The 144179-nt window shown below is 35.9% G+C and overlaps 1 protein-coding gene across 1 annotated transcript; it reads left to right on the forward strand.

Moving 5' to 3' along the window:
* Nucleotides 1-12119: 12119 nt before the first annotated feature.
* LOC149807881 (diphosphoinositol polyphosphate phosphohydrolase 1-like) lies at nucleotides 12120-76591 on the forward strand. Its single transcript, XM_089971555.1, has 4 exons — nucleotides 12120-12354; nucleotides 52037-52192; nucleotides 59636-59720; nucleotides 70891-76591. The coding sequence occupies exons 1-4, from the start codon at nucleotides 12187-12189 to the stop codon at nucleotides 71004-71006; spliced, it is 525 nt and encodes a 174-aa protein (XP_089827681.1). The 5' UTR covers nucleotides 12120-12186; the 3' UTR covers nucleotides 71007-76591.
* The last annotated feature ends 67588 nt before the right edge of the window (nucleotides 76592-144179 follow it).

Consider the following 144179-nt stretch of genomic DNA (forward strand, 5'->3'; position numbering starts at 1 on the left):
ACGTCAACATTGGACACTTTCATAGTACTGCCAACATGGACACGTTAACAATGGACACTTTCATAGTACTGCCAACATTGACACGTCAACATTGGACACTTTCATTTTACTGCCAACATTGATACGTCGACATTGGACACTCTCATAGTACTGCCAACATGGACACGTTAACATTGGACAGTTTCATAGTGCTACCAACACTGACACGTCAACATTGGACACTTTCATAGTACTGCCAACATTGACACGTTAACATTGGACACTTTCATTTTACTGCCAACATTGATACGTCAATACTGGACACTTTCGTAGTATCGCCAACATGGACACGTTAACATTGACACTTTCATAGTGCTGCCAACACTACCACTCAACATTGGACACTCTCATAGTACTGCCAACATGCACACGTCATCATTGGACACTTTCATTTTTCTGCCAACATTGATACGTCAACATTGGACACTTTCATAGTACTGCCAACATTGACACGTTAACATTGGACACTTTCATTTTACTGCCAACATTGATACGTCAATACTGGACACTTTCGTAGTACCGCCAACATGGACACGTTAACATTGACACTTTCATAGTGCTGCCAACACTGACACTCAACATTGGACACTCTCATAGTACTGCCAACATTGACACGTCATCATTGGACACTTTCATTTTGCTGCCAACATTGATACGTCAACATTAGACACTTTCATAGTACTGCCAACATGGACACGTCATCATTGGACACTTTCATTTTACTGCCAACATTGATACGTCAACATTGGACACTTTCATAGTACTGCCAACATGGACACGTTAACATTGACACTTTCATAGTGCTACCAACACTGAAACGTCAACATTGGACACTTTCATAGTACTGCCAACATTGACACGTTAACATTGGACACTTTCATTTTACTGCCAACATTACTAGCCAACATTGATACGTCAATACTGGACACTTTCGTAGTACAGCCAACATGGACACGTTAACATTGACACTTTCATAGTGCTACCAAACACTGACACGTCAACATTGGACACTCTCATAGTACTGCCAACATTGACACGTTAACATTGGACACTTTCATTTTACTGCCAAACATTGATACGTCAATACTGGACACTTTCATAGTACCGCCAACATGGACACGTCATCATTGGACACTTTCATTTTACTGCCAACATTGATACGTCAACATTGGACACTTTCATAGTACTGCCAACATGGACACGTCAACATTGGACACTTTCATTTTACTGCCAACATTGATACGTCAATACTGGACACTTCATAGTACCGCCAACATGGACACGTTAACATTGACACTTTCATAGTACTGCCAACACTAACACGTCAACATTGGATACTCTCATAGTACTGCCAACATTGACACGTCATCATTGACACTTTCATTTACTGCCAACATTGATACGTCAACATTGGACACTTTCATAGTACTGCCAACATGGACACGTCAACATTGGACACTTTCATCTTGCTGCCAACATTGATATGCCAACATTGATACGTTAACATTGGGCACTTTCATAGTGCTGCCAACATGGACACGTCAACATTGGACACTCTCATAGTACTGTCAACACTGACACGTTAACGTAAATATTAGAAAATCTAAGGGTTATGACTATTCATAAAGGATATCAAAAGTTTGTACTCAAATGCAACGAACGCAATACAACGTATGAATATAAATATAATTGCCTGAATAATGAACCTTAAAAGGCACATGCAAACATCAGAGAGACAACGTATAATGGACTCAAAGGTATTATCAGAAATCCAAATAGATCATTCTCTGGCTCACCGTATAAAGCAGAAATATACAAAATAGTATTCGACACCCTACTCAAACAAATGATATATGGGTGAAAATTTTGTGACAAGAATAATCAACAAACATCACTCTCCATATAAATTCTTTGATTTGATGGATAAAAAACATTTTAGAAGCATCACACTGTATTCTGTAATCGAACTTACTGGTTAATCGCACCACCGCCACCACCACCACCCCGAAAATAATAATAATAATAATAATAATAATAATAATAATAATAATAATAATAATAATAATTAGGGCATGTTTATGTGAATTTGGGAGGTATCCCTTGATTACTGACATCAACATCACCTGACTCACCTACCAGGTGAGAGAGTACCCTTAACATCAACATCACCTGATTCACCTACCAGGTGAGAGAGTACCCTTAGGGATCCTTATCTATGCAAAACTGCATAATACTCATGAGAATTCAAGGATATTATGTGCAGAAAATGTTAGTAAAAAATCTGTGCTGTCAAAAATAACATTCAACAATGTTGTCAAATCAAAGGTAAAAAGGTAAAATAATACATACATGACTATAAACAATGCCTCAGGACAGCACGAAATGACAGTACTACAAAAACAGAAACACACAAAGTAAGATAGCATGCTACCCAATTAAAGTTCACAATAATAATTTTAGCCAAGTTTTAATAGAACACAGAATGTGCGAGACTGAGACGAACGATCTAAGTTCACAGGAATGTCAAACGTACTATATATACTCGCAATGAGTCCAAATTGCAACATAGATACTGATCTGTTGTAGCATAATGTGCCTACATGGCTCCTATAGTTGGGAGATTCGTACATGGGATGCAATTGACTGTTAATATTACATAGCTCCTATAGTGGGGGTGGGGGGTGGGGGGTGGAATTCATACATGGGATATCATTGATTGATAATGTTATATAACCCCTGTTAGGGTGTGGGATTAGTACATGTGATGTCACTTATTGTGAATATTACGTAGCCCTTGTAGTGGGGACACTTATACATGGGATGCCATGATTGACAATATTGCATAGCCCTTGTAGTTGGGGAATTTAAATATGGAATGTCATTGATTGTCACTATTGCATAACTCCAGTAAAGGAATTCATACATGGTGTGTCATTGATTGCCAATATTACATAACAACTGTGTGGGGGAATTCATATACGGGATGTCATTGATTGTGAATATAACACAGCACCTGTATTAGGAGATTTCATAAATGGGATGTCATTGATTGCTAATATTACATAGCCCCTATGGTGGGGAAATTCATACATAGGATGTCATTGATTGCCTGTATTACATATCCCCTGTAGTGGGTGAATTCCTATATGGGATGTCATTGATTGCTAAGATTGCTTAGCCCCTGTAGTGGCGGAATTCTTACATAGAATATCATTGATTACGGAGATTACTTAGCCCCTTTAGTTGGGGAACGTATACATGCAGGGCCGTATCATCCAATAGGAAAAGTAAGCTGCCGCGGCACCTGGGGACCACGAAACAATGTCGCTGAAAAGTCATCTTTGCTGGCCAAGGTTCAGACATGATAACCCTATCGACACCCTGGCATATCGAGCAGATATTTCTGTGCTTTGGAACCTTGGCTAGCGAAGATGCTGAAAAGTAAGAGGCATCGTCATGTCAATATCAAACGTTTTGTTAAAGAGATGTCTAGGGCCTTCAAGGACCTTAATCAGGCCATGCACCAATGGGATGTCATTGATTACCCAAAATCACCAGCCTCTGTATTGATGGTGGTGGTGGTGGTGGGGGGGGGTTAATATAAGAGATGAAATTGGATGCCAAGAATACACAGCTCCTGTAACGGAGAAACTCATACACATGATGTCATTGATTGGCCAGTGTGCATAGCCCCTGTAGTGGTGAACTCATACCTGGGATGCCAGTTATTGCCCAAACTGCATAGCCCCGTGCAGTGGAGGAACCTAATACATCAGATGCCATTAATTTCCTCAGTTGCATAGCCCCTGCAGTGGGAGACTCATACGTGGGATGCTGAACAACTGGGGAACAGCAATTACCTGAGCACCTGTCCCCTCACTCACTCAAGTATTTCACAAACCGTTATATTTTATCATTATAAACATAGCGGATGATATCTATCGTGAACCTAATTATGTGTTTACCTTTCCAACTTTCTATCAAAACCTCACATGCAAATATTTCCACAAATATTCTCTTTGTATCGCTATGCTTCATGTAACGTAATTGAACTTATATTTTTTAAAAGGTCGTAATGCTCCCATATACCACCTATGTGCCATGGGATATTTATATATAACGTGTTTTATTATTTTCATAATCAATAGTTTATGAGACAACTCATTTGATAAATACAGTATTTACTGTATTTGTTATCAGATTTTATTACTTTACATACAGTGGTAATAAATGATTTAAATTTGAATTTGAATTTCTCTATCTAATTTTTCCTCCACAACCTGGTTGAAATCAAAGTAAAGTTTTGACCCTGTTTTTTTTTTTGGGGGGGGGGCACCAGACAGATGCCCCACCCCCACTTGTCCAAAAAAAGGAAAGTGTTTATATGTATGTGTTTTCCCCCAGGTGTGTTGTATGTTTGTTTTTTTTTAATAAAAGAATTCGGATCAAAGATTTATTTTAAGATAATTTTTGACCGGGTATTTGTTGGATTTCCTAGTGTTTTCTACAGGGTGGTTCTTCTGAGTTGGTTTCTATCACATTACTCGAAGTCCCATTCCTAATTTTCTAGTTGACATTGGCTAGAGGTCACCTATATCCCGTGTTTGCTATGTGTATATTGCTATATGTATGTGTGCTATATATAGTTTTCTTTGTAGGGATAGCCAGTTATTTCAAATTTTATCCCAGTTGTCTTACGATCTTATATTTTATTAAAGGTTATATTTATTTCAAATTTAGAATTTGGCGAAGAAACGGTGGACTATTGGTTTTGAAAGAAAAAAGAAGCTATTGTTTTATGTGTGTGTTGGTCTGTGTCGTTCTTCGCTTAAATTAATATGATTAGGTCGGTTGGGCTCGAGCAAGGGTCCACACTTTCTTTATTTACTGTATTTCTCCGTGCTCGAGTTAGTCCGCCTTTATTTATTTAAGATTATGTTCAACAACAAAAAAAACGGTAATTTTTATATTTATTTCCCGCTAAATGGGGATAGATACACAGTATGGGAGCTGTGTAACAGAGACAGAGTGAATTAGGTCGAGAGTATATACGAGTAGTTATTTCTTTGTGTTGTACGCCTGAGTTCCCCACCTGGGGATATTTCCAAAACTCTTTCACGGGCCTGTTCACTTCGCGTAGCGCCATGTGATGTAGCCCCGTGACTTCATTATCTCGTACTTCCCCCATTAGGGATCCCTGTCCCTCCCTGTTTTTCTCATTTCCTATACCCTGGGTTTGGTGTGCTTCACATGACAAGATTTGTTTCGATTGAATGTAACGTCACCGGTGAAATTATTGTACATTTTGTGTCCCCAAAAAATGTTAACTATTTTGGGTTAAAATGTTAGTTTCTATATCTACAATTTCCTTCTTTTGTTTAATTTCCATTGTACTAATCCAGTTCTCGTAATTCTTATGTATTTTCATGCTAAACAGCGAAAGCGTAACCGAACAAAGGGAAATATTACTAAGTATATCCTAAAACCAATTTAGTAGATTAAGTCGCCTTAACGCAAGATAACCGAACAAAGGGAAATGTTACTAAATATATCCTAAAACCAGTTTAGTAGATTATGTAGCCTTGACGCAAGAAGTATACTTTAAAACTGATTAAGTAGATAAGTCGCCTTGACACAATAAGCTCCATTAGGAGTCTTTGTGAAAAGCGACGATGGCGTCTTTGTTGCAGTCCGCTGTCATTTGTGTCAGATATTTTTGCATTTCAGCGATAATTAAGTTATTTAATCGGATTAGGAATTAAGGTCAAGCCTTTTGTCAAACGGAGAAGCAAACCTTTGCTACTGTATTTGTTTGTGCTGTTTTTACATGTTCTAAAGATGATAGTTGAATACGTAACTCCATAGCTTTTTTTAAAGAATAAACCTGATGTATTGACATCAAAATTGTCTAAAGTCGACATGCTTGGTTTTGGTGTAAACAAAAAAATATACCATAGCAAGGTGCATCTTATAGGCCTTCTGATTTATTATTGCCAGTAGCCTGGAGGTGTCCACATAAAAAAAGAATACTCGAATATGAGATCGATTATTTCTGACTCGGTGTCAGTGTGATACAGACGACTAGAAAAGTTGCTGCGTCAAGCCTTTAGCTTCATCAGTGGTTACTCTAAGTCCTCCATATAAGTCGACCTGTCTGAACAAACCCGTATTCCTCTTTATGGTAGTTTGGGGTTTGGTACCGGATAAAAGATGCCTTGATTTTCTTAAACATTTCCACCCCATCCCACCCATTATATTAGCCCGAAACAATTAAGAACTTTCAAAGGTGTAAATATTGTAGGAAAATCATCCGCGTGCTATTGCAGATCATTGTATTTATCAGTTTTAGAATTCTTTCTTTTTGCTAGAACAGCGGTATATCGGGATAAATATGGTAAGAAATTATGCATGCAAAAACTGGAAGAATTTTAAAATCAATCTCTCTCTCTCTCTCTCTCTCTCTCTCTCTCTCTCTCTCTCTCTCTCTTTTCCAAGGCATCTGTTCTGTTCTTCATCTAATGTTTATGAGACAACTCATGTTTATGATGAATATGGCAAAAGGTGATTTTGATTCGAAAGTCCATGGATGTATTAAGATTTTCACTATTCAATACTTTGCTCTACTTCCTGATCGTAAGGTAATTTTGGCCCTGAATGAGGCGTACTTGGCCCTCCGCTAAAGTTGTTTTGGCTGGGCGCATGGTGTGAATGTAATGTATCTGGCCAAGTTTTGGTACAACTTGTACCGAAAAAAATACTTACGATTTATAATTAAAAATAAAGTTTCTATCTCTACTTTATTTAAATTCCTGTCTCCAATGCAGCTTTCGTAATTTGAGGTGTTCTGTATATCTGCATTATGTGTTTCATTTTTGGCCATAGTTGTAGATCTTAAGGGTCATTTAGTAAAGGACGTATTACATTGCGAACGATTGAGTGTAGATTAATCTTTAAGATGTCATTTGTAAACATATTTACTTGGATCTGAGTGCATGACATTGTATTCCCTCTTGGGAATTACTTATCTACCTGATATTTGCTATATTCATTATTAAAATTTAAGTAAAAGACGATGACCTTATTTGCTGCTTAGAATGTTCTGGAAATTAAGGTTTAATCCTCATCATTGTCCTCTTATTGTGTCTTAGATTTTTCTTTTATCAAGGTTGCTTACATCAGAATTATTTATTCCTATGTTAACATCTCTAGTGGAATCAGTCTTTCATTTATGTTTAGTTATAGTTTGAGACGATTTATTTATTTTAATTATTCATTGGAACTACAAAATGCTTATTGGTACGTTTGGACTAAATCATTATTTGGGATTATTTGTAATTCATTTGAAGGCATTCTAAATTATAATAGTGTGACACATCACAACTTTTAGCACATCGCCACATTCACATGATATTGGTACATCAACACATTCCAGACTTGAAAACATACGAAACACCACTGGAATTCATTCAGAACTCTTAGGACTGTTTTGGATTTAATTAACAATACTGTAAGTTCCCTTCAGATTTTCACTTTGTATTCTAGGGATATACGTTATTTGTTGAATTTCAAGAAACTTGTTACTTTTCGCTCTTTTCTGTTTCTTAATTTTAAGACCACAGTGTCATAACAATTGGTAATTTCCAGATATTACAAGTAATTCCGAAAGCATAACAAAACCCTTACACTAATTAAATATACCATGTCGCCTTAACGTGCTCAGTTCCATTAAGGGTCTTTGGGAAACGTGTCTATGGCGTCTTTGTTGTGTTCGCTATCAGTTTTGCCCAATCTTTTCGAATTGGTACGATGGCGGAGATATTGAATCTCTGGAGGGATCATTGCTGGCCCGATCATATAGGTAAACAAGGCGGTGCCTAGGGCGCCAGACTTCAAATACGCTAAATTAGACCGAAGTGTCAAATATATACTTTGCCTAGGGTGTCAAAAACTCTTATGTCGGCTCTGTGTAGGGATTAACATGAAACTATTTTGTCAAATATAAACAACAACCGTATTATGTTGTTACTGCATCTTTGTGGTGTTTGTACACTTTCCAGAAGAATAATTGTAAGTATGTTCTTTATTTTACATTTATTTATAAGATAATTAGCATTCTTTTTGGTTGCAATGAAAATTCAAGACAATCGTATTCTTTGATCGGAAGGAGATTTTGATCAGAAATTATCAGAAACAGATTCCAGGACAAAAACCTCCAAGGACAAAAGCACCCATAGACAGAAGCCCCTTATTAGGTATAGGACAAAAGCCCCTAGGACAAAGGCCACACAGGCGGAGGACAAAAGCTCCTTGGTGTTTGATATCTATATTATTATGCATCTGTATTATGATTTTTTATAAAACTGTTTTTATGTATTTGCTTGAGATATTATATTTAGTATGATGCACAATGGCCTACCTTGCACTATTTAGTAAAGAAAATTCAGTGTGTAGTGTAATGTGTATCTTGAGTAATGACTACGAAATGTTTGGGCATATTGACCCAATCTGTGTATCTATACTACACATCATCACTACACATGCTAATCTAGATTGCATATTGGCCCAATCTGTGGATCTAGACTACACAAGACTACACATCATCACCACACAGAATAATCTAGCATGCATATTGACCCAATCTGTGCATATATAATACACATCATCACTACACGGAATAATCTAGCATGCATATTGACCCAATCTGTATCTAGACTACACATCATAACTTCACATAATAATCTAGCATGCATATTATATCTAAAGACATTCGTATAATTATATTTATACATAAAACTCAGAAATCCTACAAATAAGAGTTTTAGGGGGCATATCATCAATTCGAAATCACGTGTTAAAAAATGTAGATGTATACAGATACAAGAAGAAAAGTATATTGCATAGTACTATTTTTCTATTGACAGGTATTATTGGAACAAAAGTATTTCGACATAATACTTTTTGTTACATCAGTTGCAGTTCATTGTGTAGTTCTGGTTTGTTACAAGTTGTTCTCAAAGACAATTACCCACTTTCACTTGGATAACTGCAACTGTAATCAGTTAACTGTTTAAGCATGACAAGTGTAGTATTACGTAATTAAAAATATCCAGCACGTAATAAAATATTCTATTTTGACAATTATACAAATTAGAAAATAAATATCATTATGTTCTTATTTGAAATCAAATGCTCACAGTGTCTGCTTGTTAAACTTGCTGTGATTCATAGCAAATCATTTAAAACAATGACAACCATAATACAATTATTTATGTCAAGTTGTGTGAACTGAGGGTGAGTCTTACCCTTGAGTGTCTTTTGTCCTAGGGGGCTTTGTTCCCCCAGAAACTATTATCAGAAAACACACACACACACACACACACACACACACACATATATATATATATATATATATATATATATATATATATATATATATATATATATATATATATATATATATATATATATATATATATATATATATATATATATATATATATATATATATATATATATATATATATATATGTTTTACTTTAATGAAAGAAGGAAAGGGGAGGGATTATTGACAAATCATCTTGGTGAAAAAGTGTATGACAGATTCAACTTGTTTCTTTCGTCTTGAAAAACACTCGGCACAAGAAAACAAATAATTTTCTTCTTTTCCTGAAACATTTTTGTTTCATTTTCACACATTTATAACATATGAGTGTATGTTAAGATTAGTTTGTGTTTTAATTATTTGACGCTCAACACAAGAGACCAGCTTATCGGATTCTCCACAAAGATAATGTTTGCATATATTTTTTATGACTAAGTATATGTGATCCAAGGAAAAGTCAGTCATAACAATTAAACGTATGAAGTGACAAATACAAATGCAACAAGAAAGATAAATTTAAAAATATTTCGAGCAATGAAGGGGACTGCTCTTAACTTTCAACAATGGGTGAGAAAACCGGCCATAAGCTTGAGGACAATCCTGTTTTTGAAAACATGCAGGCCAGGAGACGGAAAGAACAGGAACTTGGCAACTGGCATCTTGACATATTATCTAAAATCAAGATGAACCCCATTCTAACTATCGACTAATAAAGCATTAAATATAATGATACAATTACGTGATTATTTTCCCCTCACATCTCCCATTCGAGGTAACTAGTATCGGACATCACTGGACAACAGGGAGCAGAGGAAAAAAACTTTCTCCTAATGATAATCATGGTAAGCTCCGCTATGGTCCGGCTATACAATTCCAATCATACCGCTATCGTCCGATTATATAATTACAATCATAACCACTATTGTCATGTTATACAATTCCAATCATACCGCTATTGTCTGGTTATATAATTCCAATCGTACCGCTATTTTCCGGTTATACAATTACAATCATACCGCTATTGTCCGATTCTATAATTCCAATCATAACCGCTATTGTCCTGTCACATAATTCCAATCGTACCGCTATTTTCCGGTTATAAAATTCCAATCATAACCGATATTGTCCGGTTATACAATTCCCTTCGTAACGCTATCGTCTTGTTATACAATTCCAATAATAACCGCTATTGGCCGGTTATATAATTCTATTCGTAGCTGGTTTCTGAAAAGTTGCTTCTTTTTTTTTTTGCAGAGGATCGCGCCAAAATGCCTAATATTGGAATTTTCATTAAGATGGTCAAGAGAATCGCATTTATCGCATAGTTTTCTGCTTCTCAACTTCAAAACCTGAGAAGAATGACTCGATGTAACAAAACTGAAACAAAGTTTTCTAAATAAAAATAACACAAAAATGCCTTATTGTGTCTGAATGTACTACATACACAGTTAAGATGTAATTTCTGGCCCCAGTTTCATTAGATTGCATATATATGCTAATATATATAATAAACATGTTCCATGATTAATGAGTACATTTTTTAACATCGTTACTGAAAGCATATATTCTCAATTCTTTTATAATTTTACTAACTTTTATTATATCAGTATTATGGCTATTATATCAGTATTATGGCTATTATATCAGTATTATGACTATCTTGAATGCTACGTCTCCTTATTTGGATACACAGTCACAATTAAGAATATCACGTTGTTGTTCTTTCCTTCTTTTTTGTCCATAAAAATCAGATCGCTTGGAAAAAAAGTTAAGCATGTCTTAGGAATCGACAATTTAATTTTCGGAGTGGGGTGGGTGCGTATGATTTGTGAGAATAAGAAAAAAAATCCAGCCCCCCCCCCCAGTAGCTCTAGTCTGTAACAAAAAAGAGAAAGAATTATAGCCATTTTTTTTAGTGCGCTGAAAGACCGCTCCGGTGGCCTAGTGGTTAGAGCGTCCGCCTCAAATGCCGGAGGTCGTGGGTTCGATCCCCGGCCGAGTCATACCAAAGACTTACAAAAATGGTACTAACAGCTGCCTCGCTTGGCGCTCAGCATTAAGAAGAGGTTAGTGTTAGGACTGGTCTGCCTGGTGTCAGGATAATGTGATTGGGTGGGACATCATGCTACATGTTTGCGACATGATCCCCCTGTGCTAGGCATCACTATAAGCTGCCACACTGCAGGCATCGTAGCGATATGACTGAAAAATTGTTAAAGCTACGTTAAAAATCCTAATCTCTCTCTTTCACACACACACACACGCGAATGTCTACCCCACTACAAAAGATGAAATGGGTTTCCAATAGTGTCATTATTGCTCTTTGCATGAATGCATTATATTCTACATTGTGAAATTTTACAGATCTTTTGTGCAATCTATTCTGTTGAGAATTATACTATTTCTCGGTGTACGTGAATTTGTTAATTAAGCTAATAATTATTTATTCAGACTGCGTCGACCATACGTTTAATTATTTTTAAAGGTTGTTAATTTTGTTTACTTTTCCTTATCTTTAATAGGTGTGTTTTTTTAAAAAAAGATAAAAAATAAACGCTTCCAGATTTCTTTACATCTCATTCAAATCGCGTTGTAGACAAGTGTAGATACAAGTGTATGCATACGGTAACAGCATGCGCATGTACTTCCAACTCGACGGGACGCTTACTATAATATTGAGTCATATAAAATCTTTCACAAACTGGGATCAATCTATTTCTGACCGGCAGCCAAGGATGACCAGCGAAACGAGCTGATGATTTCGAATGAGTGGATGTTTGTATAAATTGTGTCGGAATATAAGCAAGTATCAAACATTCTCTACAACAGCTGCCATGGTTAAAGAAAAACCAAATTCAATAAGGACTTATGACGAAGACGGTTTTCGTCGCAGAGCGGCTTGTCTGTGTTTCAAAGACCATACCGAACAAGAGGTAAGGTAGGGGTATTCCACTTTGGGAATTTGACAATACCGGTATTCATATTCTGTTTCCTTTTGACTTCTGTGGAGTTCATAATTACGAGATGGTATTCCATTTTAATGCGTTTTTTTTTTTTAGTGTGCGAATTTTCAGAAGAACATTACCTTTATTGAGTATTCTGTGATACGGCAAATCAACATTATAATACTTAATACAATTGTCTGAATGTCATTTCAATTTGCAGAATGTACCCATACCAAAAATTACGATCATAGTACCTCCCTGAAAATAGGTTTTTAAAAAACTTTAATGCCATCTGTTATGGAGGATGTGTTTTTAGGTGTGTATTACAACTGCTTTTATGTATGTACTGTGTATTTTGTGACTTTATATTTGCTGATATACTGCTTGTGGTATTTAAATGATCCAATCCATTTGCTGATCCTACATAAATATTATTATTATTATTATTATTATTATTATTATTTCTCTTATGATTAGTCTTTTTTTCAGGTATTTAAAAGTAATTTTTAAATTTTTCCCATAATTTTCAGCTTTTCTCTTCCACTATTTATTAATCATTTATTTTCGAAGTTTCATTATGTAATACACGAATCTAACCCAGCTGCAATAATTTAATATGGATTTGAAACCATGGTTAAAATAAACAAATTAAACATTATTCTTACTAATTATAGGTAGAGGGAAATTGATTTTAAAGTTTCTTCTTTTAAAACTGAATGTCACATAAGTAATGTGGCAACTAAAATATTTTTTGTTCTTCTTCCATTTGCCATGATTAGAAAATTGTTCCATATCAAAGGCAAGCCACTTCTAAATGGAAACATTGGACTGTTCAGTCTGTGATTTTCCTTTTTTCATTCACCAAAAGTATGATCTCTCCCTGAAATATTAGTATTGGGCACATTCATTGTAGTGCAGATCTAGGTAGGTTTCACATTCTTCTACAGTGGGACAATAAGAATCAGGTACAGTGAAATAGATCTGTTAGGGAGAGCTGTAGTATTTCAGACCAAAATGGGGTAGAATTTTATCGTCAGATCTTGTAGTATGTCCTGGGGCATCTCGTTCAATCTTCATGTACCATCAAACGCCAAACCAAACTGTCTATATGGCACAGCCAATGGACACAATAATTTGTTTCTTTATGCGTATCTGCCCTTGAAATGGAGTTCTACACTTGTTCTGACCACTTGTGTACACGGGTGAATATATAGTTTATCGTTCCAATCAGTAACCGAGTGACTTTCCAGCATTTTCTCTAATATTACTGTGGTTTATTGCTGCAACTAAGGAAATGAATATTTTCTTCATTTGAAAAGAGTCTTTTAAAAAAAATTAACTGTGAAAGAATAATTTTTGTATTTTGAAAGGACATTAACTTTTATAATGAAAAGACTTTTTCTGGTAAGATCATTTCAGAATTACCAAAATATTCAAAATATGGAGAATAGTTTTTAGTTCAAAAGCTACGTTAAAATTGAAAGATCTTTGTTACTTTGAAAAGATTTTCTGAAACAGCAAAATGAGATTGTTATTGCAAAAACGATTTGAAATAGCAAAAACATGGTTGTGTAATAAATAAAACATTCATTTTAGTGGAACCAAAATCATTTCGTTGTTTTGAAAATTTGTTTTCTTTACAAATCTTTCTTCTTTCTGAATGATACTTCAGGAATAATAAAATTAGTTGAATTGTTTTGGAAAGTTTCTTTGCTATAGAAACAGATTTGTATTGAGGTAAAATGATAAAAAAAAGGTCTTTGTTATTATGAAAACAAACTTTTCAGAATTGTTATGAACTTTATGGTCTTAAAATAAGTGACAAGAAGGAGCATAATCCACAAGTTTTGTAAAATTGAAAAATATAATTTATTTCACTAAAATACAAAGTAAAAGAATTAAAAATACAGTGCAGTGATTGAACTCATAAAATCCTAAATGTTCTATCAATTCCAAAAGTTTTGAGTTCCCAAAAATCCAAATGATAGTCTGTATTGTAATGATGTATCAGTAACAGAAGTAACAGAACAAAAAATCCAAATGATAGTCTGTATTGTAATGATGTATCAGTAACAGAAGAATTACTGTTATAATCCCAAAATGTCTTTAAGTGAATTCACAATAATTCCATACAGCTATTACCCATCTAAATAGTCTTTAAATGAATGTTTGAGCACTAATATTCCAACAAATGATTAAATTAAATGAATTAGTCCTCATTTTATAACTCTTCCAAGACTGTTAGTACTACTAAGAATACCTAATTCTAAGATTTAATTCTCTTATATAGACTGTTAATATACAGTAGAGAAAATGCAATACCAGGCTTTGAATGAAGCATCTTGGCATATAAAATCACTTGATGTTTACCAGATTTAATAGTACTACTCAACCCTGAAACCCATGAATGAAACAATTTACATGCTGCACTACACATGACTCATCTTTAAAGTGCAAACTATTATTATAGGATATTAGCATAAAAAATTTAATGAACTATTATTATAGGATATTAGCATTAAAAATGTAATTAACTATGATTATGAGATATTAGCACTAAAAATGTCATTAACTACAAGAACAATTATTATGAAAATAATACACATAATATAGATATGCATAACAAAATAGCATAAAGATTTTAAATTATTTTAAAAAGCACAAGTTAAAAAATATCAAAACAATTGTTCTCTATTTCAAAAAGTTAATTTTTCCTCTTATTTTAGAAAGATTTCTTTGGAATGGTATTTTTTCTCTTGGTGGCATATATATATATATATATATATATATATATATATATATATATATATATATATATATATATATATATATAAAACATTATATTCAGCTGTCAAGTAAACAAAGTAGGTAAAACAGCCAAGTGCGTAATGGATATCTTAAATGAATTACAGTAAAATGATGTTTATGTATAGCAAGAATGGACACAGATTAGTGCTCTCTGTCCATTGTAGACAGTTGAAAAATAACTTTCTATAAAGTGCATGTATTGTTATACCAAATTTTCTTTGGAGATTAATGAGTTTTCTTTATAGACAGTTGTACTTTATTTGGTTGTTTAAAATAAGTTGTATTCTTCCATTTTCTTGTCTATAATCAAAGCATACATCACTATATCAGTGTTTTAAATATTATGTCAGGAATACGAATTCCCACAGCTGCTAGGTATTGCAGCTTGCTGTCTGTTTATGCTGCCAAGTAATGCATATACAATATTGTGTTCATGTGAAATTATATGTTTATATGTCACCATTGATGGTGTAAACTTTTGACCTCATTGGCACTTTTGACTAAAATTTTGTGGGTCATTTGATATCTTAAGGGTTCCATGGCATGTGCACATGTGAGCAGTCCTAGGCTGACATGGGTAGGTAATTAAGACACAGATTGCAAGTCTCATGCTCAGTCAACTGAGCTATATGTGACTCTGAAAAATAAATTGCCCTGTATTATGGACCATGGTTGTATATGATAGTATATATCTATATATTTACATGCATGACATATACATCAGGGTATATATCTATAACTGACAAATTGACAAATTAGAGATAACCATGCAGATGTAACCATTTTATTATAAGTGAGTTTTTGATATATGTTGAAAGTTTAATGAAAACTTTTTGAAAAACAGTATCATTATAATGGTGTGGATTTTGTACAAAGTAACCATGGTGATGTATCATAGCTTAGCCATGCTAGTTTACTGTCTGTCAGACCCCAGACATTATTACAACAAAACAGTCTGCTTGACATGGGGCAGGGGTCCATTGGAATGCAGTAAATAACACTTGACTGACAGCTGGTGGGAGAGTTTGTGAATTTCCCAATGTTAATACAAGTTATTTGACAAGTATTACACTGTTTCAAAGCAAGTGAAGTAGGACTGGTAAAAGAACATTCATGTACTGTGGACATGCTGTCTTGAGTACACTTGTTTTGTTTACCAAGAAACTTTAAGGATGTTTTCATTTCTCAGTTCTCGTTTCTGACACCTGCATCAATCATTAGAAATAATGATGCATAATTATGTACCACATATTCTTGCTTTTCAAGTGGAGTACAGCTACCGCCAGTATAGACCCTAGTCTTCTATTGCATAATGCACCACAAGAACAGGGTCTATACTGTTTAACTGATTACTCCTAACAAACTGCTTACACACAGATCTGCATGTTTATTCTGCAACAGCAGATCCAAGTCTGTGCAGTTTACAATGGGACTCTTGAGTGAATGTATATGGCTGATAAGCTATGTGATGTACCATATGTACTCATGAGTCCAACAGCAAACTGCACAGACCCAGTTGTGCCATCACACAATGTGCTGGCAGGTCTGGTTCTGTGCAGTTTGTTAAGAGTAATCAGTCAAACAAATAACATAGACCTGTCGGTGCATTATGATGAGACAGGTCAGGTCAGGATTATTTGCAATTTGACTTGACTTATAAGCAAATATAGATGGTAACTTAAGGGCTAAGAACAATTTTACAAACCCTTTATTAGGCTCCAAATATAGTACAGTAGAATTAGATAAAGCTAGAATAAATGTTTTCTTTACTTTTGGTGGGTCATGAAATGTCTGCATAAGGTTGAGCAGTAATGCCATTGTGTACATTGCCTTTCAGTCACTTGCATCACTTACGACTGTGTCTAACCTGAACTGACCTACTTCTTGATTGGACAGATAGATTTTGTGCAATCCCCTGTTACTATTTATAGCTTGCTACTAGGTATACATAGGGCTGAGCTTAAATGCATTACTTAGCAGTGGATATAGTGCAGATGTTTTTACCCTGGGGGGGGGGGGGAGGGTATGTACAGATATTTTGATCTTTCTTTGTGTGGGAAGTTCTGGTGTTTGAAAAGCTGGAACAGAGAAAGTGACTTGTTGATAACCATCCAAGTCAGCCCTGGGTGGATGCCTTGGTGTGTAATTGGAAATAGCACTTAGTTAACATTTCCTCACCATGATATTTTCAGCAGTGTGTTAATAGTCATGTTAAAACCCATGTAAAGAAAAAAGGAACACTTTTTCTTGCCATCTAATTGTGTAATATAGACCACAATAACAAGATCCTGATATAGCATAATGTGCTTGCAGATCAGGGTTTGTGTTTTTCTATTGATTAATCTTAACATACTGCACAGACCCAGATCTGCCTGGGCATTATGCACTGTCAGATCTGGATCTGTGCACTTTGCATTTCGTCTTGACTTATAAGGAAGTACATACAATATAGTGTCTCATTGGCTGTCTGGTCATGTTGATATTAGGAGCAATTAGATGGCAGATAAAGCAGCCTGTTTTGTCTTGCGTTCCAGAATGGAAGGTTCCATATAGCGACATCAAAACATATTCTTTGTATTTGGCAAAATTATGTGGAATAAAACTTTGCACAAAAGCTTGCGAACAGTACACCGATCATTGGAGAGGGGCATCCCTCATTTAGAACAAATTGCAGAGATGATTTGGTACTTTATGCAAATCACAAGTGGCATAGTTACCCTCATTTAGAACAGATTAGAGAAAAAGTGGTATTTTGTGTTGATCTTGAGTGGCATTCCTCATTTGGAACCAATCACATGGATGAGGTGGTATTTGGTGATGATTGAGAGTTGCATCCCTCATTTGGAACAAATCACAGAGGAGACTGTTTTTGTATTAATCACGTATGGAATTCACATACCAGGCACTGCATACACATACCTCCTGAATCTCCACTAGGGTGCATATCTTGCCAGTTTCCACTGACATTGAACTTTTCAGTGTATAACCTTACACCCTGTGCTTTATTTGAACTCGTAAAGAAGCTTTATTATGGTTTAACACCTGAACACTTGAACGAATCATGTGCTTTTAAAAGAATCAAGTTTTTGTGAAAAATTTTGCTAATATATTTTCAAGGTTTTATATTATGATCTTGAGTGGCATTCCTCATTTTTCTTTACTGAAATTTTAATCAAATTATAGCCAACATTTTGCTAACATGCAGTTGAACCCAGTATTTACATCCATGCATACATACATATGCCAACACCTACAGTGTTATACCATCACATCGTAGAATCTGATATCTTCACCAGACTTTGGTATTCTTTATAGATGTGTTTTCTGTAGATTCAGCAGTGTTTTTGGGAAATATGCCAGACTGGTAGCACAGATACAGTTGGCACAAGACAAAGTACTAGTAAATTACCTGATAATTAGTGATGGAAGCCATCACAGAGATGTACACTTTATTTTTTACCTTCTCTATTCCACCCACCCCCTACTAATGGGGTGCATCCTAATTGGAAGCCTTATTATAATTTACTCATCCTTTTGAAACATAATGATTACTGTTACTCATTCTGTGTAGAGGGAGTTCAGGTTTAAATAGGAAGAGTCCAAACATGTATCTGTGAATATTTGACCTCTGATCCCAAACTCCCTTCTTCCTCCAGGGCTTATTTCAGGACCCAGAGCTGCATTATATGACATCTGCTCATCCTCAGGAAACACAGTTGCCTGATATTAGATTCTCCTCTCAATCAGTGTCGATGGGGTTATAGGTCATAAGATGAACCTATTGATACCGTGATATACAGATGAACAGAGAGAAATTGACCAATCACAATATATCTGCAAAGGTGCTAATTTAAATATAATAATTTCTTTAAGTTCTAGTAAATTCAGAAACTTCGATGAAACTCAGCATGTTGGCTCCATTACAAAAGGACTTGCATTTGTAGCTTATCGTAACTGTTGCTAGAGTTGTTCATTGTCATTGCATTAAAAATGATGTGGAACTCAGTGCATTTTAAATAATGTGAAAAGTCAATGCATTTAAAATGATAATGTGAAAAGTCTGTGACCAGGGAATGTCACTTACACACCTTCACACAAACAAAGCTAGTTAGAGGCATGTGTAGGTAAATATATAGATGTTTAATTAAAATGATACCAATTCAATCCTATGAATGAAGTGTATCAAATGTTACAATGATAACCAAGTCAGTCGTATGAATGAAGTGTGTCAAATGTTAAAATGATACCAACCCAGTCAGTGCACCCGTATAAGAATGAAACTGTTAAAACAAAAAGATACCAGTCCTTAATTTGCTAATCAGTTTCGTTTTATTTCCTGGCTGGAGATTGAAAAGGAGTATGTATTGGAAATAGTGATATATTGTATATTTTTGGATTTAATTTGTGGAATAGTGGATAAAAATAGTATTGCTCTGCTCTCCTCATTTTCTTTGTGCATTTGATGTTTTATTTGATTGTTCATTTGCAGGATACCACAATAAATGCAACCAATTTCCAATGTCTAGCATTTCATTGATTTCTCTATCTGGAAATAGTGATATATTGTATATTTTTGGATTTAATTCGTGGAGCAGTGGATAAAAATAGTATTGCTCTGATTCTTTCCTCTTTCTTTTGTGTGCATTTGATGCCTTTTTTAATTGTTCATTTGCAGGATACCACAATAAATACAACCAATTTCCAATGTCTAGCATTGCATTGTATTCTCTGTCAGAAATGGCCCTAGGATGTGCAGAGCCCAAGGCACCAAGTGATGAGCAGGGCTCCAAGCAAAAAACTTGCAATGCGGAGTTGATTTCCATCATCAGCACAGGGCCCCTGAAAGTATGGGGCCCAAGATGGTTGCCTTGTTCACCTTACCCTAGGGCTGGGCCTGCTCTCTGTACTGAAATTGCTGATTATTGGCTATGGATATAATTTACTATCTGAAATGGCTGATTGCATCCATACAACTTTGGTTTGTCAGTCGCAGATGACATTACTTAGGAAATGTTTCCAATTGATAGTAGTGGATGCTTTATTGCAAGGATAGGCTCCAAGCTTTTCAGTCTCAAGACCTGACCCCATATTATTGATATAGTTTAAACAAGTAAATCAAGCTCAGATATAACCTGAAATAAGTTGGATCCAACTGCATAGACCCATATCTTTCATTGCATTTTGCACTGGCAGATCTGGGTTTGTTAGAACAGTTGAGCAAACCAGTGATCTGTCAGTGCTTTATATAATGCAGATCAGGGTTTGTGTTGTTGGCAGCTGGAATCCACTTGTAATTGAGCATGTTTGTTAGTTGAATATTTATCAAGCTATGAAATTAGAATTTATTATCAATGTGAATTTTGCTGTCATGGTGTTGGACATATTGCTAGTCTTAATCTGCCCTTGAAAGGCAGGGTGAATATTAAAGAAACTTGGTAGTTATCTGTCCTTGAATGGCAGGGTGAAACTTCATAAAACTTGGAAGTTATCAGCCCTTGAATGGCAGAGATAATATTCATAAAACTTGATTGTTATCTGCCCTTGAAAGGCAGGGTGAAAATTCATGAAATTTCATAATTATCTGCCCTTGAATGGCAGGGTGAAAATTCATGAAACTTTGTAGATATCTGCCATTGAATGACAGGGTGAATATTCATGAAACTTGGTAGTTATCTGCTCTTGAAAGGCTGGTGGATATTCATGAAACTTGGTAGTTATCTGCTCTTGAAAGGCTGGTGGATATTCATGAAAGTTGGTAATATTTTTTTTCACGTAAGGTAAAAATGTGCAAGAACAGTAGCAAAAATTTAAATTACCATGACAGTATTTATTACTAAATGGAGTCACAACAGTTAGATACATGTTTCACAGACACAAGATGCTATAATTGGCTTATTGACATGTACCTTTTATACTTGCATAAATGTCCAAAGTACAATACAAGATGGACACTGAACTGCCATTGTATTATGAAATGGTAGATCTATATCTATGCAGTTTACTGTTAGATGCAACTTATGGCGACGTAAAACACGGACTATAGCATCAGCAACTAGTCCGATTGTTGGGAAACCTGCATTTGGTCGTAGGTATAATTTTTTCTGGCAGTGGGGGTGGGGGAGAGGGTGTATATTGACATCAATAAATGTCAAGGTCTCAAATTCATATAACTTCATGCAGTTTCTGCTTTCATAGTGAACCATTGGTGTAGTAATATTATATGCATAAGGCATCTGCCTAGATAAGCTAGCAAGAACTACTCTGCCATGGAATGTATATTTGTTTATCATCACTTTCATCTGGATTATTTATTATTCCACTGCAGGCTTGGGGTTGTAGAATAGACCCTGTGCACCCTACTATATATCATAAGAAGTGAATATATATCGTAAGAAGCGACTTACATTCTTTTGCTTTGGAATCATCATGTGATTACGTTTACACTGACAAGTTTAGGAAATCATTAAAAGAAGTTTATATTAAAATTTGACTTGTGTTTTAAGGATTTAATTTTTACTGGCCTTTGCCTTTATTTGTTTTGATTTTTTTTAAAAATATGCCTAAACTTGATGAGCACTATAGCTAGAATGTTGATGATATATCATAAAAACACGGGCTGCTTAATACAGGGTTACCGTGTAGGTTTGAAATTCTGGAAAAGGTCTAAAATTTCAAAATTGCTTTTCCAGATGTGAAAATATCTGGAAAAATGACTAAACTTCGTGTAAAAGTCTTAAATTTTTAGTTTTTACAACCATCATAGTTGGAAACTGGTAACTAACAGTCACTAATGGTCTTTATGTTTGGGAGAAGATTAGTATACGAATTTGGAGCTCTTCGCTAGTTCTGGAAATTTTTATTTTTATGGTGTGCAAAAGGTATGGAAAAGGTCTGGAATCTTTTTTTTTTCCTCAAATTTGTGGTGGGTAATTCAGGGTTTTAAGTACGCTTTATATAAATATTTCAACTCCTACCGGACATACTTTTAAATACCCAAGTTTACTTATTTTAATAAAACCCTTGCAGACATCCACCTTTATTTATTATTTTAACTGCTACCTGTAAATTGAGACTAGAATCACCTACATTTTTGTTTTGAAGTGGAAACCTTATCTTTGCTCTAGATCTTTAGCATTACTATCACCAAAGATCGTTGATCTTAGTTGGGTTTCATCACCATCAGTAAACCTTATCATCATGTCTTCTTTCGCTAGCAGTCTAATATGGGATAGTAATAAATACAGAACAAGTTTTGGCATCGTTCTTATACTTCCAATAGTTTGTATAAATAATTATTGGTTTAAATAGGTATTATAATTGTAGGCACTTTCATAAATACAGAAAGTTGCAAAAGTTTTTAAAAAGAAAATATATCTTTATTAAAATTAAAGTACAAAAATATAATTACATGTAATTTTTGCATAGATTGGCGATATATGAAATATGTGTTCATACATATTATATTGAATTCCAAATTATAAATCCCAGTGAATTCCAAATTATACATGCCAATGGTGTGAAGTGCCCAAAAGAATTTTCATAAAATAACTTAAAGCCCAGCAACTGTAACCACATGTTATTTTTATCGTTGTTTCTTGTTTATCCAATCCATTACACTGCTCCGTTGATAATATTTGTGGTAGCCAGAAATTAGGTCCTTGTTACCCTCTTTACGAAGCAATAGCTTTTTAAATTTTTTGTGTACTCCAACATTTTTTCAGAGGGGGGCATCAGTAGCTGTGTATCTCTTTCTACTCCATCTATTCATACTTGTCACATATTGTCAAATCATGACACACCCTATCAGTCCTAAAATTTTCACCGAGAATCATCTAATGGACTTAATGGACCAAATGTACTGAAAACATGATTTTCAGTAAGGTTAAAAAGATATAAATCATGTACGATATTCGATATATTTTCTCCCTAGCCAAATTTCGGAGTTATGGGGATCCAGTTTCTAATTATTTCCATGAGCTGATGAGCTTTGCTATCATGTGACTGGTTCATCTTTTCCCCCAATATAAAATAATTTGCACCAAAACAAGATATGTTCATGAACTTTTGTAGCTATACTTTATGATGGTTTTTGTTACTCTATAGCCATTGCTTGTGATTCTCAATTTTGGGTGCATATTCAGAAGCAATTAACTGGAGGTTACTGTCTCAAAGCTTGTGTGATTTGTTGGTGAAAGTGAACATTATTCTAATTTCCCTATGCGATAAGTGATTAAATGTGGATTAGTTGAGGTAACTAAGTTGTCCCAAGAGAATATATTCCTTAAAAACAATACTTAAGAGTTATCTTTAATTTCTCCTTGGAGACCAATAATTTTGCATCTAAAAGAATGGCCTGACAAAGGAAATTTTAAATAATGAGTTTCTGTAACTTACATTAGCAACTTATCAATGGGCAAATTTATTGCTGTGTCCAAAATCTAAATTAAATACTGTAATTACTCACTTATAAGTCGATTTAAACTGGAAACAGCAAAGATCCTGATCTGCCATCACATAATGTTCCTGTAGACCAGAATCTTTGTTGTTTGTTTTACTGATTACTTCTAACAAACTGCGCAGAGTCAGATATGCTGGTGTATTATGCAACCGTAGGTCTGGGTCTGAGCATCTTGCAGTTTGACTTGTCTTATAAGTGAGTATATATGGTATGTGATTTTTTTTGTATGTCACAGCAAAGAATTTTTGATGGATATGTCAGCTAAATGAATTTCCTGACTACATAATTTGTAATAATGTAACAGATTTTTTTCTCCCAACTGAGAGTTTGTGGTTTAAGTGCAGGTTTTCCCTGGCACAGGAATCCGTTGTCTCTAATTAGGAGTTCTCTTCAGTTACCCAGACACAAATGAGGTGGAAGCATACAGTATATTTTCTCTGACCATCTATCTGTATGTCCAGTTGTCTGCTTAAGTTTTGGATTGAGGTCAGTTTTCAGGTACTCTAGCAGGGCATTTCTGTATCATTAACACTTTTGTTTTCCACTAAGGATTCAGTTTGTGAATTTTTGCAGAATTTCTTGCTGTAGTGTTCTAGCAATATTATCTCTTGTATTGATACATGCAAGATACATCGGAGTGTATTGTTATGTTGTTGTCCATTTGTCCATTCTGCACAACTAGCTTGAATTCTCCACCACCTATATTTATGAGACTATTGATTTCAGGGTGAAAAGTAAAATGTTAAGCTCATTAACTTAAAGGGTTTTCTGTATGGTAAAATTACATCACATCACATACATGTATAAAAGAAGCCTGTTGATTTTGTGGTCAAAATGTCAGGACAAGGTCACTGTGAGTCAAAGAAGTCTTTGATGATGTGGTCAAAATGACACAGGACAAGGTCACTGTGACTCAAAGAAGCCTGTTGATTTTGTGGTCAAAATGTCAGAGGACAAGGTCACTGTGACTCAAAGAAGCCTGTTGATTTTGTGGTCAAAATGTCAGAAGGCAAGGACACTGTGAGTCAAAGAAGTCTGTTGATTTTGTGGTCAAAATGTAAGAGGACAGGGCCACTGTGACTCTAAGAAGCCTGTTGATTTTGTAGTTAAAATGTCAAAGGACAAGGTCACTGTGAGTCAAAGAAGCCTGTTGATTTTGTGGTCAAAATGTAAGAGGACAAGGTCACTGTGACTCTAAGAAGCCTGTTGATTTTGTGGTCAAAATGTCAAAGGACAAGGTCACTGTGAGTCAAAGAAGAGCAATAACATTACCTCTTCATTATATATCTGAACCAAATTTTGTTGATGGCTTGCATTTTAGGGTAAGGAAAATGACTACTATTGTTTGTGGTCAAAAGGCCAAGGGTTACCATTTGACAGAATAAAGATGTTTTCTGCAAAACAAATTCATTTCTTGACCATATACCTTCAACAACATTTTAGGATGATATAGACAATAGGGAAGATACTGTCCTTTTGATTTTGGGTCAAAGTCAAGAAAATAAACCTGTTTTTTGCACAAATACTCAGGTTATTTACCACATATATTAACAAATTTTGGAAGGCTATTGGTTTTGTGATCTGAAAGTCATGTCAAGATCATTGAAAAATGTCTCTTCAGAAAATTATATGGATGGATTGTTCTTAGCCCAATACAATTTATTTTTTTGGGATCTGAAGTTTAGATGCTATGTTGCTGTTAAGACTAATAAAAAGAAATGATTTCTGCATAGTAAACACTGCATAACTTGACCAAAGGTCCATGTCACTGAAGACAAGTGGTCAACCATATGTTACTAGTTTCTCTAAAGAAAATCATTAAACAGGGAATAGGCCATCTTTTCTAGCCAAGGTTCCGATGTGTTAACCCTATTTATACCTTGGCAGATCATTTAGATATTTTGGTGCTTTGGGTACGTGAATTTCATTCGATGCAGAAGCAAGCCACTGCATCCATTCAAAATCAAGTACAAATCTGAACACTGTTCATACAAGATCGAGACAAGTGGAATGGCGTCAACTATGCAATTTTCCTCTGCCAGTTCGTGTTTATACACATTCCTTCCCACAAATACACATGTAATGACTTATGTCTGGTTGTAATCATACTTGTAATGTATGTATGTATGTATGTATGTATGTATCCATGTATGTTTGTATGTATTATGCATGGCTCAATGGCAAGTGTGCATAATCCTACCTATATAATGCTGAGAAAATGTTTACGCAACACAAAAAAAGACATACAAACCAAAGATCAAAACAGAAAGGGATAAAATTCAAAAACTACAATCAGTTCATTGATATAAAGATAAATCTTTTAATATTTTCAAATAAATTGAGATGTAGAACGTTTATTTGAGTGAATATCTGTTTTAAATATCGTCAGTCACTGCACTTTCTTGGTTAACCTATCAAAAGTTTATACTTGTTAATCTAATTTGTATTAAACCATCAACATTAAAACTAATAATTGTTCTTTGTTTTTGTATTCCATGCATTGTGTTTAATCCAAGGCAAACAATAGTCCATGCATGGTTGATTACAGGTTTAGCCGAGAAAACCATTGTTGAAGCAATTAATTTGAATTGACAAGTTACTGACCTAATTAAATTAATTGCAATCAAGATTTAAATCCACAGCAAAGGATTGTTGGAACTATTGTACAATGACATATAACCTGAAAAAGAATCACAAAACAAAGGACATTACATGATCTGTTTTAAATGAAAATTTCTTCTTTTGGAAACAATGATCTCTATCCCTGATGTCTGTCCCTAAACAAGTTGTACGAGATATTTGTGTATGTATACAGTGTTTCATGAGTTTGTCTTGGGATTAATGCCAAAGAATAAAGTATTCAGAGTTTTAATGAAATCTTGAATAAAAAATCTTGAGGTTTTAAGTGTGTACTGGCATCACTTGACACATATGCATGCTAAACTATACAAGAAAATGCTCTGTATTTAATTACATTATTCGAAGATGAATGTTTTGTATGATTTCAGGGCTCAATCAGGTCAAGTGGGGTGTATGTGGGAATAAATTTCAAAATTTCAAAAAACCTTGACTTTTCTTGAAAGGGCATTAAAGCAAAAGTCTGTGTCTGTTTACTCAAAAGTGTGCATGTTACTCAAAAAACCTCTGCAAGAAACATGGTCAAATTTCAAGTGATAAGTGACTGTATGTTTGTGTGTACATTTTTTTGTCTGGTGAGGTCTGGCAACTGTGGACCCCTCAACCTTGTGATCTGGCCCTGGACTGATCAGTGATGGAATGGTTCAAGATATATGTTTGTGGATATTTTTTATGGCATTTTAGTATTGATTAACTGTTCTGGATAAGCTTTCTATGATGAATTTTACCCTTAGATTACTGGCCCATATACTAATCTTCTGTCAGTTGAGTCCTTTTGTCGTTGTTGTTATTGTAGGGTTTTACGTCATTTTAAGCACACAGTAGGCTATATATGGCGGTCAGTATTAATGGTGGAGGAAGAACCCGAGAAAATCCCGGATAGAACCAACCCATGAGAAGCTACTGGCAAGCTTTCTCACATACTCACAATGGCCGAATTGGAGTCTCGAACCCATGCAGACAGGTGAGATGGCAGTGATCCGTAATGGAGAGTGCTTTAAACCACTCGGCCACTCGAGGCCCCATGGTCTTTTGTAAGCCTAAAATCTGTCCATAGGCAGTTTGGTTTCTACAAGTTTTGTAAATTGCTGGATTTTATCCATCCCTGATATGTTTAATTCTTTTGTCTTGTTTAAGAAGTAATATGCCTTATTCATCAGTGTACCTACAATTTTTTTCTTTTTCATATCTGGTTCCAATTTAACAGTGGGCAGTTAGTTAATGCTTAAAATTGTCCCATTTTGCAGCATTTCGCATAATATGTGTAATAGTTTTACTGGAAAAGTAAGTTAAGCTAACCATTTCAGTCTGCCCAGGTTTGCTGAGTTTGTTTTGAAATGTTCATCATAAGCAAAGCATATCATGTAATATTTGTCTATCTGTCCTTCCTTCCTTCCATCAGTCCAACCATTTCTTATTTTGTGTCTGCACGGTAACCTGAGTTATTCACTATCTGCTGTTGTCAACAGGACACATTTGGGATAAGGAAGCAACCTATTGGTTTCAGTCTCTCAAGGTTGAAGATGAATGTCAAAGAAGAAGGAAAAACTACAAAACTTGACCCACATTCCAGATACAAGATTTAACTTTGGAAGTGGCTTGCTTATGAGATATGAAGACTCTTTTTGATTTTGGTCTCCAACTTTCAAAGATCACAGTCACATTGATTGAAGAAAATGGTTTCCACACAATATCTTGAGCTCTTTAACACCAGGATTATCTTATATTTGAGACAAGGAAGGTACCTCATTTTGGGGTCAAAGGTCAAGATCACAAGACTAAAAGAAGGAAATAGACTTCCACTAAGCTACTTAAGTTTTGTGCCATTTAATTAAACTTTGTAGCTGGCTTGCATGTGAGAAGGATGACACATATCAATTTTAGGTTTCAAATGTCAAAGGCAAGGTCAGGGGGATTCCAAGAATGAAATATTTTCCCCAAAAAAGCCCTGTCACATTTCATATCCAAGTTTGGTGGATTGCTTGCATTTGTGAAAAGAAGGGCAGCTATGAATTTTGTACTCAGCAGATCGGAGATAGAGTTAACTGAGAAGGATAGAAAAAATGTGTTTGGTGTACATGTATTTTTGCCCCCCAAAAACCCCATTTAAACCAAGACCAAACTTACTGGGATGACTTGCATTCAAGACAGGTATATACCTAGTGACTTTGGATTCAAGGGGAACTGTCGGGCCAAGGTTTACATAGAAGTTTAATAATAGTATTTACCATATCGTAGGCATATAATTTATTGAGAGTGTCATCGTCATTGTGAAGGCTAGGCAAAAATAAACTAACAACCCTCAAGAGTTTGAATCCTTAAGAAAAAAAATAGTACTTTGGAAGAAAAACCTCACACCAGTATAGTCCAACAAACTTCCACATATGCATGATATATTTAGCAAAGTGGGAAAGAGATTGGTTCCAATTTCCGAGACCTATTTCTTTTTACGGTACAGCAATACACATTTTATGTCTCTGTGACACTATAATCATAGCATATCTCTATCAAATTCCAATCACAGGCCTGTTGCAATTGGAAAAGTAATTTCTTACCCGTTTCATGCAAATTTAATAGGGTTTCTATTCCTTTACTGATTGATTATTTCCTCTGCTCAGATATGGGTAAAGTTCGATATCTGTAATTCTGTCTGAATTTTAAATGAGTGGAATCATAGTTCCTCACAGCTTGTATTTGTACAAATTAAATTTTGTCCTATGGGATTGTTTATAAAGACTCAACTGCCTAAAAGTGTGAGGAAATGATGTAGAATCTCTATTTTATATTTGTATGAGACTAAATTTAGGTTCCAGATTTTCTAAAAGTCTCGTTTACTCAGACTGAGACATTTAAATATAATGTACCATTGGCAGCAATGATTTTATTACTGAACAATCAGAATACATTTTTAAAATTAAGTTTTTTTCTTCTTACCCATTGTGTTTTCTTAACCTTGGACAAATATACAGATTTGGACAGAAGTATCATAATGTAAAATCTGGATTTCAGGAGGAAATGTAAGAAATTTAGTGTTACTGGATCCAGGATTTGCACAAGAATAGTCGGATCAATAGACTATTTTCTTGTGAAATTGCTTGCATGCACAATCCTGTAAATTATATTACTCCAGAGACGATTCTGTACTCTCTTGAGAATCGCCTTACTGAGAATAAATGTCATTCCAAAGACAATACTGTACTCCTTTGAGAAGCACTTTACTGAGAATAAATAACGTCTCTCCAAAGACAATACTGTACTCCTTTGAGATGCACCTTACTGAGATTAAATAATACCACTCCAAAGAAAATACTGTACTCCGTTGCGAAGCACCTTACTGAGAATTAATAATGTCACTCCAAAGACAATACTGTACTCATTTGAGAGGCACCTTACTGAGAATAAATAATATCACTCCACAGAAAATACTGTACTCCATTGTGAAGCACCTTACTGAGAATTAATAATATCACTTCAAAGACAATACTGTACTCCTTTGAGAAGTGCCTTACTGAGAATGAACGGTTCTTAAAAGTTGAGTATACATGCTGCACTCAAATGAGTCTCATTTAGAGTCAAGTACAGTCAAAAAGTCCCAGTGCACAATGCACCATATATACTCAGTTATGAGCTGAATCCAACAGCAGAGTGCACAGACCCAGTGGCAGTGGCAGATCGTGGTCTGTGTTGTTTGGAGTTGGACTAGACTTGTAAGCAAATATATATAACACAGATGGCATGGAATCAAATGGATTCCTGATTTAAAAAAGTGTGTGTGTGTAGTGGGGAGGAGGGGTTGCTGATCAAGTCATCATGACATTCTGGTGCAGCTTTTCTCTAATAAGGTTAATTACCAGTAGTACCTGTAGATCGGAGTCTGTCTGGTACTCTGCCAGGTCTGTGCATATACAGTAAAAATGGTAGCAAAGTGTTGGTCCAACCAGTCTGATCTAACATTGATCACATTATGGCTTTGTTACATACAACCATATATGAGAAGCATTCTATAACAGTAACCAACAGAGACCTTCCTCCCCCTTTATCTAGCATTCATTTTTTTTCTGACATAAAAAATAGTAATGTCTTCGATTGGAATAATGAAATAAGATTGTACTGCATTCCACTAACACATTTTACTGCACTGCCTTCATGAAATGTTTTTGTTGTAATGCAGACAAACTGTCTATAACAACTGTTCATTATAGTGAGGTAGTCTTTATATACATGGTAGAGTCAGAGGGAGATGGAGAGATAGATGGAAAGAATGAAGGTAGCAAGAAAAGGAAGATAGGTTTGTAGAGACCTGTTAGGTATATAGATTAGATGCTCACTAAATTGCATTCAAACTATATTGAACGTTTTGATGGGTCTAAAAAAATAGTAGTCTTAATGAGCAGATGGTTGCCATGTGTAGGTGGTTGCCATATGCAGGTGGTTGCCATGTGCAGGTGGTTGCCATGTGCAGGTGGATTGTAAGACCTGATTTGACTTTTATTTTTATTTTTTTTAAAGTATACACTAGAAAGGATAGACAATTAAGATGAAAAAGTAAAGTACAAAGTCATAGTAACATAATTTGGAATATGAATCACACTGAAATAAACAGGAAATGCAAAAGTTTTAGAACACCCCCCCAAAAAAAAACACATTATGCAAATAAACAGCTTGCTTTGTATGAATGATGTGATCACTCAATTTAACATATGCTGTTTAGGGGAGTCATAGCAGTTTATCTTGTTGCAGGAAAAGTTGCATTAAAATAGGGTACATTATACAGAAGGATGGAATTCATTCAGTACCAGTCTTGTACCTTGCTTAAGATGAAAAGGGGACATTGTATATATCTCTCCCCTTATAATGATTAGGATATGGGGACTGGTTAAATTTAGGCAGTTTGAGGTTGGAAAATGTTCTTGGGGCTAGCTCATGGTGAAACACTGAGTAAATTGTGACCCATGACTATATCAATGTTTTATCAGGGATCATATTATATTAGGGACCATGCTATTCTGAGGTGCAGTAAAGTGAAAGACCACTGTCCATGGAGAGGGTAAGGGTAAGATGAATGAAAAGCTGTGTTCTTCTAATGTTTATTGCTACTTACATCATTGCAGATGTTCTCCTAATGTGTATTGCTACTTAAGCATTACAGATGTTCTCCTAATGTGTATTGCTACTTACATCATTGCAGATGTTCTACTAATGTGTATTGCTACTTAAGCACTGCAGATGTTCTCCTAATGTGTATTGCTACTTACATCATTGCAGATGTTCTACTAATGTGTATTGCTACTTAAGCACTGCAGATGTTCTCCTAATGTGTATTGCTACTTAAGCATTACAGATGTTCTACTAATGTGTATTGCTACTTAAGCACTGCAGATGTTCTCCTAATGTGTATTGCTACTTACATCATTGCAGATGTTCTACTAATGTGTATTGCTACTTAAGCACTGCAGATGTTCTCCTAATGATGTATTGCTACTTAAGCATTGCAGATGTTCTCCTAATGTGTATTGCTACTTAAGCATTGCAGATGTTCTACTAATGTGTATTGCTACTTAAGCACTGCAGATGTTCTCCTAATGTGTATTGCTACTTAAGTATTGCAGATGTTCTCCTAATGTGTATTGCTACTTAAGCATTACAGATGTTCTGCTAATGTGTATTTCTACTTAAGCATTGCAGATGTTCTCCTAATGTGTATTGCTACTTACATCATTGCAGATGTTCTACTAATGTGTATTGCTACTTAAGCACTGCAGATGTTCTCCTAATGTGTATTGCTACTTAAGTATTGCAGATGTTCTCCTAATGTGTATTTCTACTTAAGCATTGCAGATGTTCTCCTAATGTGTATTGCTACTTACATCATTGCAGATGTTCTACTAATGTGTATTGCTACTTAAGCACTGCAGATGTTCTCCTAATGTGTATTGCTACTTAAGTATTGCAGATGTTCTCCTAATGTGTATTGCTACTTAAGCATTGCAGATGTTCCAATGCCAGAACTGTATCATTATTTTTCAACCAGATTGTCTACAGTCAGCTGGAATTTTTAAAAAATAATTATGTTTTGTTTTGTTTGTTTGTTGTTTAAGGCGCAGGAACACATAAAAAGTGACTAATTGGTGGCCAGAAAATGGAAGTAAAGTACCATGCTCAGAGAGACACTTGACATTCTCTGGGCAAAATTCAAAGGTTGCAGGTCTCTCATGCCAACCACTGAGTCATCATATAGGATATAAGTTTGCAAAAGTGTAGATTTTAGAGAATGTGACAAGTATTGTTAAAAACACTATGAGGGAAGTTAAAGATAAATAGAAGAAAACTGTGATGGAAAAAATATATATATATATATATATATATATATATATATATATATATATATATATATATATATATATATATATATATATATACACACACACATACATGCTGCTTTTGGAGTTAATATCAGACTGCAAAAGAAAAGTATTTTACCAGTACAAGAAAACCCCACAGATGAAACAGACTGATATAATGTCATTGATATGGTACAGTGTTTATATATATATATATATATATATATATATATATATATATATATATATATATATATATATACCAGTATTTGCATATAAGCTATATATACCAGTATTTGCATATAAGCTGGGTCCAGATGTACCATTGCATAATGCACCAGTACTTTGTTAGGACTAATCAGTAAAACAAACAGCTTAGACCCTGATCTGCCAGTGCAATATGTGACAGATCAGGATCTATGTTGTACTTGGATATAACTTACAAATGAATATATATGGTACACTGAATATTGGTCAGGCTGTTGACTTGACTGTAAGATAGCAAATTTTTGTTGACCCTTTTCTAGTAATAAATCAAAGGCAGCTAGAATTACTTGTACATATAGGATGCGCTAACTAATTATTGTGTACTTTTGAGAGAGTGACCTATGTAAGGTGAAATTGTTTGCATTTGAAACATGCACAGTGGAGAGATTGTTGGCATACTTCTATGCTACTTTGATGTAATGTGGCTGACATTTCTTTGGATATTGTACTTATGGAAATTGTACATGATCTAAGCACACTGCTAACTCAAATGACTGTTCCCTTGTGCTAAAAAATCAGCCTGAATTGGTCTAATGTACACTAACACTGATAACTAAAATGACTGCTCCCTTGTGCTAAAAAAAATCAGCTTGAATTAGTCTAAAGTATCTATCATTAGCAGCTATTAAAATAGGGAAAATGAATTTTGTCAGACTCTATAGACAATACCAGCTTCTGAAAGTGCAATGAATGAATTACCAAATATATAAAACGTAAAAGAAGTTATCGACTCTTTTATACAATTTACCTCTGAAGTTCAGGAAGTGAAAATGACCAAGTGGAGCATGCAGTTTTTTGAAAGGTGCACATCTATAGTAAAGTAAGGACAAGCTTTAACCCACATTACACCCATCAATAGTACACCCATCAATAGTACACCAAAATACAGGGAATTAATGGTTCTTGGAACAATACCTAAGATATACAAGGTATTTTTTAAAAAGCCAGTATAACCAGTGGGGAAAACCGGGGAAATTAACCTCTGCAAAATACAAAACTGTTGAGTGCACCATAATTGCTTTTATTAGCAGGTCACACTAATTTTCAGGTGTCTTTGTAATCTGGGTGTTTTTATTATGAGATCGCACTAATTTTCAGGTATCTCTGTAACTTGTGTGAATGGGAGTTGCAGTTAGATACTGGTAGCTGTATATTGATCCATCCTTACAGGGTGGTGTAAACAATTCATTATCATAATCAGTGATGAGTGCTCCAGTTTAAATGGCTAGCCACAAGTGTAAACTAGAGAAAATAAGAAAGTTTAAACAGTCAGTGATGTTATCTTACTATGGGGAGTTACTATTTATTTTGGGAAGCAAAATATGTTTAAGGACAGGAAAAAGTATATAGAGCAGACATGTCCAGCCCGCAGGCTATGTGGCCCAGTCCTTCACATTGTGTGGCCTGCAGCCATGTAGACAGGCCATTTAAAATTATGCATTTTAATTAATTTGCATAATATTAGTTATTAGGAACTGTTCTTGCTCATGTGGCCTGTGACCTTAAGCATTTTATCTGTTTTGACCCCTGACCAGAAAGGTTGGATAACACTGATGTAGAGAATATTGTTTCTCATACATAAGCTAAAAGAGATGCCCTAATAATCCATTGTTTGTAAATATATGTCAGTATGTATTTTGCAATAATGGAGGTGATTGATGGCTTAGTATTAAAATAATAGGGCAAATATTTGGACTTGAAAGAGTAAAGTGGTTTTCTTAGCCACCTAAGTCATATAGTTCATGTTGGCTCTTAGCTGAGACTATTTCATTAACAGGTGAAATTGTATGGAATTTGATTATACATACCTTTAAATGGTGATAATCCACTTTATTTTAAATATTTTATATCCATATTTATTGTAATATCATATACACAACATGAATAATATATACTGCAAAAATCAATGTTAAACTACAGGGACATTTTTGGACAATGTCACTCTAAAGGTGGGATCCAGTACAAACCAGACTGAATGTTGTGTGCTGTGGTGTCACAATGAAACCTGCATGCTTTGAAGAAAGAAAGAAAAAACAACAGTTGTATTGTCCTGTTAATTGTTATGATAAACCTGACATTATCTTTTCTTTACCCAGTCTTGTACTCACAGCCATGTTTAAAGTCCATAGGGATCAATAATTTTCATATGGATCTATTTTGATGATAATTAGCATTCAGCAATCAGGGTTGAGCAGACTTTGTTTTATTACAATAAAATTTTAGCACAAAAGTTAATATTTAATTGAATTTGAGTAAATGCATCTAATTGAATGAATTGAGATACATATTTATTGGACGAGTGATGAGAGCTTATGTCCTTGTCCATATCTGGACTCCATCTTTGTGAAAGTTTTGGGGTAAATTGATATTTATTTCTGTATCCACCATATTTATTGTGGTTTTTGGTTATCAGTATATCTATCTGTCACACAAGTATATCTAGTTTTCACAGTTTGACTCTACATGTGGTTTTAGTGTTTTGAAATGTATGCATTGCAAATTAGTTTCAGATTCTGATTTGAGGGCAAGTTCTGTATGATGAAAGGAAATTTCATCAAACCACTAACTTATGAGGTGTTCTTTATACAGTTGTTATTAATAATGACTGCATTTGATTTACTGCAGCTTGGTGGGGGTGGGTGGTAGCTGAAGTTCAAGACTTGGATTATTAGATTGTGGGGGCAAATTTTGCATAGCTATATGTCATTGAATCTCTATCCCTTGGTCAGAAAACTTTATACATGGAAGTATTCTGCTGCCATATTCATTTTAAGCTTGGAGGGTATTGATTCTCTCCACATGTTTATGGCATAGTATTCATTCAGTTTTACTATATACAGTTTGTATTGCTAAAAATAGTAAGAAACTACAGTCTTATCTAAAATTAGTGACAGCATTTAGCCATGGTCCTGTCATACAATTTTTTTGTCAAGGGAGATAACTCAAAGTTGGTAAAACTTTTGCCAATAGTAACCTTTATTGATGGTAATGCTTGAAAGGACATAATAATTTCTGAAATGTTAATATCTGTCTGACATTTTTAATTTAAAAAATATTATACAAAATTATTGAGAGTAGTATGTTTGCCATAGTAGAAACAACCATGAATAGCAATATCTTTGGACTTATATTCTTCTCCCTGACCTTATGTAACTTACTGTCACTTTAACTTTCATGGCCATCACTATTCCAGTACTTTGGTGGTTTTCATCACCAGCTTTTCATGCTTGAATGATTTGCAGATAAAATGTAGAGGAGAGCTGTTGTACTGTGCCAATGTTTGCCTTGCACATGTAAACCCAAATACATGTGTACAGACTTTGCATCTCAACCATTGTTTCATCCAATGTCCCCAGTGATAGGAGTGAATTTCATAGAACCTACCCCTTATGTAAACTGTATCCATCTCAGTACACAACCCATACAAGCAAGACAAGGTCACTGACCTACATTTCACATTTGACTGGTTTTTGGTTTTTAGATTTTAGAGAGCATGTTTGTTTACATGCTATATACATATTGCCCTATGTAGAATTACAACACTTGGTGAGGAGGTTCATCTTCATGAGAACTGCTTCCTTATGCAGAAGTAGGTCATTATGGCCAAGATTTTATGCTTCATTGCTTTGGTTTAAAGCTAAAATTTGATGTTTATTTCTCAGACATTTTTCATGATAGAGTGAAATTTATGATTGTATGCAACACTCTTTGATGACACCAGTACAACAATTATGACACCAGTACAAAATAGAAGTTCATTGTGACATATATTTCAGCATTTAATTTTGTTTTTTCATTTTGCTCATGACCATGTGAGTTTTTGGCATGCTATGTGCATGCATTTTTTTGAAGCCATGAAAGTTGGTGAAGAGATGCACATTGATAATACTAAAACCTTTTGCAAAAGCAGGTCAGCATGATCTGTTTTTCATGCTTCGTTGACTTCAAAATTTTGTCTTTAAAATGTATTTATTGAGTGATATTTTGTTTGAATCGTTAAATTTTGATAATTGAATGCATCTTTGTTGGTACTACACCCTTACAACCAGAGATAACTGTGAGCTCAATTTTGTTTTAGTAACATGGATTTGTGTTTAGCATAATGACCTCATATATTTTTTTCATTCTTTATACATCCTAGTCTTTCATGGGCATATGTAGGATTTCTTTGGGGTTGGGGAGGGGAGGCAAATCCAAACTGCACAATGGATTTTTAATTTCTGTCCCACTCCTACTAATGACCATGTATCCTTTACAGAAGACCCTTTCTAACCAGTGCAGGTGGAAGTTGGAATAAATTTATCAATTCAGTTGTAACCCTTTGTCTGATGATAAGATTATTTTCATAAGTTAATTGTACATGTGAATGAGTCTAGGTGCTAGATGAGTGGACTGCATGCTTTCCATTAGAGGTTGCAGCTATAGTGGCTAATCAAGGGAATCACTTATGCATGAACTGCACTGTTTTCTGCATGATAATTAATGTTTGCAGTTGCTCATGGAGACTTCTAGAATCTTTGTAGAGGCATCTATGTAAACATTAATTACATTCTGGTTAACATGATCTTAGCAACTTTTGGTCCTGTAGTAATTGTAAACATGGAATCTTCTGATGCATAATCTTTACTTAGGGAGTAGCTTTTTGGGCCATGCTTAAAAATGAGGAAATGTTTTAACACACTTTTGGGGAGATTCAACTTTAAATCGGAAGAATATGGATTTGTTATAGGCCACATTCTTTGAAAATGCTGCTTGTTTGAATTTCTTGGCAAATTTTGCCCCTGTTTAATTGGTTAAAGGGTTTGTCCCTCAGTATTTAGTAGATAATACATGTAGTTTGAATTTACTTTAATGAAAATCAAGAATAAACCTGTTGTATGTTATGTTTTGCAAACAATATGGGTATTCAAAAATGTTAATATTATTTCTAATGTTAACATGTTTTGGTCTTTTTGAATACTGTATATACTTGCCTATAAGTCTAACTGCAAATAATATAGATCCTGATCTGCCATAACATACTGCATGTGCAGATCAGGTTCTCTGTTGTTTGTTCTATGGATTACTCCTAACAGAATGCACAGACCCAGATTTACCAGCACATTATGTGATGGTAGATCTGGGTCTGTTCAGTTTGCTGTTGGACACGTTTTATATATGAGTACTAACAGCAGTGGGGCCCCGAGTGACCGAGTGGTCTAAAGTGCTCACCATTATGGATCACTGCCATCTCACCAGTCTGTGTGGGCTCGAATCTCAGGCTCGGGCCTATGAAGGTATGTGAGAAAGCTTACCGGTAGCTTCTTGTGGGTCGTTGGTTCTTTACAGGTTTTCAAAGGTTCTTTCTCCACCATTAATACTGGGCGCCATGTATAGCCTATCTTGTGCTGAAAAATGGCATTAAACTGTATAACAACAACAGCAGCAGTTGAGATTTGCTGTCCCTCTTTCCGAGATCATTGGCTGTGGCAGAGAACAACTATATAAGCTGCATTTATGTTGGGGATGATCTGCAGCAGCATGTTATCAGTTTGGATTGGAGCTCAACAGCCTCCTGACTGTTAGGTGTTGATTTAGAGACTGTCAGTTTTGATTGGAGCTCAACAGCCTCCTGACTGTTAGGTGTTGATTTAGAGACTGTCAGTTTGGATTGGAGCTCAACAGCCTCCTGACTGTTAGGTGTTGATTTAGAGACTGTCAGTTTGGATTGGAGCTCAACAGCCTCCTGACTGTTAGGTGTTGATTTAGAGACTGTCAGTTTGGATTGGAGCTCAACAGCCTCCTGACTGTTAGGTGTTGATTTAGAGACTGTCAGTTTGGATTGGAGCTCAACAGCCTCCTGACTGTTAGGTGTTGAGTTAGAGACTGTCAGTTTTGATTGGAGCTCAACAGCCTCCTGACTGTTAGGTGTTGATTCAGAGACTGTCAGTTTGGATTGGAGCTCAACAGCCTCCTGACTGTTAGGTGTTGATTTAGAGACTGTCAGTTTTGATTGGAGCTCAACAGCCTCCTGACTGTTAGGTGTTGATTTAGAGACTGATTCCTAATGCCAGTAAACAGTCTTTTGAAAAGTTCAGTGCAATGGATTGATAGAGGAGAGATTAGTCTGCTGTCTGGGTACACATTTTAGCTTATTAACATAATTTAATTTATTAGTTTGAAGTTGGTGCAGACCAGTCACTGCTGCATTTGACTCCAACGTGGCCAGGAATGTCAGAAAATAAATGGCAGAATAAGACCTTGTTGGTCCATGTGTAATCTAAAATATAAGTGACATGTGTCCTTATAAGTTGAGTCAAACAAACTGAACTGACCCGGATCTGCCATCCTATAATGCACTGGCAGATCCAGGTCTCTGCAGTTTGTTAGGAGCAATGTAGAACAAATAACATAGACCTTGGTCAGTTGGCACATTATATAACAGCCGATCAGGGTCATTGTTTGCAGTTGAACTTGACTTATAAGCAAAGATATATGGTACCTAATGAAATTAAGGGGAGATATTTCTTTAATGTTGTCTTGAGGTGTCCTGCATCTGGAGATGTTTGCAAAGACAGGTTTCATTATACTGGATTAAACTGGAAATAATAATAAAAACTCAGTTCTATCCCAGAGAATTAAATATATTTTTTTACTGTAGCTGAAAGAGTTAATTATATCAACATGGTCATCAACATGTTTAGTTGAGCCTCACCCATTCAACTATATTTTGCAAAAACAAATTTTGAAAAGAAAATGAAAGAACACATTGTAGTCTGTGTTTCATAAATACATGTATTACTTGCTATTCTTGCATGAAAATTTGATGTCACGATTCAGTATGTATGGCTTGTCATATTTAGCCATTTGTATTCATACCCAAATGGAAACAGTTTAGATATCAGAGATCTGTCAGTGCATAATGGGACATCATGTGGAAATCCTTAGTAATAATAAAAATAATAATAATAATAATAATGAGGACTTTGTATAGCGCCTAATCTTTAGAAGCTCTAAGCACTTTACAACATTATACAACACCTATAAGATTAAAAAACATATAATGATATGATTACAAAAACAAACACCATAAAATTAGAAAGCATAAAAAAACATGCTGAGAATATTTAAGGTAGGAAACATTATTAGGATCTTTAAGTTTGTTCTTGCAGTCAAAATAAGTGAAATAAGTACAGGTAGGACAAACAGCATAAAATCCCAAGATGTGCATTTTGTATCGGAAGATGCATTGGCACAGTAGTTTTAGTTGTTGTAATATGTTGCAACAAAAAAGAAAATGCTGGCACTTGCATTTGTTAAATATTCTATACACATTGTATCCCCTAGGGGTGCAAGATTGAGAGTCAAAAATCTCCTTGGAGTCAAAACTGGGGGTCTGGCTGAGTTAAAACAAACTTTGGTATCAGAACTGGGGGTCAAATTAAAAATTAGTGGGGTTATCTGAAGCACAAATGAGGGTAATGGGAAACATTGATACAGTTAAAAAATCTTGGAAATTATATCTTGTATGTATATGTAATTTGTTTTTTACAAAAATTTTTAGCTTTCCCTTTAGAAGTGGAATATATTCAACTTAAAATTCAAAGCTCTACATACATGCGTATATATCTGTTATGTTTAGGGTGCATCAGCACAACTAAAGTTTGAAAAAACCTGCAGCAGAAGAAAAAGTTGCTTAGAAAAGATTAATGTTTTTGTTGTAAGATCAATTTAGTTTAAATTATTATCCCAGAAAAAGTGTTCAACTTGCCTAGGGCATCTACAATCTGGCTATAGTTTTCTCATATACATGTTCCCAAGGAGTGCATATGAATTCAATTAACCTGTTTCTGTCACAAGGTATGACAAGGACTTTAAAGAAGTTATTTTGACAAGATGTATACTTGTAAACATGAATTGCTTCACCAACAGGAGTTCATTTGAAAAGCTGACTGCACAGGCTAATTTGGAGGACTGATGTCCAGGCAGGAGTTAGGAGACCTGCAAAGAAATACATAGATTCAGTTTGGTGCCCACTGGTTGGGAGTCTAGGCCACAATGTGGAGGAAGTTATTGCAATACACTGCACTTTTGATGTATTTAGAGCTTCATCAGTGTTTAAGGGTCCATACAAAGCCGTATTATTCAAAATGTAATTGGGTTAAAGACACACAGGTGTAACAGGTTCACTCAGGCATGACAATTAGGTAAAAGTGATTAGGTGAAAGTGACTTTTTATGGGTCTAGATTGTGATGTGATTTTGATTTTTAACGTAGCCTTAACAATATTTCAGTCATATCGCTATGATGTCTGCATTGTGGCAGTTTGTAGTGATGTCTAGCATGGGGGCATCATGCTGCAGACATGTAGCATGATGTCCCACCTAGTCACATTATCCTGACACCAGGCTGATCAGTCCTAACACTAACCTCTTAATGCTGAACGTCAAGCGAGGCAGCTGTTTGTACCATTTTTGTAAGTCTTTCAAATAACTTGGCTGGGGATCGAACCCATGACCTTCCGCATCCGAGGCGGATGCTCTAACCACTAGGCCACCGGATGTTGAGAGGCATCAGAATATCAATTTTATGTAGGGTAAACTACTCTCTAGGATGTGAAGATCTTACAAATGAATAGTTGAAAATATGTAATACCTAACTCAGACGTGAAATTAAAGTTACCGTGACCAATGATATGGTTGAGATACTTTTCTCTTACATGTATCCATATGCCAATTTTTTTTGAATGGAGGTGAAATAGGATCCAAGATGTTGAGATTGATGCCAACAGTCAAACCTGAAAATCCAGCCATAGTTTCTTACTTTTGATATAGATGAGTCACTGTATGATGCATCCATATACCAAGCTAAAAATACACAAGTTATTCAAGCCTGAAAATTAGGCCATAGTTGCTTACTTTTGGTATAGAAAAGTTGCTGTATGGTGCATCCATATGCCTTTCTTCAGTAATGTACATAATAGAGGGTCCAAGATGTTCAGAATGTAATGAATAAAGAGAATATAGGTATTATTTTTGCATGATTTAATTATGTTTATATGGCTGAAACATTTAAGTCGCAAGCATCAAAACAATCCTTTTGAATAATTCTCCTGCCTTTCCCCCCACAGAACAGTATTTATGAGTGTCAGAGTCTCTAACAAATCCAGCCTCCACCCCCCATGATAAAAAGTGAGCTATTTTAAGAATGCACATTACATTTTGTAAACATAGCAACCAATGTTATGCTGAATGACAGGAACATGAAACTAGCCAGAATTATTTCTGAGATATCAACAATGAATTTTACAATTTGAAAAGGGAGGTAACTCATCACGTTCATAAAGGTCAAAGGTCAAAGTGTAAACTATTTGCCTATTGTTTAATATGGAAGAAGCGAATTCACTTTCTCTTCATTTATTTTTTTTATTTCATTGCAAATAAATCAAAAGAAACATTTTCACCATATATTTGTCACTTATTGCAACAGTTTTAAATTTAAGTTGACTCTATTCCTATATTCTAAGACTTCTAATTTTCCCATAATTAAGGTCACTACTCACACAAACATACCTCATGGCAAATTATGTAAGCAAGAGCAAAATGATCATAATTAGCTTATTTTCATGCTTAACATCAGTATGAATGTACTATTTTATTCAGAACATCATACATAATTATATGAAAATAAAAACAATAATTGCAAACATTTTTATATTTGTTTTAAGGTGGCGCTCTACAGTTTCGTATTTTGCATAGGGTTAGGATTTTAAAGAAAAAGAATTTCCCCGGCTTTCCTCACTGGTTATACTGGCTATTTAAAAAAGACCTTGTATATCTTAGGTATAATGCAAAGAACCTTTAATTCCCATTATTTTGGTGTATGATTGATGGGTGTACTATGGGTTATAGAGTATACAGCTTGGCCTTACTTCAGATGTGCACTTTTCAAAAAAGTGCTAGCTCTACTTGGTCATTTTCACTTTCTGAACTTCAGAGGTAAATTGTATAAAAAAACAGCCAATAACTTTTTTTATATTTTATATATTTGGTAATTCATTCATTGCACTTTCAGAAGCTGGTATTGTCGAGTCTGGCAAAATTCATTTTCCCTATTTTAATAGCTGCTATGTACAGTGTACTTTAGACTAATTCAGGCTGATTTTTTAACACAAGGGAGCAGTCATTTTAGTTTCAGTATGCTTAAATCATGTAAAATTTCCAAAAGTACAATATCCAAAAGAAATATCATCCACATTACATTAATGTAGCATAGAGGTTTGCCAACATTCTCTCCATTGTGCATGTTTTAAATGCGAACTACTTCACCTTACATATGTCACTCTCTCAAAAGTACATATTATCTGGTGAGCGCCCCCATAATTAGTGATTATGGTAATAACATAAGTCACCATAACTTGACCTCTAAGCAGAAGCTGTCATATCTTCACATAGGACAAAGATCTGTTTTTAATCACATTGTAAAGCCAACATCATGGAATCGGATCAGCTTCTGAATCAAAATGCACAGGGGTCTTTTCTGTTAATGATTGAGTGTGTATAATAGATGGGTCAAATTATTAAGGTACCAGATATAGGCAAATCTACAGTTTAATATGGTATAGGGACACAAAATTTGAGGCTGTCAGACTAATGTGCATTCATATAGTCATATAGTATGCATTCTGTCCCGGACTCAAAACAAAAATATCATTATGCAGTGTTATATTTATTACTTAGCCCCTCCTTTTCACTGTCCTAATATTTCTATTTATACTGTGTGAATGTATTTCTGAATCAAGTGGAATTTAGACAGAATTGATTCAGCACATTTCAGAATATTGATGCCCATACATCAGTGGAAGCATGTTCATAGTTCCAGCTCAGGTGAGCAATATAAAACTACAGACAGAACATCGCCATCAAACACCAGATCAGCTATGAAAGTTTAAATGGGCATGCAATGTACGTATTATAAATATAGTTTAAAATGTGGACGTCATGATGATTGAAGATCAAATGGGCATGTAATGTACTCTTTTTAAATATAGTTTAAAATGTGGATGTGCGATGATTGAAGATCAAGCAGGCATGTAATGTACTCTTTTAAAATATAGTTTAAAATATGGACGTCATGATGATTGTTACAGGATCAGCATTTACATTTATCTCCACATTTTTTAAACCTGTATAAATTCACAGTAGTGGTGTTTGCAGGCAAGGCATATCAGATATTTCCAATCAATTTTGGGTCAAACTACAGGATCCATTCCTAATCTGGAGTGATGTATATTTTCCTAACAATTTCTCGCTTATTAAATTGGATGGGTAAGGGATCCTCAACCTTTATCATTCTTACAGTTGTCACTCATTACCATTTCTTTTGTTCAGTTAGAATAAATGAGATGAGCTTTGAAGAATCTTTTATTTCCCTCCAATAAAAATGTAGGAATACCACATGTCTAAATTTTATCTATCATTATATATCAATGCTCTGTTACATTGCAGGACTTTTTGCAGTTTGCTCATAGTAGACAATGTAAGAACATTTGTTGTTGAGAAGAAACAGGTGAAAGATTAGTTAGGTTAAAACTGATGTAAGTTTGAAGTACGTTTAAAAACAAAATCAGTATAGAGCATAAATGTTAGGGTTTTTTTTTGTGTTGGAAGTTGCTGACTGCCAATCAAAACTGATACAGGTCAGTTGGCAGTAAATACATACTGCAGGCTGCTCTCACTGATGTTAGCTTTCAGTGTCATTGTACATCTACAGCTCATTTTGGTTGTGTAAATCAATAAAATGTCCGGGTTTTTCTACATGTACCAAATCTTGGAAGTATACAAATGCACTTAGTTACAAGTACATATATTGTAGCACCAGATATGTCTTCAATTGTAAATCAGGCAATTCAACATAGCCGACCTGGATCTGTCAAAAAAAACTGGCAACGGTTTAGGTTTATGGAATCGGGTACATGAAATAAATGAAATATTACCCCTCTTATCTTCAGCTCACCAAGACTTCAACTTTATCTTGATTGTGAATGACATTTGGACTTTTATTATGATATAGTATATAGGAACAATTTCCCACATGCATTGTACACTCTGCAATTTCTAAAAGGAACTATCCACTCATGTATCAATTTAACCAGGGGCATAGCTACCATATAGCAAGAGTATGCAAAGCATAGGGGTCTGAAAATTATTTTTTGCACTATTGATAAGGCTTGGGCCCATCGTTAGGCACATGGGGGCCCAAATATCCTTGCTACCTCACTGAATAGAACACTTATTAGTAACAAATGTTATTTTTGCTATTACTCAAGAATGCTGTGCAACATATTATCCAGTCCCTGACCCCCCCTCCAGGTAAGTAACATTTTTTAATGTATATACTGATGTACATATATACAATTACAGTTAAGTCTTATTTATCCTACCTTCCTTTAGTGTCCATATGCTTTATTGGATCCATCTGTCCATACATACAGTATTTCAGTAGCTTTGTATCTTATCTCCTCTGTGACTGCTGGATGGAAGTCTACCAGATGCTGCTTATAGGTTTTCTGTCTGCAAGAGGGTTTTAGTTTTTAGCTCTGCTTGTCAAAGACCAGAAGAGTTGTTGTGATGGCTTGTTCATTTTGAAAATCAAAGTTACTCTCCAGAACAGTTGGTTATATCGACATCGGATTTTCACAAAAAGACTTCCTGTGACATGTAGATGGGCTTAAATGACATTGATGCCACTCTGATCCCAACATGGCATTCATGGCCTAAATTAAATTGATGCCACTCTGACCCCAGTATGGCCTTCATGGCCTAAATGAAACTGATGCCACTCTGACCCCAACATGGTCTTCATGGCCGAAATGAAACTGATACCACTCTCAACATGGCCTTCATGGCCTAAATGAAATTGATGCCACTCTGACCCCAGTATGGCCTTCATGGCCTAAATTTGCCAGTCTGATCCCAACATGGCCATCATGGCCTAAATGAAATTGATGCCACTCTGCCCCCAGTGTGGCCTTCATGGCCTAAATGAAATTGATGACACTCTGACCCCAGTATGGCCTTCATGGCCTAAATGAAATTGATGCCACTCTGACCCTGAGTACTGCCTTAATGGCCTAAATGAAATTGATGCCACTCTAACCCCTGCATGGCCTTCATGTCCTGAATTTGCCACTCTGACCCCAACACGGCCTTCATGGCCTAAATGAAATTGACGCCACTCTGACTCCAATATGGCCTTCTTAAATGTCATTATCACTATTCTACCTGAACAGATGGTCATATCAACCTAGGATTTTCAGTAAAAGACTTATGATTCTAAATTAAATTGTACTCATTTGACGTTCACTGAAAGATTTTTTTCATGCCTTGTTGATGGTCCTGACTTAAAATGGTGCTGATTATGGCAACCAACATGGTTGACATGTTGGTCATGTTAATCTCATCAGTATTTTTTTTGTGAATGGATCATCATTTTGTCAAGTGTTTTGTTACTTAGATGGTCTTAATCAGCTTTCAAAAATAGCTTGCTCATCATAAAACTTAAAACTTTAATGACTTCTTCTGAAACACTGACGAATAGTGTTGCTAAATTTGAAGAAGAAAAAAATGCATCCTGGGATGAAGGCCTTTCAGTTTTCTAAAAATGATACAGATTTTCTATCAGATGTGGCATGCATTACTAAAAAATAAAACACCTTCAGACTGCTTATCTCAATGACCCCTTTTAAATTTACTGGTCATAAACCAAAAGAGCTTATGGGATGGCCTGTCATCCATCATCTGTCATTTTTATATCCATTAGCACTAGATGGTTTTCGCTACACATCCGAAAATACTTTGAAAATTTCCACAAAACTTTATGCACCAATTCATTCCAAGGTCTAATTGGGCCTAAACAAAAATGGCGCCTTTCACACATTCACTATGGCTGCCACATTAACTACATTAAAAATCTTGATGTACCTTAACTCCTCATTGGATAGTCATTTCAGCATGGGATTTTCACTAAAAGATTTCTTATGATGACTTGTTGGTCCTAAATGAAAATAGTGCCAATCTGATTTCCAGTATGGCTACCATGACAGACATCTTGAAAATCTTGTTAACAATACTTCTTCTGAATGGACAGTCATGTCAACAAGGTGTTTTCACCAAAAGATGTCTTATGTCTAGTTGGTCCTTAATGATAATGGTTGCATCTGGACATCTATCATGTCTGTCACAGTGGCCATCTTGAAAAACATATTGTTACTTGGCCTGAATAGTATGACTTATCAACACTAAAAGACTTCTTATGATGGATGACTAGTTGGTCTTAAGTGAAAATCGTGCTGATCGATGTCTGATATGGCCTCCATACCAGCCATCTTGAAAATCTCACATCAACACTTTGCAGTTAAAATGTAAGAAATGTTCTTTCTCTGGATTCCTGGAAATTATTTTCATACAGTATAACATCAGTCCCTTTTGAGGAAATTTTGTTGAGAATTTTAACAGATTTGACAGAAAGCATCCTGGCTTGAATATATATCTTTCAGTTTTGTACAAATAATGTAGATGTCATTTAATGTGACTGAAGCTATTCAAATTACCAAAATAAAGATGAAAAAACCAAACATCATTTGAACAGACTTCTTTAACACCACATAACAAAATTTACCAAATTTGATAAAAAGCACCATGGTTTTAAGGCCTTAAAGGTTATTTTTTTTTTTTACAGATGTTGCCAATTTGCCATCAGATATAGCAACAGTTGCTAAAGAATAGAAAACCTTGTTCTAAAAAAATTTCTCCAAATTCAGAATTTAACAGAAAGCAACCTGGCATGAAGGTCTGTCAAATTTATAGAAATGATTCCAAAAATTGGCCATTAATGTGCCTGATGGTACTTAAAGTTATTTTGAAAATAAATTTGACACTAGAAGAACCTTGAAACAAATTCTGTAAAACACAATTTCACCAAATTTTACAGACAGAATCCTGGTGTGATTATTTAGTTTGTACAAATGATGCCATTTAGATATAAAATTTGGCTACAGTACTAGAAATAAAATCAAAACTTTAAAATCTCTTCTTAGAAGATGCTGAACAATATTTGACTAATTCAAGAGAAATGATCCTGGCATCAAAGCCTTTCAATTTTGTACAAATAATATGGTAAATGCACACTTATGAGCCTAGTCAAACAGCAAACAATTAACAAAACCCCTGATTTGCCATTACATAATGTGTTTGCAGGTCAGAGTTATGTTGTTTGTTCAACTGATTACTCCTAACAAACTGCACAGACCCAGATCTCCCAACACATTATGCGATGGCAGATCTATCGGTCTGTACAGTTTGCAGTTGGATTCATCTTATAAGTTAGTAAAGATAGTATCATGTTTAAGTTGGCTATTGTTACGTTTTAGCAACAAAACAGTTTTACTAACAAAACATTAAAACTAATAACTCCTTTCAAAAACAGAAACTGACCAAATTTGATAAAAAGCATCATGACATAAGACCATCCGAAAAATAATGCTTATCAACCACACACAAGGTCTTTTATTACTAAAATTTTAATAGTCACCAGTGTCAGACTGTAATTACTAACTTAAATTGCTTGGCCAGATGTCTTGTGGCTGACTGTTAAATGTTAGCCAGGTACGAGATCTCATTGGGCCACTTGTAGGAGGATGTCATACGTTTATGGTATTGCAGTTAATGTGACATTTTATATTGTTTCTTGACCAAACTTTACAAGGCAGTCATAGTGCAAATACACAATATATGTAATGGATTTAGGGTTACAATCCTAGGGTGCTGGTGATGGGTGGATATGACATTGGAAATGCGGGGATTTACAATTATTATCCATTGAAATAGCTCTAGGTCAGATTCTGATTTAATGATACTAGTAGCTGCCTCGATTGGAACTCAGCTTTAAGAAGTTTTAGGACTGGTCAGCCTGTGATGTCAGGATAATGTGACTGGGTGTGACACATGTCTGTGGTATAATGCCCCAGTCATTGACAAGTCGTTATAGTTAATGAGAAACAGTTATTGAAAGTCATCAGAATGAATGTCATCAAAGCAGTGAGGTTATTGATATTTTTATCACAGAATTGGTCTAAGGCACTCATCTTTACAGATGACTCAAACATCATGTCTTGGTCTGTGTAAGTTTTAGTTTCAGTGTGACCTGCATAGACTTGCTTGTATCTTCCTGTGGTTTAATGGTACTTTCCAGGGTCTTCCCATGTTCTCCCTCCACCTTCATGTGCTGAAAAAGGTCATTATACCCCATAAATTGAAAACCATCACAGGGGGGCTGTTTGCTTTTGAATCCACACAATTAGATTGGTTATTTAAGACTTGAGCTTTTATAATATTGTAAAATTTGTTCATTCTTCCTGTGAAAACAAAGAAGTCTTAAAGGGAATTGCTTCATTGGCAGCATAATGTTGGATTCTATATTAAGAAAAAATTGTTGTCTGTTGATGTCCTAAAACTTGCTTTTAACGTGAGGTGAATCTCTGCAGTTTATGAAAGACTTTTTCTTTCTGTATGACTTGTTTTTAGAAAATGTGACTTGTATATGAAATCTAGATATTTGCGTTAATGTGATCTTTGTTAAGTTCTAAATGGTTGTGGTGCTTTGAACAAGCAGATGTAAATCAAATGGACCATTCAAATTTGGAAACATTTATCTGGTTAATTTTATTTCCTGATTACATATTTACGTGTAAATGAATTAAAAAGCCATTCATTTTATCAGAACTGTTGGCATAACTTACCACATGTACTTGCTTATAAGTCAAGCCCAACTGCAAACTGTGCAGATCCAGATCTGCTATCATAGAATGTGCAGGCAGATCTGGGTCTGTGCATTTTGTTTGGAGTAATCAGTAGAACAAATAACATAGACCCTAATCTGCAGTGAATTATGATATGGCAGGTCAGGATCTTTGGGATTTTTTTGCAATCTGACTTGACTTATAAACGAGTATAAATGGTACCAGTCAGTACACATTATGCATTTATAATTCTTACTGGATTCATATCTGTAAAATGAATGCAAGCTTTCTCTGGAAGACTGCCATATTTTTATTCTTTAAACTCGGTTGTTAACATTTATTGCATGGGAGCATGGTACTTCCACTGCAGTTAGAAACTTAAATACAGTGTAAATTTATTACTCAGCAACAATAAATAATGCAAGCGAATTAGATTCCTCTATAAAAAAAATTTGAAAAAACAAACAATAAGCCATCAGTCATAAAACTGTGACTTGGACATATCAGAGTCAACATTTTGATAATTACTGTTGGCCAATGGTAATTAGCCTGTTTGTATTGTTTATTAAAAATGTTTTGTTCTTGTTTATCAAACACACAGACACACACACACACACACATTGTGAAAGTGGAAGCAGCATATAGTGGTAACTGCTCCAATGGCCTAAGTGGTTAGAGCATGCACCTCGAATGCAGGAGGTTATGGGTTCGAACCCTGTCTGAGTTATACCACAGACTTACAAAAAATGGTACTAGTAGCTGCCTCGATTGAAACTCAGCTTTAAGAAGTTAGTTTTAGGACTGGTCAGCCTGTGTTGTCAGAATAATGTAACTGGGTGTGACACATGTCTGTGGTATAATGCCCCAGTGGTAGACAACTCTATAAACTGCCATACTGCAGACAGCATAGTGATATGAATCAAATTATTAAAGCTATTTTAAAAATCTAAATCATACAAACACACACATATATGATGTATAGTGGTAGATTGTGAATTTCCTTCATAATGATAATGGTTCCTCATTACACGGGATGAATTTTATTTTTCCATAATTCTTTGCTTATTATAATGTGATTCTACTTAAAACAAACCCTTTAATATTTGTTTCATTCAAAGGCATACATAAGTATTAACAAGGAACTATTAGTAACACAGTTCCCTGATGTTACATGAACTTTTATATGTATCCAGTGTAGGCATCCTTGCATATAAAATGGTACATTTTGATGGCTCCATTGTACAGATTTATAGCATGTGACCATGCTTTTCTGTTCCTTTTCTGTCTAACCTTGCTTACCATGTACATTTAGTTTGAGTTTTCATTAATTTTTGGCTGCAGGGTCATACAGCTTTGTGTGAAGGTGTACATGTCTTAGCAAGGACAACATCCTTGCACCAAAATATGACACTGGTGACACTGGTTGATTTAATCCAAGCATTGTTGTATTTAGGTTCATTCTGTTTGAAATGGATCATGTCTTGGTGAGTTCTGTCAAAAGTCCTTTTTATACAACATGTACATTATTATATTTTACATATATATTTGCTAAAGAGTGGGTGGTTGACATTGGTGTTCTGCGAATACATTTCTGCCTTAATGTTCTCCTATGTTCGTGATCATTACATTTGATCAGGGTTGATAAATCTAAAAACCTTTTATTGCATGAATTTATTGTGTCATAAAGCTGCATGTACTATTTCCAGAAGTTTAGTTTGCATTTTGTATAAGGTTCTGACACAGATACATATAATCTTATTTGCCTAGCAACATTTTTAACTTTTTAGAAATGTCAGTTTTCCACTCGTCTAAATATGTATATACAGTATTGTGTTTCCACCATTTCCACTCAACAATGTTGTAAAGATGGTCTTCTAAGAGGGGTGAGCCTGGTGAGGAGAGCAATCTTAAGAATGCATTGCCTTGATTTAGGTTACAGCGGTCTATCATCAGAGAGTGTCCCTATCATGAGAGGGAGCTTTTAAACAATGTTTGTAAGAGCAAGTAACATCCTGTGGTTTGTGTATGTGCTATTAAAATGTGCATACATTACATTGTATATAAAACATGTAGTTACCACTTACTGATGAATATGGCTTCAGTGGTAGTTCCTTCAACACTATAACGACCTGTGTTGAAGTTTTTCAGATATCTTGCATCAGTTGCTCTACTCACCTTAAACTTTAGTTAAATGTTACATGTACTGCCATATGTGGCTAACATTTGTACACCAAGATGAGTGCATGTATCCATGTGTCCAATCTGCATAATTATTACACCATTTTGTGTCCCAGATTAGACACTGTGCTTTATACAACACATATTTAGTACTAAAGTTTTGATTTTTACAACTTTCTAGGATACTTTTTTCTTTTTTTCTAGATTCTTTTGGTAACAAGTAGCAAAAACAAGGATGGCTGGGTGATACCTGGGGGTGGTGTTGAACCGCTTGAAGAGCCCAGAATAGCAGCTGTTCGTGAAGCCTTTGAAGAGGCAGGTGCAAGAGGACACCTGGGTAGACATCTAGGACTTTTTGAGGTTAGTAATTTATCACCTGCATTAACAGTAGTAAGGGATCTCTTCCAGTTACAACAGCAACATCAACATTTTAAAAAAATGTTTTGGGAAAGTCTTAAACTAGGAGGGTACATTATAATATATTATTGCAAATAGCAGTTGTTTGACAGTTTTTAAAAAAAATCAAGTACCAAAAAACTCCTTTGCCATTTAAAGTATTGCATCATCTTAAACTATTTCAAATTTCAGCAAACTTATTTGTACTGCTGTGCTGTAAAACACCACAAAAAAACCCAACCAAACCAGTTAATTTCTGGTGTTCTTATGTCTACTAATCTGCAGATGTTAAACATAGAAATGGGTTAGCATGGCCTGTGATCAGCTTACATGCAGTTCACTGTAATTATGTAGAGGTGGTGTAGACACAAAACTGGTCTGGTATTATAGTGTTATCTTTCTAAAACAATAGTGTGTGGTAATTAATTATTTAACATCTTGGTAGCACACAGCTCTTTTACACCGAGGAAAACCAATTTATACCTGAATTGTGAACTATATTGGAAATAATCAATTTGAAAATGTTGCAGTCATGAAAGTGACATACAGTTTTGAAGTTTCTCTGTTACTGTATATAATTGCTTATAAGTTAAGACACACTGCAAACAACAAAGATCCTGATCTACCACAGCATTGTGCACATGCAGATCAGGATCTTGGTTGTTTGTTCTACTAACTACTCCTAATAAACTGCATGACTCAGATCTGCTGTTGCATTATGTGATGGCAGATCTTGGTCTGTACAGTTTACAGTTGTAATGGACTTATAAGCAAGTACATATGGTACAAAAGGTATTCCTGTAAGCATGGTGGACAAGTAATTTCTATCCTATCACATATTTCTTACTGACAAGTTCTGATTTCCAGTGCATACACTATATTGTTGATGGCTATTTCCAAACTTTGAACCTGTGTGGGCATTTTCCTAGAGAGACTTGTATACGGAATTAAAAGAAAATGTGAACAACTCTGTTCATATGTGCTTTTAAATAGGTGTAGTCTATTTTGAGTTTGCACATCCATACACAGTTACACATTACCATTTCAGACTCCTACTGAAGTATTTATTACTTTTAGCCATAGTTTGGTATCTAAATCTTCATTTGCTGCATACATGTATGCATCCTAAATTTGACCTGTGGCCAATGTATGACACTATGGTGTGCTAATGTTAATGTTAATCATATAATTAATGTCTGCTAGATTACAGAACTCTGTTCATATGTCAGATAAATTATCAACTTGACTCTTTCAGCAGTGCTTTAGCTGGAAATTTATAAAGCATGTTAGCAAGGGAAGAACAGTTCTTGTATAGAACATTTTTTTTTCTTCCCCAACATAATTAGTTTGCTTATGGTTTGTTGCTTTATGACACAGCAACACAAGTAGGTTATTTAGTGCCAAGGCAAATGGAGTAATTGCACAACTGTTACTGAATATAGTCACAAGTCTGACCCAGTTGTAAACAACATAGACCCTGATCTGCCATTACATAATGTGCTGTCCGATCAAGGTCTGTTTTCATTGTTGTACTGATTAATCCTAGCAATACATGCCATACAGTTTGAGCCAGGCATGGAACTGGGGACAGCAGATTTGCAAAGCCAGCACAGCTATCCAGGCCTTTTGTGGAGGGAATTTCCCTCAAGAAAAGCTCTCCTAAGAGTTCTAGACATAGTATCTTGTATTTTTGTATAGTTTTCTGTTGATGTTGAAAGTAGAAAACATACCTTTTTTTGAGGAAACTCACAGAAAGAAATTTAATTACTTTTTTGGAAGCTATTAGTTTTATGATTATTGATTTTTTGGAAAAACTAAAATAATTACATTGGGGAAAAGGATGACATAAGCAGAAAGTATTAGATTTAGTTTTAACTATTTAAATGAATTTTCAGCGTGGGCATGCAGAACATTTGTCACTTGAATGTACTGTTTTGGAAGAAAACTTGCTTCATGACTCATATCACTCGAATATAAATATTTGAGGACAAAAATAAATAAATCTTTAATAAATTTCTTATCATTCTTATAACTGCTAATTACTAATGATGAGAAATAAATAGATAAAGTAAATAAAAAGTTTCAGGTTTTTATGCAGTTAAACAAGAAAATGAAAATCCAATTCCTGTTCAAGGAAAAGTGCAAATTTACTGTCAGCTAGAAAATACAAATACTTTGATAGGAAAAATAAAATAAAAATTGAGGACACTGATTTAGGTATGAAAGATATATAAAATTATGTTTTACTTGTAAATATGCACAAATTATAATGGTGAAGATCTACCACAGAACATCCATATTGATAACATGCATTATCAATCTGATTAAAATCAGATCTCTATTGTCCTATATGTAGGTCTGACAGTGACTGATTTGGGGTCATGTTTGGTCACCTGTTTTGTTTCCATAATTGCTAATTTTGTCAACCAATCAGATAAAAGGTTTATATCTTTGTATTTGGGATACTGGGCAGCATGGTTAAAAAGCATCACTGTTGCCAAATGATTTGATTTTCTTTTAGATTTCTGAAAGCTGCATCGCCATTGGCTAATTCAAAGGTCACTACAACATGACCCCTAAGCGGTTGCTGTGGAGATTTGATTTTAATCATATTGATTGCATTATTATAAATAGTTTTACTGATGCCCATTGTGAATCATGTTGCTATGTCACTTGGTCAGTAGCTGTTTTAATGCTTCTGTGATTGGAAACAGACTCACTCTGTCAAAGTAGGTACGTTTAGTCAGGATTTTCATGTGGACTGATAGCCAAAGAGAAAATTAGTGAAATGAATTTTTTTTAAATGGTCGTTTATGTTTGTTTAAATTCACAAATATTAATGATAGGATTTTCCACATTTTCCACAGATTGTTCTGTCCAGGTTGGTCGTTGATCGCAATGTTGACAAGTGTAAACAAATGTTGTGGTCATGACATCATTGAAAGATGTGTTCTATCAAGAATGTGGAGTTTATGACACTGGCTCAGAATACAAGGTGGGATGATACTCCGTTTACCATCTGAGTTGCAGAATGTACCTGCAGATCACAGTCTTCACTGTTTGTTCTTGTGGTTTCAATTGACCCTGATCTGCAGGTGCATTAGGGTGTGTAAATATTGGAAGTTAATTCTTTAGAGGGGGTGGAGTCAGGTAGCAGGGGTGAGCAGAGTGAAGGTCAAATTGTTATCCCACTGTTTAGCCAGCAAATAATGTAATACCCAACACCTGTCCATCCATCTGTCATTAACTCTGTGTACTCCTAAACTGCTGGGTGGATTATGACCAAACTTGGTTGGTCGGTAGCCCACATTTTAACCATTAATGAGATGGGTAAACGTTTGGGCCCCCTCTGCTAGGGTCCCTGGGGCAGGCGAGGCTGTAAGGTTCAAATTACAATTAAAGTGGTAGAACAAATAATATATGTAACAGATGTTGGGCTACAACCCATGTGTCATGATTCGGATAAGGTGGGACATATGCAAATAAAATGTGGATATTTTTTTTATAGCAAACTGTGGAAGTAATTGTAGTTGAATTTCTAATTTTAGGAATGCTCGAAAGTATTGCTAACAACAGTATTATCTACAACAGAATGGTTGCCATGGAACCATGATGGGACACGTTGCTCTGAATAATGAGACTATCTCAGACAGAAAATCCTCATATCTTTAAGTCATACTGTGTCTAATAATGAAATGTTTAAGTATAAACATAATTTCTTTGTTTCAGTTATTATTGTGTTAACATTTTTTTTTTTATATACTATGGTGTTAACTTGGGGTGTTATATACCATGGTATTGACTCAGTTTTACATACCATGGTGTTAAATTGGTTTTATATACCATAATGTTAACTCCACTTTATATACCATGGTGTTAAATTGGTTTTATATACCATGGTGTTAACTCGGTTTTCTGATAAAGTTATCTGCTTTCAATGGGAGGCAACAAATTCCCAGGTTTAATAATTGCAGTCAGTAGTAATAATGAAAATGAATGAATAATGTGGGAATTTAAGCTTGTCCAATACTATACAAGACTTCCTCACATTATAAGACATTTTTCATTTTTTTGAAGTAATAATAAATTGAAATAAAACACAATTTCAGATCTTTTTTATCATGCTTACGTGTATATAAAACAGATTTTTCTAGAATCTAGAGTAATAATAAATTGAAATAAAAGACAATTTCAGATCTTTTTTTCTTTATACTTACATGTATATAAAACAGATTTTTCTAGAATCTAGAGTAAGCTTTGAGCATATATGCCTTTAGAACATTATATAGCATCAGTAATATGGACAATAAATACACTATCATTTTGTAGCACGCTTTTAAATTAACAATGTCAGCGAATGAGTGTTAGAGAGGAGAGTGTTCAGGATAAAATCAATAAAAACCATATACACGAAGATGTCAGTAGATGATGGATGAGACTGCTTTGATTAGATATGCACTCACAAACAATCACAAAATTAAATAATCCAGTTTAATGGTTTCCTTGTAATAAATCTTTTAATTTTGTTAAAAGCCAGTAGCCAGTAGTTGCAAGGAGATGAATCTGGGCTATATGTTGGGTGAATTATGGGCTTTAGTGTCAAGTTTTTGTAAGGTCTGCATTACAAACTTGCAAGTGTATGTGTGGGCCTTATTCTTGTACAAAATCAAACCAACCCTCAATAGGACTGGACACTTCTTGCAAACAGCCTCACATAAAATTTATCCAGTTACTAGGACATGATATTTTTTTTACTATGGTATTTTCTGGTACCATGTGGTTCAGCAATATTTTTTGTGTGTCGAAGAACGTATTGCACATAACCGTTCCAGCATGTTTGGTAAGACATACTTTTACAGGCAATGGCAAACTTGTGTGCTTCCATACATTGCCCATACTCATGTAATGTATCCATGTTTCATTACATGTAATGATTTTATTTACGAAAATAATACCCGCTACTTTGTTCCTGTATAATAATTCCCTGTAGATGTTTACTCTTAGAACCATTCTTTATCAAGTAGTCTGGATACCCAACAGGAATATACCCAATGTATTCCTAATTCATTGGTCAGAATTTCATCTGCATTTACATATGAAATATCACAAAAGGGTGCAACTTCAGGGTCAGTAAAATGTCTATCTTCCTTCACATATTGTATATACTTCCACAATATCAACTATTTCTTTTGAAAGAGATCTCCTTGTCTTACCTTTTCATCTTTAATGGTATCTAAATCATCACTAAAACCTTTTATGCCATCACTAAAACCTTTCTAGCCACCACTAAGACCTTTCTAGCCACCACTAAGACCTTTCATGCCATCACTAAGACCTTTTATGCCATCACTAAAACCATTTATGTCATCATTAAAACCTCTTGCCATTACTAAAACCTTTCATGCCATCACTAAAACCTGTTATGCCATCACTAAAACCTTTCTAGCCACCACTAAGACCTTTCATGCCATCACTAAGACCTTTTATGCCATCACTAAAACCATTTATGTCATCACTAAAGCCTTTCATGCCATCACTAAGACCTTTTCTGTCATCACTACAGCCATTTATGTCATCATTAAAACCTTTCATGCCATCACTAAGACCTTTTATGCCATCACTAAAACCATTTATGCCATCACTAAAGCCATTTATGTCATCATTAAAACCTTTCATGCCATCACTAAGACCTTTTCTGTCATCACTACAAGCATTTATGTCATCACTAAAACCGTTCATGCCATCACTAAGATTGTTATGCCATCACTAAAGCCTTTCATGCCATCACTAAGACCTTTTCTGTCATCACTGCAACCATTTATGTCATCATTAAAACCTTTCATGCCATCACTAAGACCTTTCATGCCATCACTAAAACCATTTATGCCATCACTAAAGCCATTTATGTCATCATTAAAACCTTTCATGCCATCACTAAGACCTTTTCTGTCATCACTACAAGCATTTATGTCATCACTAAAACCGTTCATGCCATCACTAAGATTGTTATGCCATCACTAAAGCCTTTCATGCCATCACTAAGACCTTTTCTGTCATCACTGCAACCATTTATGTCATCATTAAAACCTTTAATGCCATCACTAAGACCTTTCATGCCATCACTAAGACCTTTTATGCCATCACTAGAACCATTTATGTCATCAATAAAACCTTTCACGCCATCACTACAACCATTTATGTCATCACTAAAACCAGGGGCCCCGAGTGGCCGAGTGGTCTAAAGCGCTCTCCGTTACGGATCACTGCCATCTCACCTCTGTCTGCGGCGGTTCAAGTCTAGGATTCAGCCAATGTGGGTATGTGAGAAAGCTTGCCAGTAGCTTCTCGTGGGTCAGTGGTTCTTTCCGGGGTTTTCCTGGGTTCTTCCTCCACCATTAATACTGGCCGCCATGTATAGCCTATCGTGTGCTGCAAAATGGCATTAAGCCCCAAAACAACAACAACAACAACATCACTAAAACCGTTCATGCCATCACTAAGATTGTTATGCCATCACTAAAGCCAACCATTTATGTCATCACTAAAACCATTCATGCATCTACTAATTCAAAATTTAGCAAGACCATAAACATTTTCCAAGCCAGGTTTTTTTTCCATGTTAAAGATATTCCAAAAGTTGCATGCGAATTTATAATCGCTCTGTTTAAAAATGGACTTTTCTGTCATTTTGCCACCTTGTCTGCATATATGGTGCAGAAAAAGATGAAATCACAAAGCCTGTGACATCATGAACTTGTAAAAATAACATTGCATCCTGAATTGGGACATTTCATTTATAGATGGGCAAACTTGTATGACATTAGATTGCTTTGATTAGGAGATATTGCATTTGATGTAGAACTTTTATCAGCCCTCATACACGTAGTAATGTGTATGGGTCATCACTTCATTGCTTGATTTTTGACAAATTTATGCTTGATATTTATATAAATATGAAATAAGATCAGAGTCTGTATTTTATTTTAATTATTACATAAAGAAAATAAAAATGCCAGGACAGGTAAGAGGGGATTAGCTTTTTCAAGGTGTATCAGTTATATCCACTCACAGTATAATGTGGTGCTGAGGTGAATATTGCTTTAATAATGAAATATAATATCTATCAATCAAGATTTTATAGCAACTTTAACAAAGGTTTCAAGGACACGACTTACAAAAAAATCTTTGAAACATGCATTAGACAGCTGAATTCTTGTTAGTCATTTTCATGGAAGAACACTGTGTTTGAAACTTATTAACCTTGATATTTACAGAGTTTTAATTTTTATGACCCAATTTGTGTGTTTTAAATTAAAAATGATGCAGTGGATCATGTCCTATCAAGATATGCATGTAATTTAATCAGTTATTTACTTGTTACAAACAACAGCTTCTTTCTTGTTTCAGAATAAGGAAAAGAGGCATAGGACTTGCTTGTATGCATTTACAGTTACTGAACTAACAGATGAGTGGGAAGATGCCAAAGCTATGGGTAAGTTGACGGAATTCTTTAAAAAGTACCATATATATTCACTTATAAGACTAGTCCAGCTGCAAACTTATCAGACCCAGATCTCTCGTCGCATAATGTGCCAGCAGATCTGTGTCTGTGCAGTTTGTTAGGACTAATCAGTAGAACAAACAACATAGCCCCTGGTCTGCAGGCACATTATGCTATGTCAGATCAGGATCTTTGTTGTTTGCAGTAAGCGAGGATGTATGTTATTTTCAATTAGTACAATGCTTTTTACATACTGCTTAACATTAGTAAAGGTCACCTACTTGTGGCTCTCGGTCAAAGTTCAAATTGAATTATTTTTGATGGTATTTCAGCCATTTTGAGGAGAATTTACCTGAAAGGATACCTGATTGACTGAGATGGTACTAATATATCCAAGTCCATGTAATAAAGGATACCTGATTGGCAAAGGTAATACTGGCATATGTGTACAACTAAATTATTGTCTCATGTTGGTAGAAGGTATCCATTGCAGACCATTGTTGAATGCAATTTCTGTGTGACTTTTTTGTGTTCATTCTTTATGCAAAACTGCAATCTGGTTAAAATCAGGTCTCTGTCCAACGTGAAGATCTGACGATGACTGCTTAAGGGTCATGTTCTGGTGACCTTTGAATTAGCCAATGGAAATGCAGTTTTCAAAAATCTGGAAGTGGTTCATATTGTTTGGTACACATTGATACTCTTCATCCACACTGCCCAGTCTCCAAATGTCAAGATATAAGACTTCATCTGGCTGGCTGATAAAATTAGCAATTATGGTAATAACATAGGTTACCAGAACATGACCTCTAAGTGATCACCGTCAGATCTTCTTGTATAACAATGGAGATCTGATTTTAATCAGATTGGCAAGACTGTGATGTCAGCCTTTGATGCATTTGGAAATTTAGAAATGTCCTATGGATCTCGATCCTAAATGCAAGTAATGATCTCCAGTGCTTCTGCAAAATTGGAAAGCACACACCATCATTTTATGCTTTGTGGCATGCTAACAGATAGAAGAATGTATGACTAAAAGCACATGTAGGCTTCATGTGCTTTGCAAAATTTTCTATTTGACAGGTAATCCAACTGAATGGTAATTTCTTATGACCATAAGTCATTGTAATAAAGAGAACAAGCATTAGGAAAATTGCTGTCATTAGCAAAGTAGGAATAACAGATTTAGGTGTTTAAGCAAATTTAGAAGCCTGAATGGCAATATCTGGGATCAGAACTTCCAATGCCAATGCATATAACCCTGCATACCTGAATGGAAATATCTGAGATCTGAAATTTCCAGTGCCAATTCATATAGCCCTGAAATGCTTGAATGGAAATATCAGGGATCTGAATTTCCTAGTACCAGTTCATACAGCCCTGAAAACCTGAATAGCAGTTTCTGGGATATGAACTCCCAGTGCCAATTCATACAGCCCTGCATACCTGAATGGAAATAACTGGGATCTGAAATTCCCAGTGCCAATTCATATAACCCTGCATGCCTCAATGGAAATATCTGGGATCTGAATTTCCCAGTACCAGTTCATACAGCCCTGAAAGCCTGAATGGCAATTTCTGGGATCTGAACCCCCAGTGCCAATTCATACAGCCCTGCATGGCTGAATGGAAATAACTGGGATCTGAAATTTCCAGTGCCAATTCATATAACCCTGCATGCCTCAATGGAAATATCTGGGATCTGAAATTCCCAATGATAATTCATATAACTCTGCATGCCTGAATGAAATATCTGGGATCTGATATTCCCAGTGCCAGTTCATACAGCCCTGCATGCCTGAATGAAATATCTGGGATCTGAAATTCCCAGCACCAATTCATACAGCTCTGCATGGCTGAATGGAAATAACTGGGATCTGAAATTTCCAGTGCCAATTCATATAACCCTGCATGCCTCAATGGAAATATCTGGGATCTGAAATTCCCAATGATAATTCATATAACTCTGCATGCCTGTGTGAAATATCTGGGATCTGAAATTCCCAGTGTCAGTTCATACAGCCCTGCATGCCTGAATGAAATATCTGAAATCTGAAATTCCCAGCACCAGTTCATACAGCCCTGCATGCCTGAATGAAACATCTGGGATCTGAAATTCCCACTGGCAGTTCATAAAAATTGTATTGTGATGACATAGGGATATTTTTAGATCCAGGTATGAAAGTATAAAATGGGTTTTCTTTTGCTCAATACATGATTTTACTGAGCACTAAAACATAAATGTCGGATTATGCTTTGCATCATTTTCTTGATTCTGGAGAGTGGTACTTCTTTTTTGTTTCACTCAAGGCATGTATGTAGTATATCCGACAGTGAGGTGTTAAAAATGATAACTGCATACAGATTTACACACATTGATATCATAGAAAACAAAAGTTGAATTCAATCAATAAATATAGAAATATACTGATATAATTAGTTCCAATACTTAAAAAATAAGGACATTTTTGAGTGGAAATAAATGTTTATTGTGGACTGTTTTAATATCCTTCTTGGGTATGTAATATTATCATTAAAAATAAAATCATGCTTGTAATTTGGTTCCTAGCTATTTATTCCATCCATGACAGCAATTAAATAGATTGCTCTTCCACCTTCACCCCCACCCCTGACTCAAGGATGTAGAATAGACCTGATGCATTCTGCTGCATGTTGCTATTCTGTTAGCATACAGGATTTGCAACTGACAGAGTGCAGGTTTAAATCCTACCATTGGATCAGCCTGGTGGGGTATTTTGGTGTATTCTTGATTGAGGCATTTTTCTTCATTTCTGGGAACCTGGGTGAACTGGTGGTCTAAGGTGCTTGTCTTTGCAGACCACTGACACTTCCTGTGGGTCGGTAGTTCTTCCCAGAATTTTCCTGGGTTCCTCCACCAGATATACTGGTGGCCCTTTATAGCATGTCATGTGCTGAAAAATGGCATTAAATCCAGTACAACAAATACTCCATTTGCCTCCGTACTAAATAACCTAGCAAAATGCAATAAAATGCTGGACCAAACCAAACCAGATGAAGTAGATATTTTTCATAAAATGAACTGTCTGACATGACCTTAAAAAACTGATATTTATTCAGTCTTCTAGTTTCATTCTATCTATCCCAGGGCCAGTAATTTAATAAAGTACCTTGAGGCAGATATGTTTTTCTTTACCATATTTACCTGTCCAGATAAGATATAATGTAAACAATATGTTAAATTAGTTGCTTTTGTAAAATCAACACATTTTGTGCAGCTCACGACACTGTCATCACATTATAATGCCATAGTTGTCACACCACTTTTACACTAGGTGAAAAATGATGTGGTATCACACCACTATTCAGCTTTGTGTAAAATGATGAGGTGTCACACCACTTTTACAGCAGGTGTAAAATGATGTGGCATCACACTACTATTCAGCTTTGTGTAAAATGATTAGGCGTCACACCTCTTTTACACTAGGTGAAAAATGATGTGGTATCACACCACTATTCAACTTTGTGTAAAATGAGGTTCACACCACATACAAACTAGATGTAAAATAATGTGGTGTCACACCACTTTTAAACTAGGTGTAAATTGTCATGGTGTCGCACCACTTTTAAATTACGTGTACAATGATGTGGTATTATGTCATTTTTTAAATTAGGTGTCAAATAATGTAGTATCACACCACTTTTAAGCTAGATGTATTATACTACTATGAACTGTAAGAGATTGGATGTAAAAAGATGTTTTTGCCATCTTTGACTCATTAAATAATGGAAATGAAAAAAAACATATTTTCATAATTTTAATAATCACAGTAATAGGTCTGCAAACGAAAAAGAATATATCAGTCTGCCATAAATAGTGCCACACAGACTTTTTCTTGCAGAAAATTTACATGATCTCTGTATAATTAACAATTCACTGACCAACATACCTTGTTTTGCAGCAATTGGATAACAGCTTGTACAAAAATAAAATGAATTGTTAAATATTCACCTAATACTTTTGGGGCTAATTATTGACAATATGTTTTCCTATACTTTTTATGTAACAAGTATTCCATGGGGATATTCAACTAAAAGTAGTGGATAAAAAATAAACACCAGTCTTAGAATTGCATGAACCTGTAAGTTGGTGAAAATGTCATATTTTAAACACCAATCTTGGAATTGCTTAGACTCGTATGCACAAATGTCAGATTTTAAACACCAATCTTGAAATTGCATGGACCAATAGATGTGTGTGTGTGTGACTTGGATTCTTAAAATAACTTTAACAATTATTCGGTCATATCGCTATGATGTCTGCAGTTTATAGTGATGTCCAGCAGATATTGTGTGATGAGAATACAGTTTTACTTTATTTTTTCACAATTTAAGAGATTGTATTCTATTAGTATAAGTATATATATTGAAGAATTTGGAAGAATTGTTTTAAAATGACTTTTTCTTTTAACACACTTAATGGATTTTGAAATTATTTAATTGAAATCATCATACAGTAAAACATTTTTCAATATGCGGTGATGCTGATTCTCCATGAAATACAGTCATTGTTACTCAAAATATGAAAACCGGTAGTTATTCTCAGAATTACTCAACATAATTCTACCAGATTTGACTGAAGGTACATTGACTTTCAAATTGTGTAAGTGATGGCCATCCACAATCAAATATGGATGCAATTACTAAAAATAGAAAACAGAATTAGACAAATTTTAAAACCACAATAGCATAAAGGATTCTGTATTGGACAACTCATGGTAATGTGTTATAAGATATGGATGAAAATAAAAAGAACAGACACCTTGAGACATATGCAGTAAAATAACACATGCAATAACAGCATTTGAAGAAATATAGGCAAATCATCACACTGACCCAGATTTAGTGGCCAGCTGCTATTGCATTTGGCAGTTAGATATCAGCTAGGTGAGCAATCTCAACCTCACTTGGACCTCTTGTTACCACGTGGGCTTCTTTCACACAAAATTAATTGCATGTATTCCTATAAAAGATTAAGGGATTATAATTTTTTTGGCATTTTGAGTGATAATATCTTTTGGGTCATTGTTTTAAATTCATAGCGATTGTGTAGAGAAGGGTCTATACCTTGTATAAAGGATTATATATCGGCAGTTATTGTGTGTTTTTTTAAAATATATTTCATTGACAAATTGTCTGATATTCATTTATAATCTTGTCTGATTTTGTCAAGTTGCCAATCCAATATTCTGTTTGACAGTTGTTATGACCACATTAGAACAAAAGGCCATTTGTATCCAGAAAATTATATTTTTCTGTCTTAACTAATTAAAACTGTACATAAATAGTTATTGATTCTAATGCAGTGTGTAATGTTAAAAATGTATGTTGTACGTGTAATTTGAATATGGAAAAATATTGTCTAGATGAGAAGTTGAAAACTGCAGATCTACAATAATTTGCATCTTGAAATCTGATTGGAAATATATTGACCCTTAAGTTCCTTGGTATACCATATGTACTCGCTTATAAGACAAGTGCAACTGCAAAGACCCAGATCTGCTGTCACATAATGCACCATCAGACCTGGGTCTGTGCATTTTGTTGGGAGTATTCAATATGACAAACAATACTGACCCAGATCAGCAGGCACATAATGCACCATCAGACTTGGGTCTGTGCATTTTGTTGGGAGTATTCAATATGACAAACAATACTGACCCTGATCGGCAGGCACATAATGCACCATCAGACCTGGGTCTGTGCATTTTGTTGGGAGTATTCAATATGACAAACAATACTGACCCTGATTGGCAGGCACATAATGCTATGGCAGATCTGGATTTTTATTATTTGCAGTTTGACCAGGTTTATAAGCAAGTACACACTGCCTGTTTTGTTGCAGTCAATATGGTCATGGATATAATTAAAGATGGTCCAGTTTTTATTTTCTTTATTGCTTTGTAAGGTCACTCATGGTACTTGGAGCCCAGCATCAAGAGGTTAGTGTTAGGACTGGTTGGCCTGGTGTCAGGATAATGTGACTGGGTGGGACATGATGCTACATGTCTGCAGCATGATGCCCCAGTGCAAGACATCACTATAAACTGCCACACTGCAGACTGGAAAATTGTTAGAGCTACATTAGAAATCCAAATCATACACATTGTACCATGACTTTTTACAGGTCATTGAGCACTGCTTTAAAGTTACTGACTGGTACCTATTTGATATAGTCTTTTAATCACTGCTTTGAAATTACTGATTGGTACCTACTTTCTTAAGTTTATTAATCACTGATTTAAAGTTACTGACTGTTACATGTTCACTATAGTTTATTAATCACTGATTTAAAGTTATTGACTGGTATATGTTTGCTATAGTTTATTAATCACTGATTAAAGTTGCTGACTGGTATATGTTTGCTATAGTTTATTAATCACTGATTTAAAGTTGCTGACTGGTAAATGTTTGCTGTAGTTTATTAATCACTGATTTAAAGTTGCTGACTGGTACATGTTTGCTATAGTTTCTTAATCACTGGTTTAAAGTTACTGACTGGTATATGTTTGCTGTAGTTTATTAATCACTGATTTAAAGTTGCTGACTGGTACATGTTTGCTATAGTTTATTAATCACTGATTTCAAGTTACTGACTGGTACATGTTTGTTTTTGTATATTAATCACTGATTTAAAGTTGCTGACTGGTACTTGTTTGCCGGTGTTTCCCTTTATGCACATTTGTGCGTCAGGGACGCACGCTGGAGAAAATTGACGCAAACATTTTGTTGCCGTGTGTTTTTTTGACGCAAAGGATTTTCATAATGTGGTCAGGATTTATTTAATACCCAATGTAATGGACGATGGATGGCACTGTATATACTTCGAGAATAGGCATTGACTGGTTCCCCGCTTTGTTTGTTCCTTGCCTTGCACTCCTCTATTCGTATAGCAAAGTGCAACGCAGGGAACATTCGAAACAATGAACCAGACTAGCATAGGCAATGTTATGACGGAGTAGCTTCCCTAATCTCGCGAGCTCTCATGCGATTTCCATCGAGCTCAGCAAGCCGTCATCCAGATGTTTAATCTCATTGCTTGTTGCACTAGAAAGTGATCTCCAGATTAAAACGACATGCACTAAAAATAATTAGCGAAGAAAGTGAAAGAAGCAGAACACGAAAGAGTAACTATGGATCTAACTTTAATTAACAATGGAGAAAATAATGCCCATGACTGTAATACGGTATTCATACATTAGGATTACCGGTGTAACTTATGATCGCGTGATTGCGAAGACTGCAAAAGTGAATAATCCTTTCTTGACAGGGTTTAAGAATTTTAAAAAATCTGCCCTCGTTCGCCACAAGATATCTGGAGAACACATTATAACCCAAGACATTCTTTCACATCAAAGAAATCAGTAAACTTGGAGAGACAAATGCGTTATTTGGATTACAAAGTCAGCGGGTCATTGCAGATTTTGTTGGTTTTTAACTTTGCTGCAATAAAAGATAGAACTTAAAGTTCAGGTGTAACTTAGAAAGATGAATCATTATCCTCCTTGATATTTGGATAAATATGTTCTAGGATAAAGTACAGTGAAACCGATGATAGTACACATTTTATGAAAGGCAGTAATTTGACTGCCATTTTTGTGAAAAAAAGATTTGGCTTTTTGTATTGGCTTGTATGTACTGTGTTGGGCTATAATATTGCTTCATATTGATTATAAGGAGACTGTTAAAAGTATGACTTTAAAAGAAAAATGAACTAACAACATTATTTTTGAATGGTGAATGCATTTGTTTGTTAATTGTGCATGTTGATTTATTTGCATGTTTAGAGAGAGAGAGAGTATGTTGTGCAAATTGCAATATCCTATTTCAAGCTTTAAAAGTATGAGTCATATGAAAATTTGTCAGTTCATTTTTGACCCCTCCATTATTTTTTTTTTGACCCCCAGCTCTGACACCAAGGTTTTTTTTTTTACTCTCAATTTTACACCCCTGGGGGATACACTGAAAGTTTGCTATAGTTTATTAATCACTGATTTAAAGTTGCTGACTGGTACATGTTTGCTGTAGTTTATTAATCACTGGTTTAAAGTTACTGAATGGTACATGTTTGCTATAGTTTATTAATCACTGATTTAAAGTTGCTGACTAGTACATGTTTATTAATCATTGATTTAAAGGTACTGAATGGTGCCAAATTTCTAAAGTTTATTAATCACTGATTTAAATTTACTGTTACTGACTGATGCCAACATTATGCATTTCACGAATCACTACTTTAAAGTTACTGACTGGTGCCAAAAAAAGAGTGGATATTGTTTACTGTTAAGTTATTATTTTGTTTAACAGGAAAATGTGAGGGCTTGTGTGTGCCTTTCTACTACCATTAATCCATATTTTAAAGCATACACACAAAACAATCCTTTTACTAAGTGTTTCAGTCAAAGATGGAAACATTAGCGCATTTTGTCAGGCTGTAGTCTTACATTTGTGCTTTTTAAAATACCATAATATATTATATGAAATAAGAACTTGTTCGCAGTCAGCAGCCATAATTAAGATAAAGTTATCATAAGTCCCACAGATTTCTTCAGTAAACAGTACCTTTTTAACAAGACTGTGAATTATGAATTTTGTTAAAATTAATCAAGTCATATAAAAATAAATTAAACAGCTGAACCTGATGTAAATTACTCTTAAAATCTCCATATTAAACTGTATAGGAATTATGTACCTTTGATATAGAATTATATACCCTTGAATAAACAACAGTGTTACACCTTGATTGGTTGGCCTTATTACTACATTCAGGACTATTCCTAATCCAATATTTTGATCAAACTATCTTTAAATCATTAAGTTCTTAGATGAGTACAAATATGACCTAGATCCATGTATACTGTATAATGAGGTGATTTTGCTTTGGTTGATTGAGCATGTCAGCACTTTAAGTCACTCATTGCTTATATTTTTTTAATAGAAATTAATGAATAGGCTTATTTCATCAAGATCAATAATGATTTTTATTATGACCAAGATCTATGCATATTAATTAGGTGTTCTTGCATCTGATTACTTGAGCTTCTTACCACTTGAGTGTTTTTCTGTCAGTTTGGAACAAACTTGGTAAATCGGCCCATGTCATCAAGTCGTTTGACTGATTATGATGGAAAGTGATGCGCTGTTTGACTGAGCATTTCAGCAATCTAGCAGTTATTGGATTTTGATCAAACTTGTTGAATAGTCTATGTCATAGTGGTCCAACTGCAGGCCTGCAGGTAATACTTGTTGTGGCCAGTGTTCATACAAAAAAAATTAGTTGTAAAATTATAGTATAATTTTAATATAAATCATGTATGGCCCATGAACTTTACATTTTTGGTTCATGTGGTTCATTGTGTTGAAGATGTTGGACCACCTTGGTCTGTATGACAAAGATGTTGGATGAGTTCAATTAAAAGCAAGATCTTTGCATAGTAATGAGATAATGTTGTATCTGACTGACTGAGCTTATTACCACTCTGCATTAGGGTCACCTCATCTGTTATGAAACAAGCCTTAGATTAACTCAGACATCATCAGTTTTTTCCATCAAGTTGAGAAATAAACCTTGCATGTAATTTGCCACCATTGAGAACTATATTTGGAACAACTTTTGTTCACATGGCACATTATGTTGGCAGATGGAGGCAGAGTTACAACTGGAACATTATTAGCTTTTTCTGTTGCGATGTATGTGGTGTTCTCTGCTAGAGGCAAATCAACAACCCATCAAATTTATGTACATTCCTTCAACTACAGCTGAGGTTATTTCTTGACTTGGCAGAATTGGCCAAGTGATTTTTCTCTTGGTCTTGGATGTATGATGGCGTAATAATTTTAGAAAATTAATACATTTTGTTTGCCAGAAATTTCTTTGCCCAAACTGAAACTGCAGTATACTGAAACCGCTTTGGCTGTATGTACAGTGGATTGACTGTAGGATTGACAGAAAAGATGAGAATATAAAAAAATGATGATTAGTCAGAATACATTGTGTGGCAGTTATTGGCATACATTTGAAGTATAATTCATTTTGTATTGACTTAGGAGTTGTAAATGACCAGTCTGGATTTTAATGGATTTTGCTACAGCTTAAGCTTATCATTGTCGTAGACATGGTCTATAATACGCAGGACCAGTCTAGATTTTAATTGATTTTGCTACAGCTTAATCTTATCATTGTTATAGACATGGTCTATAATACGCAGGACCAGTCTAGATTTTAATTGATTTTGCTACAGCTTAAGCTTATCATTGTCTTAGACATGGTCTATAATACGCAGGACCAGTCTAGATTTTAATTGATTTTGCTACAGCTTAAGCTTATCATTGTCATAGACATGGTCTATAATACGCGGGATCAGCGCATTTCAGTGAGACCTGATTGACTGAGATTGTTATCTTCCTAGATCCAGAGACTATATTTCTCTTCCAGTTTCTTTACAACTTAGTTAATGGTTTAATATCATCAACATCTTGGATGACTTTACGATGTTTATATTATGTTCTTATCTGTTGTTGTTGTTGTTGTTATAGGGTTTAACGCCATTTTTCAGCACAAGATAGGCTATACATGGCGGCCAGTATTAATGGTGGAGGAAGAACCCCGGAAAACCCCGGAAAGAACCACCGACCCACGAGAAGCTACCAGCAAGCTTTCTCACATATCCATGATGGTCGAGCCCAAGACTCGAACCCATGCAGGCAGACGTGAGATGGCAGTGATACGTGACGGAGAGCGCTTTAGACCACTCAGCCACTCGTTCTTATCTGTAAAATATTTGTATCATTAAGATATTTAGAATTAACATGATGTTAAGTCTGGGTGATAGTTGACATAGGATTTGTTCTTACACTAAACCTGCATAGTGAAATGGCCAGTGGTGCAAGTCAGGTGAGTGATATCAAGCCTACCTGGTCCTCTTTTTGTGGTACCAGTCCTATATTTATTTTTCAGTAAGAGATGCACTACAAAAATGAAATGAATTAAAAGTTCTGTTATGAATGTCTAAAGATAAACAGTTCCAAGTTGTCTGTTTCTATCAAAATCCAATTGTGAGATCTTAGGTATGGACACTTACCGTCATATAAATCCGCTAATGATTCTTGTTACTTGTTTTAGGTCGGAGGCGTCAGTGGTTCTCAATTGAAGAAGCAAAGGAGTACCTCTCACAACACAAGCCCATTCAGGTCACCTATCTCGAGATACTACAGCCAGATGTTGGACTTGTCAAATGATATTTGTTCCAGTTGACATTTGTAGGCATGTTAGAAAGAAGAAAAGAAAAAAAGACTGTCTACCCTGTGAAACATAGTGACCATTCCTCTTCCAAGAATGCTGGAAATATATCATCTTCATATTTTTGACATAAAAGTCTAGCTCATTAAAATAAAACTTAGAATCATTTTCATGGAGCCGACATGTGGGTGGGGAGAAGCAAGACATAGCACTAACTTTTCTGGCATTGGCATCATCAACAGTTTGAAGTTTTGGCTTAAGTTTTTCATGTGCATTTTTTTCCTATATCCTTCGATAGATTCTCATCATTCTTGGCTTGTATCATTGTGAAACTAAGACAATCCATTCTATGACATTTGTGTTTGCCCATTTTACCTTGGGATCAAGGGTCACTGTCATAGAAAATGTGATTTTTTTATTTTTTTTATTTTTGAAGCCCCGTGATATATATTTTCATCAACCTTGGCATTGATTATTATTAAGCTAAGGCAGTCCATTCAACAAAATGCTCAACTGGCCCTTTTTGTTTATTAAGGTGTTGGTTAGTTTTCATTTGTTTATATTTCCTAACCCCATGATGTATCTTGTTCATACTTGGGTTAAATCATTGTAAAGCTAAGGCAGTTCGTGTTGTGATGCTGTTATTTGCCCCTTGTACTTTGGGGTCACAATGAGATTCATAATAGATTTACATTAGGGATTTTGTTCCAGTTTTATCATTTTCTTATATTTATTAAACCATTGATGGATTTTCTTCACACTTTGGATGAATCAGTGTGAAGTTAAATCATGTCATGCAGGTGAGCAGTATCGTGCCCAGTCTCTTGCTTTATTTAGAAATCAAAATTCAATATAATATATTGGAGTAACTGCCATTTCTTTGTACCATTTTGCCCCTAAATACTTAAAATATTTTTAAAGAATACTAAATATTTGTTGATTGATTCTTGAATATAGTTTTGTCACAAGATCATGTTTCATGCACATAATTCATTCATAGATTAAAATCGTTTAGGTGAAATGCTGATAAGTAGTTCTGTACATCTACTAGCAAGGGAAAATATTTATATATTATTATTATTAAAGAAATGAGCTATAAACCTACCAGATTTCTGGTATGTATAATTATGGATCTTATACAGATATAAGAGAGAACAGTATTTCTTAACGTGTGTGATGTTTATTTGTAACGAAACTTTATCAAAGAAACCAAGAGATATTTTAATATACTATGTATATCATCTTGTATTCTTTATTTCACATTGGACTACTGCACCTCATTTTACACACTATACAATATTGTCAAGTTTTTTCTTTTTGTTTTTTGTTTAACCTGGTTAATACATTGGCAGTATGTCAAAAATGTGATGCAAAACCAGTCTAAAATTTCAAGCCAAAAGATTGTTAAAAATAACAGTCCAATCATGGCAGTAATTCAGTAATATGTCACTATTAATATATTTTTGGAAATTCTACAAATACCCAAGCAGTATGATGCAGTGAACTGTAACAAAACATGTTCAAGTTTGCATGCCTTATAGTGCAAGGGAAACAAATTCTGGTGGTTTTGTGAGTAGTTTCTACACAGTCTGTGAAACTGATTGCATGAGAACGAGAACCGTGTTTTTCACAATGAAGGAGAAAGTCAGAAAAGAGATCCTGAGTTGATTGATTAGAAAAAATGTAATTGTATGATTATTTTTTTTTTATGGAACATTAAATGTGGTCCATATACTGTACTTCTCCTCTGGTAAGACTAGGTGGTCAGCCTACTTATATTTTGCAAGTGGTGGAGAAATCGGCTTGTTCTTGCATATGACCTCGTATATGAGTCATATCATGGAAAATTTGGCATATGGCACTTTATTATTATTCGTTAGGTTTAACTCTGTGGTGTTAATGACTACACTGCATGCAGTTACCTGTTAGAAAATATTTTCATTAGTTTTTGGTAATGAGTGCTCTGCCACGTGAAAACATTGATAGTTGGTAATGAGTGCTCTGCCATGTGAAAACATTGATAGTTGGTAACGAGTGCTCTGCCATGTGAAAACATTGATAGTTGGTAATGAGTGCTCTGCCATGTGAAAACATTGATAGTTGGTAATGAGTGCTCTGCCATGTGAAAACATTGATAGTTGGTAATGAGTGCTCTGCCATGTGGAAACATTGATAGTTGGTAATGAGTGCTCTGCCATGTGAAAACATTGATAGTTGGTAATGAGTGCTCTGCCATGTGAAAACATTGATAGTTGGTAACGAGTGCTCTGCCATGTGAAAACATTGATAGTTGGTAACGAGTGCTCTGCCATGTGAAAACATTGATAGTTGGTAATGAGTGCTCTGCCATGTGAAAACATTCACAGTTGGTAATGAGTGCTCTGCCGTGTGAAAAGATTGATAGTTGACTTGATTTTGATCAAGTTAGAGATGCATCATTATTACATTTTCTAGATTCTTTTTACATAAGGGATGGGGACAGGAAACAATGACAGGCATGTGTTATGGAAATGAATATGACTTCTGTGAATATATGTATGTGTGTGTATGTATGTATGTATGAATGTATGTATGTATGTATGTATGTATGTATGTATGTATGTATGTGTGTGTGTGTATGTATGTGTGTATGTATGTGTGTATGTGTATGTATGTATGTGTGTATGTATATATGTATGTATATGTGTATGTATGTATGTATGTATGTATGTATGTGTGTGTGTGTGTATGAATATGACTTAAGTGAATATATGTATATGTTTGTATGTATGTATGTACGTATGTATTATGTGTGTATGTATGTATGTATGAATGAGTGTGTGTGTATGTATGTATGACTTAAGTGAATATATGTATGTGTTTATTATTGAGTATGTATGTATGTATGTATGCATGTATGTATGTATGTATGTATGTATGTATGTATGTATGTATGTGTGTATGTATGTATGTATGGGATAGGGTTAAAAAATATCACACTTCTCAATGTAAATTTAAGAAATTTGGATACTTTATGAAAAATGAATCAACTCTTTTGAACCCCCCTTAAATAAAAAACCTGTATTAGTGGCTTACTACACAAGGACTTTGAATAAAACCCTATATAAATGGCTTACTACACAAGGGCTTTGAAAAGTCATGGAATTTCTCACAACTGTGCCAAGTTTTGGAAAAGTCTTGGGATTTCTGACAGTTTAGTTCAAAAAATTGATAACTGCTAATTTTAAAGAGCACCATTTAAAAAAGATTTGTTTTGAATATGATACACTTAATATCAATAATCAGTTTAATTTCATGTAACAAGTGGTCCTTGAGTTTTGTGAATTTGCCCTGGAAAAGTTTTGGAAAATGTCGTGGAATTTCTCACAACCTTGCCAAGTTTTGGAAAAGTCATGGAATTTGTTTTATTAAGTCTACAGGAACCCTGACATACCCTAAGTCAGTATGCTTAGTATTCCACAGGAATCCTGACATATCCTAAGTCAGTATGCTTAGTATTCTACAGGAGCCCTGACATATCCTACGTCAGTATGATTAGTATTCTACAGGAACCCTGACATACCCTACGTCAGTATGCTTAGTATTCCACAGGAATCCTGACATATCCTAAGTCAGTATGCTTAGTATTCTACAGGAGCCCTGACATATCCTATGTCAGTATGCTTAGTATTCTACAGGAACTCTGACATATCCTACGTCAGTATGCTTAGTATTCTACAGGAACTCTGACATATCCTACGTTAGTATGCTTAGTATTCTACAGGGTAATATTTGTACACCAGTGGCATGGAGACTAAAAGTGTACAGGTTTTATACATAGTCAGTGAATTTTTCAGTTCTAACGTCACAAGAATGATTTGTTATACAGGTCTAGTAATATATATGAAACTTAAAATTTATTCGCACAAATTTGGCATTTATAAAGTTGTTGCAGAAAAAAAGACAATTTTATGGCTAATTTAGTTTCCATGTAATAAACTTTAAAATTTCCGTTATGAGGGGTTTTGTTCACTCATTTAAAAAAAATTGAATACCATAAACACTCACATATTGATTAGATCCAACACATAGACCCAGATTTGCCATTTCATAATGTGCCAGCAGATCTGTGTCTTTGCAGTTTGCTAGGAGTCATCAGTAAAACAAACAGGATAGAACCTTGTCGTCTGGTACATTATGTGACAGCAGATAGGGGCTATGTTGTTTGCAGTTGGACCTGACTTTCAAGCGAGTATATACAATAACTTAAATGAGGGGGAAAATAGATGTTTATCCCTTTGGAAAAAATCTGAATGTTCCACTTACTGATAGTTATATCTATTTCTGCAAACTACAGCATTGTTCTTTCAAGGGAAATTACCCAGTAATTGCTGTAAGACATTTAACTTAAGTATATGGTGAAAATGTATTAAAAACTGAATGAAAAAGTTTGAAGTTATAAAAATGTGAGACTGCTATTTAGTAAATGCTATCTAGTGCCCTACTTGATTGGACAAGCTCTTGTCTATAGTAGGTTCTATCTAGTGCCCTACTTGATTGGGCAAGCAAACTTGTCTATATAAATTCCAGCCAGTATCCTACTTGAATGGACAAGCTCTTGTCTATAGTAAATTCCATCTAATGTCCTACTGGATTTGTCAGTAGAAAATTCCATCTTGTGCCCTACTTGATTGGGTAAGCTTGTCTACCCAACAAAACATAACCACAGTTATATAATAATTCTAACAATGAAATGGATTAGCAATGCATGGTCATCTGGTTCTGCAGTGGTTGATTGACAGGTACCAATCTTGGCTAAGATGTTTCACTGTTCTCTATTGGCCCTGGGTGGCTTGCCTTTACTGATCACTGCCATCTCACCTCAGTCTGCATGGGTTCAAGTCTCAGGCACAGCCAGTATGGGTTTGTGAGAAAGCTTCCAGTAGCATGGGTCAGTGGTTCTTACCAGGGTTTCCCAGGCTCTTCCTCCACCATTTAGACTGGCTGCTATGAGAGGTGGTATTAACCCCCAAAACAACAACAAACTCAGTTTTATTCAGACATTTTATCTTGTTTTCTGATGAAACTGTTTATACTGAATAATAATTAAAATTGATGTTATTAGTATGGTCAGTATGCTTACAGCAGTTTGGAAATTTTTTTTTTATTTGGAAGGGTGTGGAGGAATTTCAGTTTTTGAATAATGTTAGGATGCAGTGGAATGAATATTGTTATGTTCTTTTTAAAATCCTGATTATTTCAAATACACATCAAGAAAAATGTTAAAAGCAAATTGTCTGTCATCATACTTGAAATTTGGGTTGTATATTGCATTTGTTTTTGTTTGTACCTAGTCCAGATTAGATCATTTGTTTGTTTGTACAGTAAAACCTGTCTTGAAAGACCACTGTTACATATGTGAGGCCACCTGTCTTGAGAGACTGTATTCTCAATGCACAAATTTATTGAATATATATCATCAAAACCTGTTATAAGACCATTTTTGGGCAAAAGTCATGGTCTTTCAAGACAGGTTCTACTGTATAATTGAACTTTTTTCTTAATAAAAATTTGAGTAGATTTAATAAAACATGTTCCATTAGTTCGACCAGAGTTTGGTTATATTTTCATAATTTTATATCTTTCTTTTTTGCTCCAGAACTAATTGAAATTGACTTATTGCTAAATTGTGTATTAAGAAATTTAATCTCATACACCAACCTTGAAAATACATTACAATAGTGGACATGAGCACATTAAGGCAAGAATGTGCACAAGCCACTAAATTTTCAGTAGCCAGATATATTATTTTTATGAAATAAATTCTGATGTGAAAAAATTTATCGCCATTATTAATTTTGGCAATCACTAGCTGCAACATTAAGTTGAAGCAATTAGTGGATCCGCCAATACAGTATGCACTGGCAAATTTCAGGCAATGCAATCCAGTCAGTCAGTTGCATGTTGTATCCTGAAAAATGCACTTAAATTTCAAAATGTTAAAAATTGTAAAAGGATTGCAAGAATGACAAATAGAAGCCCTTGATTGATATGTTCTCTACAAGCATTGCGAATTTAATGCTATAATTTTGTTTCTGTATCTGCTTCAGTGTAATTCTTATTGAATTTATACAATAAGTACTTAAGATGCATTTGTTTTTTGTTTTTTTCTTCAAGAAATTGATCATTATGCAGAGTCGCCCTGTCCAGTAATAGCAAAACAACAGCACTTACATGTAAAATGGCAGTTTTGGTTAGAATTGTTTATTTGCATTAGTTGGAATTGGGAATTTACGTTTACACTTGTAACAATTCATCCAGTGGTACAATAACATTTAAGTAATGAATCCCAAAAATCTGAGGTAAACACTTGCTAATTAATGTAGCATTTTTGTTTTTAATATAATAAAAATTGTTCTGAATGTTTTACCAAGTGAAAATTTCATGAGAACTGAGTGAAAGTGAGTAAAGTTATAACATTGTTTATTTATTTATACATGTCATATAGTAAAATTGACCAAGGTGACAGACTGACACTGATCAATTCAAACTATGTCAAGACTAACACACAGGTATTTTCATGTAATAAATGAAACTGGCATCAAGCTTGAGAGTGGTAAGCAGTCTGTTGAAATGTTTAAAATAAACACCTGACTGACATCTGATCGTAGACAAGTGGAGCTTGGGGACTAGTCAGTTTCCTTCCATAAGAACTGCATAACAAAAATCACTTCCTTGATGATGCTCCAGAAGGTTCTATCTCCTGTGAAAAAGACTTATTTACAGAGATTAGTAACCAAAATTATATGTAAGTACATGTTATATGTTTTTCTGACTTTCATAATATATGTAATATGCAATAAAACACTGCTTCTATTAATAACATTGCTATAGGACATTGACTCAAACATGACCAACAACCCTCTTCTTCATGGGAGCTCAAATCTGACTACATAATGCTATGTCAATGGAATGCAGTTTATTGATCAAACACTACATTGAGTATTTATTACAGGAAAATGTTGGGTAATCATTCTTTTTTCTTTTATTATGAGTTTGTTGCTTGATTGGTTGTTAGTTCACCAGGCTGTAATGTCATGTGAACTTATGGTATTATCCTGTGTTATGTCATCTATTGAGTGTGTACTTATGGTACAATCTTGTGTTATGTCATCTATTGAGTGTGTACTTATGGTACAATCTTGCATTATGTCGTCTATTGTGTGTGTCTGCCATACATCAACAGTTACTTCTTGGCATTCTGGAGTCTATATTTCTGATCTGATTTAAATCAGACTTGGATTATGGGTTTATATCATACAAATCTCAGTCAAGTTCAATGATGATTGAGCTCAATGCATAGTAATGAGATGATATTGTATTTTATTGTTTAACCTGGTAACTCCTGACTTTTAGTATCTCACAAGCAGGAGCTTTCCAAAATCGTGTTCTAATGAACTAGTCGGATTGGTCTGTGTATGAAGGGATTAAAATGTAAACTGACACTCTTTTACTTATTTCTGCAGACCGCTCCGGTGGCCCAGTGGTTAGAGCGTCCTCCCCGGATGCGGGAGGTCGTGGGTTCGAACCCCGGCCGAGTTATCAAAGACTTCTGAAAATGGTACTATAGTCTGACTCTACATCCCCGTTTGTTTGTACCCCTCTACCGATTTCAAAAACGAGAAAGTTTAATGTAATAAAAAGTGCACAGAACTAAGCCAATTGAATCATTGATTTATAATTTCTAACCTGACTGTGACCAGAATGACACTAATGCTGCCATCCCCTGCACCATTTCATGCTTAACGTACTTTCCATACTAACACGGCGCCATATTGCGTACACTATAAGCTAGTTTATTTTCTTCAGACGGCAAAATGACGTAGTTCATCCTCTTCGGCACATGCTGAATAATTGCACGAATTACATAATGTTGAGAGTTTGGATTATATCACTCTGCATACATGAACACAGAAATTAAACTGCTTGTTAAATCCACATGAAAAGCGTAGTTGTCATTTTCCTTTGCTTGATTCGACATTGTAAATATCGGAAGCAGACGACTTATGTATGTACATCTGTAGTCGTGATATTTTGCTGAAAATGGACTTGTCCAGAAACTGGAAATGGATCCGAGCATGCCCGTCTATTGCACTGAAAACTTCCGTTAAGCATGAAACGCGCATAAGATGAAGGTGTTATGGCCACTCTACTCAGAGTCAGGTTAGACATTATAAATCAATGAATGAATTGACTAAGTTCCTTGCACTTTTTATCACATTAAAGATCTCCATTATTTAAATCGGTTGAGGGGTACAAACAAACGGGTTTGTATTATTAGACTATAGCAGCTGTCTCGCTAGGCGCTCAGCATTAGGAGGTTAGTGTTAGGACTGGTCGGCCTGGTGTCAGAATAATGTGACTGGGTGGGACATCATGCTACATGTCTGCGGCATGATGCGCCAGTGCTAGACATCACTTTAAATTGCCACACTGCAGACATCGTAGCGATATGACTGGAAAATTGTTAAAGCTTCGTTAAAAATCTAAATCACACACACACATACACACTTATTTCTGCCTTTCCTATCATTAATCTTCTGACTGTCCTATCACTTCCGTCTTTATCTTTGACCAGGCACCACCCGCTGCTCAATAGTCAAGTGTGACTTCTCTAAAAGCCACATTTCTGATTCAGTAATGAATGAGATCCACACATTATAAATGTGGTCATCTTGCATTTGATTATTAAGATTGTTATCGCCCTGGAGGCTGCATTTCTCATCCAGTTTTTATTAAACTTCGAAGATATGCTTTTATATTCAACATTTCCGGTGAATTCAGTAAGGAGCTTTATCCGTGGTTTCTAATTAGGTAACCTTGCATAATTTTGGCAGAGATTGTTGCCCATTTGGAGGCCATATTTTGTATATCTCGTTTTGATCAAATTTAAAATATGATTAAGACCTTGGACAGGTTCAGTATAGAGTGAGATCAATGCATACTATAGTAGAAGTCACACAGGTCATGTACCCATTCAACACCGACTCTTTAGTTCTGGATGACAATTCTTAGAATTTGATTTTACATACCTTTAACTGGCAAGCATTCACTTCATTTGGATTCTTATAAATCCACATTCCTTTGGCATGTCATTATTCAGACACGCAGAGAAATGTCTACGGCAAATTCAATGTTAAAGTACGTAGACAGTTTTGGACGAAATGAACCGAAAGTGAGATCCAATACAATCCGGATTGAATGTCGCGCGCTGTGATGTCACAATGAAAGCTATGCATATCGATAAACAAATTCATGCTACCCTATATTGTGACGATTCCACTCGATGTACTCTTTACATGACCCAAGTTTAGTACATGGCCAACATTGTAAAAGACCATAGAGATCGATAATTTTCGTCTAGAAGTTTCTTGATGAGAGTCAAGGTTCAGATCATTCAGTAATCAGGATTGAATATAAAATGTACAAAGAAAATTATTTAGTGTTTAATTTTAAAAGAATAATTTATATTTATTTGAAAAGAATAAATGCGCATGCATGACCCATATGACTTCTACTTTAATAAAGTAATGTTGAATCAGCTTGGCTGAACTTATTACCACTCTGGGGATTTATTTCTAATTCAGTCTTAATTAATTTGGAATACTTGCTTATAGCATCAAGCTCTGGAAAGTTCAATAATGTTTGAGATGCATGCATTTAAATGAGGTGATCTCGTATGTGATTTGCTGAGACTTGCCACTGTGGAAGCCACACTTCCGGTCCGATTTTGATGAAATTCGAAATACTAGCTTATATTATAAAGAACTTAGGTTCGATAGTCAGGGAGATTCTTGCATATTAATTAGGTGATCCTGCGTTAGATTGGCTGAACGTGCTGGCACTGCAAATGCAATATTTCTGATCTGATTTTTTATCACACTTGAAATATGGGTTTTTATCATGAAAATGTTGAAATATGGGTTTTTATCATAAAAATGTTGAAATATGGGTTTTTATCATCAAAATGTTGAAATATGGATTTTTATCATCAATGAGCATGATCCATGCATATTAAGGTTGTAATCATGCTTCAGCTTGTCTGGGCTTATTAATACTCTGGAAGCCATGTTTGTTTATTGATTTTGAACACTCTTGGAATATATGCTAATATTATCAAGATCTTTGATAATTTAAGTAATGAACAAGATCCATGCATATACATAAGGTGATCTTGTGTCTGATTGGCAGTTTATTACCACTCAAGAAGCCATAAGTCTGATTTAATTTTGACTTGTGTTATCAATATAGATAATTCTGTATAATGAACAAGTTCTGTGCATATTAATGATGTGATCTTGTATATGATTGGCTGAACTTATTACCACATGAGAGAATATGATCTGTTTTTAATCAGATTTAGTAAATAGGCTAATATTGTCAAGATGTTGGATGATTTTTATTATGAACAAGACCTATAAATGTATTTATGAGGTGGAGATGCATTTGATATGTTTTACCACTCTTGAAATTGCAGTTTTGGTAGGATTTTGATCAGACTTGGCAAACAGGTCTGTGTCATGAAGATCTTGTTCGGGTGTTATTATGAATGAAAATAATGCATGTTATTTTGCTGTGACCTTACATTTTATTGGGGGGCCCCGAGTGGCCGAGTGGTCTAAAGCGCTCTCCGTTACGGATCACTGCCATCTCACCTCTGTCTGCAGCGGTTCGAGTCTAGGATTCAGCCAATGTGGGTATGTGAGAAAGCTTGCCAGTAGCTTCTCGTGGGTCGGTGGTTCTTTCCGGGGTTTTCCCGGGTTCTTCCTCCGCCATTAATACTGGCCGCCATGTATAGCCTATCGTGTGCTGAAAAATGGCGTTAAGCCCCAAAACAACAACAACAACAACAACAACATTTTATTGGCTGATCTTGTCAACTTTCTGTCAACTATATTTCTAATCAGATTTTGATTAAACTTGTGAACAATGATATATTATCAGGATTTTGGATGAGTTGGATTAGTGGTAAGATCTATGCATATTAATGAGGTAACCTTGTCTCTGATTGTCTGAGTTTGCTACCTGATAGAGACCCAGGGACGTTATTGGGGGCGGGGGGAGGGAAGCGCACCCCCCCCCCCGAATTTCCATGTGCTGTAAAATGTAAAATAGCTGTTGCCTATAAACGAAAATTAACAAGCCCGTCAAGTCCCCCCCACCTTCAACGTTTGTCCCCCCCCCCCGAAAACGGTTTAAATGACGTCCCTGTAGAGACTGAATTGATGTTTGCTTGGCCTAAAGCTTATATTATCAATCATAGACAGGATTTTTCATAAGTACTTATTAATAAGACATCTTGCATCATATTAGCTGAGCTGGTTACCGTTTTAGATCTAGATGCCATATTTCCTGATTGTTGACACTCCTTAGCTCCATCTCAGCATGTTTTGCTGGTTAGAACTTAGAAGTGACACCCTGTTTTCTAAAAGTGCGTTTTAGGTGTGGGTTTCCCCTGTCCATCCCATCAGTGTAGTAGTTTTCTTGTATGAAAACGATAATACATATAATATAAAATGTTTCAGGGTTACTCTCTGTTTTGTTTATCAAGTCTATGAGTTAAATTATCCCAATATTAAGATCAGCTGATGTATTCTTCCCTTTGCTTTGGCTGACATTATGCCTGATTTCCATCAACCTTACTTAGAACTTCGGATTGTACTACCACCCTTTGAGTCTAATTAGGCTCCGGGTTGGTTTCCATTCCTGTATCCCCCAGTTATTTTTATTTTAGGTAGTGACTTTGCCAGATTCAGTATGTCCTTCTGTTGTGTTATTGTGATTGTAGTGTTGTCAATTGTCTTGTTTGTGGTAGGACGGCTCTATCTAGATCATATTGAATAAGTTGATTTCTCCTAATTCCTATTGTGTTCATGAATTTTGAATATTTACCTTTAAGCCTAAAGAAAATATTTAGTGTTAAAATACATAAGATGAATACATGCTTGTTCTTAGGTTGATGAGTGCGTGATGTGCATGTATTTATTGTGTTATATCTACATGCCTTAGCATATTAGTTTCTACTCTAGGTTGTATCCTGTATTTTCGCCTTAGCGTGGTATCATTTAGATCTGTCTTGTTTGCCAACTCCAATGTGTGTTAAGTTTTATTTGATTGCACATAGGCGCATGGTATGGGGAGGGATTGAAATCTTCCATCACGCGGGCGTGATGGAAACGTCCAGTTTCTGTAAACCTTGGTAAATGCAGGGTTTATAATTTCAAGATCCTGGATGAATTCGAATATTACGCCCTTATCTTTGGAACGTGTTTTTTTTTTTTAAATACATAAAATAAAATAAATAGATCCACATGATATAAAATTTGCGAGAAAATTCTTTGAATACTGCATCAGCCGGCATAGAGAAATCGTCAACTGTTAAGTTTTGTAGGCCAGGTGGCGATATCAAACCCGATTAGGTATCTTGTTTTGCGTGGCTTACTGAAGTATTACTTCCGTGATTTGTGTAAATGTCATTGTCGATCGTTTGATTTTGCTGACATCACCAGTCTGTATCTGCCATGCGTCGTCTTGTCAACAATTGCAGTTTTCAGCTTCTCAGAAATCACAGGACGAATTTCATCATGACAGAACGCATCCTGGTATGAAGGCCTTTAAGTTTGTACAAATAATGCCATTACTAAAGGTAGAAAAAAAACTTTGTTCTGATTTTTCGAATACCCCAACACAGAATTTTTCTGGCCTTTCATGCAAATGATATCAATGTGCAATCAAATATGATCCAACGTTACTTAACATTTAAAAAACTTAAATTAATTTTTTTCAAAAAACGATTAGTAAAATTTGAGCAATTTTGACAGAAAGCATAATGTCATGAAGGTTTTTCAAATATATACATTAAATGTCAAATCGCCATCAGATATGGCCGCTATTACTAAAAATAGCATGACCTTTAAACAACATCCCAAAAACCATTGAATAGAATTTGACAAATTCTGACACAAAGCATAGTGGCATGAAAGTTTTTTCAAGTTGGTAGAAATGGTGCCAATCTTCCATCAGTTATCAACACTGTTAATTAAAACGAGAAATATCTTTTAATGACGTTTGTAAAACTTCTGGAAAGAATTCGACCAAATGTGACTAAAACAGCCTGGCATAAAGGCACTTCAGATCTGTACAAATGATACCTATCCAGCATCAAACATGGCCACTGTTCCAGAAATAGAAAAGCCTTTTAATGACTTCATTTTGCTGAACAGACAGTGACTAAATTTAACAGAAAGCATCCTTACTTGTAGACCATTCAAGTTTACACAATGATGCTACAAGGCCATTATATTTGTCTGCTGTTACTAATATTAGTAGTAAATGGGGTCACCCTAGCGACAATGGGAATTAGCATTACAGAGACCCCTGGGTCACTCTAGCGACAATGGAAATTTAACATGGAGAAAAATCGTGGGTCACTCTGGCGACAAGGGAAATTTAACATAGAGAAAAATCGTGGGTCACTCTGGCGACAAGGGGAATTGAACATGGAGAAAAATCGTGGGTCACTCTAGGGACAAGGGGAATTGAACATGGGGAATAGAGTCTTGGTCTGTCTAGGGACAAGGGGAATTGAATATGGGATTTTGTTTTTTTAATTTTTTTAAATTTAAATTTAAATTTAAATTTACAAAAAGGGGTAGGCAATGGAAAGGCTATCTCTTTTCGAGAAATATGGCTGGCCCTGAAAAGGGCCTTTGGGTTTATGTTAATATTAACATAGATGGCATCTGTCACACCTTCTTCTTCTTCTTCTTAAACTCCTTCTAACTGCCGGTCCATACACAAGTACCCTCTTGAGACATCCTTGTCTTTCTATGTAAACTCTCCTCATCCATTGACTAGTATCTGTCCTATCAACAACAGTCCACTTGGACCTGACATACATGAGCATGTCCGTCCTAAACATCATGGAAGACACAAGGGTGGATGACTCAACTGTGGTCCACATCTTGAAGCGACGAGAATAGGTGAATCAATGCAGTGAACTGCGCTTATTTATAGGTACAGGAAGGATTGAAACGGATTGAATTCATTCACCAATCCGAACACGCGTTACAAAATTCAGTCAGCTCGCATCCAATCCGAAGAGAGCAGTCTGTGACGTCACGTGGTCTATATAGATTCGTTAGCGCTTGTGTGCAGTCAATCTATGCGACAGTGATTCAACATGACGGAAACTCAGAAAACGATCCATTGGGGTGCACCAGCAGGGGAGACTGCCCAAGGGAACCCGGACTTACTTTCAGAAGAGGTACATTGGGATTTTGTGGATTTTCTTACCTCGCAAGAATTTGTTCCGGAACCTTCGTTACCTTCTTCATTACCGCAAGTGGAGAATTTTAGACAGAGACAGAAAGAAGAATTGGAGAAATTTATGCAACGACAAAAGGAAGCGGAACAAGCTTTTCTCCTACAGCAACAGCAACAGCAACAAGAAGAGGTAAGAAAAAAACAACAGCAACAACAGCAAGAAGAAGTAGCAGCAAAGAAACAAGAGGGTGAAAATCAAACGGCTACGGTACTGTTGGACATTTTAGCGGAGTTAAGGAGTCTGAAACAAATGTATCAGACTTCTTTATCACGACCGAAGAGAATACGACCTTCCCGAGCTAAACACGCCAACCCTGTGACTAAGCCTATCGTACCACCCTTAGTGATTTCAACCCAATCATCAGAAGTAGGCCTTGGCCGTGGCAAAGGCTTAAGGCAGTTAAAGTTCATTGGTTAAACTCACCCCTACACCAAAAAAGGCCCTTTTCAGGGCCACCCACATTTCTCGAAAAGAAATACAATTTCAATCTGCCAATAACTCAAAAATAAACCCCACCCATTTTACCCTTATAGTACGTGTCTGTGTATGAGTGCGTGAGTGTAGCTTCTTATTTTAAAATCAAAACTCAAAGACACTTACCTTATATCATTCATGTATTCTTCTCTCCATTTTTTACAATCCAATCCGCAATTCACAACACAACACTTTAATAAAAAGTTCATTGACTTCTTCTTTCTCCTTATTTAGTCTCTCTGTTTTTTTGAATTTCTTCACCGTCTTTTCCTCTTCTTTCTCCTCATTTTCTTCCCTTCTTTTCTTCTCCTGTTTCTTTGCCTCTTGTAAATAGAATTGTCTTCTTTCTTCCTCTTCTTCCTCTGAAGAATCCCTCTCTTCTTTCGAAGAATCCCTCTCTTCTTCTGAAGAATCCTTCTTTTCTTCTGACTCCTCTTGTTTCTTTTTTGGGCAATCTGGAGACCAATGTCCTTTTTCTTTACAATAATAACAGGTATCTTGACTTTTGTCTTTTTTAGCCTCTGTTTTTTTTTTCTTTTTTGACGGTCTGGACACTCTGAAGACCAATGCCCTTTCTTCTGACAGATATAGCAAGTATCTTGACTTTTATCTCGAAAGGAAGGAGAATAGTCCGTCGGCTGGTCTGAAGAGAATTTTCTAATGACCCCTCGCAAAGCTCTGACGAAACGTTCCATCTGGGTAGTCTCTTCCATCGTTCTCCTCGGTTTGAGAGTGAAATGAATAGTGAAAGGACAAGACACACCCTTTTTATATACGCTGGTTTGCCATGACTATAAATTAGTCTATGGTGTTTGAACTTGAGTCATTTGACGTTTTGCACTCAAGATGAAACGATCCTATTCATTCGAGAAGAAAGAAGAACAAGAAAGTAAGAGGCAGAAACGTGATCTATCGCCTCGTACCAGGGCTGAAATCTTGGCACAAATTCATGCCAGTGATTTTGAAGAGGACATGAGTGAACCAGAATCCGAACCCTCTAAACCAAGTTCACCACCCTTAGTCAACCCTGAAAAGTACTATTCCATTCGAGAGACGGAAAAGCGCTCCTCTAGAAAATTTAGAACCACGGCTTACACCTACACGGTGAAGTTTAAAGATTTCAAGGCCGACGTACCCTTAGAGAAAGCAGAAGGGTTCATCACCGAGATGTGGGATTCTTTGCTCACTGCACTCAAGCGACAATGTCAACCCAAAGAAGACGATCGCTTGACACTATCCATAGATCACGACGGTTTGAAATCCCCTGTTTGGATCGAGTTTAGCAGACCCGCAGAACTAACCCCTTCCAAAATCATGGACAAGATTCAACACGTACAACAATCTAATGACCAGTTTGACATCACCGATGGTAAAGCCACACTGAAAATGGCCCACGTCTCTCTTCCTCAAGGGACAGGACGCAAAAAGATGTTATTGGTGGACGACCTTCGCAACACCAAAACAAGTCTCGTCCGAATTCACAACCCTCAAGACCAGATGTGTTTAGCCCGTGCCATCGTGGTGGGACGAACCTATGCCAACAAGAACGACACGGTAGAATGGAAAAGAACCTGGAAAACTATTCAACGATCGGACCGAGCCAAACAACGAAACGAAGCAGAACTCCTGTTACAACAAGCCGGACTGTCCAAAGACACACCCTGTGGCATTCCTGAGATGCAAAAATTGCAAGATGCCCTAGCTCCACGCTACACCTTGAAAGTGCACCCTCAAGAAATGCGTGGGTCTCTGTTGTTTCGAGGCCAAGATTTTAAGGACGGAAAATACATTCATGTCTATCATCACGATGAACATTTCGATACCATTACCAGTATCACCGGATTCCTGGGATATGTTTATTATTGTGAGAAATGTGACTATGGTTATAACAATCGAGAGCAACACAAACATTGTGGATGGAAATGCCCAGGATGTTTAGCCTCTCCACCCTGTCTGAGCGAAGAACCAGTGCCTTGTTCAACTTGTCTGCGCACGTTTGTCAGTCCTACCTGTTACCAACAACATTTGAAAACACAAGGTTCACAGAAGAAATGTACTTGTCAACTGCTGAGAATGTGCCCTACCTGTGGACAAGGCATACGTACCAATAGTACCAAGGCACACGTATGTCGAGGAAAGAAAAAATGTCACATTTGTCACCACATCGTGGACTTGGAACACGAATGCTACGTGCAAAAATACCAACCCCCACCAGAGAAAGAGGAGGGACACAAGAAGAAAGGCAATTTCATCTTTTTCGATTTCGAATGCTTGCAAGAGACTGGCATTCACATTCCTAATTTCTGCGTGGCTCATCGAGCGTGCGAGAAGTGCATTCAAGAACCTATCTTCAGTCATTGCCCTCACTGCAGCAAGATTCCTGGAGGACGTGAAAAAATCTTTCGGGGACCAAACACGTTAGCCGATTTTGCCCAATGGGTCTTAGACCCCATCGACAAGACGTGGAGCCAAGAGGACATCGAACGTTACGGAGATTGTCATCGTCATGCCACGGTGATGGCTCACAATTTCTCCGGATACGATGGACAGTTTCTTCTCAGATACTATACGGAACAAGGCACCGAACGTCCTAAAGTCACATTGAACGGAGCCAAAATCATTTTCATGCAAGTGGGACAAGTACAGTTTAAAGATTCGATGAGTTACTTGGCCATGCCTTTGAGTCGAATGCCTAAAACGTTTGGAATGACAGAAATGGCTAAAGGGTACTTTCCACACTTTTTCAATACGGAAGCCAATCAACATGCCGTTCTACCCCATTTACCTGAGGCTCACTATTACGACCCCGACAACATGCGTACCGAACAACGAGAAGCTTTCTACGCTTGGTACCAGGCTCATGCCTCTGACCCCTTCGACTTTCAGGAAGAAATGTTAAAGTATTGTCGTTCCGACGTGGACATTTTACGACGTTGCTGTGGAAAATTTCGAGAACTGTTCATGGAACACGGAGGGGTCGATCCTTTGAAAGAAGCTTGCACCATTGCCAAAGCGTGTTCCTTAGTGTACCGGCAACGATTCATGCCTGAAAAGACCGTGGCTGTCATCAGTCCTCAAACGACCCACTATGTCAAGCGTCAATACTCGGTCAAAGCCCTACGTTGGTTACATATCTTGTGCGACAAGGAAGACAAATGGATTCAGCATGCCCGCAACGGAGGAGGCGAAAAGACCATCGGAACGTATTCGGTAGATGGCTGAGACTTAGAAAACCCCAAGATCGTGTACGAGTTTAACGGTTGCTTATTTCACGGATGTCCCGTCTGTTACCCTGACCGTGACACTAAAAATCAGTTTTTGCAACGAACCATGGAAGACTTGTACCAGGACACTTGTCAGCGACGCCTAAAGTTAGAACAGGAAGGATACCAAGTGGTGGAAATGTGGGAACACGAGTACGATCACCGTTTGAAAACCGATCCCGAGTTTAAACGCCTCGTGGAAAGTTACCAGTTCATGGACCCGTTGAACCCGAGGGATAGTTTGTACGGAGGAAGGACCAATGCCACCTGTTTGCTGTACCAAGCCGACGAAGAGAAAGGAGAAGAAATCAAATACTTTGGACGTGTGTTCGCTGTATCCCTACGTGTGCAAATATTGTCGCTTTCCTGTAGGGCACCCGCAATTGTTCACGGAACACATCGACCTGAAAAACATTCGACAATACGAAGGCTTGATCAAGTGTAAAGTTTTGCCTCCCACGAACCTATACCATCCCGTCTTACCTCACCATTGTCAAGGCAAACTGATGTTTCCCTTGTGCCGTACTTGTGCCGAAACGTGCAACCAGGACCAACCTTGCCATCACAGCCAGGAAGAACGTGCCTTGACGGGAACCTGGGTCAGCGTGGAATTGTTCAAAGCTCTGGACATGGGATGCCAACTGTTAGAAGTGTACGAAATTTGCCACTTTCCCAAGACACAACAGTACCACAAGAGTGACCATACTCAGAAAGGCATTTTCGCCGACTACGTGGATGCCTTTTTGAAACTGAAACAAGAAGCCAGCGGCTATCCTTCCTGGTGTCACACTCCCGAAGACCAAATACAATTCAAAGAGAAATACTACGCACAAGAAGGCATCTCTTTAGACCACATCGAAAAAAACGAAGGCAGGCGATCGTTTGCCAAAGTGATGTTAAATTACTTGTGGGGTAAAATGGCACAACGACCGTGTTTACCCAAGACGGAATATTTGACAGAACCTTCCCGCTACTTCCAGATGATTCACGACAAAACCAAATACATGAAACACGTGGACGTCGTTCGAGAGGATTTGATCTTGGTCAATTACGAAGAAGATCTGGACTTTGTACAAGACGACCCTTTTGGAAATGTCATCATTGCGGCTTACGTGACAGCTCATGCTCGCTTAAAATTGTACGAAGCTTTAGAACTGTTAGAAGAACGCGTCCTGTACTTTGACACGGACAGTTGCATTTACATCCATCACCCGATTCAACAGCACCCTGACATCGAAGGAGACCGTTTAGGAGCCTGGACAGACGAGCATCCCGACGACAAGATTCTAAGTTTCGTCAGTGGTGGTCCCAAAAATTACGGCTACGAATACCGGGACAAACAAGGAGAAGTGCACACGACGTGCAAAGTGAAAGGACTGACTCTGAATCATCGTACCAGTCGAGTGGTCAACTTTGGGGTATTGAAAGAAGCCTTGCAATCGGGAGAGGATGGAAACTTTAAAGTGACCACCTATCAACCGAACAAGATTGTACGTTTACCCACTCACCACATCGTCAGTCGACCCTTGGAAAAAGTCTATCAAATTGTATACCAGAAGCGAGTGCGACTTCCCAATCACTTCACCTTACCGTACGGTCACGTCGGTATTGGTCTGTATATAAAAAGGAACCCTAGGCAAGATCGATAGTTCATTGTTCATTGAAGTAACTTACCATGTCGTTAACGAAGAAGAAACCAGATTGGTTAGGAGTCAAATGTTGGACATCACCGAGACCAGGGTTTTGAGGCTTGGACACAAGAGGCGACCCAGTATGCACGAGAGTTATTCAAGGAAAAAAGTTACTTTTCAACCTGTATTTGTGACGGTGCCAGAAGAACCCGTCACCCAGGACAGGACTGTCGTGGACAGGCCTGAAAGACCCTTTCGGGAGGACACTTGTGTGACCTTACCCCTACTATAGAACTGGTTATAACTTTACCCAAAACATGTTGTACAGACACTTGTGTTTATTCCACGTTCATGGTTATCATGTGCCTTTTATTCTTTTACTTAAGCCTTTGGCTTTTATGTATTTTTGTCTTTCGTATTCATGTTTGAAACATTCAATAAACGTGTTCTGAAAAAGTATATAAACTCTTGTCTTGTTTGTTTTTCGTGTCACAAGTGACATTTCTCACACCATGGCTACCTCTGCTGTCTCTGCTCCCTCTTCCTCTACTGTCAAAGTCATCGACGAACACTTAGATCGTGCCAGTTGGGAGGCTTTGTATCTTCGCCATCCCTTTAACATGCTCATTGCTGGACCTAGCGGTTCAGGCAAAACCGAATTCGTCAAACGTTTGATCGAACATAAACATCATTTGATCGATCGACCACCTCAACGAATCGTGTGGTGTTACAAAGAGTGGCAATCGGCGTACAGCCTCTTGCGAGAAAGTCAAGGCGATTCCATCGTGTTTGTGGAAGGCATTCCTAAAGAAGACGACGGCATCGTCTCTGACTCCCGTCTAACCCATTTGGTCATTTTCGACGACATGTTAGGAGAAGACGAAGAAGAAATTAAACTGTGGTTCACGCGCAAAGGGCATCACCGTAATGCCAGTGTCGTTTACATCACCCAAAATTTGTTTCAACAAAGTAAAGCCCATCGCACCATCAGTCTCAATGCGCATTACGTGGTCTTGTTTAAAAGCCCTCGAGATAAATCGCAAGTGCAAGTCTTAGCCAAACAGTTAGGAACGCCTTGGCTGACTCAGGCGTACGACGATGCCACTCAAACGCCACACGCCTATTTACTCGTCGATTTGAAACCTACGACTCCCGAGGATTTGCGATTTCGTACCCACTTGTTTCACCACTGGTGCCAAGACGGAGGGCCTGTCCTGTACACGTCTCCGTCCTCGACTTCATTTCACTCCCCATAAAAAATCTATAAAAACCTCAGACCCTTTTTCGTCTGTCTCACTCTCAGTGCGAACATGACGTCCCTTCAGTCGCATCTTCCCGTCAAATTGATTCGTGCCTTGTATGGCATCAGTCGAGAGAAAGATCCACAAACACGAGCTCGTGTCTTAGAAGCTAGTCTCAAAGAAGTCTTACGATGGTTCACGGTGACGGCACGTCAATTACTCCAAGGAATCATTCAGATTCCTCATCAAACCAAACGCTTTTTCGATCGAAACAAAGTCGCTTTGGTCCAACTGGCCGATCCCCGCATCGACACTCAAACCAAAAAACAAATCATTTTGAAACCTGGAGGGAGCGGTACTCTAGGAGGGGTCATCATTCGCTCACTCTTAAGATGGGATCCTAACACCCCCAAAGTTATACCCAAGAAAAAAGTCCAACGAAGCCCCAAGAAGAAAAAGACCAGGTCCCCAAGGAGAACTTCTCCAGTGGCAGGACCCTCCTCTGACCAGACACCACCACCACCCCGGAAAAAGAAAAGAAGCCCCCAGAAAAAGAAAAGTCCACAGAAAACTAGTCTCAAGAGAGGCACTTCGGCCAGGACGCAACCTTACACTCGCAAACCACGACCTGCCACGGCGGTGACTGCGTCTCCGACAGCTTCACGTTTGTCCACTTCTCCGTTAATGACACCCAGAACTGAAGAGTACTTGGAGACGTTGATCACACCAAGAACTTCTCCGTTGATGACCCCCAAAAGAACTTCCCCAGTGGCAGGACCTTCCAATTTAGTGGCAGTGGCTGCTGCTCACAAAGTACCTTCTCCCAAAATCAAAGTTCAAGAAAGATCGGGCATGTTACAAAGTTTACTGGATTTGTCCAAGCAAGAACTGGCTCGATTTAGTCCGTTACGTACCCCTGCACGACGTGTCATGCCTGTCCTCAAACTAATACGACGTAAAGACAATCAGTGGCGACGCGTTCCAGTATAAAAAAGGCCTGTGACCAAGTCGGGTATCAGAGTTTTTTGGTGCTCCTGAAGACTCAAAGATGTCACCCTCCAGAAAACCCCAAGGAAAGAAAAGGAAAGGACTGCCACCACGTTTAGCCAAACATGGGGACATGTTATCTGTCTTGTCCAAAGCTTCTCCACCCCTACGAAAAAAACTCATTCAAACAGCGTCCAAAGAGGTCATCGATACCGTGTGCGAATGTTGTTTGAACGTTTTGAAAGGCACGATCCCTTTGTCCAAACACCAGAAACAATGCTTAGGCAAACATCGTCACGTTCTTCGCCAAATGGTTCAAAAGAAAATTCCCATTCGTCAAAAAAAGAAGATGTTAGTGCAACGTGGAGGTATTTTACCTCTCTTGTTAGGCCCCATACTGAAAGGAGTCTTGGGAACCATGTTGGGAGGACTGATGGGAGCAAGATAAAAAGGCCTCGAAAGTTCCAAGATCTCAGAATCGACCCCTGACAACCCCATGGAAGGACGAAAACTAGCTTTAGTGCCTTACAAACGATGGATGGAATACCATCGGTGGCAAGAACAACACACCCCGCATTTACCTCCCAATCCCCATTTGAGCGAGATGTCCCAGTTACAACACGAATTGCAGTCCTTGATGGATCGCCAAGATTTGTCCGAAACAGAAAAATCGCAAAAGTACGGTCAGCTCTTGCAACGACTGCAACTCTTTCACCAGAAAGCTTTAGACGAAACAGCTCTACCCACTCTGAAAGATTTTAAGACCTTGATGAAACGTCCAGCACCAGTACCAGTACCAGTACCAGTACCACCAGTACCCGTGACCAAGACAGAGAAAGGAGAAGAAGAGGAAGGGTTTCAAACTCCACCAGAAAAAGTACGCAAGTTAACAACACCACCTACCTCCAGAATTGGATGGATTAAAAAGATGATGGCCACCCCTTCTTCCTCACAAGAGAAAAAGAAAGTGAAGACAGAAGTGAAGACAGAAGTGAAACAAGAACCGATATCCCCCGCTCAGACATCCTTCTCCTCTTCGACACCTATTGCTGGCCGCACACGCAAAGCATTGCAATCCAAGAAAATACCCCAAGAGAAAAAGAGTAGCCTCCTCCAAGAGTGGGTGTCTTATTAACACACCAACCAACACACGAAAAATGGAAAAAGTTTTAGCCAGCATTTACTACGATCCCTCGCATCCTGCAGGTTACGCAGGAGTTCAAAAATTGTATCGTGCTGCCAAAACGCGACTGAAAAGTCTCCGTTTACCTCAAGTGCAACGATGGTTACAAGAACAAGCTACCTACACTTTACACAAACCCATTCGACGCAAGTTTGCGAGAAGTCGCACCCGAGTGGAAGGCATCGATCATCAATGGCAAGCCGATTTAGCCGATGTCTCTCATTTGGCCAGCTACAATCGTGGCTACAAATATTTGTTTTGTGTCATCGACGTCTTTTCCAAATTTGCCTGGGTCGTGCCCTTGACTTCCAAATCGAGCAGCGAGTTAGTGCGAGCCCTGCAACGGGTGTTGAAACAAAGCGGTCGTCACCCTCTTCGATGGCAAACGGACAAAGGCACCGAATTTCTGAACCAAGCTTTCCAAAAAGAATTAAAGAAACGTGACATTCATTTTTTTACCACCGAGAATCCCGAAACCAAAGCCAGCATCGTGGAACGTTTTCAACGCACTTTGAAAGAACGCATGTGGAAATATTTTACGCATCACCACACTCTGAAGTACATCGACATCTTACCGCACCTGGTGCAAGCGTACAACCAATCTTACCATCGAAGCATCGGACGTGCCCCGCAAGACGTGACTCCCGACAACGAAGTGTTGGTGTTTGAGCGTCTGTTTGGTACGTCCCCGACGAGGGCTGTCCCCGAGAAAAGTGGAATGTTGGCCGTAGGAGATTGGGTGCGCATTGGCAAAACCAAACGCACTTTCGACAAAGGTTACTTACCTAACTGGACGACCGAATTGTTTCGCGTCACTGGACGAGTGCATGGCCGTCATCCTGCCGTCTATAAATTGGAAGACATGAACGGAGAAGTGCTCAAAGGAACGTTTTATTTGCCCGAGTTACAACGTGTCACCAAAAAAGAAGACGACGTGTACGACATCGAAAGCATTCTCGAACGCAGAACCCGTAAAGTGGGCAAACGACGTGTCAAAGAAGTCAAAGTACGTTGGAAAGGATATCCACCCAGTTTCGATTCTTGGATCGACGCTTCGCAAGTCATCGACTATAAAAAGAAGTGACCATCATGCCCTTTCACACAGCAGACGCAGCTACGTCGACCACTCCTCCTTCACCTAGTTCTTCTGTGCAAGATTTACAAAAACAACCCTTGTGGGTGTGGTGTAGAGAACGTGTGCCTAAAACGCAAATCGTCTTTTTCTGCCAAATCTTCGTGGTGTATTGTGTCATCGGGGCAGCCATCGCCAATTTGAGTTTGCAACAAGGAGACAAACAATTGTGGACCATTTTATTGAGCAGTTGCATCGGTTACCTGCTTCCCAATCCCTCCCTGAAATTCACCTCGAACGGGAACCCCGGGAACCTTGTGTCCAGTGCCAGTGCCAGTCACCACTTCAACCACAACCAGAACCCCATTTTAGACGGAGACACGCCTCTGACGTCCAGTAATATCCCCTCGGACAGCCACAGAACTCTGGAATTATGAGTCACCAAAACCAATTTTACTTAACCTTACCCAGTGACAGTTCCATGGAGGTGTTTCCCAAGAACACGTTGTGCTGTTACACGGCCAAATTACCTCAGGCCATCCAGTTAGATCACGAAGCCCATTGGGAAGTGGCTTTAGTAGAAATGATTCACCCGACCCAAGTCCTCAATGTCCTTCCCAATCAAAATTTTTTTGATGTGGAAGTTCATGACGAGCAAATGCAACAGTGGATGGATAGCAATGTCAAATATGATAAGAAAACCCGTACACAAAAGTACACCACCTATCACTTGTTCATTCCCCCAGGCTATTATTTTAGTGGTCAACATTTGGTCAGCACCATAACCTCCAGGTTTAATGTCGTGTTTCTGAAAGCTTTGGAGCATGTCAAAAAAAATGTCACCATGGAGTACCACAAAACAGCTCGTCGCTTCTTGATGAAATTTGAACGGAGTAAAATCCTGTCCATTTTATTTTGTCCTGAATTGTATGACATGTTGGGCGGAGACATGGACATGAGAAAGACCATGATGAAGAAAAGCGAATTACCCATCGTTTACGACAACGAGTCTTTTAGCAAGTTATTTCGTGCCCCGGTAGAACTGAACCAAGGACTGAATTTGATGTTCGTGTATTCTGATGTGGTGGAGTACAACGTGGTGGGACACACCTCCGTACCGTTACTGCGTGTCATTCCTTTCAAAGTGGATTCTGCCACGAACGCTGACGAGGAAGGTGGAAACACTTACCACGTCCACCGCGAATTTGTCCATCCTCACTATTTGCCTGTCAGTAAGTCGTATTTGGACACGGTCAACATTGCTATAAAAGGAGATCTGGGACAAAATATTCCATTCACCAAAGGAAAAGTCACGGTGAAACTCCATTTTCGAAAACGGTTCTCTCACGACTCTTAAGTCATGTATCCAGTGTACCGAGGGGTTGCTCGACAGCGAGGACACGGCTTAGGAGATATGTTAAAATCGGCCTTTCGTTCGGTGGCCCCGGTGTTGAAACCGATGGTGACACGCGGATTGCACGCCTTGAAAGATGCGGCACTGACGCAAGGCAAAGAATTTCTCCAAAATGTCATCATCGACAAACAAAACCCTAAAGAAGCCTTCATGAGGGCAGGCAAAAATGTCTTGCTGCAAACGGGCAAAGACATTTTAGGCCAACGAGAAACACTTATAAATGCCCTGCACGCTAAAGAGTCAGGCATTCAGCAAGGACAAGGCAGAAAGAGACGACGAAGAAAACACCCTTTCACCAGACTTCAAGCGAGAAAGGCCAAGAAAAGAAGAACCGTTCGAGACTTAGACGTTTTCGATTATTGAGAAAAGAGACAAAAAAAATGATGCACCGAGAATCTTGCGCTTGTTCCAAGACGGAACTGGATCTGTTTGCCATGCCCCCCACGATGATGACGATGCAAGAATCCCAGTGGGTGGAATTTCACCCCGTCTCCTCACTGACCGATTCCGCTCCCATCGAGTTTGAAATCAAAGGACAGCCCGAAGATTACATCGATCTGAATAGCAGTTACTTGTACCTGAAAGTCAAAATTCTAGATAAGACTGGAGGTGCTATAGACGATGAATCAGTAGCTCCCGTCAACAATTTCATGCATTCCTTGTTCAGTGGAGTGGACTTGTACTTGAATAACAAACTGGTCAGTAGCAGCATGGATACTTACCCTTATCGTGCCTACCTGGAAAATCTCTTGACGTACGGAATAGATGCCAAGAACACTCATCTCAATGCCTGTGTGGTATGGGAAGCTGACGAACCTACCAAGTTTGAAATATTGGAAACTGATGAAAAGAAAGACAACAATGATGGATTTCTAGAACGAAGAAAGAGAATCACGGGAGCCGACACAAGTTTAGAACTGATGGATCGTTTGCATTTGGACATGTGGTTGCAAGAAAAGTATTTGCTGAACGGGGTGGATGTCCGCCTGAGACTGAATCGTAGCAGTGCCGCTTTCCATTTGATGGCTGATAGTGACGGTTACAAAACCAAAATCCTAGAAGCCAGACTCTACTTACGCCGTGTGGAAGTGTTACCTAAAGTGGGAAACGACATCAGTCAGACGTTGAGTAGAACGACCGCCAAGTATCCCATACGACGCGTGGAAGTGAAAACCTTCACCATTCCCAAGGGACAGCGATCCATGATCGAAGATCATCTGTTCCAAGGACAGTTACCCAAACGTTTGATCGTTGGTATCGTCGAGAATACAGCCTTCAACGGAGCTGCCGAAAAAAATCCTTTCTACTTTCAACACTTTGGCGTGTCCAAAATCGAAGTCAGTCGCGATGGCAAGACCTTGTGTACCCGACCTTTCGAACCTGACTTTACCAAGAAGAATTACTTGAGATCGTACTTGTCCCTGTACGAAGCCACCGGACAGTTAGGAACCAATACCAGTCACGGTATTACGTACGAGGATTATGCAGGAGGTTACGCTTTGTGGGCTTTCGATTTCACTCCAGACCAAGGCAGCGACGAGGGACATTTCCACCCTATAAAATCCGGCCAGATTCGTGTGGAAATTCAGTTTAAAGACCGAGACCCTGATGAAACGGTGAACGTCATCCTGTATGCAGAATTCGATAATACCATAGAAATCAACAGTTTGAGAGAAGTCATCCTAGATTACTAGAAACCATGGAAGACTGTTATCCCTCTTTACCTAGTGGAGAAACTTTTAGTGTTGGATTATTGTTAAAAAATGTTAGAGTTCTTGTTGTTTAGTGTTAAGTGATTTTTGAATTAAAAAATGTTGTGTTTTGAAAAAAATTGTTTGATGTTATATTGTTGGATTATTGTTAAAAATGTTAGAGTTGTTGTTTAGTGTTAAGTGATTTTTGAATAAAAAATGTTGTGTTTTGAAAAAAATGCCTTTGTCTTTTGTTTAGCTATAAGAATGTTGGATTGATGCTCTTTCATTTCTTACTATCCCTCTCATGACACTCACTAAACGTTGCGACTCAAAAACCGTGTGGGGGATGTTTTCCTTCACGTCCGCGCTTTAACTTTAAGAACCGGGTTGTTTCCAGTCTAACCATCCATTGTCGACTCATCCTCCTAAGAAGATGTGCTCCAAACTAGCTAAACTCAACGAAGCCTACGTGCATTTGCATAGGGTCAGACACAGTCTGATACCGAAGCCAGAAGAAATAGAGAATGTGAGAATGTTAAAAATCACTGAAGACCTGATAGAAGAGCTCTTCAGAGAAGAAATGAACAGGGAAAAAGAAGAATGGACAGAGAAGTACAGACTTCAGAGACAGCAGCAACAACAACAACAAGAGCAGCAGCAGCAACCTGAAGCTGACAGAGGCTTTGTCGATTGTCGTATCGACACCAAAGAGTTCTTCTTCTCTTTCCGAAGAAGCAGACCTATCGCCAGAAAGTCTATCCTCAGAGGACATCGCTTTCTTAGAAACTAAAAAGAATGCCATAACAAACAAAAAAAAAAAGAGCTTTTCAGGGCTACAAAATACTCTAGAAAATAAATAACAATCAATTTGCCAATGTGTGTAGGTAGAGTAGTGTGAAAATAAACACTAACTCTTTATTGATAGTGAGAGTGTATGTGTTTGTGTGTTTGTGTTTGTAAGTGGTTAAGTAAGTTGGTATGGATAGTAGATTAAAATGATGTCTTTTTTTTTGGTGTTTGAGGTGTAAATTTGGGGTTAGATTGGATTGCTTTGCGTATGTGGATAGTCTATTGAAGTGATTTATAAAAATTTTTAAAATAGTGATGGGTAGCATAAAAAGTGAGTGAGTGTTTCTTTTAGGTCCGCGCGTTGTTGTTTTTTGGTCATGATGTAGGTAAGATCAATTTTATGTTTTTAGGGGATGTTTTCCTTCACGTCCGCGCTTTCACTATAAATTGAAACTCGTTCGGCAGTCCAGCTACCCTTGTTGATTGATCAACACCAAAAATGAACACGAGACTGGAGAAACTGTTGGAACTTCATGTGCATCTGGAATATGCCAGGCGCATATTAAATGAACTGGCCGCGGAAGCCATTGTGGAGGAGGGAAGGATAAGAGAGGAGAAGGAAAGAAGAAACAAAGAAGAGGAGGAGAGAAGATATAAAGAAGAAGAGGAAAGAAGATACAAAGAGGAGGAGAGAAGATACAAAGAAGAGGAGGAGGAGGAAAAGGAGAGAAGAAGAAGAAATTTCAGAATCCCAGAGAGCGAAAATTGGGATTCTGAAGCGACATATCCTGCCTCTGCTCTCTCCCCCAAAAAGGTAAAAAGTAACTGGGGGACAAGATGTGTATGTGGCGCCAGGCCTGGAAGGTGCCACCATTAACCAGGTGTCCATGAAGTTCCAAAAAAAACAGCCCTTTTCAGGGCTACCCAATACTCTAGAAAAGAAATAACGATCGATTTGCCAATGTGTGTAGGTAGAGTAGTGTGATTATAAACACTAACTCTTTTTTAAGATAGTGTGAGGGTATGTGTTTGTGTGTTGGTGCTTGTAAGAGCTAAGGTATGTTTGTGGCAATAGTAGATTATGGGTTTCTTTATTGTTTCTTAGCGTAGGTGAAGAGTATAGTTAGGGTTCTGTAAGCGCTCACGTACGATTGTGTGGATAGTAGATTATGGATTAGTTTATTGTTCTTAGCGTATGTGGAGAGTATAGTTTGGGTTTTGTAACCGCTCACGTACGATTGTGTGGATAGTAGATTATGAATTTGTTTATTGTTTCTTAGCGTATGTGTTTGTGTGTTTGTGTTTGTGTGTTTGTGTTAGTGTGTTTGTGTTTGTGTTTGTACCCGCTCACGTACGATTGTGTGAATAGTAGATTATGGATTTGTTTATTGTTCTTAGCGTATGTGAAGAGTATAGTTTGGGTTTTGTAAGCGCTCACGTAAGATTGTGTGGATAGTAGATTATGGATTTTGTTTATTGTTTCTTAGCGTATGTGGAGAGTATAGTTTGGGTTTTTATTATATGAAATGAGAAAGTATAGTTTGGGTTTTGTTATATGAAATGAAAAAAGTAGGGGGATGTTTTCCTTCACGTTCGCGCGTTGTTTGGTCATGATCTAGGTAAGATCAATTTTACGTTTTAGGGGGATGTTTTCCTTCACGTACGCGCTTTAAGTATAAGAACCCACAGTATTCGTTGTTCAAACCATTCTGCAAAGAATAAAAAAGAAGATGGCTTCTAACCAAATGGACAAAATACAAACATTACAAGACGTTTTAGACAACTTAGGAATGATGGAGCAGATGTTAATAAGACTGGTTGAAGACCATTATTCCTATAGTCCCCATCGTGTAAAGATGGAAATTAATAACTTAAAAAAGGTAAAGGACAAGATTAGTGGTGTCATGAAAGAGATAAAGGAGGAGAAGGAGGATGAAGAGGAAAGAATAAGAATAACCAAATGGAACGAAAAGATTGAAAAAGAAGAAGAAAATGAGAAGAGGAAGAAAGAAGAGGAGGAAGAGAAGAAGAAGAAAGAAGAGCAGGAGAAAAAGAAAGAGAAGAAGAGAAAGAGTGTTGGAGATAAAATAAGAACTTGGTGGAGAAAAAGAAGAAATTAGAAGCAGAAGAAGAAGAAAACCCAAAGGCCCTTTTCAGGGCCAGCCATATTTCTCGAAAAGAGATAGCCTTTCCATTGCCTACCCCTTTTTGTAAATTTAAATTTAAATTTAAATTTAAAAAAATTAAAAAAACAAAATCCCATATTCAATTCCCCTTGTCCCTAGACAGACCAAGACTCTATTCCCCATGTTCAATTCCCCTTGTCCCTAGAGTGACCCACGATTTTTCTCCATGTTCAATTCCCCTTGTCGCCAGAGTGACCCACGATTTTTCTCTATGTTAAATTTCCCTTGTCGCCAGAGTGACCCACGATTTTTCTCCATGTTAAATTTCCATTGTCGCTAGAGTGACCCAGGGGTCTCTGTAATGCTAATTCCTATTGTCGCTAGGGTGACCCCATTTACTACTAATATTCGAATAACCTATATGAGACTTCTAAAATATTAGTCGACAGAACTTGATAAAATTCCACTAAAAGCATAATTGCATTTGACCTTTTATGCTACCAAAAATGATGCCAGTCTTCCAACCAGTCAGTGTTATTGCTAAGAACCAGTGAAACTATTAACCGTCACAAGCTTCATACTGACCAAAAGTTATTGCCCATGCCATCGGGGTTTATATATTTGTCAGCCAGGTGAGCAATTTCAGACCCACTGGTCCTCTTGGTTTTATTTTTAATGACTTCTATTTTGCATTTCTAACTACATCAGTAAAATCTGCCATACATAAATTACTGAGACGTCTTTTCTGAACACATTGTCATACGGAAGACATTGTTCAGCAAATGCCTACACATTTTGATGCAACAATAACATTAGTGAAGTAGATTCAGTTTCAGAACACCTTTGTTGCCTGATATTTCTGTCCCGTTTATCATCTGTGATTGCTTGCAATGTTTTGTTTTATGCACAGAACGACGAACAACATCTTGGGGCAGCGTTTGTTATGTTATAATGTCCATTGTTCTGTCTATACATCCTTCTTTGTCCACCTGTCCAGTTTGGAGCCGGACAGTACATTAGTTCTAGACTATGCAGCTTGATCAAACTCTAATAATTTAACATGTTTCTTAGTAAATAGGTCAAAGGTCAAGGTCAGAGAGACAAAAGAAAAATCTCCTCAACATGATACTTTGAATTCTTCACCTTGACCAGACTTGAACTTGGTGCAAAAAAAAAACCAATCAATTGAATTTTGAGTCAAAAGTTAAAGGTCAAGGTCACAATCACTCAAAAAAGATTGCTTCTGTAGATTAGCTTACTTCCGGAGAACATACAATGACTAAAGTTTGTGAAAGACTTGCATTTCGTGCAAAGAGGAATCCTACTGATTTTGGTGACTAAACAGTCAGTATGAAAAGTTACTGATGCATACAAGGATAACAGTTTCTGTTAAATAATTCTGAATTACAAACCATATACCTTGATTTAATTGGAGTGCTTATCGCTAATGGCGATGAAGTAAGCTAAATATCTTATGTTAAAACGCTCAGTGATCAAGGGCACATCAGTCCAATTTATGCATTATCCAGTAGTCAATCACTCAACGTGAGGAGTTGGTGCCGTCGGTGGCCAAATGGTCTAAGGTGCTCGCTTTTACAGAATACTGACATCTCACCTCTGTCCACGCGGGTTCGAGTCTCAGCTCCCCCACCGTGAGTGTGTGAGAAAGCTAACCAGTAACTTCCCGTGGGTTGGTGATTCTTTCCGGGTTCTTCCTCCACTAAATATACTGACCGCCATGTATAACATATTTTGTGCTAAAAATTGGCGTTAAATTCACGGAAGAAACAAACAAACTCACTATGAGGCCATTCATTATAACACGGTTTCTGTCATAAGACGATAATAGTCATGTATTCTATTTCAATACCTGGAAGTAACATTATATGAATACATTACTCCATTACATGTCATACTCACTATAAGGCGGCATACTCTTTGGTTCCGATGGACAGTATTATAATAAGTGAGTCATGTAGTAATACAAAATACAATCGTTCTTTAAAATCCAAGTTCATTTTCATACAGCTGTCACGTGGACAGTGGTGAGAAGTGTGAGTGATACGTAAAGGCGAATGCCTTACACCAGGGGTCTAAAGCTCAAACCACACTGAGGGCAGCACCAGAGCATTTTTGATGGCCCAAGGGCGCACCACCGTTGTTATCTCTTACGACACCTTGTGACGCCAATCATTTTGCGGGCCACAGGATACTTACACCATTTGGCCACCCGCGGTCTCAGCTCCTCATATGGAGTGACTGACTGTTGGATAATGCATACTTTGTATTGTACAGGGTTCTACATCCAGTTTTGAAGCTGTAGTTTAATTAAATCCTGTATGTCCTTGACATATTGTGCGTGGGAGTCTGGGTGGGCATAAAGTCCTACTCATATTTGAATGTTTAGAGTGCATAACTAACAAACTTAAGTAAAATAAAATATAATAATTCAACGTCATTGACATATCTCTACCTGCATGAAGTTGAACTGTTTGGTTATAACATACCATTTCGTTATAACATTCTGTTTGGTTATAGCATGGTTATAGCATACTGATTGGTTATAGCATACCGTTAAGTTATAGCATACCGTTTGGTTATATCATACTGTATGGTTATAGCATACTGTCTGGTTATAGCATACCGTTGGGTTATATCATACCATTTGGTTATAGCATACTCTTTGGTTATAGCATACTCTTTGGTTATAGCATGGTTATAGCATATCGTTTGGTTATACCATACCGTTTGGTTATAGCATACTCTTTGGTTATAGCATACTCTTTGGTTATAACATACCGTTTGGCTACAGCATACTCTTTGGTTATAACATACCGTTTGGCTACAGCATACCGTTTGGTTATAGCATACTCTTTGGTTATAGCATACCGTTTGGTTACAGCATACCGTTTGGTTATAGCATACTCTTTGGTTATAGCATACCGTTTGGTTACAGCGTACCGTTTGGTTACAGCGTACCGTTTGGTTATATCATACCGTTTGGTTATAGCATACGGTTTGGTTATAGCATACTGTTTGGTTATAGCATACCATCATACTGTTTGGTTATAGAATACCGTTTGGTTATAGCATACTGTTTGGTTCTGGCATACTGTTTGGTTATAGTATACTGTTTGGTTATAGCATACCGTTTGGTTATAGCATAATGTTTGGTTATAGCATACCGTTTCAACTTCTGTACAGCTATATTTGATTACATTTTAAACCTTTTACATTTCTATTTCTAATTTTATACGCCAGCCACAAGGCAGAGAATATTACGTTATGATGCCCGTCTGTTCGTGCATGGGTTATAAATGTGTTTTTTGCAAAATAACTAGTTGCCAAAAGTTCAAAGGTCAAAGTCACTTAAACAAATTTTGTTTTGTTTGTTTTAACGTAGAGTTTTACACATTATTGGCTATAAAATGCAGTGGAAATGGCCTGATTAGGGCAGGTATCGAATGAACAAGCCGAGGATTATGAGTGCGACACTCTGTCAACCGACCTACTGGTGTCCTCTACGGAAAAAGGCTTTTGGACAATAATTCGACTGATAAAAGACAAAACGGTTTCCCACCAAACAACAATAATTTTACACCATAAATTCTGTCCCAAACTTTGTGGATAAATTGCCCGTAGGGTAAGAAAGAAGCCTATTGATTTAAGGGTCAAACGTGTTTATGGTCAACGTCGCCCTGACCATCCCATTTATATTCTCATAATCCCTATAATTTTATTAAAGGATTGAAAGAGGACAGAAAAGTCAACGACCATTTTTTTTTGCGACATCATAGGTGTCTGTGGGAGTGAACATTAGGTTACCATTTTTGTGGATTTATAGTGACAAGTGTATGACCTGTGTCAAAAGCGTCCGTGGGTTTATCTTTCATAACATCAATTGTGAAGCACAAGACGGTGTGAGTTTTAGATGTTTTAACGATCCTAAACTTTACAATTCTCTCTGACAGTCCGTTGTAATTTTGTATAAGATAAGCAAATATTTATACGTGTCATTTTCTGAAGAATGGTATTACATTGAGCAGCAGAGAGGGTGAACAGACCACTTCCTGGAAGGTCCATTTTTGAAAAATAAAACTTTCTACGAAAATTAATATAAAAGGTCAATAACGTCAAACCGAAGCCTCTAACTAAAACCAAGAGTTTCTCTAATTAGATTAGTGTTTTGTTACTTTGTCCTTGTCTTTCGTGTTTTTCTAAATTTTCTTTACCCACCGTGACACTTATTTGTGGTCACACCTTCTCTGCTGCTGTAATGTGTGAGTAATTATATCATTATTATATCAGTAATGGACCCTTATACTAGTAGATTAGCTAGAGAAAGATTAGAAGCAATCAGAAGATATCTTCCTGTTCCTGATGCTCTCGAACAAAAACTGCAAGAACGACAAGAAGCACAAGTTGAATATGTAGAAGACAAAGAACAATTTTTTAAACCTCTTACAAAGGTTACTGAAAGAATTGCAGAAGCTACTGAAAGGCTTCTTCCTGCTTCAAAACAAACTGCTGAGCAAACTGAAAAGATAGCAAGAAGAACCAAACAGACAAAAAAGATTTTAAGAAATCTTCCAGGTGAAATAGTTGCCGCTCAACCTCTTGGCAAGGAAGAAGAGATACTTGAAGGTTTTGGTGAAATAAAAAAACATCTTGAACCAAAACCAAAAGCAAAGAAAGAAAATGTTGCAGTGATTAATTTATTTTAGAGCAGGTGCTGTTAAAGAACTTAAAAAATATTAAGGAGGAAAATTTGCGTCATGCTGCAATGATAGGTTTTCTTTAAAAGAAAAAACTTGAAACCGGAGTATGCTGGTGTAAATGTTGATAATTTTTTAAAAATGGGTATATCACATATATTACAACAAAGGACAGGTTAGAGATGATGACCAAAGATATCAACGATATATTACAGAGATAAATTGTATGCAGAGTTACAAAAACAACAACCTCCTCAACCTCCTAAACCTGACCTAAAACAAAGAAACAAAACAACCAAAAGCTGAAGTTGCTCTTAAAGACTAATTGACGATTAAAGGTTTTAATGCTATCGTGAATGCAAGAGCAAAACAAGCTTATGATATTGCTGCAAATTATGATAATTTAGGGAAATATGTAAGAACCAAACATGTTCAATCTTGGGCAAAAGATGATTGGGTTAGAGATGTATATCTCATCTTTACTAAACAAAGTTCTCTCAAAGCTGATGATCCTGATTTTCAAACATTTAAAGATGAAGTAAGAAAAAATGAACAACCTCAACAAACACAAGTTGTAACTGAAGCTCAACCATAATATACTCCTCTTCAACCTGTACAATAACAACAACCTGTAGATACTTTTTAATCTTTTATTATAAGTATATTTACACCTGATGGTTTAGAAAGTATCAGGAATGAAGATTATTTTGGGTAATCAGAGGTTTGCTGCGAAATATAATGAAAGAAAGAAATATTTAAAACCTGGATATGTTGTATCTACACCAGAACCAAATTGGATTAATGATGTATTGTTGGTTAGATACGGTAGGAAAATATATTACGAGGGAGATAAGATTGAAACATTTGTGGATGTTGTAAAGGGATTAAAAAAATACGTGAAACATATAAGTCACAACCAGAAGAACCCATAGAAGATGTTCTTAGCTGGACGGAACCTCCTCCAAAAACAGGAAGTGGTTTAGGAATTTGTCCTGACAGTGTTCTTGCTGATGTTAATCGATTAGAAGTTCTTATTGGAAGAAAACGTGCAGGAAATAATTATGTCGAAATTATTACTGAAATATCTGATATTTGCTGCAGATCATTTACAGGCGGTGTTATGGATCGTAATGTTTATCATTCTCTCATTAATGAAATTATTGATGATTATTACAGCGAGTGTAAACAATTAATTAATCAAGCTATCATTTAAAAAATGATTATACACACTGCTCAACATGGGCCTGTAATAGTTAGGGTAGTAAATTCAGGATTGCCAACGTATAAAGCGATTTACGGAGATGGACTCGTTGATGTCGTTATGGGTTTATTCAGAACGATGGCTCCAAAAGCAGCACCGATTGCAAAACAATTAGGGATGAAAGTATTGAGTTTATTGGAAATAAAGCATTAAATTCTGTTGGTAATCTTGCTGGAAAAGCAGTTTCATCAGTCAAAGAAAGATTCGCTAGATTAGTACGAAAAAAAAAAACCCACAACCAGTAAAACTACCCAGCACTGAAGTTATGCCTGCAAATGTTAATAAAATAGTAAATAAAGCTGCGAATGAAAGATTAGCAGGGTTGGCTGATAATGAAAAATTAGCAAATTGACTAATGAAATTATGTCGGCAAATACAAGTTTTATTTCAGGAAGTGGTCTCCATGTTAGACGAAGATAGTCATAATCAAATGTTTAAGCGCATATCTGATCCAGCATTTGATATGGACGCATCAGTTCTTACAGATGAATCTGTTCGCGATTATCTATATTATTCTTAAGACGCACGTATGCCAAATCAACGTCGTAGCATCGAATTACAAGTTCAAGATACAAGCAGATATTTCTTGCCTGATGAAGTATTTATCGAAGTAGAAGGAGAAATTGCAAAAACAGATAAAATTGGTTTTGTTAATAATGGTATTATGGCATTGTTTGACAGCGTTACGTACATGATTGATTGAAGAAATATTGATACAATTTAAAAAGACGTTGATGTTGCTACAAAAATACTTAGTCTTGCAAGATATTCAGATGATTACACAAGATCAGCTGGACCGTCAATGATGTTTACTAAAGATAACAGTGACGCTACTGAATATATTAAAGATGTTTGGAGTAATGTAAGAAACGCTGCAGGAGATAATTCTACACCAGCAATTGTATCAATCAACGCAAATTACAATTAGGATTTGCTATAAGTAGATCAATGTTAGAAGGTGGAAATAGAAGATTTTCATGCGCAATTCCATTATCTCATATTTTTGGATTATATCTTTGGAGCTAAACATACAGTTGTGCTTGTAAGTAAAGTTACTGATGATGATGCACTTTGGCGAGCAGCTACTGTGGCTGATGCTAGAAAAATATTGATAATAAAACTTTCACTGTAGATGCCAGTAATGACCCCAACACGTGCTGAAGAAGAAAAGTTAATTATTTTTATGAATTCAGGCGGAAAATCAGTGTTATCCTGGTTGACAATGACCACAGATAGCCTCAAAGTAATATTAATGGTTTATTCACATGGCATATAGCATCACAACAAGGAGTTTCTGCACCATGACATATTTTTTATTGCTTTACAAAATGCTGCACGAGTAAATTCAAAAACACATTGTCATGTGATCTTTGACTAACTTGGAGCTAGTGACGTTTCTTTACGGATAAATGGACATCAAAAACCATCTGAAGATATATTGTTAAATTGTGATTTGAATCATGTAGCACGTGCATATTATTGTTTAATGACATTTATGGGTCGTGATCATTTATATAGATACAGTTAGATTTTACAAATCTGTATCGAATCTATTGCTTTTCATTGGAGCATATATAATTATTCACACAATCTGTAGTTGATATTCACTTTCGAGCTCGTGTAAATGGAGATGCTGCTGCTATTCCTAATTATAGAGCAATTGCAGTTATGCTCAGCGATAAAGCAATTATACTTGAAGGCACTGGTGGACGAATGTGAGTTATTTAAATGAGCGGTTATCATTCATGGCGTCCCTTCATATTGGCCTTTCTGTCTTTCCATACGAACTTTCTTATGGTCTTCTTGGCACCCGACGAGGCTTTTCTTTTTGGCTGACATTCTTTCTGAATGATTTTGTGTGGAATACCCTTTAGTGAAATTGAGAGCTCACATCACGCTACGGTTTATTTTTGGAGGCTCCGACTGCATAGACCCCCCACCCCCACAGCGAATCCCTAAACGAAACGAAATTTTAGAGATTCAGAGCTTTGTTTAGGCCTTTCAATTTCACGAAATTATTATGAAGTTACCTATGTTGGATTTCCCACAAATGATTATTATAATAACTACAGCGTGGATTTATTTTCCATTTTTACAGAACACATCTTATTAAAATAATGATATATTGTATATATTTCTACCTTTGACTAAGTCAGGTTTAAAATACATGTATTTCTGTATAACTGAGAGATCTAAAAATAACTACTGCGTTACAAAGCGGGCAATTGATTTTGTCAAGGGAGATGAAATTAAGATGTATACATCCTTTCACTAATTTGGACTGTTACAACATTATATTACTTCACTGATACTAATTATCACACAGATAGTTAAACTACTGAATATTTGTATATACTTAGGATGATACAAATGAGGTCAATTGCGCAGTAACAAGCGATATAACTGCTTAATTACTCTACCGGAGAGAACTTAACTTGACAGAGTTATCTCCCTTCAACAATAATGAAAAATTATTTTTTGTTTATATTTCTTCGAAAAAGCAGATCTGGTAATATTATCTGCAACATATTTTATCGAACTCATTGAAATATCAAAATATTTTACAGCTGCGTTCTTTGTTGAAATCTTATTTCTTCACCAGTTTCTATATTTACAGATTTAAGAAGTTTTGCAGTTTTTGAATATTTGCCAGTAACACCAAATCTGCTGTTCTGGCTTTGTATAACGGCTCGCAAATTATCTATAGAGTTATCAAGTTTTTGAAATTAATAAGATCGATCACAAAACCGTCTTCGATTACCCCCCCCCCCCAAAAAAAAAAACAAAAGCATTCGTAGACAAATCTATGACTGAAATAATGTTTATTCCCTTTAGTATTGATCAAGAGATAACCAGTATTAGTGACAATACCAGCTGGTTTTTTTCAGTCGGCAGTTCCTGATTACATCATCACAATCTGCTCCACACGGATTTATAACAATAATTTTACATGATTCTCGATCACGATATTTTATAGGTCTTGATAAAATCTTTGGTTGAGAGATTGATATAATAATGATTTAATTACTCACACAGGTATAACAGCAGAGAGGGTGCGACCACAAATAAGTGTCACGGTGGGTAAACAAAATTTTTAAAAACACGAACGACAAAGATAAAGTAACAAAATGAACTAACCCAATGAGAGAAACTCTCGGTTTTAATTAGAGGCTTCGGTTTGACGTTATTGACCTTTTATATTATTTTTCGTAGAAAGCTTTATTTTTCAAAAATGGACCTTTCAGCAAGTAGTCTGTTCACCCTATTTGCTTCTCATTGCAATATTGTCGAATGAGCGAATTGATTTTATCTTATTAAGGTGTGGAGAAAACAATAAACGCGACTCTCTATGTTCAGTGAAATTTACCATATGAAGAAACACACGACGATTCTACGTTTCTTGGTATGCACGCTTCTGAAAACGGCAAAACTTTAGTAACATAGCCTTCTTTTTCACGTAACCAATGGGATCAGATATATATATATATATATATATATATATATATATATATATATATATATATATATATATATATATATATACACACATCTCTCTCTCTCTCTCTCTCTCTCTCTCTCTCTCTCTCTATATATATATATATATATATATATATATATATATATATATATATATATATATATCCTAAATTTGTCTTTGGTTTGTCTCAAACGGTTGTCAGTTGCCACTATTGATCTTGCGTTAACACCGCACTCTTATCTGATTCTTATTATTAAACAAGCGAGGCCTAATTAAAATTCAATTCATGCTCCAAGCAGAACAGATTCCATCCATCACAGTCAACAATTTATGGCGAGTCCAACCCATACGTCAACCTTAATGTTTACGTGTCACGCTGTCTCAGGTAGAATGCATTGTGACATTATTCCACAGAGTCTATTCTACCAAGTTTGCACCATTACATACTATTTATAGTATTTTGAGTCACTTGTTATTTTATTTACAGTAATCTGAGTTTACAATATTAGCACACACACACACACACACAGACAGACACACACACACACAGATACACACACACGCACAAACACACACGTGAAATGCAATACATTTTATAGCGATTGCACCAGCCTCTCTGTTGCCCCCCCCCCCTCAAAACACAACATAAATAACCTATGTAAGGGCCTGTATGGATTCATTCGTGAATTTAATATTTCACTATTAGTCCGGACATAATATGTGTGGACCTGTATGGAAAGTTTACATTATGCCGTTAGTACATAGGTTTAACATTCAATGTTCGTTTTTTGCTTCATGATGCAACAAATCAGAGTACATATTTTTTCATTCATCGTGCAACAAGTTTACATTAAAAAGAACAACATCAAAGGTAATATTTTCTTTGTTTTTTTATCAGGCACTTCTTCTTTCCAAGTGTCGATTGCAAGACAGTTTCCAAGTGTCGATTCCATGACAATTTCCAAGTGTCGATTTCAAGACTGTTTCCAAGTGACGATTCGACGACAATTTCCAAGTGTCGATTCCAAGGCAGTTTCCAAGTCACGTATATTCTTCCAGTCATATACCTATTGGTGCATCCAACTATCTAATAAGTAATAGTAAATAAATTAAGCCATTTCCAAGACGGAACATATTTCATGTCAGGAGTACTGATGTATGTAGAGTTAGGAATCAAAATTTTTATATCACAGGTCTTTACAAAAACTACATTCAAAGCAAAACGAAACTCATGTTTTGTTTCAAGGTACAGCAAATTTCACATTTTAAAGAAACAAAATTCATCTTTTGCTTTCTTTATTTTTTGCTGTTTCATTTTTAAAAACATTTACATTTCGAAACAAACAAAATGAAATTCATGATCTTTTTTGTTGTTTCTTCATGGTGCAACACATGATTGACTTTTACAGTTGCAGACGCGAACAATTTAGTGGCGAACTGACTTTTGCTGTTCCAGGAGCTCACGTTTTAGAGATGAAAACCTACTTGTACTGTTGCAGAAGTACACTAGTGGTAAAAAAGACTTTTACTGTTACAGGTGACGAGTGATGTTACTTTCAATGTAAGTATCCACGAACGTTTCAACGATGTGCCATTGCTGAAGAGTATAGTGTAACATAACTGAAATGAAGACTTTGTGTTGGGTTGTGCCTGCAGTGACTACTTACACTCGGTGAGATAGTTGCTGCTGTAGCAAGTATTCTTCCAGAGAAGGATGGCTTCAATTTGCCTTTGTGCGATTTCTTATTTTGATCTCAGATATTTTTGCTGATTCTACTACTCTTTCTCTATCGTTACCAGTCTATGATAATGTCAGAAAGAATTAAAAACTTTTTTACAAAGCTTAAAAGATGAAGAACAGATATATATTAAACAACAAGAATAGGAAACCAGAAAGTAACAAGAGTAACAAAAGGAATTGTTTGAACAGGTGACAGAAGGAAGAGAGTGAAAAACATTTTGGCAGCGTAAAAACCCTTGAGAAAAATGTATGAAGCGTTTTTGTAGAAACGTAACAAAATCATACATGCACCTACACCTATGTCCTCCTTAACACTGATCTCAGCGGCAACTACTGCCACTAATACTATCACATCAGAAGTAGGATTTTGGAGGTGGAAAAAGTGTAATACAGTTGCAGTTGATGTTGCCAGGTTCAAAATTATTTTCAAAACACCATAATGGTCCCTTTTGGGGCGATCCAATTCTATTTGAAACATATATACTGTTCAGTCATTGCCAATATATGTATTTTGATTTGTATGTCTACGGTTTCCACAAAATGAACCACAACTTAAAATCCTTATACTATGTGATATTTTATAAGAATATTTGTGGATGTTTTGTGTGCAAGCACTAATATCTTTGCGTATGAGATAGGCATTTTTTTTACAGATAGACATAACAAAGTCTTTTCCTAGCAAACTACAAACACTCTATGTACGACGCAAGCTTCGATATTGTATAGATTTGTTTTTCTCCATTTAATAAGAAATGGAATCCCCTTCTTTGATAGCAAAGTAAACCAAAACCTTTCTCCAAGCTTAATGGTTTCTGATATAAAAAAAGTTCCAACACATAATATATTTTTTATTAAAGACATTGACCGAGTAACATGAATTCCACACAGAACAAGCTGATCTACCCTAACAAACGTCCATGCAGGCAGAGTGATGCTGTGCCCCGCATCCTACATGAATATATAGTTTGGGAAAGCACATTAAAATTGACCTTTGGAATTGTGAGAACTAATTTACAAATAGTTTGTACAAAGTTTCAACTGAAATTGAACGACAAAAAAAAATGATTTCAGCACTTTAAACTGTTGCTATTTGAGACGCTTAAGAAAGCCACTTATCCGGAAAGACTATGATAGACACAAAACTTGGTGTGGATATAGTGTAATCGATGCCAAGAATTCTGCTTTTTGTGTGGCACCAAATTACATTTTTGTAAATGGCAGTTTAGAACACATTCAGAATCTACCCTTGAAACTTCGTCAGAACTTTTACAAACACTTTGTACAGATTCAGTGAAATAACAGTTGAATCATATATTGCATAGATGTTTTTAATAATTCTTATTTTGAATGCTAGATAAAGACTGATTACTTTGCAAACGTTCACGTGGTCATGCATTGATATACTGCGAACACTTTATAAAACCATCCATTATACGACTTTGATAGATGTTACAATCAATATTTAGCTTATTGAAAACAATTCTGTCCAGTGTGTCCCGTGTGTTAGGAATCTTGGCTTCATACAGGACAAATTCGCTAGTTTGAAAAGAAGTAGGAAAATATTACTGCTCTCAAACAACGGTTCATATTAATATATGCACTGTATGTATTGAATTTAGAACAAAACACAGGTGTTGAAAATTAAAACACTGGTCTTCAGAAACTGATAAATGAAAAAGTTTGGCAACCTTGTACAAACATACATCTGTCTGTTAGTGGGAATTGTAAACTTTTAGGATAGTTAACATTTCTAAACCTGCCACCTTCTTGAGCTTCATAATTAGTTCTAAAGAAAATATGAAACCTAGGAGCATCGTTAACATAGGATTATACTTGTCACAATAAACTCACAAGAATGGTAACCTAATGTTAACGTCAAAATAATTCCGCAAAATGATAGAATAGAAATGTTTAGCAGCCCACCTTTCTGTCTTCATTCAATACTTTGGTGAAATTATTGTTATTTTGAGAATAATAAGAGGATGGTAGTTTTGTTCAAAAGGGGAGAGTAGACAGATTATAGAAAGGTTATAGGTTTGTACTTTATTTGTAATGGAGATCACAGTGTGGTGTCGGGCTAGGGAAGTTATTTATATTTGTAAGGGATTTAAATTCTATTTTATTTTAATCCCTTCAATTACATCATACCCCGTCGGGACGATAAATGAGTGAATGTTGGTCATTCAAAAGGCATTTTCAGTAGTAAGTACAGTTTTATCATTACATTTTGTTAGTCTAGGCCTGAGAATCCACACATGATAAACCTATCTTCATTTCAATTAGAGTGAAGAAAAACTCAATTTTTGTCGCCCAAAACATCTAACATGCTAAACTGTTACATTATAGCCAGGACAGACTCATTATTTGAAACCTGTGATGTGAAATAAGCAGACATTTTCACATTACATTTAAAGATGGCTGTCTAATGTTAAATCCCTCTTGTCTCCAAAGTGTGATAAAAACGGCAGCCCTAATGTTAATTTCCATTGTCCACAGAGTGTGATAAAAATGCATGTTCTAATGTTAACACAACATATCCACAGAGTAACATCAAAAAGCGGCCATAATGTTATATACCCTTGTCTGCAGAGTACCATTCCTATGTTAAATTCCAGTGTGGGTCCAGAATACCATTCTCGTGTTAAATTCTCGTTTAGGTCTATAGTCCTCAGACCCTTTTTAACATATTCTCGTTTGTTCTAAATTGACACACTATGATACTGTCGTCATTAACAGCATCTTAAGTTTCTTAAGGTACTAGTTAAATTATATTTTTGCACGTGTTTCCTAAGCCCATCAATAGATTCTCTTCATACATGGTATAAAAAAATTTGCAACTAAAACAATTAATTCAAGAGTATGTTCGTTTCCGTCTTGTACATTGGTATCAAAATAGGAATGATAGAAAATATGTGTTACTGTTTCCCTAAAAGTTTTTGATGCCCTTATATTTTCTAAGCTATTTTATGGACGTGACTCATACTTGGAACGATTTATTATGAAGCTCAGACATTTCATTTGGTGACACGCACACTTGCAAAGTCATATAAAACTCCTGCATTGACGTTGGGTTAAAGGTTTTATTTACCTATATTTCCTAAACATTTTGATATACTCTTGTCATACACTGGATGAATTATGATGGAGAATAAGTGACATGCACACTTCCCCTTTTGACTTACCGGTCAACGTCACATTCATCTGAAATGTACGTTAAGTATTTATGTGCTATTATTTCGTACAAACCGTCACGGATTTTGTTAATTCCATGTACGACTATTTACGAAGCCAACACATTTCGTTATGTAGCATGCTTCCTCTCATCTTTCAAGGTCACGTGTTTACCAGCACTATATTGCTCGTTGACTCGACACGCAGCCCCTGACCGTATACTAAGAACTGATAGCAGAACCATTTTCTCAGGCATGTCTTATCTGGTGTTTGAATAAACTAAAAAGAAATGGACTCGTGTTTCTAATTTCTCTGAATCAATGTCACGGAAAACATCTGAGTGCTAACATAAGCTGAAACAGTTTTGTGGTAACAAGCAAAAACACAACCAATATGTGATGGCAGTTATTTTTTTTAAAAGCCGTTGTTTCACCCAGTTAGCACTGCCACCCCATCCCACCCCGTGTTGCAGCTGAATGAATGTGTGAATGGTATCAAATGATAAAGAACAAACACTGCCAAACGGATTGACTAGAGAGGTCACATATTCCACAGCTTTTCTAAGAGACAGGATGAAAACTATGGGAAATAAATCGAATACGGAATGAATTTCAATGCAATTTTTGTTTATGTCACTAAAAGCGATGAAAACTCTCTGTAAAACATTTTGACCTCTACATAATATTCTGAAAACCATAAATCAGGGTTATAAATGAAAATGTCAGGTAGCTTTCCGTGGACAGTTTTTGTATAATCCACTTGAGTACGAAAAGCCACGTATGTGAGTCTCTTTACTGAAGTTGTCCATCTGGGCTTCGTCAACAGGTAAGGTTTATGTTGATGTTTTCCATCTGCATTTGTTTACTACTTCGCTGATTAATTCGCTATGGATCGTTAAAATAGCTAAGCACGTTCAATCCTTAACAAACGCGTTCACCCCTTTTAACGTTTGGTCAAGGTCACAGTCCAGAAAATTTACAGTAAGATTTTCTTTCACATTTTTTCATTTCATTATATATCCTAAACATATTCATGGATTTTGTTAATATTTTGGATGAATCATTTTAAAACCAAGGGTAACTATTCTGCGTCACGTTCGCGTAATCTTTTCGCATTACAATAAAGGCCGCGTGTTGACATGGCTGGACATGGAGATCATGGTATTAGTGATGAGGAACAATGCATTAAAAATGGCATCTAGCAATTTGCACTGTTGGGACCGTTCTAAATTTAATATTTTTGTTCGTATCCTACAAACTGTTAACAAGCTGCCATAGTTTGATATTTGCTTGAAGCTTGATAGGCTTCAATAACAGGAAAACTCGCGATCTCGTGCAAAGAATTTATTGTTTTGGAGTGTTGCTTATCAATTCGGAAACAGTATATTCTCCTAATAATTGACAAGAATAAAGCTAGGAATATAAATTTTTCAAATAGATATTACAACCTTGAGGTGTACACAGGCGAAGGTGTGATGACAGGCATTTAGAGACAAGGACGAAATTATTGATATAGAATATGTGAAACAACTCAAAAGTTCAAGCCATTTCATGCAATTTTAAGACAGTGTGTACCGTGTATTTCAACAAAGATTATTCTGAATCGCATGCACTTTGTACAGTATTGAAATCACAGAACAGCGTGCTATTTATCTATTACGGATTTCAATGATTAAATTAAAACTCTAAAATAACTTTCATTCGCTGAATTGCAACAAACTGCACGTTAAGGCTAAACATTCTGTGAAACAGTTTATCGAGAAGTGGTCAGTAATGTCGGTGTGGTACAAGATAGTAGTCAAAAAACAGAGAATAGGATTAAATGCTTCGAAAAGAGGTTTTACTTATTTAGAAGAAACGTTTACAAAAGAAAAAAACGCATTCGAAACGGATCATTGGCATCATTGATACACTTGAAACCTAAATAAACAACACTATCTATACAATAAAAACTGAATTGAATCCAGAAATGGCCATAAGCAATAGTGTTCTGTTTTACAGAGTTAGAACACTGAAGAATAAATCGATATAAATAAATATAATTTTTGATGAAAGCCTAAACAAAACAAAAACAAACGAAACTCATTGCAGTATGTACACTTCTTTACGAGTTTTGCATTATACAGAGCCAGTAGTATCCTGATTGCATGTTTTAAGACGGGAGAAATAACCTATAAGCGATGTAAATATCACTTGATCGCGCTCAAGTTGTAAGTGAATTGTTTGTTTGATGCTGTTAAAACTTAAAGTGCACCATTGGTTAACAGTTATGGTTGTTTTATCTATGCTCTTCACTTTCTGTAGAATACAAGTTTCACGCAATAGATGCATTGTTACAGTTATTCAAATACCAAAGTTGGATTGTAAAACATTTTTGTAATCTTTTAGTTTGAAAATGGAACTAAAATACCATCAGATAAGGATTTTGTTTATTTCGAATTAGCATTAATCATTCAAAGCACTATGTATACACTAGGTCGATTAAAGGGGTACAAATATTAATTTCGTTTTAAAAGAATGACGTATTATCTAGAAAAATGCATACTTTCAGTCTGGAAACAAAATCAAAACATCATCGAGAGCAAAATCCAGAGGCAGATATGTTTTCTTTTTACTCATACTTACAACAAAAGTCGTTTTCGCTGAGAGACAACTACATATGGAAAATCATCGACTTTATTGTGTTTTTCATCACACTAGATGGTTACATCAGCCGTTATTAGCGGAGGATCAATAGCTAACTGTCCATCATTTACCGGAGTTAACAGAGTCCAGGTTACTTGATTTTAACGAAGCTGACAAGGACACATTATGCACAACAATTACATCTAAGAAAATCAGAGAAAACTGCAGAATTCAGGGAAAACAACGGTCAATACACTTGACTACATTTTGAGAAATAAGGTTTATGGCACATGATTTAAACAAACTAAATGCTGTATTTTCTCTTCATGCATCTAGTCATACTGATGATGGTAGACATGCTAAGATCTTGATAGTACGGCAGAATTTGAGAAACCAAGGCAACCCAAACTGACTGATTTCTATCAACCATCTGATGTAAAGAAGTAAATACGATTTAGTTCGTATGTTGTTTATACGTTTCTTTGACCGCACCTTCAATGACAACATGCTCCGACGGATCTATAAGTAATAGTTCTTTTTTCAGCAGAATAGATAGGATTCCCTGCCGTATTGTCAACTCATGGTAAATATATAACTCCTTACAATCAGGAGAAGATACTACAAGAAGCTAAATGTCTCTTAAAACATTCTTTTGTATCACACACAGCCTTAGAATCATTAAACCTGGGCAAACGTTCCGAGCGTGTATACAAAAGCTGAGCTTAAATATCCCGATTATATCATGTAATTTCTTCGTGTTGTTTGACATTAAGACGAAAGCAGATGCTTACAATAAAGTGGTAATTTCTTCGTGTTGTTTGATAGTAAGATGAAAGTAGATGCTTACAATAAAGTGGTAATTTCTTCGTGTTGTTTGATATTAAGACGAAAGTAGATGCTTACAATAAAGTGGTAATTAATTTGAATGAAAGTGAAAGATATGAACATATACAACACAACTGGTGAGCTTTTCAAGTTAACGGAAGAAAACATTTTCAGGACATGCAAAGAATTTTGGCTACCTATATCGGTCACAACAAAAGAGACTGAATAAAATATCAAGAGTGAAAAAGTTAGAAAGTTTCGATCAGGGGTAGGTAATACCCAAACACTGGAACAGAAGCCGTACAGTTTTTTGACGTATTGGAAAACATTTAAAATACAACCTGACTTTTAGATACTAACATATCTTTATTCATTGTATCATTGTGCTTTTACCCAGAATTACAGATATATCATAATGCTTACAAAGGCAGAGGATGTGATTGAATGATAACCACATTGATGTGGTAATCACTATTAAGAACAGGTAAATAATAGTCCCCAGCCAGATACGATTACCTCCGAATTATGGAAATGGTGCTACGTTCTTTTTCGACTACATTACGACAGAGAGAATAATCGACATAGCAGCCAGTACAACTTGAGCGAACCTCACTCTCGATTTTCCCAGAAGAGTGTTTTGACGCTGTGCAAATAATGTGGAGAAAGTGTTCCTGAAACGTTTTACAATACAAAAATATCGGTGCCTATAGGTCTGCCAAACATGATTTATTCTCATGGTTTTCAGGTCAGACAACAGTTTTCAGAAGTAACCAAACATTTTGCGGATAAGTAGCACAAACACAAAAATGTGTAGTGCAAGTGTTTCGGAATGTTTTTTCTGATAGTCATTGCAATTGGCTGGATTTCAAAAGTTCACACGGATAAAACTTACATGGTAGCGGTCCTATATTAGGTAATGTGCAACATAATATTTATTTCCAAATCAATAGGAATCGAAATGTTGCTGCCCATAAAATGTATATTGATTTTGTAACAAATAGCCAAACTAACATTCAAACCAATTAACTAAAATGTATTATGTTTCTGATATAAATTTTCTTTTTTAAAATAGTGTGTAAAATTCAGCTTTTACGTACGAATAGCCTAAATCCGAAGGAATGGCGAAGCATTCACGTACGTGAATCTCATCACATGCAAACGTGTGAAGTGGCTAATTGTGGGAAAATACTGTTTTTACCAAATTTTATAAAGCCCAAATAAAAGAACTTGTTTGATTACATCATTATCAGATGTCCATCGTTTATGTGCAACAAGACTTACTAGTTATTCAAAGACGAAAAGGTGATCAAGATAGATCACGAGAATTAATTAAATAAATGGTTAGAGTAAATTTTATCTATATATCAAGAACAAATACTTTGTTCGTAACTTATGAATGTGGGAATTTGATGACATACGACATATTAGAGACAGCCGCTCACCTAATTGGACAAGGTTTCAGTGATAGACGTTTTATGATATCAGCATGCGTGATCGTACCAATATACAGAATTACCATTCTGTAGTTAAAACATATGAGAAAATCTACGATAATTCTTTTTAATATGGGTTTGGGGTGGGGTGGACAGTTATATATTGTAAGGACAACAACAACAAAAACATTCGAAGCTATCTTCGCTGAAACTATCTTAAAAAACATTATGCATAAAGTGAGTTTATAGACATTTTGAAACAAAACAAAACGAGGAAACATTTAAGGAGTCTTGAGTTTCCTTTTCAGTACAAAGTACTGGCATTTCCTTCAGGTAACTGTATGTAGTTTAAGCAATAACGTTTGTCGTCACACATAAACAAAAACAACGATATGACGATCTGAGTAAAATTTATCTCTAGATTATTTATATCATGTTGAAATAGACCACTGGGTGGCTGAGGTGACCTAGTGGTTAAATCCATATCACAAATAGACCACTGAGTGTCTGAGGTGACCTAGTGGTTAAATCCATATCACAAATAGACCACTGGGTGGCTGACACTCTAAGGCGTTCGCTCACACATTTCGCTTCTGTCCGCGTGGGTTCGAGTCGCGTCTCAGCCCTTGTATGCGAGAAAGCCTGGCAGTAGCTTCCGTTGGGTCGCTGTTCTTCCCGGGTTCTTCCTCTACCTAAATATATTGGCAGCCACGAATAGAATGTCATGTGATTAAAAATGGCGTTAAACCCCACAAAACAAACAAACAAAGAGAACACTTCGTAACATCTCAGAATTTCAACTCATTGTTACTATGCTTTTACAAATTCCTTTACACAGCTTATTTTTATCTTTGTTCGTTCTGAATGAATAAACTTTTGACATCAACCCACAAAACTCTGAATTGTACACAGGTTAGGTCATCCATAAAACGTCCGGGAACTATTTGATTCATCTCTGGCAATGCGCGATCCCAAGGACAGACACTAGCGTTTTATAATTTAATGCTTTCTATCATATCAGATTAAAAGTTTCTCTCATGTCATATTAAAAGGTTTTTTGTTATATCATATTTACGGTTCTCTGTCATGCCATATCAAAGGTTTTCTGTCATATCATATTAAAGGTTTTCTGACATGTCATATTAAAAGTTTTCTATTTCTGTCAATTTGAACGTTTTCTGTAATGTCATATTACATGTTTTCTGTCATGTCATATTAAAAGTTTTCTGTCATGTCGCATTAAAGGTTTTCAGTCATCTATGTGATAGATGTAATATGTTTACAGGTCTTCTGTCGTGTCATATTAAAGGTTTTCGGTCATGTCATATTACATGTTTTCTGTCATGTCATATTACATGTTTTCTGTCATGTCTTATTAAATGTTTCCTGTCATGTCATATTAAAGGTTTTCTGTCATGTCATATTAAATGTTTTCTGTCATGTCACATTAAAGGTATTCAGTCATGTCATATTACAGATTTTCTGTCATGTCATATTAAAGGTTTTCTGTCATGTTATTAAAGGTTTTATATCATGTCATATTACATGTTTTCCGTCATGTCATATTAAAAGTTTTCTGTCATGTCATATTAATTGTTTTCTGTCATGTCATATTACAGGTTTTCTGTCATGTCATATTACAAGTTTTCTGTCATGTCATATTAAAAGTTTACTGTCATGTAACATTAACGGTTTTCAGTCATGTCATATTACAGGTTTTCTGTCATGTCATGTAAAAGGTTTTCTGTAATGTTATATTAAAGGTGTTCTATCATGTCATATTAAAGGTTTTCTGTCATGTCATATTCAATGTTTTCTGTCATGTCATATTACATGTTTTCTGTCATATCACATTAAATGTTTTCAGTCATGTCATATTACATGTTTTCTGTCATGTCATATCAAAGGTTTTCTATCATGTCAATTAAAAGTTTTCTGTCATGTCATATTAAAGGTTTTCTGTCATATCATCTTAAAATTTTCTTGTATCAACATAGATTAATAAAACCCCATATTAGTCAACCGAAACTTCATAATATCATTGTAGATGATGTTTAGTTTCTTTTAATTCATGCATCAACAATTTAAATAGTCCTTACAGGTATATCCGTCATAGATCGGTTTGGTTAATTTGATTCTCTTGCTTTTCAGACTGATTAGCACCAAATATTCTGTTCTTTTCCTCCTCGCAAATGATTTGTCTTTTTGGCTTTAAAAAACCCAAATCTTGAACTGCTACTCAAACATTGTATCGTTCATTAGTTTCAATGTGCCCTTTTCAAATTCATTAGCTTTTGTCTCAGACTGGTATTTAACTGAATGTACTATTTCAACCAATGTTGCTCATCAAACGGAACAACTTAGTGTGTCTTTTTCATATTTAAACCTTATTGTACGTAAAGACTTACATTTTCTGTAGTTACTGGATACTTGTTTTTATGTTTCAATGTGCATATCAATTTCAATAGTTTGAGTTCTACTCTTGTAATCACTTATCAATTTCGTTTGCAAGGGAGATAAGTCATTTTCATCGTGAATTAACTTCTCTTCAATTAACGAGCGATCCTTGAAGTGATCACGCAAATGCTTTGGAGTCTCCAAGTCTACTTTTAATATGCAACTTTTATTACTCTAGTCTTGTATTTCGAGCAGATTTCATTCTCTCCACCTTATTTGATTATTTGAAAGGTCTTCTTTCTGTTTTTGGGATGCCTTTTAACCTTCATGTATTGGCTCACAGCCCATCATATAAATTATTGGCGTCTAAAACGGATTTAGATAAATTAGCTGCATTTGCGGCTTCAAGTTTTAGTTATAGAGAAAGATATTTAAAACCTGAGCATAATAAACCTGTGAGTAAAGAAACCTGGCATAAATGAATATATCGCATAAAATTTAAAAAAGATCGAATCTCAAATGATTATATTATATATCAAGCGTATATGGATGAAATAAATAAATATAATTTAGGTGACCAATTTTCTCGACGACAACTTTCCCAACCTCAACTTGAACCACAACCTCCCCAGCAAGAACCTTCTTTTTGACTTCCTCCACCGCAGCAACAAATAGAACGACAACAGAAACAACCACAGTCTCCCGGGTCACGAATTTCTCGACCACAACAAAAACCACAATCTCCTAAACAAAAACCTAAAGACATTTTTACTGATAAAGCTCTTGAGTACTTTGCTGAAAATGAGGATAAATTAATTGACATTGCTGCAAATGAATATGATTATAGAAAAAAAATATTTAAAATCTGAATATATTGCAAAAGTATCACATGACTACTGGATTCCTGTAGTATATTTTGCTGCTAAAGATTCAGATATTAAATCAAAAGATACATAATATATTAAGTTTAAACAGAGTGTAGAAAAAAAACGAGAAAAAGATGTTCTTAGTTCATTAATAGGCTCAACTCCTCCAGCTACAGGAAGTGGTTTTTCTACTCAAGGAAGCAGACTTATGCTTGTCCTAACAATATTCTTTCTGACATAGATAGATTAGAAATTCTGATTGGAGGAAAACGTGCTGGAAATAATTCGCCGGAAATTATTAATGAAATCTCTGATATTTGTCGAAGATTATTTACTGGCGGTATTATGGATATAAATGTTTATCGTTCTCTCATTGATGAAATTGCTGATGATTATCACAATGATTAGATACATAAGTAATAAATAAAATGATTATCCATAATACTCAGCGTGGACCAATCATGGTTAAAGTAGTAAATTCGCGATTACTAACCTATAAAGCAGCTTACGGAGATGAACTCGGTGATGTTGCTCAAGGTTTATTTAGAAGGATAGCCTCAAAAGCAATACCGATTGCAAAACAATTAGGGATGAAGGCTATTGAGGCTGTTCGTGATAAAGGCATCGGCGCTGTTGGTAATCTTGCCGGTAAAGCGTTCTCGACAATCAAGGATAGACTAGCACGGTTCATTAGAAGAAAAACACAACCAGTAAAATTACCCAGTACTGAAGTTATGCCTGCAAATGTCAGTAAAATAGTAAATCAAGGTACAAATCAAAGACTGTCAACGTTATCTGGTGTTCCCATATCAGAAAAAGAAAAAGAAACAAATAAAACGGCAACTTTAATAGCATGAATTGATCATCGTATTAGACAATAACAATTATAATAAAATCTTCAAACGTGTATCCGATCCAGCGTTTGACATAGACGCACCAGTTCTTAAAGATGAATCTACACGCGATTAACAGTTTTATTATTATGACGCACGACAACCAGATCAGCGTGGTCGAATTGAATTATAAGTTCAAGATACAAGCAGATATTTTTTACCTGCTGATGCGTTTATTGACGTAGAAGGTAGAATTTTTCAAGATGATGGTACAGGAGTTGCAATTGGTGATATAGTTGGCTTTGTTAACAATGGTATTATGGCGTTGTTTGACAGAGCCACATATATAACTGATGGAAGATATATTGAAACAATTCAAAAAGACGTTGATGTTGCTACAACAACACTTGGTCTTGCAAAATATTCAGATGATTATACAAGATCAACCAGTCCATCAATGATGTTTGCTAAAGATACATCTAATCATCCTGAACCTGTCAATGAAGATGAGGGTAATGTAGGAGTCGCTGGAGGAGCAGCTGATGTATCAGCAATTGTATCAATCAATGCAAATCACAACGTAGGTTTTGCTACGCGCAGAACAATGTTAAATGATGAAGAAGCTTTTTCATGCACAATTCAAGTATCTCATATCTTTGGATTTTGTTGAAATGTTAGAAAAGTTATTTTTGGAGCTAAACATACAGTTGTACTAGTAAGAAAGGCCAATGACAACGATGCAATCTGGCGTCCTGCTGCTGCTCACAGCAGTATGGGAAGATTAACAAAACATTCACTGTGGATACCAGTAATGACTCCATCATTTGCTGAAGAACAAAAATTACTTTATTTTATGGATTCAGGTGGTAAATCATTGCTATCATGGTTGACAATGACCACAGATAGCGTTCAAAGTAAAATTGCTGTGTTATTTACATGGTAAATAGCATCACAACAAGGCGATTCTGCGCCGAGGCATATATTTATTGCTTTACAAAATACTGATAGATTAAGTTCACAAGAACGTAGTCATACGATATTTGACACACATGCAGCTAGTGAAGTTTCTTTACGGATAAATTTACAACAAGAACCATCTGAAGATATATTATTAAATTTGACCAAAATCATGTAGCACGTGCATATCATCGTTTGATGACATTTATGGGACGTAATCAAAATACAGATACTGGTTTGCAGATATCTCAGCGGGATTTTACAACTCTGTATCCGATGCATTACTTTTCATTGAAACATCTTGATTTATATAGACAATCTGTTGTTGATATTCACTTTCGAGCTCGTGCAAACCCCATTGGTGCTAATTACAGAGCAATTGCAGTTATTCTTTCAGATAAAGCAATGTTACTTGAAGGTGTTGGTGGAAGAATGCAAGTTGTTGACGCACCAGTAGAAAACATGTAATTGAATCACTTATCATATAAAAATGTCATATAGTCACGTCAATGTCACTGACTTCCGGTCAAGTGAACAAATTACAATCAAAACTTGAAAGTAAATGCGGAACAAAAATATCACTCAAAAAAGATAAAAAATCTGCACAAGCAGATTATGAACCTGGTATATACAGTAGCGTCTGACCAAGCATTATGGTTACCAGTCAATAAATCCATTAAACATCGAGGTTACCGGTATATACAGGTTCTCAGTACTTGGTGTTGTAACATTTATAATATCTACCACGATTGTACGGTGTTATCCACTAGCTGGATCTCCTAGATCTATGTTAGTGATGTTAGATCAAAACGACGAAGTAACATTTACTGTGGAACCCAAAGAAGAAAAAACTCGGCTTGATTTATTATTGGTGCCTTCAGTTAGTACCTAAATTCCCACCTAATTAAAATACAACGAGTATTCCGATTAACGCTCAACATTATAGATACAAACGAGCACGTGAATGGCAAACAAAGTTAACAAAATATCGTTAACGAGTATATAGTAAAAGTAAAGAAAAATCACAGACATGTAGTTAACGTTGACATAATTGTTTATTCAGTGGTTGCTGTTATTGCTTTAACCGGAGTATTATTATCAACAATAACACCACCACTTGTAATGGCACCAGTAGTTGTAACAATTTGTGTTTCAGCTGCAACATCGATTGCCGTTATTCTTAATATCATTGCAAACAAAATATGTACGTGCACAAATGCAAAATTGCATGATTATATAATAAAAATACAATACGTTAGAATACTCCAAATTATCATCGTTAATATCATCAAGACATAGTGATGGAAAAATATCAGATGTTGAATTCACGGAGATGATTCAAATTTACAAAGAAGCAATGACTGTGATAGAAATCACGCCTGATTTAAATAATAATGATAATGATGATGATGATGATAATAATAATAATAATAATAATAATAATAATAATAATAATAATAATAATAATAATAATAATGATAACAATACTAATAATACTAATAATAATGTCAACGCCGAAAGAATTACTCCAGCAAATCGTAATTAATACAGCCCCGTCAAAAACAATGATGGTATCAGTAATCTACAATAATTTATCAGATTGTGAGTTCACGGATATGATCAAAATTTGCAAAGAAACAATTACTGAGATTGATTAACAAAATCAGGATTTAAATAATAATGTCAACTCCGAACGAGCTACTTCAACAAATCGTAACGAACACAACTCCGTCAAAAACAACAATGATATCGGTAAGCTCAACTAATCCAGAATTTAATAGTAACTTTCCAACTGCAATTCCAGTGAAATTAAGAGTATATCACAGTTGGCCTAATATTAGATCAAAATCATTTGGTTGATTACAGGCGAATAATTCGCATGTATTTGCAAATAAAAATAAACCAGATGGAACCCGCGACTGGTTAGTTGTTTCTATTCCTACAGGAAACTATCAGATTGAACAAATCATTGATGCATTTCAGCGCAGAATAAAATCTATAATCATAAGAAAAGCAAAAAAAGCTATTATCGGATGCGATTGAAATAAATTCGACATATTACGTTGTACATATTTATCAATCGTCAATCAGATCTGTTTTAGGATGGCCTGAAATAGCACCAGAATATAAAAGACAACCAGAACCAAAACGAGATGATTTTATCACATATGAGAAATTTTTTATAACAACTCCAAAATATCGAAATATTTTTCCGTGGAATGGAACTAATGATGAATATAACATTTATACTTTTAGTGGCGAAATAAGATACTTGGACGTTTATAAAATGTATTCCGACCCCATTAATTCTGAAGTCAAACAATCAATCAACAAAATACAAAATCTGCTTTTTTCATTATCACAACGTTATTATGATGATATAAAACAACAAATCATTGAAACAAATACAACACCTAAATCAATTGGAATCAGGTTATAATCGTGTTAATGACACTTTCATTAAGGAAGTATTTAACCACGCTATTTCTTTCCCCCGACCTAGAAAACCATTCACCAATCATTATAAAATAACAGAAAAGGAATATGAAGGACCAGGTGATTTAACATTGGCAGCACCAAATTTTAATAAGGAGGAATTAAAAAATTATCAACGAAAACTTTCCTTAAATCGTTGAATCATGGAAGCAAAGTAGCCCTACCAGCAGGTATTCTCAACCTAACAATGGTCCATACGGTGGCGGGCATCATATTTCACCAGGAATCGTTAATATAACTTCAACTATTGCACTCAATCTTGTATGCGATGTAACTGATGGCAGTTATCAAACAGATCAGATCAAATGAAACTCAAGGATATATTTTATATACATTTACTCCGCAGGTACTTCCTGGATATTTGATTGTACAAGAATCTATTAATCCAGTTATCTACGATGCATAATAATTTCAAACTTACTGACCAATCTGGACACCTAATTGATTTAAGAAATGAAAGTTGAAAATAAATCTGTGTGTCAAATCTTAGCGAGATGTTTTTGTAGAGTGTTTTAGAAATAATTATTTAACAAAGAGGCATTTTATATAATGTACCAACATGTGAGAGTTTTCAAACACGACAAGGAGGTGGTACTTGAAAATGCCGTCAGAAGAATAATGACACAGTCTCCAGTCAACACAAAACAATTTAGTGTTAATATACTTATTGATAAACACGGCAACGAAGACTTTTGTTGACGCAGGAACAATTAGATGAACTGCGGCAAGAACATATTATTATGATCACGTGTGATAGAGATCAGATTATGAATTATGTACATTCCTGCATTAAATATTCTCTAATTCTGAATAAACAAAATTTGATTTCATTAAAGAGAGGTATATTATCTTAAAAAATTTTTTTTACAAAACATATTATAACAGATTATTTTTTTACTGATTGTCGCTCAGATTTTAGATAAATAATGAAAATCAGTCAGATTTTATAATTTGATTGGGTATACGCTACTAACAAAATAAAGAAAATTAGTCAAATCTTATAATTTGATTGGGTGAAAACCCCAGCGATTTTCTAAATAATTTATCGATAAATCGATATATTTTCCTTTGTCTGCTAAAAAAACAATCAAAATCAGATATATTTCATTAAAAAAAACAACATTACTTTGGACTGTGTTTCATGAAAATTTAACGATTTATCATTTAGAGAATCTCTGGGGTTTTCACATTCAAAAATCTGCAATTTCTCTGATTGTTTGTACGACAAATCGACTACAATCGGTGAAAAGACGATTAATTTTGACTAAATTTCACTAAAATTGTGGAAAATCAACATAAAAAATATTATAATCAGAATAAAATGAACTTTGACTTTCACAATCACAATCACTATTCGGAACTTTCATTTTCATCACTAGTAAAGTTGCTACTACAATCAAATTCATAAGTTACAACGCTTACGCTTTCACGATTTGATACAACCTTTTTCAGTTGTCTTACGTGTGTATTGATAATCATTTTTGCTTCGTATTCGTCAGATAATTTTGATCTAATTTTTTTAATCGCGATTGAAAGCGGGACGAATTTCTCCACTTCTGTACCTTTAACTGTTGATAAAGATTGTAACATTACTTGCTCGATGATCTTAATCAATTTATATTCTACTGGTAGTGTATATCCACCTTCAAATTACCGTTGCTGTAATGATTCAAATTCGCAAATAATTTATTCAGGATCCAGTTGAATTTTTATACCGTCATGTTTTAATTTTTAAATTGCAGAATTAATAGCATCACTATTTTCACAAGTTCATTTTATTATATATGTATATATAAAATACGTTCAAGCGATATCTGCACCGCCCCCATAATCAACCCCGGGAGAGTGCAAAAGATCATCCACCACATGGTGATATGGTGGGAGGGTGTATTTTTTCTGTTGAAGTTCGAGCTTGGGTTTTTGGACCCCCACTATTTATGAAAAACACAATTGTCGCATATTTTATGAGTGAGGAAACTACTGGTATTACATATATTATATAAGAAGCCGGCAGTTTCTTCACCGACGATAAAAGTCTCAGAATGGATAAAATAACTGTTATAGCATGATATTTTAATCAACAGAAAGATGTCTTACATATTTATGATGTTGAAAGTGTCCTAATATTATATTGTATCGTAACTTGGATACTTTCAACATCAAACGATAGAAGTCTCAGAATGACAAAATAATTGCTGCATCTTAATTATTCTAACAATGATCATGATGATACAAAAAATTTAAATAAATGGTAAATATAATCGAGGTAACTACTTAATTAATCTACCGGAGATAGCTTAGCTTGACAGTTATCTCTCTTAACAATAGTGAAATATTAATTTTTTATATATATTTCTTTGAAAATGCTGATTTATTAATATTGTCTGCGACAAATTTTAGTGAACTTTTTGAAATATCGAAATATTTACCAGCTGTATACATCGATGAAAATACCATTTTTTCACTTGTCTCAATATGTGTAGTTACAACTGATCTTGCGTTCTTATCATCATAACCAGTATTTCCAAATTTGCTATTTTGACTCTATCTGACAATTCTTAAATTACATAAATGATTATTTTTTGGATTTGAATAAAAAAGGCCGTCTTCGATTAATCTATTAAAACGTTCAAATATGAACCTATAACAAAGATACATTTTATTTTTCCTTGTATTGAATACGAGATAACATTTCCGACTGTTTTTTAGTCGACAGTGGTTGATGACACCATCACGAGATGCTTCGTAATTCTTGATGATTGGATGTTTGACAAACTCATTTTGCTCCATTATAAATAATATTATTTGTTTAATTATTTGTCTAAATCATTACCTTGAAAATCTTGCTAGATAATCTTCTGCACTTTTAATCACTTTCTCATTGTTGTCGTTGGTATTTTTTTTATCATAATATCTTTTCAGTTCTCTGTACATTTTAACCACCACTTTGCACACACAACCGCGTTTCTTCTCTAACTCCAACACCGGATTTCGAATACGGGTTTGGTCCTAGATTTCCATTACGCACGCTTTGTAAGGGAAGTCCACATAATTCGTTTACGCAAGCATTGTTACAAGGAGTTGTAGAGCCTATCATTAGCCACTTGCATTTGTTCTTTGTTTCAATATATATATTTTAGTGTTTCAATATATATATTTTAGTGTGTGAACCAATTCAATTTAAATATTTGTCTTGATTATAGTATGGCTGAATTTGAGAGATTATCTAAGGTTAAGCCTTCTAAATATAAATTTAATCTTGACAGAATATCCCCTGACTTACCGATACGAGCCCTGGTTGATCCGACGAAAAAAACTTTGATTAATAAAATTCATGACGCCTAGAAAGAATTTAGCAGCTACGGCGCATCTCATGTGTGGTCAACGTTCAAAGTCATACACAACACCGATAGTGTTATCGATACTACACTGAACGATCAACGAGCAGCGACGATTATTAATTATCTCGACAATCGAAGATAATTTTCAGAGTAACATTTATTAAGTAGACGATACTTGGATTGTCAGTGACAAACGCGACCCTGTCCTTCATAATGAAAAAATCGCCGTATTAAGTAAAAATTCCAAACCAGGAATGTTGACTGGTACTGACAAACCGTATTATGAACGAGCGTATCCTGTAGCAGCAGTTATCTACGTGTTATATCCGATAATGAAATTATCAAGGCTAAATTGTGTAGCGGAACGAGTAACGGGACATTTTACCGTTTCGACTCGTGGAAACGGTCTAACGGATAAAATACGTAAAATAATAAACGAGTGGAGAGAAATTGTTAAGGACACCAGAGCGTCTGTGCAAGATGTCGCTGAGCTAGGAAAAAAAACTAAAATTTCCAATAAAAGTAAAAACGATAACTGGAGAGATTTTGTACGAATCAAAATATAAACCAAAATTAGCTTCGATTGAAATTATTGATCATATTGTGCATGCGTGGACTAATGCAGTAACAATATTGCCACGAAATCGAACTGTTACATTTTATAACGATGATATATTCGATTTTATTAATGAAAGAAGCAAAAACGATCCGGTATCAGTATGGCAATTTAAAAGTTCTGATGATGAAAACTATGATCAGTTTGTACGACCTAATGACGTTAGTCATCGCACAGACTCTCTTCACGAAGAAATGAAAAATCTTGCGTTAAAATATACCGATGATGCTGAATAGTTACTCAGTAATTGTTCCACAGTTTCGTCAGTTGCGGCTCGTTTTGCTAGAGAGAAACATTTGTGAAAACCAACTCGGTTTAATTTTCTCAATGATACAATAAAGAGTTGTGTCAAATTTGGACACGGTGGAATATGGAATAGTAAATACGATCATAAAGATGTTATCTCGGTTGATATGGTTGCATGTTATTCCGAAAGTTTTCTTGGAATGGGAGAATTTTTTGTATATTTTAAAAGATCTGGACATCCAACACACGAGATGACCATAGTATCCATAAAAGGACCATTGTCAGATTTTGACTTGACTGGATTCACTTGTATTGAGTCATTTAAGTTTGCAGAAGGTCTTCATCCAATTTGTTATGTCTGGTTTGGTAAACATTTTTCAGAAACACATTGGGCACCTATATTATTATTGCGATATAAGCTTGATGTAAAAATAATGATATTTTTGACACCAAATGAAGCAATTATATCATATCGTCCGCAGAAAGAAGTTTGGTTACCACAACAAAAGAAGTGTTCTGATGATGAAAATCCTGATATAGCAGATTACGAAAATAAAATCGCAAAAGATCTCGGCAGAAAAATAATCGGTAAATTTACCCAAGGAGGATCAAATGATCATAAACGACGTTGTACAAGATTGATTATAGACGATGTTGAGTTCGATTTTATAATTGCTGATACAACGTAAAAAAAACGTTTATAAGTCGAAGTAATGTTAACTTATCCGACGGAACTAAATTAGGTACAATTGTGGGTTATATTGATGGTGAGTCACCGCTGTTTATTCATTTAAGATCTTCAATGCTCGCGTACGTTTCGATAAATCTATTATTAATTATAAAAAGAGTTTCTATGTTTGCTGTCAGAGTCGCTACGGATTTGTTTTATATCAATACAAATATTCAGGATTCTTGGAAAAATTGAATATCGGCACTTATGCATCATGGGGCGAATGGAGAATAAAACAAGAAAATATACTCGATTATTCTGAATCCGCCGACGTTGAAATCAAAAATATTTATTACAAAAATAATCAAATAGCAAAATTGTCATCTGCACCGTTGCTGTAAGATCCTGTGACCAGAAATAAGATTTTTTTATATCAGTGGACCTGGATGTTCTATCAATACAACTCGTGTGATTGAACTATTTCGGAATTTTGATATGGTCGTTTGAATCCCTACACACAGACTCGCAAGAGAAATGAGAGAAAGAAATTTTAAATCATGTACTTATAACAAATTCTTTCGATGGAAGGGCGATAAATGGACTCCCGATCGAATGGGCGAAAATACATTCCAAAGATTATCTTTTGGGATTAAATATGTACAGTGTCGTTAGAAACATTAAAACATTTCTTGATTGGTTATTGACAAAATGTGCGGCGATCATGGTCAACCGCCACCTTTTGTAGGATTGTCTCCACACGAATGGCTGAAATACTTGGTGGATTGTTTCAAAGAAATAACCGATCATCATAGAGGGCTTGATCCAGAATTAAGAGAGCTTAAGAAATTAATCAGACTACAACCGAATAAAGTTCAGTGTGAAATAATGCGTGATATAATTTCGGAAACTCCTATAAACAAATTTTAGAATTTATGGAGACCAAATGACTTGATAGTTGCAAGTAGAAAGATAGTTCGTGATACACTTCAACAACAATTATTTCTGTTACATATATAAAAAAATTAAATCTATCCGTACCATTGTGTTATCGACCAGCAGATACGCGACGACAAAATATCGACGTTGATATACCAAGACCCTTGACAGGGTCAAGGAGGAAACACAGTCTTGTATTAAATGATATTGTTTAGTTGATGTCAGTGTTGTTCAGAGCGCGGTAATGGACAAAACTCCATGGACGCTAGGATTCGCAATGACGAATCATTCATCTCAAAGATTAACAATCTCTGATACAAATGTTTGGATCGTCGATGATCGTATCGAATGGTCGAATTAAGTTTACCTCGCAGTGTCTTGAGTTAGAAAAATATCTCAGTTGCGGAGGGTTATCATAGACTTCACAGAAAATAATAATCAAACTGCTGGCAATAGCGATGATATAGTAAGAAAGTAATTAGTTAGCTATCAACAATGGGACAAAAAAACGCGACTTTGATCTTGACGCTGAATATATGATGACATTAAAACAACAACAAAATAATCATTGTGCAAGCTGTAACACAGTAATGTTGTGGCAGTATTCAATTAATAATCAAAGACAATTTACTGCAGACAGAATTAATAGTACGTTTGGTCATATACGCGAAAATGTGATGTTGACCTGTCTTGAATGTAATCGACGTCGAGGTGCTAGTTTACAAACGTGAATTACTTGTAACTGCTCGCGTACGAATCCATGTTGAGGAGCAGTTGAATCTAGTCTGTAGATTGCAGGTCTACCAGTGGATCTTACCACGCTAGATATTTTATGTGTCGTAATAAACTAAATAGGATCAGTCGGATTTTTATTTTTACCACCTTCAAGTTCACTGTGTTCAAATAAATACCTGGCAGTAACATTACCTAACACTGGTTGTTTTGAAAATTCATGTCGTTGTATTGGCACATGTTTTTTTTTTTGTAATCGCATTAACTGGTTTCATAGAAGTTGCTCGAGTAATTTCATTATTTAATGCATTTATCACACTTGGTAATCTTACAAACCATTCGAGAGATCTCGTATCTTGAATTATTTCCTTTGCATATTAATATCCAAATAACCGCTCATCAATTTTTCGACTAAACCGTTTAACAATTGCCTGATCAAGACGTATTGCAGTATGTCCTCGTCTGATTTTGACGTTATGTTTTTTCATCAGAGATGATAATGCACCTAGAAATTCCTTGCCAGGATCAACCTGTAACAGTTGTGGCCATCGCAAGGGTCCTCGTTCATAAATTCGTTCAAAAGCAGAAGAAATTTCAGTTGCTGTTTTAGTTGATAATGGTTCCTCTTCCTTATATCTACTTGCAACGTCAACGATAGTTAACGCGTATTTTTATGTTAATTGACGTCTTCCAATTTTAATAGTATCATGTGGTAAAAATAAAATATCTGCTTGATGAATTTCATTAGGAGTGCTGACATCAAAACGTACATGCTGAATTTTTTTAGATTGTGGTAGATACATTTGCCATATTGCCTGTCGTGCTAACCACGCTTCAGCAACAGAACGTGTAACATTTGCTGCATCAATTAATTTTACGTCTGCAATATGTCGTTGTTGCAGATCTTTACTTTTATAAGCTACATCATGAGCGTGACATGCTCGATCAATATCATTGATAGGATACTCTCCAGGTCTTGGTTGATCTTGTTCATCAAATCGGATATCAAGTCTTGTGCCGGGACCGCAATAATTATATTCAGGAAGATGTTTTTCTCCTGGGTATTTAGCCCACGGAGTTCGTGGTAAATTTTCCTAATGAAATAGGGATATCACCACCAATTTTCCTTGACTTGTCAAGGGATATAAATTTATATTTATTTGTACCACATTTTAGACATTTACCTGTAAGTGCACGCTTTTTTTTTGTTATTATTGTTCTTAATCCACTTGTGGGGTGGATGCTTTACATTTAACGCAATATAGATTCATATTATTTATTATATTTCTACAACATGGATGTCATTGCTTTCTCAGAGACTCGAAAACAAGAGCCAGTCAAACGTATTTCAGCATTACCTAAGTCTATTAGAATGATAATAATAAATATCAGCAACGCCAACATTAAATTCACACAATCAGTACGAAACCTAGGTGTTACTCTGGACAGTACTCTCACATTGTACCAACATGTCATGAGCATATGCAAGGCTGCATATCTTGAGCTGAGACACATCACCTCAATTCGCAAATATCTTTCAGTTGATGCCACTAAAACACTCGTGTGTTCATTAGTACTTTCAAGACTGGACTATTGTAACTCAATTCTGTCTGGTTCATCTCAATATCTGCTCCAGAAACTTCAAGAAGTTCAAAACACAGCTGCTCGGATCATACTTAGAGTACCACGATCAGAGCACACCTCCCCGCTGCTCTGTACCCTACACTGGCTATCCATTCGATCCAGAATCAACACAAAATTTGTTCTCTATGCTACGTTTCACTGTCGGACTCTAGTTCAACATACCTATCCGACCTCACCCATGTGTACACACCAGCAAGATACTTACGCTCCTCTTCTGACAATCGTATACTCATTATCTCCCACTGTGAAAACAAAGTCATATTGACAGCGTTCTTTTGCATACCAAGGCCCAGCAACGTGGAATGAATTGCCCACTGAACTTAGAGACAAAGACACTGATCAGATTCAAGAGGGCTCTCAAAACTCATTTATTTCGACTGCAAGAAAAAAATTTAAAGACCTAATAATGTTTCCTACCTGAAATATTCTCAGCATGTTTTTTTTATTTTTTAATGTTTTTCTAATTTCATGGTGTTTATTTTTGTAATAATATTATTATATGTTTTTTATCTTATAGGTGTTGTCTAATGTTGTAAAGCGCTTAGAGCTTCTTAAGATTAGGCGCTATACAAAGTCCTCATTATTATTATTATTATTATTATTATTATTATTATTATTATTACTATTATCTGGGTCCGGTAAAACGCAATTATTACTTAATGTGATAATGAGATGGCTGAAGTGGAACATGTTATATTTAGTAGCTCCGCCAGTTGATCAGAGATGTTACGATGTACTTAAAGATTTTAATGAAAATGCAAATTTTTAAAATGAAGATGGCGATGACATTATTAATTTTATCACCGATATTGATGAAGCACAATCCATAGACTTCCTTAGCAGCAGGAAGGACGAGCCCGCCACTTTGTAGGAGCGTCCAAAACCGAAAATAAACCCTTCTATACTGATATTATATTCTTAAGCAAATATATTTGAAACAAAAATATTGACCAACTCGAGGAAGCCTCGAATTGGTTAAATATAATTTTATCCGTGTTGATAGCGATCATATTACAAAAAATCGACTCAACTTGAGGTCTCGCCCTCCCTGCTGCTATTCATCCAAATATTGTATCGAGACCCACACGATATCTTGTTCTAGGATCATGTAAATTTATTGTTATAAATCCGTGCTGAGCAGCTTGCGCTCGTGAAAAGAAATTTCTAAATTTATTTTTATCCATATCTCCGCTACACCAAGTTTGATGAATATTTCGCAACATGTGTGTATAAACTCCATTAAACACAACTAAAATATTACCGTTATCCCTGATTACTTTCGGAATCTACACGTATCGCTGAGTAACATATATCACATCAGTGTTTTTATGTCTTCCTCGAGAAAATATTCTAGCTGGATTTGATTGTTTGTCTAGCATCACATCATCGTATATAACTAAATTATTAATAAATCCGTCTATGGAATCTACGGACGGTGCTTCATCAATATCGGTTATGAACTCGATAACATCGTTATCTTCGTCCAGTAATCGTTCGTTTTCATTAAAATCTTTATGCACATCATAACATCGTTGATCATCTAGAGACGGGGCTACTAAATACAACTTATCCCATTTCAACCATCTCATTATCAGATTAAGTAATAATTGTGTCTTACCCGATCCAGATGGTCCTATTATTATCATCCTAATCGAGTTCGGTAACGCAGGATGGTGTTTAACTGGCTCTCGTCGCCGAGTCGCTGAGAAATCAATTATATCCATATTATATAAACATATGAATCTATATTGTTTACGCTGTAGAACCAAAACCCCAACTAATGATCTATCCACGGTTACAACGAAAAATGCGAGAATAGCATATGGTTTAAGATGTGCAGTATGTAACAGAAAAAAAGTTTTCTTTTTTACCTTTAAAAGATGGTGGTGATAGTGTTAAATTAATGTCAAAGTTCCCAGGAACTCCCTGGGATAAATACCCAGGAGAAAAACATCTACCAGGATATAATTATTGTGGTCCTGGTACTCGACTTGATATCAGACTTGATAATCAGGATCAACCAAAGCCAGGTGAGTATCCAATAAACGCTATTGATAAAGCGTGTCATGTTCATGATGTAGCGTATAAAAGTGAAAATCTACAAGACAGACATATTGCAGATGTGAAATTAATTCATGTGTTAAATTCTATAAAAAAAATAAAAATATAAGAGAATCGTTAGCTAAATGGTTAATAAGATCCGCGATGAAAGGTAAATTAGTGCTAGGTGCTGGTAATTAATTATGAATGGAAACGATTTATTATTCCCCAAGAGGATACTGGAAAGGTAACGCAGCAATTAGTAAACTCGCTGATGCAGCAAAAGTTACACGTGTTACTGCTAAAAAATGGTTATCCAAACAGGCAATATGGCAAATTTACCTACCACCACCGAAACAAATTCAGTACGCGTATTTCGATGTCAGCGTCCCTAATGAAGTTCATCAAGCTGATATTCTGTTTTTACCACATGATACTGTACGCAGAAAAACGTACAAATACGCGCTAACTGTCGTTGATGTTGCAAGTAGATATAAAGAAGCAGAACCATTATTGACAAAGACAGCTGCTGAAGTAGCTTCTGCGTTTAAACGAATTTATCAACGTGGACCCGGACCACAAGGTGGTCTACAATGGCCACATCTGCTACAGGTTGATCCTGGTAAAGAATTTCTTGGTCCAGTATCATCGCTGATGAAGCAACATAATGTCACCATCAGACGAGGACACACTGCAATTCATCTTGATCAGGCAATTGTTGAACGATTTAATCGAACACTTGTTGAGCGGTTATTTGGATATCAATACGCGAAGGAATTTATTCAAGACAAGAGATCTCGCGAATAGGTTGCAAGATTACCAAGTGTGATAGCCGCGTTAAATAATGAAGTAACTCGAACGACCAACATGAAACCTATTAATGCAATTACAAAAAAAATATACCAATACAACGACGTGATTTTTCAACGCAACCAGTATTAGTTAATACCACTGTAAGGTATTTATATGAACCCGGTGAACTCGATGGTGGTAAAAAAGAGCGACTGATCTTATTTGGAGTATTACCACACATAAGATATCCACCGTGACAAGATCCTCAGGTAGACCCGCAATCTACAGATTAGATTCAACTGCTCCTCAACGTGGATTTACACGTGAACAACTACAAGTAATTCCTGAGGATTCGCAATTACCACCCAGATCACTTAACTAGCACCCCTACGTCGATTACACTCAAGACAGGTCAACATTACATTTTCTCGTGTATGACCGCGACTGTTACCTTTTCTATCTACGGTAAATTGTCTTGGATTATTATTTGAATATCTCCATAACATCACACAATTACAACTTGCACAATGATTATTCTGCTGTTGTTTCAACGTGCTGATAAATTCAACATCAAGATCAAAATCGCGTTTATTTTTTTTATCAGATTGTTTATAAACAGCTAATTTTTTTCTTATTATATCATTGTCAATATCATCACTAGTCACTGACTCGTCCAAGACAATTCTCCGCAACTGAGATATTCTTCTGACTCGAGACACTGCGAGATAAACTAAGTTTGACCACTCGATACGATCCAAATCCAAACAATCCAAACAATATAATCCAAACAACTGTATCGGCAATAGTTAATCCTTGAGATGAATGTATTGTCATTGCATATCCTAGTGTCCACGGAGATTTGTTCAACGACAATGCATCTTCAACAGCGTTGATATCAACTGTGATAATATCATTTAATAGTAAATTCTGTTTCTCGGTCTGTCCTGGTATATCAACATCAATATTCTGCCGCCGTGTATCAGCTGGTCGATAACATAACGGAACTGGTAATGTTGGAAATTTTTCTTTATGTAACTGAAACAATTCCCGTAGAAGTGTCTCACGAACTATTTTTCTACTTGCAACTATCAGATCATTTGGTCTCCACGTTTGTAGAAAGTCGTTCATTGAAGTTTCTGAAATTATTCCACGCATTACTTCACATTGAATTTTATTCGGCTGTAGTCTGATTAATTTTTTTAACTGTTTTAATTCTGCATCAAGCGCTCTATGATCATCATTTATTTTTTCGTAATAATCAACGAAATTTTTTAACCAATTATGTGGAGATAGTCCAACAAACGGTGGTGGTTGACCGTGATCGCCGCACATTATCACAGCAGTATTTCTTGTTAACAACCAATCTAGAAATGTTTTTAATGTTTCTAACGGCACCGTGCATATTTCATCCCATATTATAATCCTCGAAATATATTTTTCTCCCATTCGATCAGGAGTCCATGCATCACCCTTCCATCGGAAGAAGCTATGATAAGTACATGATTGTACTCCTTATTGTTTCATCTCTCGCGCAAGTCTATGTGTGGGTGTTAGCACGATCATATCTGAGTTCTGAAACAGTTTGATCGCTCGATTGGTTTTACCAGAACCTTCAGGTCCGTTTAGATAAACCGTTATATTTCTAGTTATTGGATCGTATACCGATGGTGCAGATGATAATTGTAGTTTCTGATGTTTTTTACAATAAATATCTTTAACCGCAACATCAGCTGATTCGGAATAATCGAGTATATTTTCCTTTTTTATTCTCCACGAAACCCATAATGCACAAGTACCGATATGTAGTCGTTCTAGCAATCCTGAATATTTTTTATTGATATAAAATGAATCTGTAGCGACTCTGACAGCTAGTGTAGAAACCTTATTCATCATCGATAATAGATTTATTGAAACGTACGCGAGCATTGAAGAGCTTAAATGAGTATACTGAGGTGACTCACCGTCCATATAACTTACAATTGTACCTAATTTAGTTCCATTTGACAAGAAAGCTATTTCTCGACTTATAAACGTATTTCTGTTCATTGTTACAGCGATTATAAAATCTAACTCGGCATCATCCATAATCAGTCTTGTACAATGTCGTCTGTGATCATATGCTCCTCCTTGGGTGAACTTGCCGATTATTTTTCTACCGAGATCTTTTGTAATTGTATTATCGTAATCGGTTATATCGGGGTTTTCATTATCAGAATATTTCTTTTGTTGTGGTAACCAAACTTCGGTTTGTTTCCGGTATGATATAATTGCTTCACTTACAATCAATAGTGTTAACATCGCACAATCAAGCATATACCGTAATAGTTCTATTGGTGCCCACATTTTTTCTGAAAAATATTTTCCAAACCAGGTATAACAAATCACATGGAGATCTTTAGACATTTCAAATGACTCGATACAAGCAAATCCAGTTAAGTCAAAATCCGGTAATGGTCCATTTATCGATACTCGTGTCATCTCGTGCGTCGGATGACCGAATCGCTCAAAATACACAGAACAATCTCCGTATCCAAGAAAACTTCCAGGATAACATGCAACCATATCAACTGAAATAACATCTTTATGATCGTATTTAGCATTCATAGTCCGCCGTGTCCGTATTCGACACAACTCAGTATTATATCATCAAGAAAATCGGACGGAGTTGGTTTCCACGAATTTTTCTTTCTAGCAAAATGAGCCGCAACTGACGAAACAGTAAAACAGTTGCTCAATAGTTCCTCAGTGTCATCAGTATATTGCAGCGCAAGATTTTTCATTTTTTCGTGGAGAAGATCTGTACGATAAATAACACCATTTGGTCGTACAAACTGATCGAACTTGATTTTTTCTTCCATATCTGATTCGTCGTTAGAACTCTAAAACAGCCATACTGACACAGGATCGTTTTTACTTATCTCGTGAATAAAATCAAACATGCCTATCCCAGAATTATCTGGGGGGTAAAATTTAACAGTTCGATTTCGTGGAAACACTGTTGCTGAGCTAGACCACGCGTGAGCGTTATGATCAATGATATTTATTGGAGCTCCTCCTTTTTTATGATGTTTCGCATTATATAAAATCTCCCCTGTTATAGTTTTTACTATTATTGGGAATCTTAGTGTTTTTTCCAACTTAGCAACATCGTTTATTGTAGCTCCAGTATCCTTCACTAAATCAGCCCATTTGTTTATTTTTTTTCACGTCGTAAATTCGTCAGACTGTTTCCACGGGCCGCGTTTGTAAAATGTTCTATTACTCGTTCAGCCACACAGTTTATTTTTGAAAATTTCATCGGCGCCAGTTTATTAATGCTGGGTTTTTCATTTATCACATAGATTCCATAAATAACTGCTGTCACATGATATGCTCGCTCATAATACGGTTTGTCAATACCTATCAATAGACCTGGTTTGGAATCTCTACTCAGTATGACAGTTTTTTATTATTGTGGACAGGATCATATTTGTCACGGATAATCCAGTTATCTGTTTCTGTTAACACGACAAATTTTATTCGGAAAAGATAACTTCTATCATTGAGCTGCTCAATAATAGCTGCCGCTCGTTTGTCATTCATCGTAGCGTCGATGATATCTTTGTTGCGTATAATTTTGAACGTTGACAATACATGAGATGCACCATCTGCTTGAAATTCTTTCTTGGCGTCGTGAATTTTATTGATCAAACTTTTATTTTTCTTATCAATTAGATATTTTATCGGTAAATCAGAAGATATCCTGTCGAGATTAAATTTACTTGTTTTCCAAGGCTTGATTCTGGATAATCTCTCAAACTCATCCATATTAAATTTCAGACACGTATTTAAGTAAAAAATATTATATATACAATGTCTCAACAGAACAAGTGCAAATGGTTGATGATCGGATCATTAACTCCCTGCAATAAATCCTGCAGGAAGAAATTTTGTGGACAACACTTGCAGAGCGTTCGTAGAGGTTGTTTAGGACCGATACCGTGTCTGCGATGTGGTGTTGGAGTACGAGCAAAACAGAGTTATGTGCACGTTGTGGTGGTAAAAAATATCACGAACTTAAAAGATATTATGATTAAAAAAATAATGTCAGTGACGGAGCTATAAAATCCGTGGAGGATTATTTAACTAAGTTTTCAGACAAATTATGATTTAAACAAATAATATTATTATATAATGGAGCAAAATGAATTTGTCCCACATATTATAATAACAAACTACGAATAAAATCGTGATGGTATGATCAGAAATTGCAGGTTGAAGAGACCATTTGGTTTTGTTACTAATACTGGCTATCTAATGTTCACATTTGGTGCTGATTAAAAGAAAAGTTATCTCTGTCACCGTTTCGTATAAGAGTGTCACAAGGGGTTGATCAAAGATGGTCTTTTGATCGCTCATATCAACGGTGTGAAAACCGACAATAGTTTATGGAATCTTCAAGCTGTTACACAGAGTGATAATTCTGCACGGGGAGGGACTGGTACATATGAAAAAACAATTGCAAGAAGGGTGGTTAAATCTACAAATGTAGATACTGGTGAAGAGAAAACGTTTCAATCAATGAACGCGGCTGCGAAATACTTTGATATTAACTCGCAGATAATATAACCAAATCTATCTTATCAAAAAATATAAGCAAAACATTATTTTCCAATATTGTTAATGAGATAAACTATCATCACTAGCAAGTAATTACGTAGAATTATATCTATTGACCATTTATTTAATTTTTTTCTATAAATTTTAGTGTATTTAAGGGTGACAACTCCATTGAGTATATTCATGTAATAAAGTTACCTCTCTTTGACCACGTCACAGACCCGCAGACATATTCACGATAAAATATCAGACTTGTAAATAAATAAATTTTTTTTGCGTTAATTATTTTGTTATGTTGGTGAAAACCCGTAATATTGTATCGTAAATTGGATAAATTGTTCTTTTTCTTAGTATTCTGCGTAAAAAATATATTTTCAGTGTATTTAAGGGAGATAACTCCATTGAGTATATTCTTGTAATAAAGTTACCTCCCTTTGACCATGTCACGAAGCCACAACGTTTCCTAAATTATTTTTAGGTACATCTGATTTTGTGAGGCAAAAATAAATATATTGTATAA

Source organism: Sinohyriopsis cumingii, chromosome 1 (assembly GCF_028554795.1).
Source record: "Sinohyriopsis cumingii isolate HCF-2022 chromosome 1, ASM2855479v2, whole genome shotgun sequence".
NCBI classification, from domain to species: domain Eukaryota; kingdom Metazoa; phylum Mollusca; class Bivalvia; order Unionida; family Unionidae; genus Sinohyriopsis; species Sinohyriopsis cumingii.

Excerpts from the sequence above, each read along its gene's own strand:
- LOC149807881 (XM_089971555.1), top strand. The coding sequence starts at position 12,187 with ATGAGTGGATGTTTGTATAAATTGTGTCGGAATATAAGCAAGTATCAA. Across the intron at positions 12,355-52,036 it reads AAGACCATACCGAACAAGAG|ATTCTTTTGGTAACAAGTAG; the intron begins GTAAGGTAGGGG and ends CTTTTTTTCTAG. Across the intron at positions 52,193-59,635 it reads GACATCTAGGACTTTTTGAG|AATAAGGAAAAGAGGCATAG; the intron begins GTTAGTAATTTA and ends TTCTTGTTTCAG.